General features: G+C 43.8%; 1 protein-coding gene across 1 annotated transcript; it reads right to left on the minus strand.

Annotated features, from left to right (window-relative positions):
* Nucleotides 1–13,816: 13,816 nt before the first annotated feature.
* Hs3st2 (heparan sulfate-glucosamine 3-sulfotransferase 2) lies at nucleotides 13,817–101,447 on the minus strand. Its single transcript, XM_047532755.1, has 2 exons — nucleotides 100,538–101,447; nucleotides 13,817–15,180 (listed from the first exon to the last, which is right to left on the minus strand). Exons 1-2 carry the CDS (start codon nucleotides 101,020–101,022, stop codon nucleotides 14,562–14,564), a joined length of 1,104 nt encoding a protein of 367 aa, XP_047388711.1. The 5' UTR covers nucleotides 101,023–101,447; the 3' UTR covers nucleotides 13,817–14,561.
* Nucleotides 101,448–144,179: the final 42,732 nt, after the last annotated feature.

A 144,179-nucleotide genomic window follows, 5' to 3' on the forward strand; every position in this document is an offset into this window, starting at 1 on the left:
ACATCTGCTGAGTGCTTTCCATGTACGTGGCAAAAGCTAAGTGGTTCCCCATATTTTATTTCATTTTTGTTATTGATGTTATTTTGTTATTGATCTAGAATATTTCCCCCAAAAGATCATGGTTGGAAGCATGGTCCCCAAGGCAGCCAGGTTCACAGGTGGGGTTTCGAGGTGATGATTGGGTTATCAGAACTCTGCCCTCATCAGTGGGTGAATCCATCTGATGGATTCATAATTTGAATGGCGTGCTGGTGTAATTGTAGGCAGGTAGGTGTGGCTGGAAGAAGTAGGTCTGACTCTAGATGGGGCTCCTCACCACCTTTCCACACGGCCTGTCCACAAACACACTTTCACACACAGCCACAGACTCAGCTGGGTATTAACGGACATTCACGAATTTACTCCACTTCCAAAACACACAATCCTGCCAATGCCACATTCTTGCTTATATTTTTTGGCACCAGGGATTGAACCAGTGGTGCTTAACCACTGAGCCACATCCCCAGCCTCCCCTCTCCCTCCTCCCCCACACACCTTTTTTTCATTTAGAGACAGGGTCTTGCTAAGTTGCTGATGTCCTTGCTAAGTTGCCAAGGCTGGCTTTGAACTTGTGATCCTCCTGCTTCAGTCTCCCAAGTCGCTGGGATTACAGGCGTGAGTCATTGCACCCAATGCCACATGCTTAGCTGTTCATAGATTCACATGCCGACCACCCAGTATGTACACACACACACACACACACACACACACACAAGCTCAAACACTGTGCAATTCCTGATAACTGCCCCACCTATGAAGGAAAAATCAACATATACCATTTCTTGAATTCCTTCAAATAAATTCTTTGAAGAGCTCATTTCATTCTTTCCCAATCTCTTGAGTCAGCAACCTCTGCTCTCTTCATTCCTCTCTGTGAGCCGAGCTGCTTCCTGGGAGAGGAGGGCCAGCCAGGGAGCCCTGGGCCACAGGGCTGGTCTTGCCAAGGACTCCATGTGCCCCTGCGAACGTGGGAGGGCTCAGCCTGAATGGCAGTTTCTGTCAATCTGACTCATCGCTTCACACCTTCCCAGAATCCCCCAGAGCCTCTGGTGTGTTGGTGAGACTTTTATTCTGAGGTTACTGCAGGGTTTAGCCTTTTATCATTCCAGTGGTAGCTGGAGAGGGAGCAGAGGTGAACACCCAGGCTAGACTCACCCCCAGAAAACAGAAGTTGTCCACCACTTTTTAAGATTTGGTAATTATTATTATTATTATTATTATTATTATTATTATTATTATTAATATTATTTTACAGCAAAAAGAGTGTGTAAGTATTGACCGTTTTGCTGAACACCATATCTCTCATCACAATTAATATCCCTTGGAATTCCATGGGGGAGGAACCATCATTACCAGTCCTTTTTACAGATGAGGAGACCGAGGCACAGGAGCGTTTTCTTGAGCAAACTCATACAGCTGAAAAATGACAGCAAACACTTGAACCTGGTCTGTCAAATCTAAAGTCTGCCCTTCTAACCCTGTCCAGGCCTTCTTGTGGTGGAAAACAGTAGTTCTTAATTGTTCTTTTTTTACAAATGCAATGTCTTCTCAAGTCTCAAAAAAATACAGACTAGGAATAGTTACAAGAAGTTTTTCATTTGCCTTGGCTTACATTTCAGAAGAATCTTTTAGCACAGTGTTTTGTTTTGTTTTTTTTTTTTTTTAATCTGGACTCTTCTCTCATTTTTTTTTTTCTCCTATAATTTTCCTTTCCTTGGGCATCTTTACAGAGGGAGATTTTCTTATCCATTCTTGTGTGTGTGGGGTGTGTGTGTGTGTGTGTGTGTGTGTGTGTGTTTTGTGGTACTAGGGATTGAATCTAGGGTCACTCAACCCTGGATTTTATTTTGAGACAGGGTTTCACTGTGGCAGGGCTGGGCTTGGACTTGGAATTCTCCTGCCTCAGCCTTCCATGTGGCTGGGATTACAGGCCCGTCACCCTGCCTGGCTGGGTTTTATAAAATGGCTTCTGCCGAAAGCATATGGGCCCTGGTTCCATCTTTTTGATTCAGACTGAGAGGAGATGGGAAAGCTTGTATTTTTGTAGTTTTCTTTTTCTGGACTGGGGTTTTGGTTGCCAGTGATGAGTAGGAAGTGAATTTCCGGGGAGTCAGCATTGCCCAAGAGAAGTTTCCTGCTGGGCAAAGCAATTTCCTTTCTGAGTTCATTCCGGCAGCAGAAGTTGGTAGGGCCTGTCCTGTCCTCTAAGCGCCTCATCAGGAGCTTGCTACGCAAACGCCTCTGCTGGGCTTGCCTTGCTGTCCAGCGGCACCGCCAGGGCCCACAGCGGACACTGTCCATGTCTCATCTCCTGTGTCCTGCCCTGTGTCCACCACTCCGAGCTTGGGATTCTTTGCAGAAATCCCTCATCCCACCCTGGCTTGTTGCTGGCTGGCTTCCCTGTCTCTCCCTCCCCTCCCATTTTTATCTCCATTTCTGTAACCATTACAATTGGAATTTATGAAGAAAGAAGAATTAACAGCATGAGCTTAAATGATTATAATAAAAATGCAAATTTTAAATGTCCCCTTTAATAAGAAAAAGGACTAAAAGGACACATACTCAAAGGTAACTCTGGACAGGGGAATTATGAGTGATTTTTATTCTTTGCGATTTTTCCTATCTCAATTGGGTGTCTATTACTTTTACCTTGTGGTTTATCTTTTAATTTTAAAATGTCAAATATGTAGAAAATAATATATCAGACATCTGTGAACTCACCAGGAAAGTTTAGCACATGTTAACATTGGTTCTGTTTGTTGCAGGTTTTCCTTCCTTTTCTTTTTTTTTTTTTTGGCGGGGGGGAGGGGACATCTATTCTTCTCGTCATCAAAGACATCAATCCTTGGAGCAAGTTAACTCCAGGACTTTCCAAAATCCGTCTGGAAAAGGTTCATTTATTAAGAGCAGAACACTGTAAATGGAGACTTGATACCTGGCTGTCAGGGAGACTGAATCTGCTTTTGGGGTGGTGCTACTGTGACCTCAGACCTTTTACAGAACTTGAGGGGGAAGGTGGGGTGCATATACAGGCTTAATATCTGGGAAGCTTTCCCCCGATCCTGTGTCTAGAGACTAGTGTCCCTGGCAACTTTTTAGAAATGTCCTGTGCATCTTCCACTGTACTGTGCACATAACTTTGTTAAAACTTTTAACTTTGTTAAAAGTCCTGGGGACTTTGTTAAAATGCAGATTCTGGTGCACGCCTGGGATGGGGCATCTCAATAAGCTCCCAGGTGATACGGATGCTGCTGGTCTGCAGACCACACTTTGGGTAGCCAGACTGTAGAGAAGTTTTCATGATTCTGAACAGAAGGAAGCCACCCTGCGTGTACACAGTGGGCGTTTGGTCTCCTTGGCCAGAGCCAATGTGGTTCTGATTTATAAATTTTTTTTTAAATATCATCCTTCTTCCTGGAGAAGATGTTCAGCCACTAGAATGCTTTAGGATTTTCCTCTCAGTTTTAAGTGCCCCAATTATTGCAAATTATTGTTATTAACCCCTTGAATAGAGTCCACTGGGGTGAACTCAAAGAGTAATATATTCTAGCTAGAAAAAAGGGTAAATTTCTGTAATTTCCCTATTCATTATCCACACTCTGTCCATCTCAAAGTGGGATGAGTTGCCTTATTGTTGGTATGTGAGAGGATTTTAGATAGCCCTGAAATTAAAAAAAAAAAAAAATAGAATATTTATTATGATTTGAAGGAATCTCATAAGGTAAAACTCTATTTTTCCATTTGAATTCTGAACCAATCGAGAAAAAAATAACAAAACAAAATGTCAAAACCAGAAGGTAGGTGGAAGATGCTAACACTATTATTATGATAATAAAGGCTAGATTGAGTACTGATTTTGTGAATCAAGGGACCCTATAAATCCCCTCCCACCTTGTCTCCCAGCTGGGACAGTCCTCCTCAGAAAAAATGCCAGCTCTGAATCACAGGCACACTTTTCTGGCAGCACCTGACTCCAGGCTGGGCAGACATTTTGATAAATGATCTCCAGCCCATCAGGAAATGTGGGCCAAGGACTGTACCCACTGTCAGAGTCAGCTTTCTTGTCTTTGTGACCAAAAGATTTGACAAGAACAATTAGAGGAGGAAAGGTTTACTTGGGTCTCACTATTTCAGAGGTCTCAGTCCATGGCTGGCCAACTCCATAACTCTGGGCCCAAGGCGAGGCAGAACGTGGTGGAAGAAGGTGGCGGAGGAGAGCAGCTCAGGACATGGCAACCAGGAAGCAGAAAGAGTCCACTCACCAGGGACAAAATATACACCCAAAGGCACGCCCCCAGTGACCTACCTCCTCCAGCCACACCTGCCTACGGTTACCACCCAGTTAATCCATATAAGTGGATGAACCCATTGATTAGGTTACACCTCTCATAACCAAGTCACTTCACCTCTGAATGTTCTTGTATTTTCTCACATGTGCAATTTTGAGGGATACCACCTACCTAAACTGTAACACCCACCTGTGAAGAGGAGAAGAGTAGGCCAGAATCTAAGAGTGTTTTGTGAAAAAAGTCTTTCTCCTGGAAACCAGATGAATGGGAAAGAGACAGTCCTTTTTAGCAAGAGTTGTGCTTTTGTGTTTTAATTAATTAGTGGAACTGATTTTCCTTTTATGACAGCAAACATAGAATTTCCTTTTAAAATAATTGAAGCAAATAAAAAAGTGATGTTTTAAAGACAAAAATAAAGTAATAAGAGTGCAAACAATGTGCAAATATGCCAGAATTATAAAATGATGTTCAAATGTCTAAAATTCAGGAAACACTGACCCAATCAGGATTCCCTGAAATCTCAATGTCACATTTCAGCTTCATAAACTGAAACTCAGGCTCTCTTTCCTAATGTTCCTCCTGAGGGATGGAGGCTTTAGCTCAGTGATTTGACCATTGATCATGTTTGATTTGGTTTCACTCAGTAGAGAGTGGTTAGAACAAATAAACTCAGACCCTTGATGTATTATTGGCTTTGATTTCATATGTAGAAATCATTTCTAGGTCAAGTCATACTATCTTAATAGCATTGATCCAAGACTTTTAATTCTCTTTTTTTTCTGTTCCTCTTATTTTTGTGAATTTGTGGTGAGAATCCAAGTGGATAGGACAGCAAACTCCATTTTTAAACAGCATAAAATGAGACAGTGCAGTTTTTAGATGAACCAGAAACATGTTCCATCACTGAAGGAGATCTGGGGAGTTCCTAGAAAGGGGAACCTCAACTCAGGACACGTGGACTTCTTGACAAAGTGTCACAGAAATGAATTTAAGGAATTTAGTTAGAGGTATAGAAAGAGATTTATTTAGAAAAGCAGAGACACATTCAAGGGAGAACCTGCACCCATCTTCAGAGTGAGAGATATTTTGGGGTCTGGCAATTCTTAAGATCCTTAGGGTGACATCTTCTCTACTATTTGATCAATAGGTAATATTGGAGAGCATCCTATATTTTCTGTTTCTGGAAAGATATATTATAGGTTTTTTATTTTCTTTGCTCAATCTATCCTAAAAATAGATGTCTTATTGGGCTAATAAACAGTGCACTGAGCAATTTTCATAAGTGATTGAATTTCCATTAACTTTTAAGATTATCAGAGACAATTTGTAGATTTCCCAGAAATTTAGGAGTGACAGGCCTGGGAGAGAGATCTGGCTTGGAGAGCAAATGTCTGTGGAACTTCAGTCAAAGTCTTTCTGATTGACTGGCCTTCCTTTTTTGTCTTCTACCTTTGTCTCTACCTTTCTTTCATTTCTTCTGTCCTATCTCAGTTCTACTGACATGACAAAGAGGAACACCAATATCCTTTTAACCATTGCATGTCAAATTTATGTTCACGGGTTCCAGGAGGTAATAACAAAATGTCACCAGGTAGAATTAGCTACATGTGAATTAGGCTTAAAAAAGAAAGAAAGAAAAAGAAAAAAGGAAGAAAACCTGTATTTCCAGAAAAATATTGGCATCCAAATGAGAAACTTTAAATTGTTCTACACCAAGATTTACCTGTGGGCCATTTGGCTGACAAATTTTCCCCAAAGGTTAATTGCTCTAAGTTTATACTCAAAATCAAAAGTAGTTTCCAAATATGTTGATCGGGGTAACAGCCTCCCCCACTAAGAAACTCCCTCAGAAAAGACAGAGTCATCTTACATTTGAGTCTTTATAAAGTCTATATTAAAAGACACCCTTTACATTATTTTCTTTCAAATCACGATGTACTGTTCATGCAGCCTGGAGTGAGCTGACTCAGTGCTAATTTGGGATGTTTATATAGGTCACTGGATGGACTCGGTAACAGAACAGGAGAAGAAATTTAGCACAGAGAAGGCAAAGAAACTTGACACAGATTTAGTCCTCTTTCTTGGCAATGTGAACCCACAGTGCAAAGCAATGGAGGTAAACAAGCTCCTCTAAGGTCCTCCTAACAAGCCACATGTGACGTGATGATGTTGCTTGGATCGTGACTCCATCCCTTCTTACCCAAGGACCAGAAAGTTCAACTGCCCTAAAGTCCTGGAAATGGGTGCATGGAGCTGGGAAGTCCTGCCAGTGTTACCAGGCATGGGTTTGAAAAGAGGTGCTTCCCAGGCAGCCCCGCAGAGAACTATTGGGCAATGCAAAACAAGACCCGGATGCCACAGAGAACCAGAATTTGCATATGATCATTTCATAAAACATGAGTGGGAAAGCAATGTTTTAAATCCATCTGTTTATCCAGATGATCTGATTTTAAATATATCTGAGTCACCAGTGTAAACTAGGCATTAGCTGTTGACCACGTAACCTAAATTCCTAAAGACCGATATGAGGTGGAGTCATGGGAATTTCCCATTTTTGTCAGTCAAAACAGCCAAGTCTGGGCAATTTCATGGGATTCAGTATCATAAACTCAAGTTGAAGAACACATTAAAAAATATCATTGGGACTTGGGTAGATCCCCTGGGCTGTGGCAGGCATTTGAGCCAGGAACTTTCTAACCTCAGATTCTTCAAGGGTCTGATGTTATTTTAGGGACTCAACAGAGCATTTGTTGAATTTTTTAATTAAGCGAGAACCGTCTTAGGAGGCATACTCTGAGCGCTGTCTATGGCTTTTCCAGTAATCCTCTGTTTTGTAGAATAACCAAGTTTTTAATTGTTTTCATTACAAATGATCATTTTTGTTGACTTTTTACCCACTTTCTTTATTCGGCAGACCTTTTTTTCAAACAAAGTCATAGAACACTTGTCCTTTGTGTGTTCACCAGTGACAGTGGTGAATCTTCTGTCTACAGCCAGTACCAGAATCAGATGTCTGAGGTTTGGGGGGGATCAGATGATCATCATTCACTGAATTCCACAGGCTTTATCCCTCTATCAAATCTGACTGCCCCTAATTTGTAATTCTTGTACAATATCATCCTGATCTCCCCCGTAGAATCATCTTCATAGAACCATTATCTTAGACTCTCATTAATTCAGATTTATCATTATTTTTATCTAGAAAATACTAATGTGTGGATTATCCTAGGATTTCCTGTGAAAGTAATTATCAGGGATACATAATGTTGACCAGCTATCTCTTTTCTAAAGATTTCCTGTAGGAGATTGATTCGTTCTCCGTTGAGCTCACATATTTAGACCCGTGGAGGTATATTTTCCATCAGTTTTCTTCTTTATCTTGACTATTTGGAAACTCAGAGCTATGTTCAAGCTTAGTCATTGCAAAACTTTTTTCTTACAGTGTCCTTGATGGGATCCTACTTTCTATCTCATTACTGAACTTTTTAATCTGGAACTGAGTACCGACCCCTGGGGTAGCAACTCCACTCCCCAATGCCAGTTTGGTTTTGGAAGGCAGGCTTAGTTAAATTCCCACTTCATACCCCTTGATACTTGTTCTCGTTGCCATGAACAAAATATTAGAACTGTGCCCAATTTCTTCTTATTATCTCCACTTCTCAGATAATAACATACTGAAATGCTAGCAAAGACACTGCATATCTGTTTTATATTCCCAGGTCTAACAAACTTCCTTGGTGGCCAATTCTTCTCAGAAGACAATTTAAAATTTACTGTCGTGGCATAAGTCTCTTCTCTGCAAAGATAAGGAATTTTGAGCTAGAAGTTGTCCTTTTGAGTTCTGATTTTGTAAGCCCTGACAATTCCCTTAAAAAAAAAAATCTCTGGGCTTCAATTTCTTCCCTCTGAGAAACAGGAATAAAATTCATAGTTATTACAAAGAGAAAATGATACAAAGTATGTGAAAGGACTTTATTCCCTTAAACTAGTATAGAAGTCATGATATTATTATTCAAGGACGGGAGAAAAATTGGAGTCCTATCTAGAATACCTTTGTGTCCTGAATTCTTTACCTTTGTCTTTGTATCTTTATTTTTCCATTTACCCAGAATCTCCTTCCTGTGGCTTTGTCTAAGAGTTCTGAGCAGCTACAGCCTTGCAATGAGGGCTGAGGACTCTGAAAGGGGCATAAAAGACCTTTCAAGCTGCAGTAAGGAGCCCGGCACTGAACTCCATTAGGATCCGCTACGGCTGGGTTTAGCGAGCCACAGGGCTGGTACAAGCGTGGAAGCACAGAGCGTGGAAGAGCCGAGTCAGGAGCTGAGGTACAACCACAGTCAGGCTCCAAGTGCATCTCTCTCACTAGGGCTGGAGAGGAACAGAGCCCCTTCCTAGAAGCCCAAGGGCAGGATGGCAAGATGGACAGGTGGCAAGATGCCAGCCCCACTGCAGGGTTGAGCATATGCCAATCAGACTGGTGCTCCTCAGACAAGCGCCAGACTGCAGTGCGCTAAGACAGGCCATGTCCATAAGGCGTGTGTCAGTCAGCCATGATCCAATTAGCCATGTGTAGTCAATCACCTTCCAGTCAGATGTGCATCAGCCAGACACGTGTCAATCATGTAGACTCATCTCCAGTCCTTCGAGGCACATGGGAATAAAATAAATGTCAGTCACACTTATACCCACTGGATGCATTTTCCCATTCTGTTGAGAGAGGAAGGGCACAAATCATACCCTTCCCCAGTAGCAAACAGGAGGAAGGATCATGTAAGAATGAAGAAGTTTCTAGAAGGCCTTGCATCCTCCTCTGCTTTCTCTTACATCTTACCTTCATCATCTAATCCCTTCTCTAGTCTGGCGATTATTACTTATGGCCCTGTACCAGTGCAGACAGATGCCTTACAGTGAGGAAAGATAAAGTGAAGCAGCATGTGACTCAGAGATAGGGTTTCGAAGTCACCAGATCAGAGGACAAAGGGACATAAGCAAAAATTGCCTTGAGAAGCCCCCTCCCAATCCAACATTGCCAGTTTTACCTTCTGTCTTAGTCCATTCATGTTGCTATAACAAAATACCACAGGCTGAATAATTTATAAACATTAGAAATTTATTTCTTATAGTTCTGAAAGTCCTAGATCAGGGCACCAGTAGGTTCTGTGTCTGGTGAGGACCCAGTGGCTGCTTCCAAGATGGAGCCCTGGATGCTGCACCTTCAGATGGCAGAAGGAATGGGAGGGCAAAAGGTGGGGGACTCGCTCCCTTCAGCCCTTTTAGAAGGATGCTCATTGCTCCTCCCCTCCATGAATGAGAAGCCCCGTGGTCATTCTGCTCAGGTTATTTGGTCACAGCAACACAAACAACCATGGATCCAAGATTGTGCTAGAAAGACAGGAAAAGCCTGAGCCCCTGATAATCACAGCTGCTGTGTCAGCTCTGAACTGTCCAACTCCAGGCTTCTTGAATTTGAGACGCTAATTCTTTAATTTGCTGAAGTCACTATGGTCAACACAAAAAGCCCCTTAGGAATAGTTGCTAAATAGCACATTCTAAATGTTTTCACTCTACACAAGAAAAATGGAATCAACCTTTTATACCTTTGTTTGGGGACATTGATGCAGACTTCCCACCCCTGACTGATAAGAGCCACATACTCTGTATTTATCAGGAAAAATCATGCCAAGTTCATTGTCAGAGTGAGGAGCCCACTGGGACATCTATTTATTGGCCTGAATTGACTGTTGGTCTCTAGTGCTGAACTCTGACAGGTGAGGAACGAACATGAGACCAGATGTCTAGACAGGAAGGGGACCAACTTGACCAGCGGCTCATCGTCTCCTGGGAAAAGAGTGAATTTCTATTTCTGCACCTAGTACAGGTGTGAGGTCCGCCTTGAACCTGGGGGAAAAGAGTAGCCCCTGTGGTGTGGGTGGGCTCAGAGACAAATCCTGTTCGAGAACTTAGCCCACTATCCTTAATCCTTGATCGTAGTGCACTTACCTTAAAAATCATGCTCACAGGGGATTTCCAGGCTGGCGGGTAGCATTCTTCTCCAAAAGATGACCCCGATGATGTCACTTCCTCCAGAAGGTCCCCACCCACTTCCTTCCTGTTATCCTCATCATGTAGTTTGAGTTTCTTACTGTATGTAATAGTTATTCGTTTATATGATTCTCGTTCTCATTAATTAGAGAGCTCCTGGGCGGGGACAGGAATGAAGACTAACATATTATGCATCTTTGGCACCTGGTCCGTCGACGGAAGTGTTCCTAAGTCGAGGCTGGTTGGATGAGATCTCATCGGTTCCTTATTTCTGGCATTTCATCCAGTGGGTTCTTTACCAGGGGTGAGGAACAGACCACATCATGTCCTTCTGATTCCTGGGAAATGCAATGTCATTGCACCTGTTGTCTCTAATCAGTAAGCAGAACTTTGTCCACACCCTGGGGCACTTTGTCCACCCTGGACGCTAGGTTTATCTGACCAGAGACTCTGGATCTCAGAGTCTAGCCTGAGCCAGCTTAAACCAAGTCACTTGATCCTGGGTTGCAAGAGTGACTTAACTCAAGGTACATTGGAAGTGACTAGATGGTGGAAATTGCTATGATTCCCTTCGTGTTGCAGGGGCTCTAAGTGGGTGGGAATACGGGAAGTGTGGCAACTCCACTGTCGGGAACCAAATAAGCGAGAGTAAAGTGAACATGGGCTTTGACCCTCCTGGGCACCCGGCAAGTGTTTTCCCACTTAATCCTCACAACAAATCCCTTATCATAAGTACCATTTATGTCCCCATTTACTGATAGTAAAATTGGCCCAGAGAAGTGAGATAATTTGTCCATGATCATACGGCCAGGAGAGTGTGGAGGTGGGGCTGAAAACTAGTGCTTTGGGATTCCCCAATGGTGCCTGCCTCTGTAGCGTGTGTTCTGTAGATAAAGCAGGGTGGGGGTGGGGGAAGCAGGGACGGACCCAGGGCGGACACATGCTGCAGGTGAGGAGACCCACAGCCCACATTCCCCAAGCCGTGGAGAGACACATACACACCAGTGAGCTTTGCTATGAGGATAAGTTTCTCTGATTAGGACCGTTAGGTTTCCCTAATGTCTGTTCTCCCCTTCTGTAGGAGAATCCCCTACTTTCAGCGGAACACAGTAGCACCCAAATTAAAGATTACATGTCCCAGCTTCCCCCACATCTCAGTGTGATCAAGGGACTGAGTTCTACCCAAGGGGAGGTGGGTGAAAGTAGTAGCACTTCCTTCACCCACCCTTAGGGGGCACCATTCACAGTGTGAGAAAGTCGTGAATGATGTTGTAATAATCTCAAATGGAAGAGGCAAGTTCTTTCCATGCCCTTTTTTGCTCTTGAGAGACATATATTTGAATGGACAATAGCCAGACAATGTGACGGTGGACCTCTGACCTACAGCCTCTGCCACAACTGGGCTGGAACTGTTCAGGACTTGGCCAAAGATGGCTGCCTTTCCTATATTTGTCCTTGCTTCCAACTCAGGACCAACTAGAAAAAGTCAAGGGTGTCCCCAAACCAATCACATGAGCTATCCCACTTCTGAAGAGTCTGCCTCCAACTGCCCTCCACCGACAGCCCCACTAATAGCCTCCACCGAGAGCTGACTTGAAGCCTTTCCTTTATCTGCCTGTAAACCTTTCCCCTCTGCCTGCCTCCGAGCCTCTGCCAAGTGCAGCGCTCCTTGCTCCAGTGAGCTCTGAATCGATAGTCCTGTTTGCTCCCTTTTGGGTGGTCTTCATTCATTTCTCACTCCCTTCCTGCTGAGTGCAAAGCACGTAGGTGAGCCAGCCTGAATCGAATGCACTTGGAGGCCAGAGTCCAAGCCTCAGATGTTCTGGACATCTGGGTCTCTCAGTGACAGAGAAACCCACCTCAATCTCTTAAAGCACTGCCATTTTGGACTTCTGTTTCAGCAACCTCACTAAATACACATGCACAAACACACACACACACACACAGTCTTCCTTTTTGGTCTCAGATTGAATAGTCAGACTTCATCTATTTAAGCCTTACTAATTTGGAATGTGTGCTAGTTTGCCCTGGGGCAGCCTGGGTAAAAGGGTCCATTTGCAATGGATTAAAAATCAGAGTTTGTTGAGCAGATTCATGTACTTGGGATTTCACTCATTTTAAACTAGGATTTTTAAGGTACTTTAGCCGCTCTCATTTGCATACAATGATTGATATGCTAATTACAATAGACTCATACCTATTCATTAAGACTGGGAGGCTACTTAGTCTGGGCAGTCTGGGAATGTTTGTAATGCCAAAGAATAAACCTGCATTGATGCACATACAATTCAGAATCTTCATCAATTCTGCCTGAACTCTTCCCAATCAGGATAAACGAGCACGTCTTCTGACTCTTCACTTGGTGTGTCCTTTACATTCCTGTGTGATTCTGTCCCTTTGGGTACAACTTTGGCTACCACGTGGCTCAGGATTCCAGGACACCAGATACTTTTGGATGGGGGATGTAAAAGGGCAATTTATTAGTGTCCATATACAATCAAACCTTGTTCTGGCCACCTGAAGTTTAGGACCCCAGTTTCCTGGTGATAACAGCTCTTCCTTCCCTCCATGTCATTTCTCCAATTCCCTCCAATCCTCTCGGGGAAGCTCAGAGGGGCAAACCCATATGATTTTTCTGTACCATGGACCCAGTCTTTTGATTCCCTGGGAGATGCTTGGGTCATAAAAATGAATCAAGACACAAATTTAATGTCTTAGACTTTTGTGTCTTCTGCCCTTGTAAGTTAGATTTTGATTCCAAAGTGTCCAAGCAGAGAACTGACCCAAAAAGGGAACATTCCTGCAGAATCCACATGATCCTTCTTTGCCAGCCTCTGCCAGCAAGAACCACCACCACCCCTACCCATTTCTGCCCCCTGACCTCTCCCCCATACCAGACTGTTATGGTTGAGATGTAATGTGTCCCCCCAGAGCTCATGTGTGAGACAATGCAAGAAGGTTTAGAAGAGAAATTATTGAGTTATGAGAGTCTTAACTCAATCAGTGGATTAATCCACTGATGGGATTAATTGGGTGGTGACTGAAGGTGGGTAGGGTGTGGCTGGAGGAGGTGGGTCTTTAGGGGCATGCCCTTGGAGTATATATTTTGCATATAGCAAGTGGAGTCTCTCTCTGCTTTCTGATCATCATGTGAGCTGCTTCCCTCCACCACACTCTTCTGCCATGATGTTCTGCCTCACCTGGAGCCCTGAGGACTGCAGCCTGCTGTCTATGGACTGAGACCTCTGAAACCATGAGCCCCCAGATAAATTTTTCCTCCTCTAAAATTGTTCTCCTCAGGTCTTTTAGTCACAGTTGTGAAAAGCTGACTAAAACACAGAGCGTCCTCAGGTCTGGCTGCATCTTGAGCTGGGAGGAGCTGAATAAATGAACGGGCGTGTGGGCCTGACTTACAGAGAAAAACACAGCATGAAGGACACAAGAGAGCCATATTTATTTCACATGGACAAGCATGATTCCATCGCATGCTGAACATGAACGCTCGCGTGAGGAAAGTACCCGTAACAGCAAAATTATGTGCTTTTGTCCACAGGGAGCAGGGAGTCACAGAGTGGTTTTCAAAGACAGTATCCTTCCAGAACAGTTGGGACCACAGGCTTTTGAAATCACTGGCTTATTTCATCACCAAAGGGTCCATCTCCTAGGAGTGGCCAGAGGGATGCTTCTGGCGTTACCCTCTCTCCTTGAGTTGCTAAGATCTGAGGAGGACTGAGGATGGTGTCCCATCCCACCACCCAGGGATGCTCAGGGAAATGGAGCTCAGAGGGAAGATACATGCCACTTGGAATTCACAAGCCCACTCCTGGGTGGACAGGGATGGGGACGGACAGCTGCGTTCATAGCAGCAGAACCATCACCATTGTTTTATCGATCGTCATGGGGGGATCCACACTTCCTTATAGCAATTCCCCAAGGCCTCTTACGGGCAGGAGGGAGAATGATTCTGGAACTGAAGGGACATGCCAGGAGCAGTCGCATGTGCCCGGACAGACTGGGGAGAGCTCGTGGCAGGAAGCCCTTGTTCTCTTGGACTTAGCTGGGCCACCTGGTTCCAAGATGCTGGAACCCAGGATGGGAACCTGGGCTGGAGCCCGTGTGTTGGAGGATGAGGGTGAGTCTCCTCAAACTTTGTGGAAGAGACCAGCGGAGAAACCCTTGGGTGTGGGTGACTTACTCCCACCTGAAGTCCTGACCCACAGTTTCATAGAACTTAATATTATAAGGTCTATAAAATTCCCGGAGCTGGTCTATGACTTCAGGATCGATCTGTACATGAGTTCTCCCTTTTGATTTGCCCAGGCATCGAGGCAGGAGGTTCGATTCTGTTTTTTTCAAGCAAGGGAATCCTTTGGTCTTGTTGAAGTAGAAGTGCTTGTCGGTGATGAATCTCTTAATGCCCAGGAAGTCCTGGACCCGCCCCATCTCGCCCGCCGGGTCTGTGATGAGCCGCTCGCCGCTGACGAAGTGGATCTGAGCCAGCGGGAAGTAGCGCAGCCAGCTCTCCAGGTGCAGGGCGTACATGCCGATGCGGATGGCGTTCCAGGACACGTCCACCAGGCCCAGGCTGCGGTTGCGGAAGGACAGGCCCTCGAAGGTGGGGATGTCGGGCTTCTTGGAGAGCGTCTGGGTGTAATCCGAGATGGCCCGCGTCACCGGGTTCCGCACCACCACGATCAGCTTGGTGTCCCTGGACATGTTGAAGATCCGCCGAGGAGCCTCTTGAGTGACAAAATAGCTGGGCGTCTTCTCCAGCGTGATCTGCGTCTCCAGAGTCCTAGGCATCAGGCTCCTGGGGGCAGAAGGGACACATCATCAGACAGGGTTCCGCTGGTGGGGTGAGTGGGGAGCTCGGCACTGCCACATCAGCGGCCTCCGCCCAGCGACCTCCGCCCAGTGACCTCTCCTCTCCTCTCTGTCACGTTCGAGGTTCTCACCTGGTGAGGAACCCACCATAATTCTTAATTAAAACGAAAAGAAAAATACTTGAACAGGTTTGCTTCCAGACTGAAATAAGCCAGGCATGGTAGCACTTGCCTAATAATCCCAGCAGCTCAGGAGGCTGAGGCAGGAGGATGGCGAGTTCAAAGTCAGCCTCAGCAACTTAGTGAGGCACTAAACAACTCAATGAGACCCTGTCTCTAAATAAAAAAAATAAAAATAGGGCTGGGGATGTGGCTCAGTGATCAAGTGCCCCTGAGTTCAACTCCTAGTACCCCCCTCCCCCACCAAACAAAAACCCTGGAAATAACCTAAATATCCATCAGTATGGGTTAAGTTATGAGATAGCCCATCTACAGGGTCAGGCAGCTCTGTGTTTTGCAGGGAGGGGCATGGGGACTGAACGTGGTGCCCTGCCAATGCTAGGCAAGTGCTCTGTACATACTCATGGGGAGTGATTTCCTTCACACCACAACTCTCTGCATCTGTGGGTTCTCCATCTCTAGATTCAACCAACTGCAGATAGAAAATGTTAGGTCCACCTGCATCCATACCCAAATGCACAGATTTCTTTTCTTGTCATTATTCCTTAAATCATGCACAATAATAATCATTTACATAAGCATTTACATTGTATTAGGTGTCCTAAGCGATGCAGAGATGCTTTCAAGTATACAGGAGGATGTGTAGAGGTTATAAGAAAATACTACGCCATTTTATATAACAAGCTTTCATGGATTTTGGTATCCCTGGGAGTCCTGGAACCTTTTTTCCCAAGGATTGACTTTACAGTTTTTAATGATGAAAGACAGGAGACAGCATGTTTATCTCTGGAAGGATACACAGGAAACGGGTAAAGGTAAGTTGCTCCAGGGGAGGGAAGTTGAGGTGGGTGTAGAAGTAGGAGATCAGGAATAAATGTGAATTGCTTTTGATTGTATAATCTTTTACGCTGCTTGAAATTTTTAATGCATTTATTACATATTCAAAAAATACAAAGTAAGTCACTGAATATTGTTCTGGCAAAAGATTTTCTACAAATACATTAAGAAAATCTTTTTCTGGATAAAAAAAAAAGATTGATTTGCAGGGATAGCAAATAGAAATGAGTTCGGACATCTTCCTCTGTCAAAAAACATCTGAAATACATCTTTCATGTAGACTAGAAGAAGCATGTCACTCCAGGTGGGTTTGGACCTCAGTAAGAGTTGGGTGTCCAACCTTTCTCTCCCTGGTGTTCTAATTTCCTGACTCTGCTTGAGACTTCAGGGACTGAAGGTAGGGGAGCTGAAGTCTCCTCTCCAGGTGTACTTTCAGACTTGATGGAGGGGAGAGATCTGAGCCTAGGTGGACAGGTGAGCCCCTGGACAACTTTTTCTCTGAGGTTAGTAGGGGTTCAGGATGGGTCCAAATAAAGGCGAGTTTCAAGATGCTGGAGAGGAAGATTGGAGGATTTGATGTGACAGCTTATACCTTTCTAGTGTAATTAGTAGGAGGCTGGTTGAACATCAGGGGTGAGGACAGTGGTAGGGTTGAGTGTTTATTATGAGGATCTGGAACATTTTCTCTGAAGAATGGAGGAGGGAGTCCTGTAAACACAAGTTTAAGATTATTTGGCAGTGCCAAAGATTCAGTTAAAGCTAGAATTGATAAACACATACAGGATATACTTTTAAGGGTCAGCAATCTTGTCCACACTGGTTGGGACAGAAATGGAAAGGATGAGAGATGGGACTCGTGCATTATTAGGGACGGGGACACCAAGTCATTCAAGGAAATCGATGAGGCTAATGATGCTATCGAAAGGCTTGTTCACTGAATCCAGGGAAGGCATGGAGGAAAGTGAAATTCAAAGGATCATAGATGACTCTGAGGATAGCATAAGGAGTTTGAGATTGTGGTAAAGGTGGAAAGAATCAAGGTTGTAATGGGTGGTTTCATGTGGCTGCCATAAGAAACTACCGTAAAATGAGTAATACTACTAAGTTGATTCCTTAGTAGTTTTGGAGGCCAGAGGTCTGCAACCAAGTTATTAGCAGGGCTGGTTCTTCTGGAATCTCTGAAGGAGAGAGAGCTTTAAATGCTCCTAACTTTAATGCATGTATTAAAACTGGCTTCTGATGGCTGCTGGTGGCCATCTGTGGTGTTCCGGCTCAGAGATAAATTACTCCACACTCTGCTTTTGTCATCAGGTCACCTTCTTCTCCTCGTCTCTCCTTTCTTCTCTTACGAGGACACTCCTGGTTGGATCTAAGTCCCACCCTCATCCAGGATGATCTCACCTGCAGGTCCTTAACTAAATTACATCTGCATAGACCCCTTTCCCAAATAAGGTCAGACTCAAGGGTCTATCTAGGTGGACACATCTTTTGGAGGGTCACCATGCAACCTGTAACATAACCCTGTGAAATTCCTGAGCTAACCATTTCAGAGTCTTGACAATTTCAATGTCAAGATCCAGGTGTGGCCATCAATACGTGTTGCTAAATGGAAGAGAAAATGAGGACATTTGGACCAGAGATGGCCCAAGAACTGTGAGGCCAGGTGGAGATAATCGTGGGAACTAGGAAACAGAAGGCCAGGAGCCAGGGGCCTCTCTTCCCAGGGAGTGCAATGATGGATGCCCTGGGTGGCGGTAAATCACAGTGTTAGGAGCGAGAAAAGGAGGGTTGCAGAAGGTGTTTGTCCATCCGCCTTCACGTTGGATCATCCTAGTTAAAAAGTACCCAAGTATTTTGAACCAATTTGTCTAAGATGGAGCCCAGTCAACTTTATTGAAAAAAGAAAGAAAAAAAGACAAAACTCCTCATGCGGTTCTAATGTGCAGCCAGGATGATGAAATCCTAGTTTGAGGGCAAAACACGACCTTGGGAAAGAAGTAGCGGCCGGAAGTCCACCTATCAGTCCCAGGAGCCTTCCAATTGACGGTGCGAGGAGGCTGATGCAATTGATGCTTTGCTTCTAGGCCCAAGGTCGATACAGACCCTTGTGGGCTGAAAGTTTCAACAGTGCTATTAAAGTGAAGCAGGCACTTTTTTTTTTTTTTTAAAGGTATTATTATGAGAAAACAATCACAAATGCACTTGAGTGGAATTCTTTGTCTGAATTTTCTTAGGATTCTAGTTATATTACTTGATGGCCTTGGCGCGTGTGTGTGAGCGTACACACACACACACACACACACACACACACACACACACACATCTCAGGCATTTAAACTCTAAGGACCTTCTAAACTCGATGGGGGTGATAGCAAGTTCTTCCCAACACAAAGTTGCTGACTTCACAGGTCATTAAACAAATTCCTTTGCAATATACTCAAATACACAAAAGCATCTCCAAGAAAGGAATAGTGAGTGCAGCATTTCCCAAGCTTATTCAACCACGGAGCTATGAATGTTTGCCAGGAGCATCAATAAACATCCTTCTTTGTTGCCAGTTTGGAAAATTCCAATCCATTCCCATGATCTCTAGAATAGCACATCATTCCCTCCAAAGCTGGGCACCAAAGTGAAGTTCCACGTTCTCATTCCTAATGGGCACCTCAGTTGCAAAACCAAGTGACAGACACTAAAATGTAAGAACTAGAGTGCAAATGAATTTGCAGTGGTCATGTACAAGTCCTGTGCACACCAAATATCCTTGATTCCATCAGGAACCCTTGAATATTTATTTCTCCATCGGTCATTGGAATAGCACACTGAGACCCGTTGATGATAGTGTGCAAGAAGACTGTATCTGCACACCCCTGTCCTTGCACATGGAGGGGGTGATTCCCTATGCCTGGAGGCCCATCATTTCTCCTTATGTTGCAGATTAAATTTTGCTGACTAGTTTCCAGCAGCTGGTGAACAGCTGAACCTTTCTCTCACCCTAACCCTCTTAAGTTTCTGCTTCTTTTCTTTTCTACGGAGCTCGGCAAGAATTACTGGAAGAATAGTCTAGCACTCCCTGTTTGGACTTACCTCCCATCTGTTGTTTTAACTTGCTCAGCCACAATTTTCCCTACATCTGGTCACAGCCCCCAGAGTTTTCTTTGAGGAACCACCACTCCTACTTTGGACAAAATCTTGGTGGGCTGAAGAGTGGGTGTATGATGGAAGAGAGGCCAGTACGTGCCAGTTGTGTCAGAGACTAAAAATGTATCCTAGACTAAAGATGGAGCTCTTCCAGGCAGACACAGGGCCCTGGAAAGAATTCCCTACCAGGGTCTGTTACTAAATCCCTACTGCCCTTTGGTTTCTGGCCCTTTCCTCCAGACTTTGTGAGATCCTACACAAGCTTCCAGTGTATTATTATGACTTTAAGTTAGAGTCGGTTTCTGTTGCTTGTTCCCTTCTGTTTTACAATGTGGCTTCTTCTCCTTTGTGCAAACTGTACTCACTCCTCTTGATTATAAAGTCCATGAAAGGTCTCTATTCTTTCTATCTATCTATCTATCTATCTATCTATCTATCTATCTATCATCTATCTACCTAACATCTATCTATTTTTTGTACTGGGGATTGAATCCAGGGGTGTTTAACAACAAAGTCACATCCCTGGTCCTTTTTTTTATATATATTTTATTTAAAGACAGGGTCTTGCTGAGTTGCTCAGGGCCTCAGTAAAGTGCTGAGGCTGGCTTTGAACATTCAATCCTCCTGCCTAAGCCTCCCCAGCCCCTGGGATTACAGGTGTGCATAGTCATACCCGGCTACCATCAATATTTTTGAATATTGACTTAAAGGAAGTCAACAATCTTTCTAACCCAGTTATGCTTTGAAGCTCTCACCCCCTTTTCAAATCCCCATTCTGGACTTTTCCAATGATCCATTTAGCCCTTCTCTTATTCTCCATGATCCTCCTGGATGATCACATTCTTCTCTAGCTTTTAACCATCATCTAGGGGATGTTGACACATAACCCTGTAACTGAAGCTGCAACTCAAAAGTGTTCTGTTTTCTAAGCTGGACTGCATCTATGGACTGCAGACTGTAGCAATTAAATTCACCATCTTCCTCCCCAAACTTACCTTGATCTTTTGCCTATTTTTGTAAATACTATTAGTACAAAAGCAGAGAAACCTCAGAGACATTCTCAGCTCACCCCCACATCTTTGAGTTTTATAACTTTTACCTTCTCCAGTCTCTATTCTCCTTTCCCAGCTACTCACGCAGCCCCACACCATCTCTTCCTGATACAATCCCTCTGACCTCCATGTGTCCACTGAGCTCTCATTTTCAATCCCTTCCGCATTCTGTGCCAACCAGGGAAAGTTTCCAAAGCAAATCCACTCATGTCGACCATCAACAATTCTTTCAAATAAATCCAGATTCTCTGGAATGTGAGTATGCTGTCTACCTTTCCAGAGTTAATCTCCTGCCACTTCCAGGTAACCTGATGCTCCTGCCATGATGACCACAAATTCCACTCCTCCCATGCATCTTGCTTCTAAGTGTGTGGTTTGCACTTGCTGGTTTTCTTTTTTTGGTACCAGGGATTGAACTCAGGGGCACATGACCGCTGAGCCACATCCCCAGCCCTTTTTTGTATTTTAGAGACAGGGTCTCACTGAGTTGCTTAGCACCTTGCTAAATTGCTGAGGCTGGCTTTGAACTCGAGATCCTCCTATCTCAGCCTCCCAAGCTGCTGGGATTATAGGCATGCACCACTGTGCCCCACTGTCTTTTTCGTGTTTAAAGACTCTGTATCACCTTGCTATGGTGAATGCACACTCATCTTTCCAAGTTCAAACCCAAAGTCAAGCCCTCTGTGAACCTTGTGATCTCATGGCACTTTGTCTGTCTACTGCCATAAGCTACTAGTTATTCCTCTTTTTATATCAACAGATCAATAGCAACTTAGATATATTGCTTGTTCATTTTTGCCTTCCTAGCACAATTGTCCAGCATACCACAGGTGCTCAATGAATGAATCCAAGATCCAGTATCCGATTGGGTACCTGTTGAGTAGCAGCCCGTGTTACTCAGATTTTCTTTACTGTAACAAATACCTGAGAAAATCAACTTATAAAGAAACAAGAGGTTTCTCATGGCTCCCAGTTTGGCAGGTGCCAATCCATGACTGATTGACCCCATTGCTCCTGGACCTGTGGCAAAGCAGCACAGTGTGGCAGGAGCATGTACAGGAGCAAAGTGTCTCCCTTTATGGCCAGGAAGCATAAAAGAGAGGAAGAGGAGGACCTGGGGTCCCAATGTCCCCTTCAAGGGAATACTCCCAATGATCAGAAGATCTCCCATTAGGCTCCACCTCTTAAAGTGTCCACCTTTCAATAACACCATGAACTGGGAACCAAGCTTGAAACACATGTGCCTTTAGGGGACACTTGTCCAAACTGTAGCGTGGTTCCTGAGTCCTCGGAGTGGTGAGTGCCAGGCAACAAGCCCAGCTCCTCCTTACCATTCGGGCCTTGGGTGAAGGAAGGTTTGGCAGGTGGTCCTGGAGGGAGCAACTTCTACTATTTTTTTGATTTTACTGTGATCATGCGTACTCTGATTTATACACTGAGAGGAACCCAAATTTTGCTTCGACCACAGCCTCCAAAGGTAGGAACATAAAATGAGCCGACGGGAACACGTCTCATACCACGTCTGTTTTGCCATCCGCACGCTGTCCCTAGCCCAAGGCTCTTCGGTGTGGCTAGGACCACTTGAGCTTTTGACGAAATACAAATGCCTGGGTCCCAAACCAGACTACCTCAGAAGCTGTGGGTGCTGGACCCAGGACCCTAGGATTTGCAAGCTCCCCAGATGATTGTGGTGGGCTGAGAACCACTGGTGTAGACTGAATGTCCCTTTAGCTCGGTGTCCTTTAATACACTGCACATGGGTATCATCTCAGGGGAACCACAGAGAAAAAAATCCCTGGGCCTCTCCCTGTACATTCCTGTTCTATAGGCTTGGGGTGAAGTCCTTAAATCTATAGTCCTAACCATCTCCCTCGTGATTCTTACGGTCAGAGGAGTTTAGGAAGTACAATCTTAATTTAAAATATCTTCATAAGTAATATAATCACACCCATTACTGAAATACTATGTATTTGTATGTTTATGGTCCCTGCCACCCTCCGCTAGAGATTATAAATCTCTTGTTCACTGCTGTATTCTCAGCACCTGGAAGGGCTAGCACTTAGTAGGGGCTCAGAAAATATTTTTTGGAGGGAAAGAACTAAAGCCAAGGCTTTAATCTGGAAAATGAGGCAGTCCTGCTGTGTGTATTAGCAGAGAGAGCTGCCCTCCCGTGTCTCAGCTCCATGCTTTATCATGGAAAATCAGACTTCCTTGGTACCTAGCAGAAAAAAAATAATCCAAATATTCTCATCATCCTGACGCTCTCTGGAAACTCCATTTTTTTACCCATATTTGCCAGCCCAGTGGAGCAGAGACAGCTCCCGTGGCCCCTGCTGTCCACACTAGGGACATCCTTTGCATGTGTGGAACCTGTCTGAGCAGGCTGTTGTTGGAAACCTCCAGAACTGCTACGCCTCTGATTATTACTGATGGGACGCTCTGGAAGATTTCATTTTCTGCTAAATGCATAGACTGTGAATGTGTTCTGGAAGTCCCAGCCGCCTGGGGGACTTTGGTGATTTATTAGCTCCTAACCGGGCAACCAGTCTCCTTGAAAATCATTGTGGTCTCGGGAGGGATAATTAGGAGCAGAAGAGCAGGGAAAGTCTGTCCTGCAAGGGAGTGGATCTTAAACGTAGGCCTGCTAGACTCCCAGGAGCTGAGCTGGGAGCCAGGCAGGGCACTCATCTGGTTGAGCAACGGACCTGAGTCCCATACCAGGAAACCACCTCCTCCCAGGTCCACAGTCCCACGTCCTTACTCTGTTGTGACCCAGGAGTAAAACACCGAATCCCAGGTTAAACGCCATCAATCATGCGTCATTGCTCACAGGATATGGTCCTTGATGGGGATTTCTGTAGCTCTTTTGATCCTGCCCATGGCTGCCCGTGGTTCAGTCAGTACTTCCTCCAAAGACTAGTTTTCATGCTAAGGGACCTTTGACATGTTGTCCCCTTTGCATGAAGCCCTCCTTAATGTCCAGAAAACCTTGCTCTCTCCAGCTCACCACCTCTGACCACGAAGCCTTCGCAGAGGTGCCCTTATTCCCTCCCCCTGCCCAGGAGAGTTAGGCATTTCCCCCTTCCGTCTCCATGGCACCCACTCAGATTTAACCCATTTTGACACATTATGTGGGTCTATTGTCCCCCTAGACTGAAAGTCCCTGAAGGCAGGGATGACGGCTGTCACATCTCTGCATCAGCAATGCCTCATCCTGTGTTTGGTGTACGTTCATGTATTCATTCATCCAGCAAGCATGCACTTAGCACCTACTGTATACCAGGGATGCAAAGTGATGTGTCATCTCTTTCCTCAAGGAGTTAACTGCTTTGTGGACCAACAGCAACTGAAAGAAGACGAGGTCCCCTTCTTCCCATGAGAGGGGCCGCACCGCACTCAGCTTCCCCCAGGAACTGGCAGCTGCTTCTCTCTGGCCTGAGCCTGGTTTCCTATAGGTCCTCAAGGTCCCCAGGGGCGGGGCGGCTAGCTCTTGTAGACAGCTGGTGCCTAAACCCAATCAATCGTCATTTGCTTATCCCCTTGCTGACGAGGCTACTCTTATCCCTTTCCCTATAAGAAAAGGTGTTGATGGAGATAGGTGGGCCATAAACCCAGGGAAGGAACAGGTGATTCAGGCCCTTGCTGGGTTCCTCAGGGTAACTGTGAAGCAGGATTACCTGTCTCCCTGACTCTTCTGATGTGACTCTTGGCTTGCCAAGGTCCCCAGTAAAGTCAGTTCTTTCACCCATACCCTTTGCTCTGTGGCTATAGGATGGGTAGACACTGCGTGATAGATCCAGACAGAGGACAGTGGAATAGCTTAATGGATGGTTATGCATTTAAGATGTAGAATCAGAGATGCCTTTGTGCAGAAGTCCTGTTCCTTGCTAGCCATAAGAGGGCATGACAGCAGACATCAGCCACACACATGGTCATGTGCCATCAACCCTGGACATAAAGAAGCTAATAGCTAACGTTTCTTGTGCAATGACTGGGCCAGATGCTGTGCTAAGCTCTGGGTATGAATCATCTCACTCCAACTTCACAGTAACCCTTCGAAGCAAGCTCTCTTGCCGTTCCTGTTTGGGGGCTAAGGAAACTAGGACACAGAGAGCTTCAGTAAATCACCAATGTAACGCAGTCAGTTGCAGAATCTGGATTCAAGTGTGACTCCAGCACTTGAAGAAAACGTGAGAATATAAAAAATTAATCTTGGCACAAGGACAGCCTTTCTAGGCATGAGACGAAAACATGAAGGAAAAGATTGAAAAGTTAGACTACATTAAAAAAGTAAGTCTCTGGGATGGAAAAATACCATAAGTGAAATAAAAGGAAGATAATTGGAAAAATATTTGTAGCATGTTCACTAGAGACACAGAAGGATGATTTCTTATTTTTATCTATGTATTTGTATATTTATACATATTTTTCAGACCTCTTGCAAATCAATAAGTAAAGGAGAACCAGCCAGTAGAGAATAGGAACACAGACCCCAAGAAAAGAATTGAGAGAAAAAGCCACAAATGGAAAATAAACTTATGAGAAAATTTTAATATTGTACTCCACGTCTTTTGACATATTCGTTATGTCTGAAAATTAAAGAAATGCAAACTAAAACACAATGAGATCATATCATTCACCTAGAAGTCTGGGAAATACACTTAAGAAAATGTTAACAGTTGTAATTTTGGCAGAAGTGGGAAAGACCGATATTCTCTTAATATTGGTAGGGGTATGAATCAATGCTATTCTAGGAGGTGGTGAGTGTGTCTACCAATATGCACAGTGAACGCCTCTATAACAAGTCCACCTCTGGAAGTTCAAGTGAACCAGTGCAAAAGAGTCACTATGCAAGGATGCTTGATGCAACCTTTGCTGAAGAGATGGAGGCAGCAACCAAAGATATCTGCTCCTCCCTCCCAGTGGGGTGCCGCTTCCAACCCAGGGCTACATTCCTCAGCATCCCCTGCACCCAGGTGGGGGCCCTGGCTTCCTCCTTCCACTTCCTAGTACTGAGGATTGAACCCAGAGTTGCCCAGCCTAGAACTGAGCTACATCCCTACCCCTTTTCATTTTTTTAAATTTTGAGACAGTGTTTGACTAAGTTGCCCAGGCTGGCCTTGAACTTGTGATCCTCCGGCCAGCCTCAGGCTCCTGAGTCTCTGGGATTACAGGTGTGCCCCACCATGTCTGGCCAGGGCGGCTGGTTCTTGACAGGGACAGTGAATAGAATTGCAGAGTGCTACCTCTAGGCCAAGATGATGACAAAATAGGTGTGTTCTCTTGATTGTCTTTTCTGATCCACTAACTGAGTGCAGAGGATTTTGAGACCTTAGAAGGGGACAAATCCAAAAAGTAGAAGGGGAATGGGAGATGACTAGGAACCAGACTCCCTGGACTATGTTGAGCAAGACAAAAACTGTTCCTTGAGGGTTTTTTGATGTTGTTGTTGTTGTTATAGCAGCTAGCATGAGCCTAACTCTCAAAATATTGTTCATAATTTAAAAAAGAACCATGTGCCATTAGTAGGAGTCTGATTAAACTATAATGAGGCTATATCGTACTTTATGATATGGATATTAAAAAATGAGGAGGGTCTATATAAATATTGACCCAGAAAGGCATCCAGGATGCATTTATAAAGTGAAAACAGCAAGCTGCAGTCATGTTAATATGTCCTTATTTGCATAGGAAATATACACACATATGCTAATGTGTATAGGCATAAGCCTTTTCTAAAAGGATACACAATAAATCGTTAACAGTGAGTGACCTTGGGGGATCTGAGATGAATTGCCGGGTAAAATGGGACTTCATTTTCACCTTTAGTTTTCTGAGCTCATTGGATTTTCTTTCCTCGTTGCCATGAACATGTATTCTTTGTCATAAAAAAAAAAAAAAAAAAAAAAAAAAAAACACTAGCTAATGAAAAGCTATTTTAAAACCCCTCCATTGATGATTTAGGAAGAAGAGGGCCGGTGGTGTGGAGTGAGGAGAGGAAACTTATTTGGCATGGCTGGGACGTGGGTGGGCAGCTAGGACCAGGCAGGCTGGACGCAAGCTCCTTTCTCCAGAAGCTGGCTCAGAAAGGAGCAGGGTAATCGTGGGTGTTGAATGAATGTTTTCGCTGCTGCCTGTACAGCTCTGATAAGTTTCCAGGCAACTGGACCTCAATTTCCCAGGCTCCACCTGCGGCTGACCGTGGAGACACTAGATGCAGTTCTGATATCCCTCTTTCCCCGTCTGAGCTTAGCTTCTTCTCCTACCCGCCTCCCTTCATCCTGGAAGTGGGTTCCTTAAGCCGGCGGTTATCACACCTTTAAGGTGCACTTGAATCGCTGGGGGCAGGAGGTCTGATTCTGTAGGCTTTAGGAAGGAGATCCTGCATCCCTCCCTGGTAGAGCTGACCTGCTGGTCCTTGCTATTTGAGCAGCAAGGTATTAAGGCAGCGCTGCCCTACTAGCACAAATTCTGTATTCGATGCATATTTATTGTATTCATTGGAAGTGGCTAATTGATGCTGCGGATGTTTTGAATTCAGAAATCCTGGTTTCCACTTACTGCCTTTCCATTTCCTGACCTTGTGACTTTGCTTCAGCTTCCTTTCCTGCAATGCCCTTGGTGACGTGGATGCCGAGGTCCCTGTCTGTCGAGGTCCCTGTTGTAGGTCTCACCTGGATAAGCAGGTGAAAGTCCCTTGTAAACCATGAAGCACTGTCCCCACCCACAAATGGGCTCCTCTTCCTCTACTTGATTTCCCTGATTTCGCTCGAGTCTTTTTCTTTTTCAGGAAGTCCATGGTCTGTCCTCCACCCTGCCCTGCTACAGATTTATAAATGTCCTATTCTGCCAGCCAACGTCCTTGACATAAAGCTCCCTGGCTCTGCATCCTTCCTCACCGTCATCCTCAACTTGTCACATCAGATTCCTGTCCCATCCCGCTCTGAGGTGGCTCTCAATGAACACACCCCTCGATGCCAGTTCCACCTGTTGGGGATCGAACCTCCATACATATTCCATCCACACATCTTTCCTGTTCTCCCCTGTCTCAATGAACGGGCCCATCATCCCCCAGTTGCTGGAGCAACCCCCACATCTGATATATAACCAAATCCAATTCATAACCTCTTACTCTTCCAGTGTCCCTTCCAGCCAGCTCAGGACCATCGCAGGTCTTAGTATTGTCAGAGCTGCAGGAAGCAGCTCCTCACCTTTCTCTAGCTGGGCTCTACTTCCTAGCATCCATTCTCAACCAGCTTGCTCTTGTGTGACATCAGCATCCAGGAAACAAGATGGTGTCTGGGGACAGTGACAGTACCCAGTGGCAGTTGAGGGGATCTTTATCCCCCTTATAGTCTCTGTGTCAATCTAAGTGAAACAGCACACATAGAAACTCCAACACGAGCTTTCTATCCTTCCTCCAATGGAAGGAGTAACTTGTCCCTCTTTCCCCTCACCCCAACAGAAATTTTGGAGTCACTACTGCCAGAGAATTACAGATCACCAAACAGGCCAAGGACCTGTACAAGGAGCTTCCTGAGCAGTACTGGGGGCTTGGAGAACCTGGCTGCCCTTTTCCTAGCCTTGTACTCTAAGGAGAAGAGCGTTGCCAGGGAACATCTTACATTGGCAGGTTGCTTCCACTACAGATACCTGATTGCCAACACAAAGGGGACCTTTAGCACCCAGCTGGCAAGACCGCCATGTTCAGCTAGCCAACTGGCTCTTCTCCACAATTTTAGAGCTTTCCCTTTTTTATGAAAATGACCACACCTTGCCCTTTCTGGACCCTCTCGGCAAGCAAGCTTGCACCCTACTCCAGAGAGAATAAAAAAAGGAAAAATAAATTGGAAAGGAGCACTCTAACTATCTTACCCCCAGGCCCAGGAAGGTTGGTTCCCACAATGACCAGCACTAGGCTGACAGTGGAGCCGACAGCTTGGCAGGTGTCTGGTGCCAGTCTCCCTAGTTTGAGCATCTTCATCTTTGTTACCTAGTGTCCCCTGCCTGCCTGGTCCACAGAGCTTTCTGCCCACATCTGTACTCAGATCTGCTCTAAGGACCAGTCAGTCCCCACAAGTTCTGGATGCTTCCCAAGCACTTGCAACCCCTCCCCTGCACCAGTCAATGACTGGATGAACCCATGAGTTTCCTTCATTTTTTAACACCAAACTTTGCAACTTCACTCTACAGAGTCCCCAGGGTGTGAAGGGTTTTGCAGGAATGAGTTCCGCTCGCCAGTTCCACTTCCTGCAGCATAATGGTGCCCCCTAGTGGGAGGTAATCCAACTACAGCTGCGGGTCCTGCAATTACCTGTTGCTTCCCTGGGAGAATATTATCCACAGGTAAGGGTCTTTTTGTTTCTTGAACGTTGTAGGTGACTCAGACTAGATTAAATTCCAAGGTTGAAAAGTGTTAGCAGGAGTTGTCTAACACCTCCTGCATCATCAAGGAGCAGTGTCCAGTATTGCTGGACGATGCACCAGGAATTCAGCTGCTTCAGGATCGCCCACGCCTGGGATGGGCTTTGAAGCTACATGTGTGCTTATTGGGTCACCAGTCCTTTTTCCACGTCCAAGATCTGCCTAAACTGTACAAATCTGGAGTCTTGTCTAGGTTTTGGTGTAGAAAGATCCAGCTCTACATTTTGGTTCTGGAAGGTATTCAGGAAACCCTGCAAGAGGAACTGGCAGTGCCTTGGAACCCTGCGGTCCTAGTTTTCCTGTTTCGAGGACTTTACGGTCCTTTTTGCCTGGAACACTTGGCCCTGCCTCTTCCTCCGGTTCAATCCTTCATCCTCAGGTCTCAGTTTGAATGTCACCTCTTTCCAGTGCCCCTCTCTAAATCCCACGGTTTGCTCTAAGCACACTCTGTAATTATCTTGCATATCTGTTTGTTTCTCTGTTGCCTTTCCCCCAGTGAGCCTTAAACCATGTCGGGGAGGGATGGTGTCTGCCTTGTGGGCTGTAGTGTCTTTAAAACTTGTCACTGTGCCATCCCATAATAGGCAGACAAAAGGGAATGAATCATATTCACCAAATATTTTACTTGTCAAACGAATAAGATGGGAAGGAATCAAAGCTTAAATCAAGAGGACATGGGCTCTTTGAAAAAATGCAGCCACCTAAGATCTCTAGAAGGGATTTCTCAAAGTGTGTTTACCTATTATCTGTGGCTCAAAACTGACTCACAGATAAAAATGTACATTTTCACAGTTACGTGTTTATTTTAATATGTTCTAGGAAATCGGAAGGAAGGCATCACCTTTATTCAACAGATTTTATCACTCAGGTTAAATAGGTAGTGAAGGTAGAAAATGTGAGTTGATCTAAAACTAAAGATTAAATCATAGTACAAATGGTATATGGACAGGGGGAAAGAAAGAATGTGCAAATGAAAACTATCTCATCACAACTTGTAATAAAGGCAAAGAAGGAAAGCAAGGGTAGTGAGAGAATCGAGTGGCCAGGGAGACCCCACAGGGGTCATTTGAGCAGAAGGTCAATGGTGATCCCAGGCATGGCTGGGAAAATATGACTGATGTCAGGTGGCACTGAAAAAATTGAAGATGCTACTCCACCTCCATCAGGAAAAAGCAGAATGAGCCATGTAGAAAATTAAGGCCAGCACAAAATTGAGCCTGATCGTCAGCTGCTAAAGTCAAGGTCCACGAGAGAAGCCTGGAGACGGAAGTTGGCCTGGGAGATACCTGGTTGTAGGCAATGTGTAGTTTGTTGTTATTGAAGAATTAGCCTGAAACAAAATGGATAGAACTAGAGGCAAAGATCTCATGAAAGACACATTTCCAGAGAGAGGAGATGACAAAGGGGGGAGGTAGACTCAAAGGCTCACTGAGTCCTGATGAAATAAAACCCGCAACCATGAATCTGTTTATCCATCCATCCATCCACCCATCCATCCATCCATCATTGATCTATACAGAAATGAATCAGAGCAAATGTAAATTACAGGTAAAATGCAGAGGTTTCACAAGCATTCTATGTTCCAGGACAGGTAAAGCAAGCAAAATAGTTTTTACAAACACACAAGCCTGATATAGACATTTTAGCAGCATTAAATGCTAGAAAAACAGACTACCCTCTAGAGTTTTGGAGAAAAAATGTGACTCATAGTATTTATTAGCCACTCTGCTTGTGAACGCAAAAGAAAAGCTTTGTAAGACATTCTACAGCTTGAAAAATATTAATCTTGCCTTCCAAAAATTCCCCTGAAAATTAAAGCAACTGCCTGAGTGACAGCGTGAAAGGGTTTGGGATTGGGGAAGCGGTGCATAAAAGGACAGTAATTGAGGTTCAGCAGAGCACCGAGCCCCAATAAGTAGCGCTTTTAACGTCCAATACCAAGATCATTCCCCTAGCAAATACCCCACCCCACTTCTATGCAAAGCTGAGAAAGTTGATCTCATAGAAGGAGAGAGTGGGAGAGTAGTTAGCGGAGACTGGGAAAGGAAGGGGCGGGGAGAGGACCGTTAGTGGGCCCAGGGCTGAGGTTGGCTAGGAGGAGCATCGTCTAATGTTCTATAGCACAGTAGGCTGACTATGGTGCACAATGATTAGTTGTATATTTTTTAAAAAAGATAGTAGCAGGTGCACAATGATTAGTTATATATTTTTTAAAAAAGATAGTAGCAAGGATTTTAAATATTCCCAACATAAATAAATGATAAATATTGGAGGCAACACACATACCAATTACCTGATCTGATCATTACACATTGTATACATGCAGGTATTGAACTATCACACCCGATCCCATAAACGTGTATGATTATTATGTTAATTAAAAATAATATAAAATAAGCTTATTTTTCTGAAAAGATATAAATGTTAATAATTCAGTAAATCAAGCCCCAACTCCCAGGTTAAATTAACAAAGACCAAATAAATAAATAAATAAATAAAATGGCAACAGAGGAAAAATAAAATAAGAGGGAAGACATTGCATAAAAATATACAAGACTCTTTAGTAAAAGACACGGTCTACTTGATGATCAGAAATGTAAAATGAAGAATTAAAAACTGGTCATATACTTTCCAAATCACTGAAAAATCTAAAAGTGAGAAAATGCTGTTCATATAACAAAAGAAACTTGAAAATAATTAAAAAGCAGCTGCGCGCAGTGGCACATGCCTGTAATCCCAGTTGCTCACGAGGACCAAGAGTTCAAAGCCAGCCTCGGCAAATTTGCAAGGCCCTAAGCAACGCAGTGAGACCCTGACTCTAAATGAAAAATAAAAAGGGGTGAGGATGTGACTCAGTGGTTAAGTGTCCCTGGGTTCGATCCCTAGTACCCCCCAAAAAAGAAAAAAATTAAAAAATTTAGAGCAAGATGATAGAAATATAGAAGACAGATAATATTAACAATGATCAGAAATAGGCCTAACACCATAATTTTTATAAATGAGGACAATAGGGATTTCTCACTCTAAAACCTAAGAATTTCTCATTCTAAAATCAAACCTAGTCATAGCTGCATTCCCAAGACCACTCTAGGACACAGGGACAGATACATTTTATATGAAAATGGAGAGGTGAAGGTACATCAGGAGAATGCTATTCTAAAGAAGCTAGAGCCAGGGTATCAGTTGCAGGAAAAGAGGGATCCAAGGCAAAAGACTAAATGAGACTAAGCGAAGACCCAATCCATGGTTAGAACTTGTGTCTGGGATGTGACTGAACCCTAGTGTTCATCCCTACTCCCCATCCATCACCACCAAATTGATAATAAGTGGATAAAGAGTATGAACTCAAATAATCAAAGAGAAATGATGGAGGTATTGGTACTAAGTGCAGACAAACTTTGGAAGGAGGGCGCTATCTCGTGAAGGGTGTCAGACTTGAGTGTCAATCATGGGGGAAGCGGATTCTTAACACAGAACCACCCAAAAGCTGTGGCGTTGGAGGCACCAGGGACCATGGTGGGGATAAGAGGTGCACAGGGTGTGTCAGAGGTCTCCCGGCACAGAAGCCGCCCCCCAAGCCTGCTCACCACCCGCCAGCCTGGCAGCTGCTCCTACAATATATGGCAGACCAGGTATATTAGTGAGGGTTCTTTAGAGGAACAGAATCAACAGGAAGTGTGATTATAAAAAGGGGATTTATTGATTGGCTTATATGACCAGAAGCTGTATAGTCCACATGGCCGTCTGCAGCTGGAGAGCTGGAAGAACCAGCAGCTGCACAGACCAAGAGGCAGAAGCCCCAGAAAAAGAAGGATCAACAGTGCTACCCTATCTGAGACCAAGTCTTCTGGAAACTTCCTGGAGAATCACTGGCAGAGTCTGCCTTGGAAGAGTGAAGAAGTGAGTCCCATATCCTCAGATGATCGAAGCAGTGGCCAAGAACCTGTTCAAGAAGAGACGAGCTGCATCTGCATCTGCTTCCTTGTTCTTCCAGCTTCTATTCCATCCTGTTGGGCAGTGCTGCCCAGGCTTAGGGAGCAGCTCCACTTCAGTTCCTATCCCACATGCCAATCATTCCTAGACACGCCCTCATGACACACCCAGAAGCCTCTTCATCATCGACATCTCTTAATTCAATCAAGCTGACAATTCAAATTAACCATTACACCAGGGGAGGTGATCCTCTGGAGATTCTTAATCAGGGAGCCCCCAGGCTCAGTGATGCTGGGCACAGCAAAGAGTGGGGTGAGACTCCGAGCCAGAAGGCTGGCAGGCAGGTAGGTACATCTACACCCAGCTCACAAGTGAGGGTCCCCCCAAGACAAACCTACCAGTCAAGGTGGCAAGTCCCATCTGCCAAAACACAATTTATTAAGAGAAAAGTTGCCAAGTCACATCAAGATCAATAGCATTGTATGGAATACAGTTATAACTAGTGCAGAAATAGGTCAAAAGAAGAAAAAAGATCATCTCAAGAGGTTCTGAAAAAGCACTTAGTAAATGCAACATCCATTACTAATTAAGAAAAATAATAACCTGAAGAAGGCAGGTCCCATGCATCTTTAACAGGAAATGGAGCTCTGTCTCAGCCCCATAGATGCTAGCAAATGAAGGATGCTAATATCAATACTGAACGGTTACAGAGAGCCCTGTGGTGGACACGGCTTTCTTCACATGTATTATCTCATTTAAACCTCCCAGCAGCACCTGTTGCTTTATATCTTTATCTTTGACTGAAGGGAATTAGGCACAGAAAAGGAACCCGCCCAAGGACCCAAGGTACTAAGAAGTGAAGCCAGGATATAAACCTCAAGGTGCTGATTCCAGCCTGTTTTCCCAATGAGGCCGAGAGTCTCATTAAAGTTAGGCAAGACAAAGATGCCTGTGAACACAATTAATATTTAATAATGCTCTAGAATTCATAGACAGTTCAATTAAAACTTTAATAAATGGAGAGATGGGAAATCATGATATTAGAAGGACACCAATTCTTCTCAAATTAATCTATAAATCAAGTGTAATTTCAATCTAAATCCCAAAAGGAATTTTTAAAAAATTGAATTTGACAAATAATTATCAAGTTTCTATTGGATTAGCAAAGTCATGAAAAGAGTCAAAGCATTTTTTGATATAAGAAGAGGGGAAATTGAAATATTCCATATTGATATGTATACTAATATATATTATAAAGCTGAAGTAATTAAAACAGTGTGGTTATGACTCAGTAATAGGCAGTTGGGTTAATAGAATATAACACAGAATCCGAAATAAGCACAGCGGTGTGAAAAAAACATAGGATAAAAGTGGCATTTCAAATTAGTTGGGAAATTATGGATTATTGGATCTTTGTTGGGAGAATTGGCTCATCATTTGGGGAAAAGTAGAGTTAGATTTCCTCCTTCACAGATTCTTCCAATATTAAGTCAAGATGAATGAAATTGTTCAATGTTAACAAAAAATAATGACATGAAGAATTAGGGTATCAATATGAAAATGTTCTTGAGAATTGTCACAAAGCTATCTTAGGGAGAAAGCAAAGTCAACACTTTAGATGTGACTATGTGAACATTTTAAAGTTTTGGAAAACAAAATTTCATTGTAAAGAGAAAGAAAATGCAAAAGACAGACTGTGTCCCATATATAATAGACACATATTTAATATTTTTACTATATCATTTTTTTATAAATTCCTGAAGACAACTGAGAAAAGACAGAATTTCTGAAAGAAGATACAAAATTGTCAAAATGCTCAAATTCATTAGATATTATAAGAAACACAGATTAAATCCAAATAAGATAGCAATGTTAAAATTTATTTAGGGTTACCTATGGCGCACAGAAATATACTCTCAGACAATCCCAGGATTGCAAATAAGTTTAAATTTTATGGAAGGCACCTTCTAGAATTTATCCCATCAAAATGTTAAGGTAGTTGTACAAAGATGTATATTACAAGGATTTTTAAAATAATAGAAATAACCTGAATGTACACAATACCAATATTGATTAAATAATAGAACATTGACTTAAAGAAATGTTATACTGGGGTGACGGTTGTGGCTCAGTGGTACAATGCTTGCCTAGCATATGTGAGGCACTGGGTTTGAGCCTCAGCATCAGATAAAAATAAATAAATAAATTAATTAATTAAATGAAGGTTAAAAAAAAGAAATGTTATGCTTGGTTATAAATAACACTTCAGCAGATGTTTGACAGAGGGAAAATACTGGTATTAAATTGGCAGTGAAAAAAGAGTTAGTAAATATTTTGTTCACATGATAACCAGTTTCTGAATGTGAATGTACTTGGACATCAAAAGGAAGGATAGTGCACACCTGTAATCCCAGTGACACAGGAGGTTGAGGCGGAAGGATTGCAAGTTCAAAGCCAGCCTCAGCAGTGAGGCCCCAAGCAACCTAGTGAGATACTGTCTCAAAATTAAAAAAAAAAAAAAAAAAATGGACTGGGGTTGTGGCTCAGTTGTTAAGTGACCCCGGGTTCAATCCCTGGTACCTAAAAAGAAAAAAGAAAAAGAAAACAAAGGAAGGAAGGACTCAACTCACTTCATGATATGATATTCTGGTATCTTCTTCCTCTCCCAATAGATATTCAAATATATTACTTGCTGTTCTTGACTTTTCCCAACAGACTGTGGTGAAAGTCTGTTCTTTGTTTGATATGCACGTAACACTCTTGGCTACTTCTCTCCTGGTACACTTATAAATTCTACATAAGAACACGGCTATTGTCCATTTCAGCCAAACAACTTACAACAGCAACTTCAAAGAGAAATGAGGGTGTAGATGCATAGAATATATTGCAAGAGGCAGAAGGCCACAGGAGGGTGGATCGCTGGGAAGGGACCCTGGGGACTGGGGCTGGAAGGAAACTTTCTCATTAAGCGACATCATTCCTGAACGAAGATGCAAAATTGACAAAATATTAAAATTCCTTAGATATAAATAAATACAAGTCAAATCCTTTGTAATTTTAATTTTATACTTGAATTTAAACTAATTAAAGTAAAATTTAATTTGAGGATCGGTCCTTTGCAATTTGAATCGTTTGAAGTACAAACGCTATCCTTTTGGTTTGCTTTTTGTATCCTTTTTGGTCAAATGCATTTTTTTTTTTTTTAAGGAAGAGTGGAGAAGGAGCAAGTTTGAATCCATTTTGCTACCACTGTGTAGCCTCAGGCAAGTCATTCATTCTGAGCCTCAGTTTCTCCATTAAAAGTAGAAAATAAAATTTATTCTTCAGGACTGTGGAAAGGACTAGAGGTGCATAGAAATTCCCCAGTATGATTCAGTGCATAGTGGGTGCTTTTTTAGCTGTAGTTATTGTGATTAATCCTGTACCTGCCTGGGACTGTAGGGAGAACTGAAGCAGAATGTAATTATCCACGTTGGCACAAAGTCAGGATACCTGAGTCTTGCAGAACATGCAGCTGAATGTTCAATCAAGATGTGTAAGTACACAGAGCCGCAGAACATACCCGGCGCTTTCCCCCAGGGCTCGGGAAGTAAAATGCATGTCACCATTGCACATCTGCTCGTTTTTTAAAATTCCACAACTAATTAACCAGAATCCTCATCAGCGATCTCGATGCGGATTAACTAAACGTGTCAGCAAACCCTGGCCCCTTTCTGTTAAACACAGGCAATTTATTTTACCTACCAGTGCCTCCAGCAAGATCCTGGATGCTGGAAAAATGGACAGTGAAGCCTGACTTTTACTAAACTCACGGGAAGATCCTTTCTAGTGCAGTTGGCCACTTTGATAGCTCTTTCAAATTAGGAAGGTACACTATATTGGCAGTTAAAACTACAGATTCTGGAGTCTGTCTGACATGACTTTTAATTCTGCTTGCTCATCTCAAGAGACCCCGAGGAAGTTATTTAATCTCCTTAAGCCTCAGTTTTCTCATCTGTTAAGTGGGACTAATTGTGGTGCCTGCCTCATAGGATTATAATTAAGTGTGAAGATGGATGAGAATGAAATCAGAAAATGTACTTTGTACAGTGCCTGGTGCGGAGGAAATCCTCAGAAGATACCAATGCATCAAAACAAAGATGTATGAGCTTTTGCATTAGGAAATCTGAAGGGAGTAAAAATGTCCTCGTAAAGACCATCAGAGAAGAAAACCTGCTGCATGAAGATGAAGGTACCTGAGATTTTTTTAAGCAACCTCTAACAACCAGGAAAAAAAAAAAAAAAACCTAGCAATCTCAAAGAACATTCACATTGTCCTCTGTGTTAAGCATATAAATAACTTGTTTATTAGATATCCCTTAAAGGAAAATGTGAGAAAAACTATTTAAAACTACAATTCTGTTAAGGTCAGAAACATTTCAATGATTTCAAAGGGAAAAAAAATGTTCTTTTGAAAAGAAAATTTCTTTAGAAAGTCTCACATTCTACTTATTATTGTGATTATCAAATGGAATCTCTTGTCATTTTTTCCGAGGGGTAGGCTGTTATATAAATGTAACTAATTATTATTTAACTCCCAACTCTTTGTGAAAAGTAATTTCCTGATTAGCAAGGAGGTCAAAGGAGAGAGATCACTTTTGTTTTTCTGATTGTACAAGGTTGCCATAGAGGATGCATGAGTTCTTTCTTACTAGATCAAGAATCTTGACATGGACTAAGGTATTCACAATTTAATTGTTACATCTGGAGGTCAAACCTGAGGACAGTCATTGCTCCAAAGGCAGCAATGATTTATTATTACATTATTTTTAGGTAAATATTTTTATCTAAAGTCCATTATTTCCCAGAAATTATTAGGCAATCCCCAAATCCCAGGACTCCTCTCTCCTCCTAGTTATGATAAAAAACTATTGAATATGCAAAGCACCATCCCCACCAGAAACTTCTTTAGTGTAGCGAAAAACACAGATCTAAGTGGAAATCTCCACTTAAAAATTGGGGGAATACTCAGCAAGTCACATAAACTCTCCTGAGTCTTCCTTTCCACATACATGACATGGAGAAAGTAATTTATTTCCTATAAACTTTGGTGAGGATTCAATCAAGGTGTTTTTACGGCACCCTGCACATGAAAGATGGGACAATACTCTCCCCAGCACCTCCCCATTTATTGTCATTGAAGCGAGGTTTGATCTTGACTTTAAATTTATTACCCGAGTTTTTGAGTGGGACGCTTTCAGCGTTCCCAGGGCTTACTCCTTTATTTTCAGGAAGTGTGCAGGTGTATTTGTTTTTGCATTTGACTTTCCAGGTAGGTGCATCTGTGTGTGACCAGAGCACAAAGAAACGCGGGTTGACATTGATTTTCAGGATGCAATGACATCTGTACAGTTTCGTTAACTGGATTGAGCTGGATTGAGACGCAGAACTTGTTTGTGGGGATACGCTGTCCTTGGTGCTGAAAGCGCTCATCATCTAGCCCAGGAAACAAATGGCTCCAAAACAATGGGAAGTACTAAAGGTGAGAATGTGTTCAAGATGCAGTAGGAGAGCAGGCGAGGAGGCAGCGAGACTCTTAAGTTGGCATCAACTTGCCTAAATCCATACCCTAACTAGCACTGAGATGGAGGTGAAACCACGGAAAAGGGCAGTTTCCAGAAGGAGCAAATGGTCGGTGGTGCCTAGTGCTGTAGACAAGTCAAAAATGTCCTTGAAAATTAGCCTTTTTGTAGAGATCATAGGAAACCTTAGCCAGAAGTGAGTGTCAGAGCAACGACCAGCTAATCACCCTTGAGAGGAAGCCCAGTGGTGGGGTTTAGGTAGTGCCTAGGTGTGCCCCTCCTCCTGAAGGAGACACTGAGACAAGGATTTTATTTGGCAGGTGATCTTAGGAAACACCAGAGAGAGGGAACAGCAAAGAAGCCATTTAAAGCTATGTTATCAAGCCAGTTGCCACTGGGGGCAAAGCAGAGGTCCATCCCACTGGGGAACTCTGGGAGACCATGTGGAATACAACCTAGAGTTGTTCCAAACAAGGATACTGGAGCATCTTTCCACCAGTCTCTATTATGGGTCGAGGGCTGTTTCCAAGTCGATGAAATTTCCAGAATGTTGGCTTGCCCTTGACAGACAAGAATGCTCCTGTTGAGTTGCGTCCTTCATTGTGAAAGGGTGAGGACCCACACAGACCTGAGCAGAGTGTGAGCAGTGTCTGCTACACGTGCATATCAGTGTGTAACTGATGGGGTGGTGCTATATACTAGTGTGTGTATTGCCCCCCAAATGCACGTGTTGGAACCTCATCTCTAAGGCGATGGTATCTGGAGGCTGTGGGGCCCTTGGGAGGGCTCTGCCCCTGTAAATGGGATTAGTGTCTTTATAAAAGAGACCTCAAGGAGCTTCCTTGCCTTTTCTACCATGTGAGGACCCAATGAGAAGATGGCCATCTGTGAACCAGGAACCCAGCTCTCACCAGATACTATAGTTGCTTATGCCTAGACCTTGGAATTGACCTCTAGAACTGTGAGCAACACATGTTTATAAGCACCCAGTTTGTGGTGTTCTGTCATAGTGGGAATGGACTGTGACGGTGGAGATGGAAGGATTTGCACGAGTAAGGTCATCTGCTAAAGGGCTGGCAGGGGTGGCACTAAAGTCTTAAGGTGGAATGAAAGGTTTGCAATAGCCATTGGGGAATGGAAGTGGGAGGTGTCCAAGTGCACACCAGAAAGTCGCTCAGATATGCTAGGGTCTTGGATGAATTGTGACTTGTTAGTCAAAAGTGAAAATCAATGCTGCACACACACTTATGAACTGTGAAATAAAACCAGCAAGGAAGAGTGGATCCAAGGTCTTCCTTCCTAGGTCCTCCAGTTTGTTTTCCATCTCTGTGAAACAGAGGTCACTTTCTGGGTAGTACCTTTCCACCTCCAGAAGGCATCAGACTCACTACTTACAGTTATGCAAGTTGCTTCCTGCCCAAGGGTGACCAGTCAAGGGAGAAATGGAGGCTAATCCAAGTCTCCATCAGGCTGTCTCTCCTGCAGCTGGGATTACCCGAAGCAGCACTTCTGTCTACTAGGCATGGAGTTGGTGGTGGTCCTGGGCTTTGCACAAGGAATGTCTTTCACTGGGGCTTGGGACAATGCAGATCTTCAAAAGTGAGCCATCCAGACCCCAGGTCTCATGGAGTGATGTGAACACACCTTGGTCTTATAGCATCCCATCCCCAAGTTCTGCTTCACAAGAAAGGTTTTCTGACTATTAGGGTCAGAGAGAGAAACAAAAAACTATACATCAATTTTTTTATTGCACTAAAGCATCTGTTACTTTGCTATGTTTTTCAGGGAAACTTGGCATCTCATATTCATAAACGGGTTGCTTTGGGTTTAATTGTGCAGCTAACCTGAGCTATAAGGTGGAATCCCTGGCTGCTTGGAGAGGATTTTGAGGGAAACGCAAATGAGTCCTCAGGGCTACTTTGCTTAGAAGATAATGCATGTATAAGTGATATACATTTAACTCCCAGACTTGGGATGTGAGGAACTGGGAAGGAAAGGCTGATTTCTGATGGCTGGACCTTCAGAGAGTAGCTGAGAGAACAGGATTGCACCAGATGGTCTACTAAAATCTTCAACTCCCAGACTTCTGGCAACTAAGGACCACAGGGTGTTGACCAGAGCTTCCACTCAGTGCTGTACCAGGATCTACCGTGAAGGTATTCTTTTGGGGATGGTTCCCCATCTCCTCCCCATAAAGGGGCATATCTGGAAAAAATCTAGAGCAAAATGGAATCTCCAGGGCCATACAGTGAGGCCAACCTAATAGGGAATGAGATTTGAGAGCAAGAGCCCCAAGGACCTATCTGGCCCAGAGTCCTAACACGCAGGGGATAAAAGTGACAGTAGATAAATTTCATCTTCATTATGAAGGTGAAAAAACTGAAGTTAGGGAAGTTGCCCAAGGTCATCCAACTCAAAAGTGGCAAAGCAGAGGTTTGAATGAACTCAGGTGCCCATGGGCTTCCACAGAATCTGCTGAATGTGATACTCCAGATCTGTCCCCAGGCCCAGGGAGAAGATACAGGATGCGAAGTTCCTACTATGAAATTCTGTGGCAATAGGCAAAGGGGCCTCTTGCCAACACTTTACATCCTCTCAGGAAACTATTGTGAGTGAAGCTTTTGATTTTCCTTCTGTCTTGTCAGGAGTTCCAATTCAAAGTCAGATGAATCTAGGTTTGAAGATCAGTCCAGTCTCTTACTAGTATGTTTTAGGCAAATTGCTTAACCTCTCTGTTCTTCAGGTTTCTTATCTGTTAAAAGGAGAAAGTAATAGAGACACTTCATAGTGCTGTTAAATGAGATAATGTGAGGTGATATAAAGCCCTTAGAATAATCCCTGACACAGAAAAAGTATTCTGTGAGTGTTAGATGCCACAATTAACATTTATGTGATAGAATTTGGATCAAACCATGTCTCAGCCTCCTTCTTACCCTTTTTCCCCTTTTTCTCTGTCTTCATGATTTGCCTGTCATAGAGAAATGATGGAGCCCTTATCCCACCTGGAGCAGGACCTACCCATTCTGGTTTCTAGAGGCAGGTCTGATGTTCCTCTACCAGACCTAAAAGAGGGCCCAGATCCCCTGTGTGACCGGCTGGGCAGGTGCTCTAACTTGTCCCTAAGGCAGATCCCAAAGGTGGATTTGAAGGTAGCATTTGGCTCTTGTGTCCAAGATGCATTCTTCAATCTATCTTGCCCAGAAATAGGAGTAGAAATTACATTTTAATTTCTACCTGCACCTATTTTTTTTAATTTAAACTTTAAATGTGAAGGGGTATAATTAATTGCTAACTTCAACAGAAGGAAACTATATTACAGTCCAACCAACATTTAATATTTTATCTCAATTCAGAAAAAAAAAAATTTCCCCCAATAGAAAAACCTCCCCCCCCCAAAACAAAACAAAACAAAAACACCCAAAACTTCACTTGGTTATTCCAGACACTCTAGTGACTTCCCAGGAGCTCACTTCCTTTTTTGATAGTGTTAGTTGTTACTCCCTGAACTTCCCATCTATCATACAGAGTACAGGCTCAATTCTCTCTCATGTTATAGCTTTTCAAATATCCCATAGACAACTTTTGTGTCCTGGCAAAATATCTCCTATGCCTTTAACTCTTGTTCATCAAACTCATTAGTTTTCTTGCCTTTTGGTCTCTCCAATTTGTCTGGCTCTCTTAAAGAGTGTCGAGCCCTCAGACTGAGTTGCTGGGCTGATGTTCTGGGCAGCAGCTGCTTGATACAGCTGGGCTGGTGGGGTCCTCCGTGAGCTTCTTTGCTCTCATTTGCTTTCATCCTGTAACTCTCAGAGGCACGAATGGTCAATGTGCTCCGGAATTGGTGCCTGCTGGCAGTTTATGATATTCTACAAGCACTGTAAAGTGACATGGATTTTCCCCAAATGGAGCATATGGATATCAGAACTATTACCATGGTCTGGGAATCTCAGCGCAGCTAAGTTCACCTCCCTTGCTGATCCCTAAGACTTTACTTGGAAATCCCACATATTTTTTTTTTTGAAAATGCAAAGTCAGAAATAAAGATTTTCATGTGAAATTTCTCAGTTGTAAAATATTGGCAAATGTTTTTTTAAACAACATCAACAGCTACCAACAACAACAAAAATAACATGATAAGCAGCAAATAAATTGTGACTCCTCATGCTACAGTCTACTAGCTGCATTTGTGGCCTGTGTGCCTAGGCAATTGGCAACATTTCCCTTCATTAACTGATGCTTTTTAAGGACCTATTAAACGCCAGGTACTTGAGAAGATGCTGGGAGAAGAGAAGAAAGCAGAGGACCCATTGTTCTTGCTCTCACAGATCCTGCAAAAAGTTACATTAAGAACCATTGGTATACATTTATCAGATGCCATGAAGAATCTTCTCCAGCTTCTCAAGGTCCCTGGAAACGTGTGTGTCCCATTTTGCTGAGGTTAGGAATCCATCATGGAAGTCACCTTTGTGTTCCTTTGTGCCTACTCCAGTGGCTTACTTGGACTCTATCATTCCAACACGGTGGGACATGGATTCAGTTGTCCTTTTTGGAGAGTGGAGGGACTGGTGACTGAGGTCAGTGGGGAAACAGATAAAAGGGGAGAGACCGTGTGAGAGGCAAAGTCTGAGAGCAGCCCTGAGAGCTTGCTGCGTTCATGTAGGTTCTACCATATCTTCTCCCAGCAGAGCCAATGTCTGTGCCACCTAGCACAGGGTGGAGTGTCCTCTCAGAGAAGGAAGAGAACTAGCCTTTTGCTAAGCACCTGTTAATGTCAAGAAATGAACAGGTGCATTCACAGGTGTTGCTCCCAACAGCCCTACAACACTCATGCAATTGCTTACATTTTTCAACTAAGAAAAGTGACTTCAGAAAAAAATCACTTATTTCCCAAGAACACAGAACTAGTATCCAGAAGAGCTAGAGTTTGAGCCAAAGTCTGCCATTTGCTTGCAAGTGACAAAAACTCAGCTCAAACAACAAGGGAATTTATTACCACCTATGTTTTGGAATTCCCCTGATTTATTCAGCTTCAAGAACAATTGGATTTAGGGCATCCAATAGTGTCTTTAAAGCTCTCTGTCCTTATCACCTGGTTCTGCTGTCCTTTATATGTTGATTTTACTTTGTAGACCACTTCCTCCATGTATTTGGCAAAGATGTCCTTGGCACTTGGATTACATAATACAGCTTGAGATCCCAGAGGAAGGGACTTATTTCTACCTGAGTCTGTATTTATTTCAAATTGTAGAGAATTTTGGATTGATTCATTTTGAGTCACATGTCATTGCTGAACAAGTCATAATGGCCAAGGGGCATAGAATTCCCTGACTGGCCATCCCAGGTCTACATCAATGGGAGGTGTGGGGTCCTCAACCAGGACCACATGGCTCCAAAGAGACTCTCCGATGGAAAGTCAAGTTCTGGTACCAGCCAAAGAGGAGAAGAGGTGCTGGCAGGCAAAATCCATTGTTGTCATCTATACTTTGTGACATCAAGTTTGTTTTTGTTTTGTTTTTTTTTCTCACATCTTTACTGGAAGAAGACAAATTAAGAGATTAGCAAATGTGAGCCTTTCCTCATGTCATCTGATCATTCTCTAATACCTACCATAAAGTCTTTAAATAGTCCCAGAGGCTGGACTTACATTGCACAGCTTGGTGGATCTGCAGAGGCCTCTTGTTCTTTTTCACTGGGGTTCACCCCATCCCTGATTGGCAGTAAAGCTCTCCTTCCCAGGTCAATGGGCCCTGAGCCTTGTCTGGGGTTCATGGTCATGGAAATTCCCCATGTTTTGACGGCTGAAGGTGTAATTGACTGCCATATCCTCTCTGGGAACCCAGGGAAAGATTTTAGACACAAACATATTTGGAGGAAGAATTCGGCAGTGGAGTTGCTACCTCCAGATTAATTTACACTCCAGCCACCCCAGAGAGGCTGACAGACTGATGGATGGTAATGCCTGCTGGGTGTGCAGCTGTATTAATGCTGCCATGAACTCAGCTCATTAGCTCCGAGTTCCTTCCCTTCCTTCACCACACCTTGGACACAGCTCATCTCACGTAAAATGGGGCCAGCTCACTTGGGCCCTGTGTACTCAAGGTCAGATCCCTGGGGGAGATTCCCGACTGGGCTGCCAACCCAGCCGTGGGGACTCAGTTCCCCACCCCCACTCACCATCTGCTTTTGCCATTCCAAGGGCATGTTGCAGGACACCGGGCAAGAACACACTCCTCAGAGGAGCTCAATTTCCTTCCCCTGGGGAGCTCAGTAACAGTTCCAAAGATAGGAGAGCTCGCGACACCAGCAGGCCTGCCGGCAGGGTGTGAGGTATGTGGAAGCACTGTCGGGATCGACCAGACTCTGAGACGCAGGAATCCAAGGAAATAACCATTCGAACTGGGTATCTGCTCAGAAAACAAAGCCTGAATTTGGGGCTGTCTAGACAGAGACGCCAGGTTAGTGATGACAGCGCTGATGTTGAACTTGAAGCCAGAACCCAGGCAGTCCAACCTCTCGTGGCCAGCTTACTTCCCCCATCTTTGGCACTCTAGTATCATCATTAAGGTCCTGCTGACATGGGCCTTAGAGTCCAGTAGAGAAACTAGGGCTTGATCACCTCCTCCACTTAACCTCTGTCTGAGCCAGCATATAAGTCTCAATTTTTTTTGCAAAAAAAAAAAAATACTAATAGTAATTGTGGGATTTGGTGCTCAGCATGATGCTACCTCAATGGTGGCTGCTGCATTAGGATAGTCCCATGCTTCTGTAACCTTGGCCCCCAATACCCTCTCTTGAACTTGATTTGATGTTGGCCTCAGACTCCACATACTCTAAGCCTCAGATAAGAGTCTTGCCCTCTACATTGACCCAGTTCACATTCCTTTCCACAGTGGAAGGATCAGGCCTGTCCCACATTGTTCAGTCTCTGGCTAAGTCTTAGGGTCTAAACCCTGAAGAGTTTCATCTGAGGACCTTGGCAGCTCAGAACACTACAATCACGGGAACTAGTGCCTAGGGACACAGGAGCCAGAAATCTGAGCAGAACCAGGAGATTTGTTATTGGTTCAGGTGGTCCAGCTTCCTGGGGCCTGGAGGTACACCAGGTCCCCGTACTTGTCTTGACTGTGACAGGTTCAGCCCCAGCAGATGCTCTGCTAGCTCTCAGCAATGATGCTCACTGTAAATAATGCCTTTGCCCAGACAGCATATGGCGCTGGCAGATTTTGGCATTCCAGACTCAGACTCACAGACATACGGGCCCATTGCCTAAGCTACTCTCTGGTCAAGCCAGGCCACATAAGGAAGTATGGGCTGGGAGACTTGAATGGGGATCACGATGAACCAGGCTTGAGAAGAGCTGAGTGTGGGCTTTGTTGGAACAAATACCCCACCAGTTCAAGAGCTTGCAGATGGGATGTAGGAGGAAGAAAATTTGCCTTTTGAGTTTTTCACTCGCTAGATGGTCATGATGAGGTCCATTATTTGCAAAAATGGACACAGTGACCCCCTCTTCCTTTCCCCTTTGGGGTGCCCTCCCACACCGACTCAAAACTTGGCCACGTGCCTTGGTTTGGCCACAGGACAATAATGAGTGTGATGCATGCAGCTCTCACGCATCAAGTCCTGCCCTCCTGGTGCTCCTGGGGCCCCATAGCTGCCAATGAGCACCCCCAGAGGATGGGCAGCCATGCACCAGCCAGCCCTAGTGGACCAACCAGTTGACTCTAGATGCAGGAATGAACTCAGCCAGGAGCAGCCCAGCTTGGCCCAGGCCAGAAGAACTGCCCAGGTGAACTTGGGTCAAGTTAACAACCTGTAGAGTTGTTGGGCTCAATAAATAGCTTTTTATTAACTATTGCTTTAAGCAACTAAATTTGAGGGTGGTTTGTTATACAAGAGCAACCTAAAACATGCAGCATTGTGTTGTGAGAGTGTCCCCAAGTAGACTAAGCTTAGAGCTGCGACTAGGAAATCTGTTCACAGAATGGTCACTATTAGTAAACTTTACACAGCAAAGAAAGCACCTATGTCTTCAAAACTACCTGTTCCAGGGATAAAAAGCCATCTCCCATGGCTCTCTTTTCCAGTTACCCTGTCACCCAACAGTTTGGGTTGGATCTAAGTAAATGTCAAGAGAAAAGTGTTCAGGAAACTTGCCATTAAAGTGAGGTAAGAGGGAACGTTTAAATGCCTGCTACATTCCAGGCTTTGAACTGGATGTTTTAGAAACTCTTGGCTTTGTTTGCCTCCGGCGTTCCCATTTAATAACCTATGAAATAGATTCTCCAAGGCTCAGAGCAGTGTTGTTTTCCCTAGGAGTGGTGGAGTGAACTCCAGATTCCTCTCTATCAGCTCAAAGTTCAACAGCCTTCTTGACAGTTCCCTAGGTTCCCTAGGCCAGCAAATACTTTTTTGTCCCCTGCTTCTATGCCAGGTACTTTTCTGAATGCTATACACGAGTAAGTCAATCCTCTGCTCTATCCCAATAAGTTAGAAACTATTGTTTTCTTAAATTTTGGTTTGGGATTTTTTGTTTGTTTGTTTGTTTTGGTACCAGGGATTGAATCCAGTGGTGCTTAACCACTGAGCCACATCCCCAGCCCCTTTTTATATTTTTCTAGAGACAGGGTCTCATTGAATTGCTCAGGGCCTTGCTAAGTTTTGGAGGCTGGGTTTGAACTCATCATCCTCCTGCCTCAGCCTCCCAAGGGGCTGGGATTAAAGGTGCGTGCCACAGCGCCCAGTGACGCTATTGTTATCATTGCTTTACCGATAAGGGGACTGAGACGTGGAAAGGTCAAGCACTTTGTCCAGGTGTGGTGAATGGTTGAGGCAGGATTTGGCATGAGGGTTTCTGTCTGGAGAACCCACACTTCCAGCTAGAGGGCTCAGTATTGGTGGCTGAAAATCTTTTTTTTTTTTTTTTAAATCTTTATATGAAACATTTCTTCTAACTAACCTGAGGCTCTAAGCAGGGAAGCAAGTTTTGGGCTCTTTCTGATGAAGTTTGGGAGAAACTTGTATTCTGGGAGCCAGGGGTGCTCCCTCCCCATCCTCCACAGAGCAGCCCACCACCCAGGAGTAAAAGCCAGGGTTGCTGGTCCAAATATTTACCTGGTCAGACCGGTGACGGGAGGTGCAGTGGGTAGGGCTGGTGGGACCCTTGGGGCACACACCTCATCTAACGGGAAACCACTTCTTTCCAGTCAACTGTTAATAAGTAGGCACATGGGTTTAATGTTGCCTGAGATCCTCATTTTGCAAGATAATCCAAAAATGTAATTTTTTTGAGTATGTTTTGATTTTTGAGTTGGCACTCGATACTTTTTTTTTTCTCAAAATACCATGTGAGCCAAACAAAAATTCTCTGGACCAACTATCACCCAAGAGCAGTATTTGCTATATTGGGTAGAGGAGATAAAATTCAGAGTAAATGACAATAAAAATCAGAACGTATTTAAGGGGGAACTTATCTCCTGGAAAATAAGTCTGGAATAATCATCTTTAGGGTCGATGTGGGAAGTGAAGGGTAGATTATTAAATAGTCTTTTACTTGGGTTTATCTCGAGGGCTGCCATTTGGCATCCTAATGCTCAGTTGACAAATCACAAGAATGTCCTACTTCTGTGTAGAGAGCAGATTTACAAGCCAAGTCCTGAAATTTTCATCTCAGAGTGTCTGCTGTGCTACTGGCTCTTTGGGTATCTAAAGTATACAGATCTCATTTCTATCAACAAGAAACAGGCTGCCTGGACAAGAACAGGCTCCATCTGTAATCATTACACTGGCGCCCAAAGAAATGTTTGTATGCCTGGTCACCTCCCCACAGGGCAATTCCAGGACTGCTCACACCTTCCAGGTGGGCCTACCCTGGCCCTAGAAATGCATCCGTGTCTCTGCCAAGATTGGAATCTGAGTCACACAAATTTCTAGCCAAGGAGGTGTGGCTTCTAACAGTTGCTGTCAAAGTCAGAGTCTTGCTAGCTTCCCTGAGATTTTGCTTCCCTAGTCCAAGACCCTGTGGATAGAAGGGCAGTGGACCAGGTTCATTCATTCATCAAATATTTATTGAGCATGTACTATGTGCTAGTACTGTTCCAAAGTCCAGAGATGGACAGATCGAAAGAGAGAAAAATCTCTGCACTCCTGGAGATTGTGTTCCTGGGGAGGGATGGACAGTGAACAAGATGGATACACAAAGTATGCAACAGTTGAAGCATAGATGGCTGCAAATTCTGAGCAGGGGTAGGGAGGTTGAAGGGCCAGAGAGGTTTTTACAAAGGGTAGCTAGGGAAGACATCCCTCAGAAGGGGATGTTTGAATGAAGACAGGAAGAGAGGAAGCTGGGCATGAGGCTCTCTGAGGAGCTAGTAGTTCAGGTGGGGAAAACAGGTGTACAGTCCCCAAGGTGGTTTGTGTTCTGTGTCTTCCAGGAACACCAAGGAAGTCAGTATCTCTGAGAGCAGTCGGCGAGGAGGTCAGAGAGACAATGAGAAAGAATCAGGGGGTGGAAGACCTTGAAGGATTTCCATGACTACTCCGAATGTGAAGAGAAGCACAGTGACCCCACTTTCTCCACGTGACCTGTTTCAGCAGAACTTGTGGGTCTTTGTTGGGGACAGATGGAAGAGAGACTGAAGAGCTCAGGAGGCTGCTGACAGTCATCCACGAAAGAGATGCTGGTTGTTTGACCCAGAGCAGGACAATCAGATTCTGGTTGCATCCAAATTCCTGAACACTCGATTACAACTGCCCCTCAGGCTGCTGGGCATTCCTGGGTGGGCTTGGGTGCGAGAGGCATGGATCTTCAAAATGCTGTCTTGTGTGTGGGATGCACATGAGCGGGTTGGCATAGGGCAGGGTTTCCCCGGGGACAAAAGCCATGTTCTGCAGTTGAATAGCCCAATTCATTCTGTGTTGGCCACTTAGTCTTCACGACCCTAGGTGAGCTTTCGGATCTTTCCATAATCCTGTGTCCTCACCTGCAAATTCAGAGATATTCATAACTCTACCTATCTTGTAAGTTCAATGTGAGGACTTAGGATTATGATCATATATAATACTTCATAGTAAAGGTTCAATGTACATGAAGTAGTTTTTGCCAATTTTCTCTAAGAGTGAGTGACTCAATTAAGATGGAGGTTCTGAGGCTATGCCTTCCACCTGGGCTAGACTGCAGGTTCTGTAAAAGGGCTCCTTTTGATGAATGATCTTGCTGATAAGCGGAGGAGGACATATAATGGGGGGTGGGAGGGGTTAGCGTTAGGGTTAGGGTTAGGTTTAGGGTTAGGGTTAAGGAGGGTGGTAAGAATGGAGGAAGGAAGGACTGTATAGAGGGAAAAGAGGGGTGGGAGGAGTGGGGGGAAGGGAAAAAATAACAGAATGAATCAAGCAACATACCCTATGTAAATTTATGATTACACAAATGGTATGCCTTGACTCCATGTACAAACAGAGAAATAACATGTATCCCATTTGTTTACAATAAAAAAAATTTTTAAAAAAAGGGCTCCTTTTGTTCCCTTGGTCTAAATTAGGACGTCGAAGATCTTGAAGTTTTACCCGAGGTCTGCTCTATAATACTGAATTAGGAAACCAAGTCCTGGGTTCGCTAAGTAACTCGTAAAACCCGGCTTCAGATTACAGAGTCAGAAAGTGGCAAAGCTGGATTTGAACTCACTGCTGTCTGAGGCTAAATCTGTGCCTTTAACTACGATGTCATGCTGCCTCCCAAATGTGATTGAGGAGGATCAGCTCAAAGATGTGTCCAGCAGGCCAGGTGAAGGAGACTTCCATCAAAGCAAAGTCTTGGCTCTGTCTCTGAGGGTTTGTTTCACGGAGACCTCCTTCTCCAGCTTCACTGGGCTTCTGGGCTGTTCTTGCTTGTTTAATGCCTGTTAGAAAAATGCTAATTTCACTGTGGCTTCCACTGCTGTTCAGATGTTCACAAACAGGTCCATCATAAATCCACAAGGGACAGCGTTTGTAAGTGATTCCCCCCTAGACTCACCAGTAGAGCCTCCTAAAACTGCTGTTTCATTAATGGACCATCTCCGTGCTTGTTAATGTCTAATTACTGACACTAATGGGTCCATGTATTTTAAAAATGAAATTATGAGTATTATTTAATTAGGAAAAGCACTCGATAAACCACTGAATAAATCTGGCAAGGGACACAAAGGACCAGGAGTTGCACAGGCATCCCCAGATGAGGGAATGCAGAATGCTGCAGAAGCAAAGTTAATTCCAAAACGAAACAAATTAGTGCCTGGAATTGTAAGGTGGAGCCCAGACGTGGCAAAATTCGTCGTTAGATTAACAATAGTCCTGGGTAGGACCCAGGCACAGAAATGGATCTAAAGCTTAACTCCCACTGACTTTAAAATATTTCCTGACTTTGCAACCTCTGGCTGATTTACAAGGAAATAACACATCCCCACAAGTTAAAAGGTGCGGAGGGACAAAGACCTTACATAATTCCACCATGCAGAGATAAACATTATAAAGTTTGCTGTATATCCTTCTAGACATTTATGTTTCCATTTGTGTCTGATTTTCTGCAGGTGCAATAGTTTTGAAAGCACAAACACAACCACACTAAATGATTGTATCACTTTGTAAATTTTTTACACTTGATCATATACCATGGATAATATCCCATGTTAATAACAGTTTGCAACCATTTACTTCATCTTTTTAAATAGTTGTATAGTATTCCAAACCCATCTCCTATTATCAGTATTTGTTGTGTTTTTAATATTCAAACAAAACTGTATTAAATATTCCTGAGATTAGGAGACCAAGTCCTGGGTTCACCTTATTTCCTTTGAATTGTTTTCTAAAAGCAGATGCTGGATGTAACTGAATTATAGGTTTTGAAAAAAACAACACCCCAAACCTAAATTTCTTCCAGAAGATTGTTATACCAATTGACACTCATCACAGCACCAGAGGATCTTTCTAATATTTCCCAAATTCATAGGTGAAAAAAATGCTGATTATTTTTACTTCATTTCCCCCTGACTACCAAGCTGAGCATTTCTTCTTTCACTTGTTGATCTGCCGTTTGGGAACTTCTACCTTCCCACACACTTCACTAATGTGCAGTGCCCAACTTGCTTACTGAAGTTTGCCACTTTCTTATTTATATGTAATAAATCTTCATGCAGAAAGGCTTGACTTTATGTGTTCAATGTCCATTATCCATTTTACTTTCTGATTTGCCTTTATGATTTTTACATGTAAAATGTTTTCTGTTTTTATATCTTGTATCGTTTTTTCATTTTATAATCTAGTCCAATTTCTTCATCTTTTCCTTGATGTTTTCTATCTTGGGTGTTGTGCTTCCGCGATCTTCACCATTCCCTAAGTATGAAGTGGTTTTATTTTTAACATGTGAATCTGCAATCATTTTGAGACTTATTTTGGAATATGTGAGGAAAGAATTCTTTTCCAAATGGCTAGCCAGTTGTCCCAACACTATTGGTTAAAGAAGTCTTTCCCACGGATTCAAATGTCACCATATTGCATATTAAATTCTAAATATTTTTATGGATTTTTCTCTCCTATTTCACTGTTTTTTTCCTTATAGCAGCACTATCCTTTTAATTATTACACACTTATGCTTTACTATAATAATCTGTGTTGAAAATGTTCTCCTCTTCTCACCAACCTTCTGGTGAACTTCACACACTTTCTTTTAATTGGACTCTCTATTTAACTTAATCAAAAGAGTATATTTGAAGAGCACTGACATCCAGGTACCTGCCAGATCCTCTTCTTATTTAGGTCTTTTGTTTAAATTATCTAGCAATGTTTTATTGTTGGTTATGGGGTTTTTTTTTTTTTTGCATAGATTCTTTTGGTACATTTATTTAAATATTTAGCATTTTAATTTCTGTTGTGAAGAACATTTCCCCAGTTCCCCTGCACACACAGTATTGTGTGACTTGTTAGTTGTGGGTGTGTGCGTGTGTGTGCACACTTCCTCTCTGCCAGACGTTCTAAAAGGTTGCCAGTTCACTTTCTTCGGCTTTGAATGCAGACAATATATTGTCTGCTAGTCATGAAAAACTCTGACCTCTCTCTAGGATTTGTGTCCATTTTCTCTTTTCCTGCCCTCTTATATTGGCCTCACCTTCCAGAACAACTCTAAGTCATTGAAGTCACATTTTTTAGGCTTTAAAAGGTTGCCGGAAGCAAAATATAAGGACATAGTTACATAAATATTATTTATCACATGAAAGAGTATCCTGTAGTCCTAATTTAGTATTTCATTTTTAGAAATAAGCTGTCCGACTGATGGTGTGTTTTCCTTCTACAGAGTTTTAATTATATTATGGGGCACCCAAATAGCAACACAACCTGTCTTTCCTGGAAGAAATCCTCCTGGGTTACAGTACATTCCCCCTATATTCCCCAGATTCTGGTTTCTCTTTACTAATTTAGCTGGATACTATTTGCTCCTATGTTACTCAGATTTTCTTTTTTCTTTCTTTTTTTTTTTTTTTTTGCATCTGTATTCAGAGTTTGTTTTCAAGGTAATCCAGTTTCCTGCTAGTAAAATAAATAAGGAAGTGTGTTTTTTCACGTCTGGGAGCCTAAATGGTCTTGAAGATTTGATTGAACTTATACATCAAATCTTTTGGTCTAGCAACTTTTAAAAAATCCTATTTTACAATACTTCCGTGCTTGTTGGGATATTATCAGTTGTCTACCTTTTGGGGGGGGGTCAAATTTGTTTTTCTAGAAAACCATCTTCTTAAATGAAGTTTTACCTATTTTCGTATGGCTGTATGTTTGTGTATTTATACTTGAAACAGGGTCTCGCTAAGTCGCCCAGGCTGAGCTTAGGATCCTCTTGCCTCAGTTTCCCGAGTAGTGGGATTGTGGGCGTGCACCACCGTGGCTGGCTTAACAAAAATAATTTTAAAAAATCCGCTGTTTTGTCTTTCTAATATGGTACATTGGAGTTCTCCTTTCTTCTTCTTTCTTTCCTTCCTTCCCTCCACCCTTCTTCTCCCTTCTTCCTCCCCTCTCTCCCTTCCTTCCTTCTCTCTCTCCCTTTTTTCCTTCCTTGCTTTTTGACTTTCCTACCAGAGATCTGTTTTGTCTTTTGAGAGCCACAACCCTCGGGCGTTTGGGTGGTTTGTTAATTACGGGTCGTGAGGACCATGCTTCTGGAAGCCTAGGGAGCGTGTGATTTGCATGTACCCAACCAACAGATGAATCTGCTCCGGGCTGCCTGCTCGGCCTCCACGGCCTTCCCACGAGTGGCCTTCACCCTCTGCAGCCCCAGGCAGCTTCATCTGTACTAAAGACCTCCACCTCCTGACTTGGGCTAGGACCCTCCACTCTAGCTACACCAGCCAGTCTCTCCTTGAACTTGGAACTGAGAGATGCCAGTTAATACCTGCTATTTGTTCAACTGAATTATCACTATCTTAGTTCCCAGCTCTGGCCCTTCCTGAAGTTCTGTTTTCTATACCTGATTCCCCAAAATATCCTTGAAACTGCATAATAACACCCCTCTTTCTGCTTTACCTGGTTTGAATGTGTTCATGCTACTTACAACGGGAAGACACTTAAGGTCACCCCCGGGGGTGTGGCTTCCACTGTACCAGCACTCCTGTAGGAGAAACCACATGCTATGTTGGTGTGGCCTTGACCAAAGGGACAGTGTGGATTGTATGACTGCCAGTTCCTCCATGTTATTGGTTTTTAAGTTTATGTGTTACCTGGAAACCCCAATTTCCAGCTACTTGCTGAGACTGTTTGGTACGTTGGAGGGTCTCCGGGATGGAGGCTTTCAGATAGAGCAAAGACCTGAGTTCCCTAAACTCAGCCCAGAGAGGAACTGTGAGCCCTAGGAAGGGTGGCAGGCATCTCTTGGGTCCAGGAGGACTTCAGATTGTGCTAAGTGTCTGAATGGCTGTCCCATCTCTGGGATTTCTGGGCATTCCCTTGTGGGAACCTCATGAGCAGAGGTGGCTTGCTGAATCTGAAGTGCTATGGCAGAAGCCGATGACCTTAAGGGCATCCATCAGACAGATCCTAGCTGGCGGTGGGCAGAGGTTCTGAGGGCTTCTTGGAGGAAGAAGAGCATTGAGTCAGAAGCCATGCGTGGAGGGACAGTGGCAGGATGGCCATTGCTATGAGCACATCCATGAGAAAAAAATGGCCTTAGAACCTCTGAGGGACAGACTTGCAAAAGTATCTATGCACACTGTGATGGTTAATTGAATTGTCAACTTGATGGGATTGAGAGATGTCAATGATGAAGAGCCTCTGGGTGTGTCCATGAGGGCGTGTCTAGGAATGATTGGCATGTGGGAGAGCCAACTGAAGTGGAGCCCCTCCCTAAGCCTGGGCAGCACCACCCAACAGGATGGAATAGAAGCTGGAAGAACAAGGAAGAAGATGCAGATGAAGCTCGGCTCTTCTTGAACGGGTTCTTGGTCGCTGCTTCCATTGTCTGAGGATATCGAACTCTCGCTTCTTCACTCTTGCAAAGCAGACTCTGCCAGTGATTCTCCAGGTAGTTTCCAGAAGCCTTGGTCTTGGACTAGGGTAGCACTGTTGATCCCTCTTGTTCTGGGGCTTCTGGGTCTTGGACTGCGCAGCTGCTGGTTCCTCCAGCTCTCCAGCTGCAGACGGCCATGTGGACCATCCCAGTGTAAGCCAATTGGTCGCGTAAGCCAATCTACTAAATCCCCTTTTATAATCATGCTTTCTGTTGATTCTGTTCCTCCAGAGAACCCTAATGCACACAGAATGTCTCAGAGGGCAAGGTCCAGCGGCATATCACTCTCAAGCACCTACTGTGAGCTGTTTGTTTGAGGGCACCAGTCAGACTACTAGGAATCCAAGAAGGTCTTATGGAAGACCATTTCTAATGCCTCTCCAGCCGCCCAGATCAGCAGCGATGACCATAAGTTAGGGCTGACTAATGGCCCCAAAGATCCCAGATCCTGAACCCTGGAACCTGCCCACGTGGCCTTTGCAGATGTGATTGAGTTAAGGACTCAGGTTGGGAGAGGCCATCCTGAGCGTCCATTATATTGCAAATGGCGCTGATGGAGGAGACTCATGGCGTCTGCTCTCATGGGCTGCCTCCTGCATCCGCGTCCCCTCAGCAGATGTCTCAAGCCCCTGCTCTCCGCCCCATCCCTGTCCATCTTGGCATTCAAGTTCTTGGGAAAGGTGAAAGCCATCAGTCATACCTTGCCTGCCCCTGAGCCCAGGAATGGGGTAGACATGCCTGAGGCTGAGTCCCCGGTGGGAACGCTGCTTCTCCAGCCGGGTTCTTGAGAAGGGATTCTGACCCATGAGGGCAGCAGCAGAAGCCACAGGAGGTTTCTTCTGAATCTGAAGTGGATGATCCAGGGCCGGCAGGCTCAAGCGCTACAGGGTCAGGTGGGTAACAGGTGAGGATGGTGTCCGGTGCCGAATAGGCGAGCGTAACAGGTGCCTGGTGAGTTCGCCTTGGGAACACTGTGGGAGGCCAATCAAGCCACTTCAACACATCCACCGGCTCCCTCGAGCCCACGGCCTACCGGTTTACAACCTGTGCTGCTGATTCTCTTCCAAGCCTGCCTCATGAATGAGACACACACCCACGCAGCTAGTCGACTTAGATCCCAAAACAGGAATGCCTAATTGGCCCGTGGGAGCATTCCTTCATTCAGTCATTCCACAAATGTGCACAGTGCACTGTAAGAGCAGGGCTCTGGACTCGGCATCAGGGCTACCATGGTAAGTGAACTGGAGACCGGGTGCCCTTGCCCATAGCATTCACCTTCCCAAGGTCGGGAGAGACAAGCCATGGGAATTTAACAAGTGAATTTGCTTTTTTTCCTATGGAGAAAGCAAACAGGATGAAAAGTCTCTCTGCTGGGATATACTGAGCTGAGGTCTGAGTCATGAGGGGAAGCCAAGACTGGGAAACAGAGCACTCCAGGAAGTAAGTGCAAAGGCCCTGAGGCAGAAAAGTGGGTTGGAAGATTTGAAAAACAAGGACCTGTGGGCTTGAGTATGGTAAGCAAGGGAGGGGCAGGAGATGCGGTCGCAGAGGTCTGCAGTGGCCACATCATGTAAGCTCTTAGAGGCCACTGTGGCAGGTCTGCATTTTATTAGTTTCATTCAACTGTGACTCCAAGAAGGGCGCGCCCCACTCAACGCTGCATTAGTTTCCATGCTTTAAAAGGTTCTGACAGCCAAGAGCTCTGTACACCATTTTGTTCAGATGTTGGCTCCAATGCCTACTGGAAGGGGGGCACCGAGGCTGGTCTTGAGGCTGGGCACCTCCAGATGCTTGTTACCTTCCCTAACTATTGCCATGCCGGGACACCAGAACAAGCTCCCCCACAGGCCCAGGGTGTCCACGCTGTTGGCAGCCAACTCTGCCAGATTCAGATTCAACTCCGGTTCAGATATAGCTGGGTTAGCTGCCCACCAGGTCACAAGCAGAGACCAGGGGGAGGAGATTGACCCAAGTCGGGAGTTCCCAACAGACCCTCGTTAACTGCATTAGCCAGCTTTTCACCACTGTGACCAAAGAGACCTGAGAGACCTGACAAGAGCAATGTACAAGAGGAAAAGCTTATTTGGGGCTCATGGTTTCAGAGGTCTCAGTCCAAAGATGGCCAGCTCCGTTGCTCTGGGTCTCCGGTGAGGCCTAACATCATGGTGGAAGGGCAGCTCTGGACATGGCCGCCAGGAAGCAGAGAGAGAGCTCCACTCATCAGGGACAAAATATAAACCCCAAAATCACATCCCCAGTGACGCATGTCCCCAGGGACGCACCTCCTCCAGCCACACCTTACCTGCCTACAGTTCCCACCCAATTAATCCATATCAGTGGATTAATCCACTGATTAGGTTGAGGCTCTCATAACCCAGTCATGTCACTTCTAAACCTTCTTGCATTGTCTCAGACATGAGCTCTGGGGCACACCTCACATCCAAACCATAACATTAACCCTATAGGATCTTCTATATGTCCCACTTACACATACATATATGTCAAGTTCACATGTACCCCTGTGATACAAAAAAGTTATACGCTCAAGACCCTGGCTATTTCATTTGTCCCTTTCATAATATTTCCCGGGAGCCTACGATGACTCTAAAGGGTCCTCGGCACTGGGGATGACCACGAGGATCAAAATAGAGGGCAAGACCGCCTGGAGGAGGGAAGGGAAAGCCCGGCAGAAGCGCAGCTGGCAGAGTGGAGAAGTAATCGCCGCAAAGACGATTATGCCACGGAGGTGAGCCGGGGTTCTGGCGTGCGGGGAGGGGCGGGGAAGGGGCTGTAATTTTAAATAGAATGGTTAGGGAGGGTCCCCCTTCTCTGACACGGAAGCAGAGATTCGTGCAAAATAGGGGAGAGGCCACGTGGCTGACGGGGAAAGGATTCCGGAGAGGAGCAGATGCAAAGGCTTTGCAGCAGAGGGTGCTGAGGAAGAGCCGGGGGGCGGGCAGCAGGGGCCAGGGGGGCGGGAGGAGCTGGGCGCACGTGGTCAGGTCTCCCGGGTCTGCATCCGCCCACTGCCCTCCCTGTCCCGATCCTCCACCAGCTCCCCTGAGAAGCCCTCTGGGACCAGGCCGGTGGAAGTGTCCCTCCCCTTGGAAATACGGCATTTATTGCTTACACCCTCACTTGATGTTGCTCAGTTCCTGCTGGAGATTAATGTTTGTGGGTTTCATTCAGCTATAAATCACAGGTTACAGACTGCTGGAATGTTCCATCAAGCCTAGCAGTGGGAATTTTGAAAGCAGAGGTAGAGACTTCCTCTAAGACAGGGCTGAGAAGCCAACTCCGGCAGGAGAGGACCGGGGTGGCTCACCTGAGGAAGACTTTGAGACACAGAGCCAGGGCATGGTGCATTTAATGCCAGTCCCATAAAAGATGTAAGGAGGTCTGGCAACCGTAATACTGAAAATGTAAATGAAGCAATAAATTATTGATTCAATTACATTTTCAGATAATAATAACAGAACATGTACTACATTCAGGTTATCTCGCCTTCTGCCAATTGATGGAGTCCCCAATATCTTTCCCCAAGTACCCCCTTTGTGCTAAGAATTATTAGAGGCCATGTGCATTGTTTGCAAATAAGAATAACCCATACTTTGAGTACTGCAAAATTCTTAATACTTGTCTCCAGTGTGAAGGCTTTGATCTTTCCAGACCATGGGTAACACTTGACCGGGAGAGTTAGGCAGAGAAGATCACTAAAATGAGGAAGAGGCTTTATCATATGTCTGATCAGAAAAACTCTGAATTTTGTTTGTTAGACTGAGACAGTACTTGATAATCCATACAGCAAGTTCATGCACATTATCTCAGACCAGTCCAGCAAGGGAAATGAGGAAAATGTCTCAGAGTGGTAAAGGAACTTGTTTGAGGTCACACAGCACAAACCAAGGACTTGAGCCACAACTGTCTAGTGTAAGTTTGGCTCATTCTATTCAACTCTTGACTAAATAGACTACCTCCCCAGAATAGCTTGCTTCCTCTCAAACAAAAGAACTTGGTTCCAAAATAAGCCTTCTAGAATTATATTTGTAATAACATAGTGGTCTAATTATCCTGCACTTCATCATAAAGGAACATAAAACATCTCGGGTGCCTCAGCCGCTGAATTTTCCAGTTAACAAATAAGTAAAATCCACACCGCAAACATATGTGTGTGTGTCTCCTCCTCCATAGTCTTGGAGCTCTTGGTGAGAGGAGGAACACGTGTTATCCTTCCACCTTTGGGTCTAGCGTGGCTCCTGGCGCATCGTAGACATCGGTGAAGGTTTGTAAGATGAATGAATGAACAACCACTGGAAAAGCTACCCTATTAAGAACACCTCGTCTCTCTCCTTCAGCTTCCCCCCGATGCACCAAGCAGCTTATTAATTATGGATGGAAATGGAAGTTCTGAAACAGAAACTGATGTGGATATAATCACACCCTGTGTTTGCATGATCATAAGAAGATTATTAAAAATGGATAAGGCAGCCATAATTAGGCTCCAGCCTACCAGAAATCTTAGAGGAAGCAGATGGAGCATTTGGGCATTTTCTGTGCTTTAATCTAAACCAGCAGGAAAAAAAATTGATTAGAAGATTGTCTTTCACATTCCATTATTGATGTCCGGGCTATCATTAGCAAATGGGTCACCGTAAGAGCTGTCCCCAGTGAGGCCTCAGAGACGTGGGGATTTGATTTAGAGAGAGTTGAACTTTGTTCTATTCGTCAGGTTCTTTGCAGAGTTTGGGCATTTGGCCAAAGTCATAAGTGAATTTTCCCCCAAACACGTTTCCCTTTTATTTTTGAAATGGGACCAGAAAGGAAATTATATGAACGCATTTTCCACTGTTTATGCTTTAAAACCATCTCGAATACGCATCAAGAGGCTATGGAGAAAATAAGGAGGAGGGCTTTCTTAACAGGAAGTCATTTCTGGGTCTCTAGCTTGAAGGGAGACTGGTGGCTGGCAAGAGGTGTACGGAAAGATACGAGAGGCATCCTGTGAGACAATCAGAGCCCCTGCTTTCCTGCATAACTGGGAATTAACATGACTTTCATCACCATGCACCAGCAAATCACATGTGAAGTCAGGAGAACAAGACCGAACTGAGTCAAAGAAAATTACCAAGGTGTCCCTAAGCCCCTCTGAGCCTCACGCCTCTCTGTAAAGTGCAGAGGATAGTGACAGGCCCCTGTGGGGGTGACGTAGGGACCTAACAGCATCCTGTGCACAGGTCCTGACTGCCGGTGGTTCTCCTTAGGATGGTGTGAAAGCGATACGCATGTGGTGGACATTCTGAAGTGTGATCCTGTCTCAGGCTAGTGATGGCTAGCGATGCCAAGGCTGGGCAGTGGCAACAGATGTGGCTCTTCATCAACCAGACAGTCATGAAGGGGAGCAACTGACCCCTGTAGGGTGCAAGGACACTGTAGATGAGGTGTGTGACGTGCATTTTTAACCTCTAATATTTTCGACTTACAACTGGCTTATTGGGATAGAACCCCAGTATCTACACACTAGGGCAGCACCTCACTGAATCTCCATAGCAGTGAATAAAGGATTTCTTCTTCTTCTTCTTCTTTTAATATTTTATTTAGAGACAGGGTCTCACTGAGTTGCTTAGGGCCTCGCTAAGTTGCGGAAGCTGGTTTTGAACTCTCGATCCTCCTGCCTCAGCCTCTGAGCCTCTGGATTACAGATGTGTGCCGTCACACCCAGCCTGAATGAAGGGATTTTATTGAGATTGTCTAGCATCCTGTGAAAATGTTTTTATTCTTATCATCAAACACAGGCAGGCATCAGATCTGTAAGTGACCAAGCCATGCAAGGCCCAGAGAAGAGATGAGACACACCCAAGACAGAGAAAAATCAGCATTAGGTTTCAGGTGACTCCTAGCCTGGACTCTGCTGGCAAAGTCCTGCTCCTTGGGGCACCTTGAGGTCACTGCCAACTTGATGACACATCAGAAACCAAAAAGCATCAGAAATGCTCAGAACCAGTGGGTAAAAGACAGGGAGAGCTGGGTTTCTCAGTGGAGATATTTTTGGGGGCATGCCCAGGAGCAGGATGCATGGCTAAGTTTTGTTTTTATTGATCTTATATTTGCAATGGGATTTCTATTCCTGGGAAAAGAGAAGATTGAGGACTTAGGAGTTCAAATATGCAAAAAATAATCTGAGGAAACGGCATCAGGACTGGCAGCTCAGGGGAAGGAACTGCAGCTTGCAGAAAGAAACACTGAGTAAAGACGTCTTGAGAAGACGGCCACGTATCAGCAGTCTACTGACACCTGTATACGATTAGCCAAATGCCCCTTCCACGAAATATTACTTCCATCTGCTGGAAAATTATAAAGGTCATGCAAATCCCGAGGGTCTGTGAAGCAGTGGAGGCCCTGAGATGTGCGTGATGGTGCGGTAGGCACAATCTGCCCAAATTGACACACGGTCCCGCCAAGCCAGTCTGCAGCCTGCCATGCTCAAGCAAGCCAGGTGCTTTTGCAGAATTAAGTGGAGAAATCTTCTCTAAAGAATATCTATTCTTTGTGCCACTCATCCTTATAGCAATAGCACCCCGACATTTTATTTTAAGATTTGGGGGCAGATCCAAATCCCTGCTTACGAAGTGAGCAAATGACCCATCCCATCTAGAACATTCCACCCCCTAGATGTGATGAGTGGGTCCAGGATGACATGTGATCTGATCAGAGCCAACAAGTCCCAACTAGACTGGGGATGCTGGAAGAAAAGAAAACGTTCTTTCTGTTACAATTGGAATTGCGAGGATCTGAGGGGCTGAAGCTGTGCCAGACACCATGCTACCATGAGGAATCTGAGAACGAAGTCAACACGTGAAGCAGGAAGAGAGAGACAGAGACAAAGACAGACAGGAGATGGATGTCTCTCGTTAGCCCAGGGGCCAGGATCATGCCTGCACCTTTCAGTTGTGTGAATCCAAACACTGGCTTAAGCCAGTCTGGGTTTGCATCCAAGAGTCCCAAGCTGCACAAAAGCCCCCTGATTTTGAGGGGAAGGCCTAGAGGTGGGAGAGAAGCAAAGACTGAGAAGGATTCCCTTGCAAGAGACACTTCTGCAAGATCCCTAGAAAGCAGCAGGGTGGTGGCAGTTGTAGCTGGGTGGCAGGGCGTCATGGAGGGGTGCAGGAAGCTGTCACATAGAAGGAATGTGGACACTCGGGTGTCTGGAACCTGCCATGATGACATTGTTGAATGTGAAGAAGTCACAGCCCAGGACTGGGATAATCTGTGGCCTCACTTCCCTTCTGAGTCTAGGATGCTCAGCCCCTGAATTTGCAAAACCCTTCAGCTCAGGATCCACATGGGGACCATGAATTACTAGAAGAATTCACTGTCTTCTATTTGGAAAGAAGACATCAATTAAAAACAATAAAAAGAAAAAAAAAAAAAAGGTTGGGGATGTGGCTCGGGGTAGAGCACTTGCCTAGCATGTGGGAGGCCCTGGGTTCCATCCCCAGCACCAACAGGAAAAAAAAAAAAATAGCAATGCTTGCAAAAATTATCCGTGTCATAAAATGGGCAGAGGAGAAAAATGATTTACTACAGGAAACAGAAGTAAATTGCAATAGCATTTCCTTTGTACTTTCAAAAATTGTTTTAAAAATGCAAACCCCATGAAACTAAAATATGGATGAGATGAAAAGACAAAGAGATGGAAATAATTATGGTTTAGAGGCGGAAAGAAATTAAATAATTTAAAAACACATTTGATACAGTAGCAGCTAAATTAATGATGCAGAAAAACAACTCAGTGGTGATCAGGATGAGCTTAAGAAAGTGTCACAGGATGCAGAGGAGAAAAGCGGAGGGAAATGGGGAGAGACCAAAGACAGCAAGACGACGGAGCACTCAGGAAATGTGTACCCGTGCCCACGGTACCCAAATCACTGCGACAGAAATAATAGTCAATATGAGAAAAGAGTTTCCGAATTCCATAAAAACTAAATCTGTGTTTCAGAAAAGTATAAATCATATCAGGAAAAAAATTTATGCAAAGACACCAAAACCTAGACACGCATTCTGTAAGGTTCTAACTTCAAGGAAAAGAATGCTGTACCTACTCAAGGAAAGCTGATGATGGAAAGACGTCAGCCTGGCCTCAGACTTAACCTTTGTGGCATTAGAGTTCAAAGATAAGGTCAGGTTTTGAAGGTCCTGGAAGCCTGCATCCCCAGGTCTCGGCGCACACGGCCACCATGCTATTCCCCCATGCACAGTAACAGGAAGACCTTCTCCAATATTCAAGGGTTCAGAAAGTTCCATGTTCACTTTCTATTGAAACAGTACTCCAGCCAACCATTGTGAGATCACGTGTGCAAGCTTATAAATTGAAAAGTTGGATGAAATGGATGCTTTTCCAGGAAAAAAAATCATCAAAATTGAATAAAGAAGAGGCGACCTGCTTAGACCAAGAGATGTGCCTGACTTCTTGTTTGACCAGACGGCCAGCCTCAGAGGATGTCACGTCTCCGTGATTTTTATTTGTTTTGGCTGCCGGTACCGGGAAGATGCCTTTCGTGGGGTTTTGGGCTTGTGGCCACCTGCCAGTGTGGGAGGGAGCCCAACCACTCTGCTGGCTCCTGATTTAGGATTCTCTGCCCACCCTGTAACCACCTCTGTGCTTCTCAGGGTGGGGACAGTGAGGCTGCCCCCATGGCACATGGAGCAGGCTCATCTCCATAGAAATTCCTTGACGTTTCTACTGTATAGGTGGAACCATTTCTGGTACAGGCCGAGTTTCCCTTATCCAAAATGCTTGGGACCAGAAGTGTTTCCGATTTGGGTGATTTTTTTTTTCCCGATTTTAGAATGTCAGCATACCTATAATGAGATCTCTTGGGAATTGGACCCAAGTAGAACATGACATTTATTTATGTTTCATATAAACCTCACACAATAGCCTGAAGGTAGTTCCATGGGATATTTCCAGTGCACCTGCGTTTTGGCTGTCTTCCATCCCACGAGGTCAAGTGTGGACTTTTCCATTTGTGGCATGTCGTGTCAATACTCAAAAGGTTTTGGATTTTGAGGCATTGTGGACATTGGATTTTTTGATTAGGGATATTCAGCTCCTGTGCAAAGGTCAGTGCATAGTTCTCCCCTGTTGTGTGGTGTTGATCATTGACAGGGAGTGAGGGGAGGTGGAGTTAGATGTCTGTGTTAAAGTGCCCGTGGTTTCCAGAAGTCCTTAATTCTCTTGTACCCATTCATGGGATCATGAGAGCACAGTGGTAGAAATTTTACCAAATCCTTCATCTCTGTGGAAGAAGGCATTTAGAAACCTCTAACATTATTGGGTAGACCCAAGAATGTGGATGAATTTCAAGATGCCATGACCAAAGGAAGTCACATCTTGTAAAGACACACTGTGTGATTCCACCTATGTAACGTCCAAGAGGAGACAAAATCAATCTTTGGTGATAGAAGACAGAATAGGTGTTTCCTTTTGGGGGGGTGGGGATGATGGTGACTGCCTGAGAAGGGCCACAGGCCACCTTTGGAGATGATGGAATGTTCTAGATCTTGACCTGAGAAGAGGTTACACAAGCTGTATTCAGATGGAAAATTTTATCAAGCTGTACAACTCCTCATATTTGTGCCTTTCACAATATGCAAAATGATTCTCCATTTCTGAAAAATCTTACAACATGAGTGAAAAGGTGAGGGATAGAAAATGAGATTGCTTGTTCAGCAGATGAAAGCTGTTTCTATAATTTTTTTTTGTGTTGTTGATGAACCAGGACCTTTTACTTTTCTCAGTTTGGGAAGCAAGACCATATACAAATATCCTAAGGGATGTGGGGGTTTTATGAAGGGTCCAAAGGAACACTTTTCCTATTTTCTGGAAAAGTAGAGAATGAATAAGGAATATGAGTCCCCATCAAGGCAGATGGTCATCAGGGCTGGAGTAAGGAGAAAAGAGGCTGAGCTTTTCTGCAGAAGAAAACCAGCATTAGGAACCAAGTAGAGAAATCTTTAAACTAAAAGTGACAGGGTAAGGGATGCACCTGGTGAGGCAGAAGGTCATTAAGGCCTTCAGAGGCATAAAAGGACACAAGTTGAAGCTTCAGGGAGGAACTTGGGGATCTAAGGTGATACTTTCCTTTCCCAGGAGGTCTAAGAACTAATAGGAATCTAAGCTTATCTGCAAAGCCCCACCCCCTTGCCAGAGGGACTGGTCAGGGACCAGTGTCAGCAGCAAAACAGCAAAGTTTAGCTGGGAGGAACCATTTATTGAGCTTGCCTCATAAAACATGGTGCTCACATTTGCCATTATAGCTGCCATTTATTACCACAATAATCCTGCATTTCAAAACTCTCACAAAACTCAGAAGTTTCAAAGAGCAATCACTTATTTTTGCCTGTGTGCTCACTGGTAGGCTGGAATTTGTTGATCTAGACCAGGATTTCTTGACCTCAGCACTACTGACACTTTGGGCAAGAAAGTTAGTTATTACTGGCCAGTCCTAAACATTGTAGGATGTTTAGCAGCAACCCTGACTTCTACCCAGTACATGCCTTAGTAACCTACTCTAGTTGTGACAATAAAAATGTCTAGACATTGCATGTGTTCTCTAATAGGCAAGATCACTTTTGGTTGAGAAACAGTGGTCTAGGTCAAGTTTGAACTGAGCTCGGCTGGGCTTGGGTCTAAGCTTCAAGTTGGGTCCAGGCCTGTTCAGTGTCTCACATTCTTTTTGAACCAGGTGGCTACCTGGGCACGCTCTTCTCATGGGCAAATTCAGAAGCAAAAGAGACCAAATCCAACTACACAACACACTTCAAACCTTTGATCATGTTACATCAGCTAACATGCCACATAGTCAAGCCCAACATCGGTGGACTAAGGAAGCATACTATGCACCATGGGAAAGGAGATGCAAGGGAATATTTATGAGCTGATAATCCAAACTATCTGGGTCAGTCAGTTTTCATCACTGTGATATATAGTGAAAACTTAGAGGGGGAAATATTTACTTTGGCTTTTAGTTTCAGAGGTTTCAGTCCATAGTTGGCTGGCTCCATTGCTTTAGGCCTAAGATCAGGCGGAACATCATGGCAGAATGGACTGGTGCCCAACTCTCATGTCAGCAAGGAGGGAAGAAGGGAGAGAGGGAATGGGGGAAAGAGATAGAGATAGAGATAGAGATAGAAACGAGGGAGAGAGAGAGAGAGTCGAAGATAAGATATAGTCCCCAGGGGCTTACCTCCAAGGACCCACTCATTCAGTTAGATCCCATCTTCTACAGCTTCCAATAATACCTTCAAATTATTAATCCACTGATGAGGTCAGAGTCTTCATGATCCAAGTGCTTCCCCACCTCTGGACATTGCTACATTAGGGACCAAGCCTTAACAGGAGACTGGGGGACATTCCAGATCCAAATCACAACACTACTACAATCATCAATACCATGGTTGATTTAAAATTATATAAATCCAGGAAGTTCTTTATCATCTATCTTCAATCATTCTAGAGGAGACCCAGGAAGTACAATCAAGTAGAGTGGGAATCTCCCATAAATCAAGAGAATATGGAGTATAGCTTGTTCTGTCAGGAGGACAGATCTTCATCTTTATTCTTAAACCCATGTACAATGCTTCCATAGTCAGCCCTCAGTATCCCCAGGTTCCATGTCTATGGACTCAACAAACCATGGATCAAAAATTCTGGAAAAAATTGTGTCTGTACTGAATATACACAGACTTTTTTCTTGTCCTTTTTCCCCTAAATAATATTTTATAACAACTATTTACATAGCATTGACATTGTATTATGTATTACAAGTAATCTAGAGGTGATTGAAAGTATATGGGAGGCTATCTATAGTTTATATGCAATTACTATGCCAATTTATATAAGGTCACCAATGGATTCAGGTATCTGCAGGAATCCTAGAACCAATGACCTACAGATACCAAGGGAATAATATACCACTCCAAAGAGGAGACAGCTAGGCTTCAATGCAGAGAAAAAAATACTGACTTGAAATAAAGCATTTGCATTCTAGTCCTTGCTTTGTCACTTGTTAGCTGATGAATTTGGGGCAAGAGCCCCGATTTCACTTAGATTTGGTTTCCTCATCTGTAAAATGAGTCTAAATCAATTTCTACCCAATAGAGTTGATATGAAGTTTAAATTACATTACGCATAAAATGCATGTGGTCCATAGTATTCAAGATGGCGCCATCAGTTCCTTCTCTATCTGAATACACATGCCATGTTGGGAGGGGGGCATAATTCCCTTCCCTGGAATCTAGACTGGTCTCAATAACTTGCTTGACTGAAGAAGCAAAAGTGATCCTCTGGAACTTCTGAGACTAAGTCATAAGAAGTCCTGCTGCTCTGTCAGGACCTCTTGGAACACCTGTTCTCAAATTACTTCTCAGAACCCAGCTGCCATGCTCTGAGAAGATCAAAGCATATGGAGAGGTCACATGTAGTTACTCTGACTGACAGCCCAAGCTAAGCTCATAGGTGAGCAACATCATCAACTGGGAGTCATATGAGTGAGACACCTTGGGCATTCATCCCAGTAGAACCTCCAGATGATTACAATGCCAGCCGACATTTGAATGTAACTGTACAAGAGAAGCTAAGCAAACACTGCCCAGCTGAGCCCAGTCACCCCATGGAGCCAAGAGAGATAATGGATTCCTGGATTAATTAATTAATTAAATTTGGGGTGGTTTATCATATAGCAGTAGATCACTGGAACATAACATGACATTGCAAGGCGTTATTTAGGGTTACATTATACACATACAGCCCCTGCATAGTTACTAGTTACTGGTTAATGCCACTCAGTCATTGCTGTCCCTCATTCTGATAAAAGAGCATCCCAATTCTGCTCTGAAGAAACTGTCCTTTCCATAAATGTGATTTGGGAATGGGTTCCTATACGGGGTTGCTGATTTTAGCAATTAAAAACATACGGTACTCAGTTAAATTTGAATTTCAGATAAACAATTAATAAATTTTGGGTGCAATATTTTGGACTGACTTATGCTAAAAAATTGTTGCTCCTACAAACTTGAAATTTAGTGGCGCATCCTAGTTTTTATTGTGTAGGAATAACCCCACTCCCATAAGCAGCTCCAGGAGCAGGATTGACCTATGCTAGGCCAATCATTGATTCCCCTAGTTACAGCTATCAGGTCACGATGGCCACATTACCAATCCAGGGCAATGCCAGAGGAAATTCCAGAATTTGTGTGCAACCATTTGAGGGGACCCTGCTGAGCTTATAAATGAGAATCTGAGGGTAGAGATAAGCCAAGGGAAGCAGACTTGTCTGATGGAACATAATGACCCTGTTTGTGCCCTGAATCAAGCCTTTCCTGAAGTTGTCCCAGGCAGAAATGTTCAGAGCCGATACATTATATACCACTTTCCCTTTGCACTTCTCTAATGACCTAGGAAGCAGATGTCAGGATGAAGTCTCCACAAACTGTGTCCTGAGTGACCACAGTGAGTACAGGTCTCCTGCTGACCTCCAAGGACATGTAGCACGGACAAGAAATAAGCAAGCCTTGTCTTGTTAAACCATGTCAATGTTGGGAGTGTTTGTTATTGCAGCACATCCTGGTCTGTTCTGTCTCTCTAAATGGAGTTAGAGTGTGAGCTAGATAATAAAATAGTGGTATTTCCACTCAGAGAAGTTGAGCTATAACATATCTGTGCTGCAAACATTTTAGTAAAAGGTTGGGTTTGCCCCTAATTTTATACTCTCAGTCGCAGGTGGCCTAATCATTTTAAAGAGGCAGCGGCCAGGATTATATTACAGCGCTAAGAGCCTCTCTTGGCGGGTACTGGTGAGATGACATGACTGACTTTCCATAGAGGCTTGGGAGGCCCGTAACCGCCGGAGAGTGTGATTACAGCCGCTAACCCTGCTATTTAGACCACATTACATGCCTCCCATCCCTCTGGGTGTTTAAATACACTGCACTGAAGATCATTCCCGTTTCCTAGATGAGAAAAACAAGGCATAGAGAGGTAAAAACATCGGCTTGGCGAGTCAGACTCATTGTCCAAATCTGCTGGATTTAAAATGTTCCAAATGTGAAAGCTTCTAAAGACTCTCAGGTTGAATGCAAGATTTTAGAAAGCAGCTGGATAATTTTATAGCGTGTATAACCTGCTGCTAAGATGAATGCAATCAATCTAAAGGCCTCAGAAAAGCACTACGGTGCGCGGAAGCGTGTCAGGGTTTCTTCTCTGGGCAGCAGGCGGGATAATCGGACAGCCTCACGTTCAGCGACGGTTTCTCTAACAGACAGCAGAGAACAAAGCAAGAGATGAATCAGGTTGAATACTGAGAGTACTTCTCCGTGAGACCAGGAGGGGAAGGTGAGTGAGAGTCACTGAGTCCTCAAATAGAGGCAGGGAGTAGGAGGGAGAAGGAGGCGTGAAAGGAAAGGACTCCTGTCTGAAGGTATTCAAGGAGGAATATTTCACAATCGCACTCCGAAGCAACCCCGATGCTTTTTTTTTTAAAATGCTGTATGAAAGTTCTTTTTAAATTGGAACCTAAAGCCACCATCTTCTGCTCACCTCTATGGTGAACATCAATTGATTTTGTTCCAAAAATCTTGATGGGACATCTTTGACATGTTGGGGACTATAGGAGATACAATCGAGGAGTGATACTAGCTGGCATTTATTGAGCAGCTATATAGGTACTGTATTGGAAATAGTTCATATTTCCTCATTTAGTCTCTGTAACCAACCTTCAACAAGGTCTTACGAGTTTCCAAATGAGGAAACTGAGGCTCAGAAGATGAAGTGATCTATTCAATGTCAAAGAGTCAATAAGTCCATCTGTAATCCCAGTGGCCCTGGAAGCTGAGGCAGGAGGCTCACGAGTTGAAAGCCAGCCTCAGCAACGGTGAGGCGCTAAGCAACTCAGTGAGACCCTGTCTCTAAATAAAATACAAAATAGGGCTGCAGATGTGGTTCAGTGGTCAAGTGGCCCTGAGTTAAATCCCCAGTACCAAAAAAAAAAAAAAAAGAAAGAAAAAAAAGAGTCAATAAGTGGAGGAGGCTCCTTGAGCCTCCAAATCCTTGCTCTTTCAGCTACATCTTGCTGCATCCAGGTAACAATGAACAAGATGCAATTCCTGCAATTAAAAAGCTTTCTAGATGGTTGTAGGGAAAGGACACAGATTAAAATAAGAATTATAGGATTCCAGAAAGCACACAAGGATAACCTGCACAGGCATGAATTGAAGAAGAAAGTGAGTCTCAATTGAACAAATGTTTCTTTCTTCTTATTATTATCTTTTCGACATTGGCTGTTGAGAGTTAGTCCCACCCCTAACCTATGGCTTACCATCATCGTTGGTCTGAGCAGGGCCCCTTTCTATGCACTTATGATTTAATGTATTCATTTGTATCCTCATTCCCTTCTCCCACAGGCAATCCATTCTCATATTTAATGTGTATCTTTTGGCTGGAGTCTGTTCTTGCAAAATGTATATTATATTGTATGTGGGTTTTAAAAATTGACACAAATGTTATGGTGCTAAATATCTCACTTCCTGTCTTGAGTTTTTCACTTGCCCTATGCTTTCAAGGTCTATTCTCATTGCCTTGTGCCCATCTGATCTAAGTGCTGCAGAGAACTCCACCTTTGCCCACCCACTTTGCCAGGACTGGATATCAAGATGATCTCTGATTCCCCTCCCTCCCTCGTAACTACTCCTCAGCTACTTTCCTTGTATATGTTTTTTTAATGAAGCTTGGTGAGAACGTCTTTGGGCTATATGCCCAGGAGTGGAACTCTAGGGCTTGATATGTTTAATTTGACAGCAATGTTGAATTGCTCTTCAGAATTGCCCTGGTCCCCCTTCCTATCAGCAGTGCATGACAGTTCTTCAAGTCTCAGCATTCCAAATTCTGGCATTTGAAAAAAAAAATTTGGTGTGAAATACCATCTCAAATTGAGTTAATTTTAATGCATCTGGTTACAAGTGAGTTCCCATAATACATTCAGATTTTTCATCTGCCTAATCTGTGCTTGGCACCATGGGTGATGTGAAACAGGTATGGGACTTGGCTGAGGCTCCCATTAAGTTTACACCATGGTACAAAGTAGGACCAGAATATACCAAGGGAGGCATTAAAGGGCAGGGCACAGAAGGGTCTACAATGAAGTGTATCAGGGACATCACTGTCCAAAACTGATAATAATATGTTAACAGGTATTGACTGGGCCTTTTAATCCAATGTAGCAACCCATCTGAAGGACCAACTCATGTCTATCCATCCCAAAATGACAATAGACAAGGGTCTTTTTTAACGAAAAGAAAACTCAGTTTGCAAACACTAGAACTTTAACCAAAAGTTGAATTTGGCTTAATGCAAAAGTCTTATCTTCAGCATCTAAATTGCTTATCATCATGTTGCTAAACAAATGTTGCCACCATTAAAGAGACATCCCAGCCCCCTTACCAAAGTAACCTGAACTGACATGGATTTTCCTATCAATTGAAATGACTGGTAAAAATCTATGGTTAAAAAAAATACACACAGAAGAAGAAAGGGAAATTCCTAAATACCCACAGTGATAAGAACATTGATAGCTTGAATGATGCCCTAATACCTACAGAGAGAGACTGTATATAGACTGTCTCAGTCCATTTTCTGTTGCTATTACAGAATATCTGAGACTGGGTAAATTATGAAGGAAAGAAGTTTATTTAGCTCACATCTCTGGAGGCTAAAACTTAGAGACATAGCAGCTGAACCTCATGAGGGCCATGTGCTGCAGCATAGCATGGCAGAATAGAGGAAGGACAAGTGGGTGCAGACAGAAGCAAAATTCAAGGACAGCCTTGCTTTATAAAGAGCCCACTCTCATGGCAACTAATTCATCCCTGAGAAAGGAATTATTGCATCTCCAGGACCCAATCACCTCTTGAAGGCCCTACCTCCCAAACCACCACAATGGCAATCAAATTTCCACATGAGTTTTGGAGGGGACAAACCACATTCAAGCCATAACATAGACCTTAGTGGATGGGGTTGTAATGCCCCCAGGACTGAAGGGGTGACCCTAAGTTCATGTGAGGTGGGTACCTGGAACTGAGATCCCACACAGAGCTGGGAGTCTGACAAAGGTTGCTATTTGGGAGAAGGAAGACTAAGGAAGCTATTCCCACTGCCCCAGTAGAATTATAAGGAACCTTGTGTCTACTCAGGGCTCCAGAAAGGAAAACTAAGTCTTGAGAAATGGAAACCCTGAGCTTTTGTCTAATATCGTGCAGGAATCTCAAAGCAAGATATGAACACACAAATGTGTCCCAGTGCAGCAGAAAACAAATGCCAAGCCATTCGATGCCTTCCACACCCAGGGCACAATGACACATGGTAAAAAGAACCTCAGCTAAGATGAGCTAGTAATTTCAAAAGGTAAAGCACACCAGGAATGATCCACCAAAATGGACAATAAGAAGATCTGAGAACAGGGAACGGGGTCTGCCCCAAAGTTGGAGAGGATAAAGCAATTGAAAAGCAATGGTAAAATAAGTATATTTAACATAATTGAAGAGATTGAAAAATAGAAACACTAATGAAAGAATAGAACATCATGTGGGGGAAGGCAAATCCAAGTTTTGGCAAAAGTTCCAGTCTTTCCAAATTGAGCCTTTTTCTTGTTAAAAATACTCTCGAGCAAATGAATAAGTACAGAAGGAAAATTCTATAGTTCATCAGAGATTAAAGGAAAGAAAATGAGAGAGAAATGTTAAGAGATGGGGGAAATGCATTCGAAGGTGTAGCCTGTGTCTCCATACGGAGGAAGTAGAGAGAATGAAAAATAAAATATCCCAGGAGACGATGGCTGATCATTTTCAAGAACTAATGAATGCATTAATATTCAGAATCTGGAAGCAAAATGTGTTCTGACCAAAAAATAAGTGAACTGTGGTTACCAGAGACTGAGGCAGAAGTGGGGGTCAGGTGGGGAACAGGAGGTTCAAAGGATATAAAGTTTCAGTTCAGAGGAATAAGTTCAAGAGATCTACAGTACAACAGAGTGACTATAGCTAATAGCAATGTATTGTATTATTGATAAATGAAAAAAATGCCCCAAGTCTAAGTTTAAAGACATGGTCTTCAAATTACAGAACACCAAAGATATAGTACAAGGTAACTAGAGAGAAAAAATGGATAGTGTAGAGTCTGGAGCAGATTTCTCAGAAACAATAAGAAAGTTCTTAAGACACTGGGATTTTAACTTCCAGGATCTGGGGGAGAATAACTCCAGGTGGGATTCTGTCTTGAACTAAACTATTCATTGAAAGCGAAGGCCAAAAGATATTACCAAATATAAAAAATATATAAGAATTGATCAAGGAAAAACCCTAGAGGCAACTGGAGGAGGAGGAAGTGGGTGAAAGAAGAAATGGTGAACAAAGGAATCAGAAAACCTTCTCAGGTAAGCCTAAATACAGGTTTGCTGTCTTCCAAAAGGGAATGAGTAATGGTTACATGATTTGTGTCAGTACAAACATGGCATAACTAAACTTGCATGGTGGGTGGGGGTGGTAAGAGGAACTCGTGGGCTAAGGTGCTTGCATGATTCAGGAAGCAGGTAAAATACTGATAGATTCCAGATTAAGTCAAGTAAATAAAAGATCACAAGTAAAACAGATAAAGACTTCAAAGTCATAGAAGGAGAGAAGTCTGTGAGGCTGGCAAGCTGGCTTGTGGTTCAGAGCAGAGGAAGAAATTCAGCTTCCATACTATGTCATCATTTGCTCCAGAATCACTGACAAGTCTCCTAGGGTTGCGAGGCAGGTGATGGAGAAAATCATCACGACACGGCTCCCCCCAGCATGCAGCTCGACAACCCTGCTGCCATCTTTCCGTTCACCCAGCAGCCTGATTTCACCTCTCGGATGCTCCCTGACACCATCAAAGAATTCCTATTCTGTGAGCTCCTTTTGGTAAATTGCAAAAAACGATGACTGAAGTAATGAGGTTTCTTTGCCAACCAAAGAATATGCAGACGGGGCTTGAGGTGAGCTCCCTGACCCAAGTACAAAGGAAATGATATGGTATGAATTCCACGGAAGGAGTCTTGGAGAAATCATGTGCTCTTTGACCCAGGGCCGCTCTTATTGGGCCCAGCTACCCATGGAAAGTCTGATTCCATTTGCTTCTACTTATCTTTGTAAATAAGTGTCCATCGTCATCAAAATCAAAAGTCAGAATCGATTGGATGTCAGGAACGGCACGTGCAGTGTTGGCGCAATTTCAGCTTCTCGTGCACGCTGAAACAGCAGCACTGTCATTGACGCTCTTTGAAGGACACTTAAAGGCTATTTTTTGTTTCACTTTGCACAACTTGGAGTCTGTATTTTCCCCCCAGAAAACGGTCACTTACTTTTACATTAAAAAGCTGGGGCGAAATAACTCTTTGCCAAGATCACACTCACCTTGCAAGGATTTGAAGGCAAATCGGCTTCCAGTGCAATAAGATGGATGCTCTGCAAAATGTTGCACATGTGTATTTATAAATTTGAGGGGAGCAGGGTGGGAATGTAGCTTTCATCATAGTCTCAGGGAAATTTCTGAACAAAAGAAGGGTGAGAGACAGCAAAGACATAAATTAGTTCTAGCCAGCAAGAGGAGCAGGTAGGGGGCATATCAGAATCTTTGGGTAAAAGGGGGGGAAAGTGTGTGTCATCTCAAGGAAAAAAATATAATATGCTGCCTGAAATTGAAGAAAAAGAGTGAAATTACTGCTACTCGGGAAAGAAAATTTTGCAGAGCTCACAGAAGTTACCTATGCAGCAGCTTTTGTGCCAGAAGAAAACAATATTGAGAAATGCTGCTCTAAGGTATGATTTAATTTATCAAATGTGATTGACAGATCACTCAAAATTACAACTGTTCTAAAGCCATAGGCAGGCAGGAACATGGTTATAGTCCTCCCTCGCTATACACTTTCGTCAAGAGCTCCTTCTAGGTTTCCTGAGCAGCTTTTCAGGTATTTACAACTGTGAATCAACAGTCCCTCGAGTTTCGGGGGGTGCCTGTGAGTTTTTCAGAGCCCCTATCTGCTCATGGGATGCAAACCTGAGTTCATTCAACAAATATTTCTTAATCTTCTTACGTGCCGGACACTTCTCTAGGTATGGGAGATAGAGGTGTGGACGAGGCTGTGCTTCATTTCTCGGTGATGCACAGGTGTCTAAAGATGCTCAGGGCAGCGAGGGAGTGATGTGGGATTGCCAAGGGCAACACGGAAATGGGCCGTGTTAAAGTTTGGCACAGTTCACAGATGGGGAGACAGGGTCAGCTTGGGTTGCACAGGCTGGGCTCAGCAGCGGAAGTAAGGGAATGAATGTTTGCAGTGGGCAGTGAAGGGCTGAGACAGTGTGGTAAAAATGGAAGACCATGAGACCCAAAGGCAGGATATCCCAGGAAGAGACAGCCACCCCTGCCCCTTTCCAAGCTGCAACAGGTAGTGAGGCTCAGCCTTGCAGAGACACCCATCCAATGTGCCCGACTGCGTTGGATGAGGCAGAACCGGCTTTCCAGTGGCCGCCTGCCTTCACACACCATTGTCCTTAAACAAATTGCCTCCTCATTCCATCACATCTGTGCTCTTCTCCATGACCCCTGCCCTTTCATAAATGCAGCTGCAGGAGCTTCTGCAGCTGAGTCTCAGCAGCTGTAGACACCTAATCGATAGCTCTTCATAATGATTTTCTCCCCAGCCAGGACTCCTGCCCAACTCTCCAGCTCCATCACACCTGGATTGAACTAAACAAGGACATCAAAGCAGCCAAAGAAGCAATTTGTCATTTATGATATTTAAGGACTCATTCTGCAGCTGCTGCAGGAGAGAGGACCCCACCGATTGTCAAAAAGAACTCTTGGATCCGATGTGCCAGACACGTGGCATGGGGGGTGGTGCTCAGTGTGTCAGCCATGAACACATTCCGGGAGACTCCAAAAGGGATCCTTGGAAACCCCGGGCCATGGGATCCTGCATGCTCCGCCCCCAACTGCACAGATTTTTGCTCAAAGAGATTTCTAGAGTTAGATAAAGGACCTTTAAATCCATTTTCTCCCAAATCAGTCATTCGCACACAAAATTCTTGCCATATTATTATGTTATTGTTTACATTTTTCTTTAAAATGTACTCACTTTTTAAATTCACATTGCTCTCTCTTTTTTTTTTTTTTCCCCTAGTTTTTTCTCCTAAAATTTTGTTAGAAGCGTAACAAGAAAAGCCGTCATCTCTTGCCACCAACAGTAAGCCAATGTAAAAATAACTGCCGGGAACATTTCTAAAGATTAAATTCTAACTAGTGTGTTACAGGTGTTAGTGTTAAAGAGCTATTAATGCCAAACCGAGACCTTCTGCTTGACTGTTAGAATGAGGGAATGGAAATCAAACAGGAATGTAGCCGCGCTGCACACCGTTTGTCTGTAACGTGAGTGTGTCATCCTGTATCCTTAGGTCTTAGCTGAAACCACTCAGGTTATGATGTGTTCTCCACTCAGGATACACAAATCGAGTTGATCTTCTAATTTTTTAAATAAAAAAAAACCCTGACATCAAGAGTTTGCAAGTCATCAACTCAAGGTCAAAGGCAAGTTAATGGACTTCCTTGAACTAAAACAGTGGTTTTTTGTCAATGGATCAGACCCTTTAAACACCACTGTTGGGCAAAGCTTTCCTTCCATTGCGAGGCAGGGCTCATGAGCATCGTTCAGTTCCCCTGAGAGAACCAGGTTGATGTCACCTGTTAAGGGAGGCTTTGCTGTCTCCCTGCCATCACAGGCAGCTCTACAGGACACTCTGGGGTGCTAGAGTCATAGAAAGGCCTGGCTGCTCTGGCCTGGGACTCCAGGAACTCTGTTCTGGAAGAGAAGGCCTGGTCCTGCAGGATCCAGAGCCCTGATAGGCACCTTTGAGCTAAGGGACCCAGAACGGAACCAAATTTGGTCTTGGGATTCCTCATCCAGACAAAGATCGACTGAAACACTGGGAAACTTGAAGTTCATTGCTGAATCAACAATACTGAGCAGCAAATCAGATCCCCGATGGGATGTTCGTTCCTGGTCTTTGGGAGTTCTTCAGATCTGCTTCTAGAAAATGAACTCTGGATGAGGACACAGCTGGAGAGACTCCTTTTTGAGCTTGTGGGTGAGAGGGCTCTGATACATCATGCAGGAGATACAGTCTGGGTCCCCTTTCACTCCCAGCTTAGCTCACGTGGAACTCCGTTGCAGTTTTGGTGGACAGAAGAACCTGGGAGTCTCTTGGCTCTGTCCAGGGCTTTATGCAAAGTGTAGCTGCTTGTTGCTTCCCGATACAGGGCAGAAGAGAAGTACCGAGAAGGAAATGCCCCGTGGAGAAATTCTCCAATGTGTCCTTTGGTGGGAGAGTTTCTAGGCTCTTTCTACATGATGCCTGGGGCTCCCCAGCAGGATTGGGTCCCACTCACCACAGGGGCAAGCAGTTATCCCTAACTGACTTTTCTCCCTTTCCTATATTATTCTCCTTGTTCCAACATTCCTGCTTTTAGGAATCACCTCCTTTAAAAGCTACCTACACTCACATCATTGCCTCCAATTCTGTTTTTAGGAAAAGCAAAGATGCTGATATCTTATGCAAACTAGATGTGGCCCAAGTGTGTGACATGTTTCAGGGAGGTTATAGTCTCAGGATATCAGGATAGAAGAGACCAGCTCGTATCCCTTTCATCAGAGGGTGTTCTTCTCTGGAAAGAGAATATTGAATGCCTGCCAGTGCAACAGAAGGAAGAAGAGAGGCTGTCCATAAAGCAAGAAGACTAGATTTATTTATTGTTTTGTTTTGGTGAGACGGGTCTGGCTAAGTTGCCAAGGCTGGTCTCGAACTCACAATCCTCCTGCCTCAGCCTCCCAAGTTGCTGGGATTACTGGCACATGCCATTGCACCTGACTAAGAATCTTAGATTTAAAATCCGCCCCCCACTACAAAGAAACCCACTAGTTCCAAGAGGTAACAGATGATGCTAAAGCTAGCTTCAGGTTAAAAGGGCTACTTCTAGCTTCAACTTCCTTCATCCAATTTCTCTGTTTTTTTTTTTTTTTTGGTCAGGATAAACAGGAGAAATCTGTTTGTATTGGCACTAAGACCTGGAGATGTATTTAACTTACATACCAGGATTTTCCAGAATTTTTTTTTACAAGATGCAATAAAGATGAGACCACACTGAGGGGAAGACCAACCAACCTGCAATTTGCAGCATGGGGTGTAACAGCTTGCCTGAGATCAACGTGGAAAAACTTCAGGAGGATCCAGGATTCTCTCCTGAATCCAAAAGATGGCGGTGGAGATGGGTGGAGGCCTCAGAGAGCAAGAGCCTACACACTTCTCTCTCTCTCTGAATCACCTGTATATATGATTTATTAAATTAGCTTACATAACAAGAAGCTGGCTAGTCCCACAGTGGACAGCAGAGGCTGGGGAGCCGGCCGAACCAATATCTGTGCAATGCAAGATGCCAAAGCCTCAGAACAAGAAAGACCAACTAAGCTACCCAAGTCCAGGACCCAAGGCCTGGAAACGCCCTGGAGAATCATGGGCAGAGTCCACTTTGAGCTGGAGTCTGATGTTCTCAGGCAATTGCAGCAGCAATGAAGAACTCATTCAAGAAAAATCCAGTTTGCATCTGCTGTTGCTTCTTGTTCTTCCAACTTTCATTCCATCCAAGCCTCCGATTGGGCGGTGCTGCCCAATAGGTGCTATTCGACCTGCCAATCATTCCTGCACACACCCTCACGGACCCGCCCAGAAGCCTCTTAACCTTCCACATCTCTTAATCCAATCAATTCGACAATTCAGATTAACCATTACAGAAGCCAATTTGGCAAATAGGGTTATTCCCACCAGGATGACAGGAGACCCTCTGGAAAACCTTCCTAGGGATGACGAAACCCTAACTACTCCTAGGAACAAGTTAATAGCAAGATAAGACTGAAATGTTTCGTAGTAGTGATAATAATAAAATAATATCAATGTGGAAAATTGCTATAAAGTCCTTGCTGTGGGCTAGGTCTTCTTTAACCACTCTGCACATGATAATTCATGTCAATCCTCACATTATTCCTATGTGACCAGTGTTGTTATGGCTCTGGCTACAAACCAGGAAGACTGAAGAGCTGAAGAGTGAAGGATATTGCCCAAGGGGCACAGGAAGTAGAGGAGCCCAGGTTGAACCCAGGGAAGTCAGGCTTCAAGCCTCTATTTTTAATTTAAATAATAAAGAAAAATTATACAAGCATCTATGCAAGGAGAACAAAGCAAAACAAAACAGACACCCAGATCCTCCTTGCCACACACTCTCAGAGATGCCCCATGACAATCAAATCATGTTTTCAGAGATGCTTTTAGATGGAGACTGCTCTGTACATAAATAGGAAGAAAAAGAGATTTTGTTCTAAATTTCAAATCCATCAGATTATCACTCAAGTTGGAGAGAAACAGAGATTCTTTAACCTGCAAAGAACTCAATTAAATCCAGTGGGGAAAAAAAGGAATTCATAAAAGTCCATCATCTAAGAGAGAAATAAAAAGACAACTAAAGAAAGGTATGAATTAAAGGAGAAAGAAAGAAGGCTGAAGTTGTTAATATGGTTATGGAGCTAAGTTCAATATCCAATGGAGTCTTTAAAACAGAAATACATTATATAAGATGATTTAATAATTATACACAGAAGTAAACCCCTCAGTAATAAATAGCTGCCACCTGCCACTCTGCTCCTTTCTGTGACTTTTGAGGACTCCCTTTTCTGTAGTCCTCAGATGAGATTTTTGGTTTTCTTTGTGATCCTGTGTCTAGCTCTTCCATCTGTGATTGACATTTCAGCATCCTGTGATGTTATCAGCAGAGTATGGGGCAAGTGACACTCACATCAGCTCAGGATGCCATCCATGTCTCTATTAACTTGAAAATTATTTTTAAAAATCATGCTAATCAGCAAAATCATTTGTCCTTTGGTTTTTTGAGATTGGCTTATCTCACTTAGCATGATATTCTCCAATTTCATCCATTTGCCTGCAAATGCCAAAATTTTATCATTCTTTATGACTTAATAATATTCCATTGTATATATATACCACAGTTTCTTCATCCATTCATCAATTGAAGGACATCTAGGTTGGTTCCACAATCTGGCTATTGTGACAACATTACCCTATGTAAATTTATGATTACACAAATAGTATGCCTTTACTCCATGTACAAACAGAGAAACAACATGTATCCCATTTGTTTACAATTAAAAAAAAATCATGCTAAGAAAATGCCTTACATGTTCATAGCATTTTAGGAAGATTAAATATTAAGACTTGTTGTTGTTTTGGTCCTGGGGATTGAACCTGGAGGTGCTTTACCACTAAGCTACACGCCAGCCCTTTTTTATCATTTGAGACAGGGACTCCTTAAGTTGCCAAGGTTGGCCTTGAACTTTCTATCCTCCTGCCTTAGTTTCCCAAGTTGCTGGGGTTACAGGTATGGGTCACTGCACCTGGCTAAATGTTAGATTTCATCCATTTCTTTATCAGTATTTTGGAGATGTCTGAGCCTTTTGCAGACTTTTTAACAATTTTTGCAGTTATATCTTCTTTTTTACTCCTAATTTCATCCATCTTGGTTGTGATTAGATACCATAGCTGCTTGTCTATGGATTTTTCAAAGAACTAGTCCTTGGATTTATTTCTTAGAAAATCAATGTTACTGTTTTCCTTGATTCATTAATTTCTGCTTTCATGTTTCCAATTGAGTTCCTCGTTTCCTTATGTTTGTCTTGTTCTTTTCACACTGGGGGTCGAATCCTTAGTCAATTCATTTTCTTCATTTAATAAAGAAGCAAAGTTGCTGCTGGGTATAGTTTTGGTCACCTCTGACAAGTTTCCCTAAGTATTGTTTGTACACATTATTTCCTACATGTCGTACAATTGTGGTGTAGAATATCTTCTTTCACCTGAGTGATTGGCAGGTACAATTTTAACTCCCAAGGTTATCCTTTTTGTGATTTATAAGATGTTGCAATATAAACATGTTATTTTGGAATATGGAGGAACACAGAGGTAGAGAGAGCCAAAAGAATTGAAAATAGGTTGCTTCCATTAAGAGGGAATCGGAATGCCCAAAAGTCAGTGAGTGGGCTGCTGTTTCTGCTCAGCCTTCTGATATTATTTAACAGTTCAATCCATGTAGACGTACTGTTTCGATAAATGTTAACAGTGCAAAAACAGAAAAGCAAATTCCTGGCAGCCATTCCATGGACTGTGTTGGGGGAGAGACAAGCTCGGGATCACTGTTCTGTCACTCTGCATTAAGTCTTTGATTAGATATAGAGGCAGCTATTGAAAGCACGGAAATAGCTAATATAACTTCCTCTCTAGCAAAGGAAAGAAAGGGAGGAATAAGGAAAATTCCAGAACCCTACAGCAGAGTCGGGAGAGAAGGGAAAAGGAAACTGACGATGGACAAACTGATGATAAAAACATCCAAATATATTGATCATCAGAATGCGCTTTAAAATCTAGACTTTCTTGTGGAAAGATGAAAATTATCTGGCTGGATAAAATCCAGCCAAATTCAACTCACCACAAACAACAGAAATAATACAGTAAAAGCAAAGCCAACCCAGAGTAAGAAGCACTCATCCGTAAGCATCTTCTTTTAGAAATGAAAAGAAAAATCTCCAACAGAAAAAAAATTACTGAAAAATTTGGAAAATAAATGCAAATGGGTGATAAACATTTTTAAATAACCTTCAAAATTTTTCAAACTAAAAAGAGAATTTTCATGCATTGGATTAGCAAAGATCAAATAGGTGGTTAAAAATATTGACAAGGTTGAAATCAGCGCTTTGACTAGTGAAAAACAATCCTTTAGTTTCTAAAAGTGAAACATACCTGCCACAGCCATGCTGTTACAGGGGTAGGGAAAACCTGGAAATTTGTACTTTCTTTCTTTTTTAGCATGCTTATTCTTAGAGCTAAAAATTTCTTCATAAGAGATTTTTTTCCTCCCCTTAGGAAAGAAATTGGGCAAAATACTGTTGCTATCCTTTTATTTTTAAATAAAAAAAACAGGTGAAATTTAAAAGCCCATAAGTAGGTGATTTGGTTAAATGATGATGTATCTATACAACTAAATGCTGGACAAGCATTTTAAATAAATCTGTAGGTCTATACTTACCAGCATAGAAAGATATGCATGTAACGTTTTTAAATGGAATCTCCAGTTACAAAATGGCACATAAAGCACAAAATATATACTACATACACCCATATATACAGCAGTATGAAATGGTATGTAAAGTACACAGTGATTTATCTGGAATGGTAAAGAGCAAAGTTTGAATAATGGTTACAACAATGAATACGATTTGGGCTTTTTAATTCATTTATCAGTTTCTTATTTTCTCCACAATGCACAATTTCCATTTTAGTTTCTCAAAGAATACATTCACATAGCACAAAAAAAATAGAAAAAGCATATTGCAGCCGGGCCCAGTGGTGCACGCCTGTAATCCCAGAGACTTGGGAAGCTGGGGCAGGAGGGTCGCAAGTTCAAAGCTAGCCTGGGCAACTTGGTGAGGCCCTAAGCAACTAAGCGAAAGTCTGTCTCAAAATAAAAACAAATTAAAAGGGCTGGGGATGTAGCTCAGTAGTTACACACCTGGGTTCATCCTCAGTACCAAAAATATTAAATAAAAATAAAAAAGTATATAGTGAAAAGTTTTTGCTATCCCTGTTCCTTATCCACCCAATTTTATGCCTAGAAAACTGCTGTTATTTGTTCCTCATAATCATTCAGAATATATTTATGCTTAAATGAGAAAATGTGAATATATATTATACCTTTCCCCCTTTTATATGAAAGATAAAATGTTTTCCATTTTGCTATTCCTCTTACGTGAGAAATATATCCTGAGAACTTTTCACGTGAGTGGATTTTTTCTTTACCTGCTATGCTGACTTCTAGCTGGATGTATCTTTATTTATTGTTTGTTTATTTGTTTCCTGGTAGATCAATGACTGTTATAATCAGAACAAATAAAAGTATTTCTATGTTGGGGACAATATGTTTGAAGCAGCTAAACAGAAATAACCAAAGCTGACCATACAAGAGTCCAAATAGACCCATAACCACAGGAAATGGCAAAGTTGGGAAATGCATGACTTTCCCCCAGAGACCAGCACAGAATCAGAGCAGGAAGAAGAGGCACCTGCCCTCATCCTGGGCCCCTGTTTGTCCCTCTGTCAGTTCACTCCCTGGTCACACCCCACCCACCTCGGGGGCCTCCTCCTCTATGCATGCTCCCGGGTCACTGCAGCCACTTCCGTGAATTTATCATCCACAGGCCGGGGAACACCCACATCCGGGCCACAGTGCAGGTGGCTTCAGTACAATCCCCAAGTGCAAATGCCACAGAAAGAGAGATCATAATTGACAGCCATCATAATCGGTGGCCCATCCTTAGCAGGGCTCGGGAGTGGGTTTATGTGGTACATGGGGCTCCGGGAAGCAGAGCTTCTCTATAAAGTGTGGGGTGGAAGGACATGTGAGCATCTCTAGTCCAAAGTGGTTGTTCTTCTCCGGCTCTGGGGTGCTCTGGCTGGATGGGGCAATAGGGAGGTTTTGGTCCCTGCTCTGCTGGCTCAGGCTGAAGGTGGGCTAAGCACAGGGTGCTGCCTGCTCAGTCCTCAGGCGGTTAAGGGTGCTCTTGGTAGACTGTAAATAATTGTTTTTGAGAAAATCCTTGGATACTCCTTCCACTGTGGTTTCCCAGACCCATCTTTCCCTGTCCTGAATTCCTCCCAATTCTCCCCAAGACATCAGCCTGCAAGAGGAATTTGGGGATTCAGTAAAAGGATAGACTGAATCTCAAAAGAGAAATGTCCATGAGCCTCTGGAATGCAGAAAGCACCCAGGAACACTTGAAATGCAAAAGAAGCATTCCTGAGCAACCCAGCCCTCGTCCCTGGCCCTAGTCTTGGCCCATGCCCTTGACCCATACCCGGGACTGCAGAGGGAACATGAGGGCCATGTACAAGCCCTAGAAAAAGTGGCAGCAAACTGTGTAACTCCGCCCTGCCTCCACCTCTATCCAGCCCCTAGCAACTGTCCCTCTACAGATACCAACACCCCTCACCAAGCAGCTGCTGTCTCTCCCTCTGGAGACGGGCAGCGTTCTCCATTGAAGGCGCATTCCTTGCTTCACCCCAGAATAATGGGCAGCCCATTCTCCCTTAAACACTATCGCTTTCCTAAGGAAACCCCTGTCTATGCCTCTGACTGGCACGTGCTGAAGCCATTTTCCACCCACATGCCAAGGGCCCCACCTGTCCCAAGTTGAGGTCCCCTCTCTGGAACTCCCTGGACTCCAGTGACAAGCCCAATCCATGTATCTACCAAGAGTGACTCTGATGATAAGTGCACCCCCCCGGCCGCCTGCCATGGCGTTGACCTCATGCCTGGTTGAGGTGGAAGCCTGGCTGGCCTCTGAGCTGGCCCTCTGGCCCCCCAGCCTCTGTTCTGACTCCAGCATCCTTCAGGAGTGTGGATGGGGACGCAGGCGATTTCAACGCCACCTACATATTGACTCTAACTCATAATAAAAGTGGAAGATAGGGAAGCTGGTCAACTCCAGAAACTGAGCACTGGGTCTCTGCTAATTAGGAATCACACTCTACTGAGGGACATAAGATGTCCATCACTCCCTGAGTTCTATGATCATGGATGTATTTTAAAGTGTTTTTAAAAAACAACACGTTATCTTCAGAAGTAGTATACTTAATATTGGTTCTACTCCTACCCAAACTGCTGCTCCTGGTGAAGTGTGCGTTGGTGCTGGGAATTGAACCCAGGGCCTCATGCTTGCTAAGAAAGTGCTCTACCCCTTGGCTACATCCCCACTCAATAAATTTTAACACGTGTGCTGATTCACGTGACCACCCCCACAATCGGGATACAGAGCAGTCCTGAAGGGTGGCCCTACAGAAACCCCCCCAAATTCCCTTGTCTGCCTCTTCATAGTCGCCCTTCTTGCTGCCCTAAGCCCTGACAACCACCAATTTGCTCTCCAGCACTTTGGTTTTGTCTGTTTGAGAGTGTCACATAAATGGGAACACGCAGTACATAACCTTTCTTTGACGCGACATAAGGCCTTTGCGAGGCATCCAAGTCACAGTGTTTTCAAGGAGCCTTAAACAAAGGTTTCCCATCAGTGATTTCAAGTGGAATGGTAAAGAAACTTTGGGTTAGGCCTCAGGCAATATGTTGGAGAGCAGTTATTGGAACTTATCGAACCTAAAGTCCAGATACAGATTATGCAAAACCGATCCGGGAAAAAAAAAGATCTAAAAATACTGCAGAGCTGGATCTTTTCCTCCCATTTTTCAAGTCTGCGTTTGCTTTCCCATGATGCCCTATCCATTTGCAATTTAAATTGGAATCACAGCTTTTTAAACCACTCAGACTTTGTAATGTCAGCCAGTCCCTCCCAAGCTGTTGATGGACTATGACAACCAAATATGATAAAATAATACAGTGACATCAAAGCAAAAGGGATCTAAAGGGGTAGGTCAGCATTTCCCAAAGGGATATGTTCCACCTGTGATTAAGAAAAATTAGGTGGTACACACGGTCACTTTAAATGCCACCTAACCACATCATTAGGAAATAATTACCTTTCCTTTTTGACTCTGTGCAAGTCCCCCATTACATCATGAAGAAAGTCTTAGTTAGGTTCTAGAATGCTGTTAATACCTCTCCCGTGGTTTCTGATCTCCCTTTTTAGCAAGAGAAAGAGGTTACCTGGGCTGAATGGAGAACAGCCCATGATGTTGGGCTAGGACTGAATTGCATTGTTTGGTTATAACTGCATTTTTTTTTTTAATTATCACTTTCTATTTCTGGTAGGAGATGAGTCTCAGTTAGGGTCATGATAAAAGGTTTTGTTTTGAAGTAAATGCCTTTAAGTAAAAGTTACCAGTGGATTTTACTATGATGTCAAGTAAATGAGGATATTTATAGATATGTCCAAAAACCAACTGTGAAGATCACACAGCAATGGTTAAAGGTTGGGAAATAATCCATTAGGTTTTGGGAAGAACACTGATGGTCTCCTGATTGGGGAGCTTGCAGACAGATTGTCCCAGAGGCAAGATACAGCGGGGATGGTCTCCCAGCTCCTTCACCAATGGTTCATTCAGACCCTCAATACTGATCATGCAACCAATTCCAATGCACCTTCCTTTGCACAAAGCTTTGCTTGACTTTAAAGAGAACCGTGTCATTTCTGATGAAGTCGTGATGGGGATTTGTTCTCCTGAGAGGTGGTCACCTTCTCTGCTCATCACACTTATCCCTCCAGCCTTCTTTGTCCCGTCTGCACCTCCAACCCTCCAACCCCTGATTCCAATGTTCCTCTCTCTTTCTGCAGGTGCTCAGTACTGATCAAGACTCATCCTTCCTTGTCCCTCTCCTTGTTAGCAAGATCTCCCTCTCTTGGTTGAATTCCAAACCTTTAGAATCAGAGAGTCATTCAACTTCTGTGCAAAGTCATCTCTAAAACATGAACCTCTGGGCACCTCTTACCCCATTCAGGTGGCCGATGCCAAGAGAAACATATAGAGGGATGGGGAAGCTCTGCGCCATTGTAAGCTGGGAGCAGTGACTGAGCTTCCCACAGAGAAGCAGTCTGGAGCAGTGACGGCTTCATAAACTCAGCATCCTGCAGGAATTCTGTGGGCATGCCCGTTGTGTAACGAACGGCATGTGGTGGAGATGGCTGACTCCCTCCCTGGGGTCCAGTTCTGCAACCAAATGGTTCTCTCCAACCACAGGCCATTCTGGCTCCAGACTATTCTCCTTCTCATTGGCCAAAGTGATAAGACCCCAGCGTTCCTCACATTGACAAAGGTCCACAGTATGGCAATGACCTTCTCTTGTCTTCCAGGCATGGCCGTCCGCTTAGTGATGGTCATAACTACTTCAAACACAAGACTGGCGGGAAGACCAAGAGAAATCAAAATAAAATCAAATGTCTTAATATATCAAATCACTACAGCAACCTAGGAGGCAGGAACACTTGATAGGCTCATATTACAGAGGAAAAAAACAAAGCTTAAAAAGATGGATCAACATATCCTGCAGTAAAAACAGGGCCGAAGTGATATTAGAAACCAGTAGTATCTATGTCTAAGGCCCAACCTCTCAGATTCAAAAAATGGCAGATGACAGATAACACCTGGCCCCCAAATTAGTGCTGTAAAAGTTGTGAATCCATGAGACACAATTATAAATGGAGAGTTCACATTTTTTAAAGGTCATATTTTAAGATTTTTTTTCTGGAAGGAAAAAATAGCTGGGTAATCTGGGGATGGCCAAAAAATTCATTTGGAATTGACTGGTGGTTGCTGTCTGTAAATGGGACAAGTACTCACTCTAAGTGGGACTTGTGTCATTGAGACAAGTCCCCCCCCTAGTCTTATTGTCCCCAAGTCAACATCATTCATTCCTTCGCATGTCCATGGGGTCCCCAAGGATACTGAGTGTTTGATGCTGTCTCTGCTCCATAGGACATAAACTCTGTAAAGTTTGGTCTTGCCATATTCAAACAGCTCAGATCCTCTCTATCCTCCTACGCTTCTCTTGGCATTAGCCACCTTGAAGGAGCAGAGGTGTTGGAGGTTCATGTTTTAGAGATGACCTTGTTTGCACAGTTGTCATGGGAATGATGCCCAAGTTCCAGAACCTATAAATGGTTTTGACAGAAGTACCTCCCAGAATTATTTACAACTATTTCCTCCTCTTCATCTCCAGCAGGAAAAAAAAAAAAATTGAATTAAGTCAAGTTCTTTCTCCCCCGGTAAAAAGAATGACAGGCAGAAATTTGTCCAAGTTACCCTGGAACATCCGGGTAATGGAGATGTTTGGGCTAGAGAAAATACAAGAAAGGGCGTCTGAAGCAGGGAGTGTACCACCGCCCAGCTTCGCGATGACTTAACTCATTTTTCATGGAATTAATAATTCAGATCCTACACTGTTTCAGTGAGAAGTGGCTATAAACTGCAGAGAGTTTAACCAACCACTTCTGAAAATGGGGATTGATCCTGGGAAATGCTACCTCCACTTTAAGCCATCTCGCCTGAACAAAATGAAAGCTGTTAGATGATTTCATATCTTCATTAAAACCATCAAAGCAGAAACACACTGCGAAGAGCCTGCCAAAGCAGAGAACATTTCCCTACGCTTGGGCAGCTTTGGGGAAGTCAGGAAGCGTCGGGTCCCGATTATCTTGAAGGAAGACTGTAGTGTTCAATTCTGTTTGAAGGAAACCACACACAAAAGCCCCCTAAATCTGTTAATGTCATCAAGGCAGCTACCTTGACATGCATACCGATGAGGCTGGAAAAAGAGAGAGCCGCTGAGTGGCACCCACAGAGTCACGCGTGACTTTTCAGGGTTGGAGCAAAGCTGATTCAACCTTCAAAGGCTCTCAGGAGTTTACCTAAGAACTCTGCTGTTATAAAAACGGTCCCGAAGACACCTAGAAAGAGGGATTCCACCATCTTCCACCTATTTGGGAATGAAGACTGTAGCCTACAGTTAAACATAACAGTCTTCTCTTTGGTTAGTTGAGGGGTCACTTACAGACGCATGCTTGACCAGTCAGGTCAAGGGCCGTACTGGGCAGAGTGCTGGGTTCAAACCCCAACCTGTCACTTACAAGGGCCTGAGAGCTTGCACGTCCATAGTAGATGGAAACATTCAATGCAGACACTCTAAAGCTCAGGCACCAACCCAGCAGCAGCACCATCGCCATCGCCACCGCCATCGCCACCATCCTGGACTCCGGCCTCTCACACATCATCTCCATGCAGCCTACTGGCAAATCCTGCAGCTGCTGGAATGACCTCTGCCTCCTCCCCTGACCCTGCAGCAGCCTCCTAACCACTCTACCTGCTTCCGTCCGTGGCCCCCCACAGCAGCTCAAGAGACCCTCTTAAAAACGTAAGTCAGATCCCAGACTCCTGAACTCCAGGCCATCCAACCTCCCGTTGAATCAGAGGAGGATCCAAAGTTCTTGCAAGGCCCTGCCTGTCTAGCTCCTGGTCGCTCTCTGCATTTGCTTCCTGTCCCTCTTCTCCTTGCTCATTCACTCTCCCATCCCGGCCCCAAGGATTTCCTCCATCATGCCAGCTATTCTGCCGTCACCGGAGTCTTTGCCTGTTTTCCCTTCGGCTCAATTGTTCTTCCGCCAGATCACAGCCCTCTTGGCCCCTTTACCTCCTTCAGTTCTTTGCTCAAATACCACCTTCTTAGTGAGGCCTTTCCTGACCACCCTATTCAAAAGTGCAGCTCCCTCCCCCCAAGCCCTCTCTCCCCTCCTTCCCTACCATGCTCCCACAACTGACACAGATGTTTTGCTCACCCCATTGACCAAACCTCCCACCCTGTAGAAAGTAACCAGCATGAGGACAGGGATTTTGATGGTTTCCTGCTCTCTCCCCAGTGACCACCACGGTGCCTGGCAAAGAGCAGGTGTGCAATAGATACCTGTGGGCAGATGACTGAATAACCAACACCCAAATCCCCTCATCCCATCAGAACCAGCGTGACCAGCCAAATGAAGGGAGAGGGGCAGTTGGTGACCTCAGGACACTCACTGATCCTTAGTCAGTGCATTCACTCAACAAATATTTATTGAGCGCCCACTGGGTGCCAGGCACCAGTCTGAGCTATGGAGATAAAGTCCTTAAGAAGACAGAAAAGGTTTACAACCTGTTGGGGAGACACAAGTAAAAAGGAAAATGAACAAGGGAATTTTGAATTGCAATAAAGAGTATGAAGTCAGTAAACCAAAGTGGTGATGGATGCCAGAGAGGGATGAGGAAGGACAGCCAGCTTGGACCAGGTGGTTGAGGAGGACCTCTTCAGAGAGATGACATAGGAACTGGATCCTGCACGACAGGAAGCAGTCAGATCTGGAATGTTCTGGGGAAGGAGGGAACCCAGTGGAGAAAATAGCAACTCAAATAGCCTAAAGCATAGGCATCAGCCCTCCCAAAAGCCTCTCTGGCTTCCCTGAGTGGGGTCCCCTCCTCTGTGACTCCACAAAGGCCAGGGGCTTCTCTCTCAGCAACTCTTACATGTGACTTGGTTTCCCCTTCTGCTCTTCTTTCCCTTTTCGTTTTCCCAGGGCTTAGCACAGTATCTGGCACATAGCAGGTGGTCAATAAACGCCTGCAGAACTTAAGTGATCTGAAGTGACTGCTTTGTGATTTGACGGTAACCCGAGAGAAATTGTGGAATGAATACAGCAGCCCTAGAGGGCCACCTGGTCATCAGCCTTGTGCCCGATTTCTCTGTCTAAAGAAACCCTGACTACCCACCGAGTCCAGATAACATACGGCCTCCTTCAGGAAGCCTTCCCAACTTCCCCCTGCTGGATTGCATCTCCTTTCTGTGCCCCTGCAGTTTTCCTAGTATCTCAGGATGGAACCTACCCCCATCTGACTCGCACACAAATACTCCATGAATATCTCAAAATCCCACCGAACGGTGAAGAGCCCAGAGGCAGGACCTGTGTTCTATTCACCTGTGTCCTCTGGATTGAAATCCGTAAGGGTGTGATGAAGAAATCAAGGACCAATAAAGACAACTAACGCCTGTCAGACACTGTCTGGGTGCCAGAAATGTCTAGAACATTTTCTGTGGCCATTGCTCATGGAATCCTCACAGCAACCTTACCTGACAGTTGATACGATCAGTCCCAGTATGCAGAGGGGAAAACTGAGTCACAGAGAAGCAACAGGTTGGTGGATACACTCCAAGCAGGTGGTGGAGCTGAGATTCCAACACACTCCTCCTGATTCTAGAATCCAAGCTTTTCATCACTCTACTGAAACTTCCTCTCTGACTAACTGCCTCCCTTCTACAGTTTCACCTTCTGCAGTTGCAGTTGCCCAGGGTCCACCATGATCCAAAAATATCAAAGAGAAAATTCCAGAAACAAACAATGCATACATTTTAAGTTGTGCACTGTTCTGAATAGTGTGATAAAGTCTCACACCAACCTATTCCACCCTGCCCCATCCCACCTGGGAATCATCCTTTGCCCAGTGTGTCCACCTTATATACGCTACCTGCCAGGTAGTCACCTAATAGCTGTCTCAGTTATCAGATCGACTGTTACAATAGCTCAGCACTTACATTCATGCAGCCCTTACTTTACATAATAGCTCCAAAGTTCAAACTGATGCTGGCAATTTGAAGTTGCAAAGGGCTTCCTTTAAGTGAAAAGGTAGAAGTACAATAAAATATTTTGAGAGAGAGACCACATACCTTCTACTAAAGCACATTGTTCCAATTGTTCCCTTTCATTGTTGCTGTTGTTGATCTCTTGGCATGCTTCATTTATAAATCAAACTTCATCATATGTGTGTATATAAATACATACATCTAGATAGATATGAAAAATGTAATACATAGAGGGTTTGGTACTCTTCATGGTTACAGACATCCACTGGAGTCTTGGAACACATTCTCTGCTGATAACATTTCCTTCTTTCCATTTTGATTCATCTCCATGTCTTTTGAATCTGGGCTGCTCTCTCTCTCTTTCTTCAAAAAGATCCGTCTTCTTACTGCTTCCCCGGAGCCAGGCTCCACCTGGGGCATTGCTTCAGTACCCACTCATTTCTCCACCAACCTCAGGTAGAGCTGGGTTCCTTCATCAGCAGTGAGCACCCGGGTCAGGGGAACACTGAACTGGCAAGAAGCCACCTGCCACCCGTTCATGACTGTCTGTCCAACTCAAGGCAGGCTTGGGGAGCCCTGCTGTCACAGACACCCTTAAATTGCCTCTGTTAACAACAGAGGGGAAGTCCCAGGGACCCTTTTCCCCAGTGGTGCTCCCTTTACACAGCTAAAATGATGTGTGAGGAACTCTATCACCTTCTGCTCTCAATGAGCCTCATGGCATGTATCGGAACAGAAGAAATGAAACTTTGCACCCAAAGACTTTTTTAAAGGGAACCCCATCTCACACTCACCTCAGAATTAAAAGAAAATACCTGGAACCAACCTAGATGCCCTTCAACAGATGAATGAAAAAACAAACTCTGGTATCTGTACACAATGGAATATTACTCAGCCATAAAGAAGAATAATAATATGGCATTTGCAAATAAATGGACAGAATTGGAGAATATCATGCTAAGTGAAATAAGCCAATCCCCAAAAACCAAAGGCCGAATGTTTTCCCTGATAAGTGGAGAATGATATATAATGGGGGGTGGGGGTGGGAAGTGAGAGAAGAGTGGGGGAACTTTAGATTATGTAGAAGGAAATGACAGAGAGCAGGATATGAAAAATGGTGGAATGAGACAGACGTCATGACCCTATGTACATGTACGATTACACGCATGGTATGAATCTACATTGTGTACAACCATAGAAATGAAATGATGTACCCCATTTGTGTACAATGAATCAAAATGCAGTCTGTAAAAACTTAAAAGATAAATAAAAAAATAATAATAATAAAAAAGAAAATACCTGTGAACCCCTTTCCTGGAAGTTGCTGATTGCATAGTGAAAACAACTTTCTCTCCGACTTTTGGGCAGGCCAAAGCCTGCAGATACGTAACAACTGAGGTAGATCTGAGCGACGTGGGGAGACTGTGGATTTCCACTAGGGAGGATAATGAAGAAACCCACAGTAACCTTGTGCTTTATTTGTTTTTCCTTTAAATACCCACTATGCCCTTTCTTCATACCCACTATACCCTTTCTTCAGGGAACCTGGTTCTTCCAAAGGTTACACACCCTTGTAAGTATTCCAAATAGAGACACTTATTATGCTCCTATTTGTTCTGGGTTTTCCTCTGGCTTGTCTCTCCCGATCATTAACACTTCAAAGGAGTCGGAAAAAGCTAGAACCATCATTGGAATTACTTAAGGGATTTTCTGCAAAGTTTCCCATGATGTCAGTGGTGGTCCAAGTATTACACGCCACACGGACCTTCTAAACACCACCAAATCACACAGGGAGAAAATTTATTATCTTTTCCATTTCCCCTCCAACCCTTCTGATTCCACCAAGGAGAAAAGTCTCACAGAGATATTACTATTTCTTTAACTGCCTAGTAGTACATCCTAATATACCCTGTTAAACAGAGAGAGAGAGAATGCTGCAGGCTTGGAACATTCCAGACATGCCATTTAGCAAAAAATTCAATAACACTGTTTTGTTTTTAATCCATCTATATTTGTGGTTATTTTCTAATTACGGCAAGTGATGCTGGTTTTCTATTTAGGTGGTTTTTAAAATAAAGTTGCTTTGCAAAAGTATTTATTTTAATCATATTTGCACAGGATGTGTTAGGTTTACAGGCACATAGCATATCTTCAAAAGGATACCCCAAAACAGATTACCTGTCATTGCTTCTGGAAAGAGGAACTTCATGGTTACAAGATGGGACAGGAAGGAGGGGAAATTTTTTTTCAGAATATCCTTGTCACTTTTGAACTGCATTACATGAATATATTAGAATATATTCTCTATGCTACAATATACAAACTAAAGGAAAAATAAACCTGGCTTTTTATGAAAAAATTAAAATTTAAAAAATTAGGTTGATTTTTAAATAGATACATAAGAATATGAAAATTATACATAGCAATAGTGCTATAATTTGGATCTGGAAAAATTAGAGAAAGGCCCTGTGTTGAAGGCTTGGCCCTGTTTGGTGTTATTGGGAAGTGGTGGGACCTTTAAGAGGTGGGATTTGGTGGAAGGTCTTAGGTTATTTGGAAGCCAAACCCCTCCCATCTCTCTTTTATTTCCAGACATGAGTGAGAATCTCCTCTGCCACCCACTCTCACCAACTGACCATGGACTGAAACCTCCAAAACTGAATCGTGATAAATCTTTCCTCTTTTTAAATTGATTATCTCAGGTATTTTGTTACAGTAACATAAAGCAGAAGGAAGTACAAAATGGGGTGCCATGTGATGTTTCAATACATGCACACGCTACGTCATGTTTAAACCAGATTAACTGTATATAGGTCCTCAAAAATATCCTTTCTTTATGGTGAAAACATTCGAAATCCTTCCCCCTAGTTTTCTGAAGTATACAGTATGTTTTTGTTATTTAAAGTCACCCTACTGTGCATTAGCACATCAGAACTTCTTGCTCCTCTCTAACTGTAACTTGGCAGCCACAGATCAACCCTTCCCCAATCCTCTCTCCCCTGTTCTCTTCCCCAGCCTTTGGTAATCACCATTATAATTTTGAATGAATTTAGCAAAAATATTAAGATAACAGTAAAGGTTGTCCCAGGCTTTGAATATATGACAGTGACATGAAGAAGGTTGAGGTCTAGAAAACACTGCCTGCAAATTGGTGGGAGCTCTGTCACCAATTGGAAGATGACAGTGAGAGGTCCCCAGGTTTCCATCCGGAGCAGATACCCCTCATTTTCCTCCTTGGGGAGCAAAGATGGGAACTGGTGTCTCTGAGCACTGAGCTGGAACTACCCTTAGCTCCTACGATTCAAAGAACCCCGGGAAGATGCACCCCATAGACTTGTGCCCAGGAAATCCATGTGATGCTGAAACCCCAGATCATCCAACCGGCACCTCCGGTCCATGTCTCCTGGAAGAACATGCTCAGTTAATAACCCCCTGTCCCTCATCCCGTCACTTCATCTTCCTGAGAAAACCCTTGGGAGGGCAGCCTGGGACCCACAGCCCAGCTGTGTAGCTTGACAAGCAGCAATTACCTCTGAAATGTTGAGTTATTTCCACTCACTGGTGGCTTTTACCCACCTTGTCAAGCTGCTCTTGGACTACAAAGCACTTCAGCCCATCGGTACGGCCCATTAGGAGAAAAAAGTGGCAGCGGAGCCAGCCTGCAGCAGCCTGGCACGGAGCCTGGCAATGGTAGGCGTTTAGACAAAGAAATGGATTAACCCGCCTCGAAGTCAGCTCTGGGGGAGACGGTGAGCCCCACAGGTTAAGGTTGGCTGTGTGACCGTCCAGACCCCTCCAGCCTGCCTCATGGCCCATGAGTCTACTTATCTACCCCCCAACCCCAGGTGCTGAGCCCTCACACATGGGAACCGCCTCCCCTCCAAGTCTTCCAGCAGATCCAGATCAATAGGGAGCTGTGCGCTTCCACCCCCTCCACACCCACTCTGTCACTCAATCATTCAGAAATGATTCATGGAGGCCGAACCAAAGGCAAGAAAGCTATTCTACAGTCCTGCCTACCAGAGGCAAGGAACACTAACAGGTAATAGCACCTATTGGCATCAACTCTGCACCAAAGCCATCAGGGCCTGTATGAATGTGCCCCCAAACACAGAGGTACGGTGAGGGCCTTTGTGCATCAGCCTTTGGAGAACATACCTACCGTGGCATCTTATCTCCGGGGTACCAACCCACACCTTCTCTAATTTTGGGATAGATGCTTTCTGGGAGATGGCATGGGTAACATTCAAAAACCCCAAATGGGTGCAGCTCCTTGACCAATCAGAAGAGATGCTGGTTGGCTACAGAGAGGAAGCAGGGTCTGGGAGGGTCCCTGCCTGTCAGGTACTCCCTAGGTAGTCACCTTCACTTGCTCTTCGGAAGGTCCAGTGGGTTTCAGGCTAGCTGGGTAACTCAAGTCTCCCAAAGCAGAAGGCATCTTAGTGTGGGTTGAGGGGCTCTCGACCAACATGGATGCACCACAATTCACTGAACCCGATATCCATCGCCGTTCATGAGACACATTCTTATCTCAAAAGGGGGAGGTTCTCGGATAAATGATATTTTGACCTTTTAAAACCCCAAACAGCTTAACAGTGTAGGCCAGCTGAAGAGCTTGGTGGCTCTCAGGACCTTCTCCACCCCAATATCCACATCCCAAAGGTTTTGGGATCCCATGCTCTCCTACTGTCCCTCTAAGCTCCAGTGTGGGGGGGGGCAGAGAGTGGAACCAGCTCTTCAAAAAGCCTCCTTGAGCAGAGACAGTTCTGCTTGCCCATTCTGAATGTTCCCTGGTGCCTGACAGGAGCTGTACATGGGCTGGAACTAACAATTATATCTCCAGCATGCTGTGCAACTGACAGAGAGCTACAGGACAGATGTGGGGTTCAGGGACTCAACGGTTTCATTTAATCAGAGTGTGTGACATTCCCTTGGACCAAGGCAGGAAAACTCCTTATAAAGACATAAGTCTGCAGAGACGCCGGGTCTGTGCATACGAGCGCATGCAGGTGGGTGTGTACCTGTGTGCATCTGTGCACACCCGGTGAGCAAAGCTCCCCAGTCTGCCTGGCACGGGATCAGTTTGCACGGGATCTGCATGCAGAAGGCTCTTCACCTCTGCCTCTGGGTTTATGTCTTCCGCATGTCTGCTGTTCCAGTCGGGCTTTCCTGTTAGAATATGACTTCTTGACTAAAATGAGCTTGATGATGTGATCGATTTCCCTCTATGCTTTTTATCTCTATCACTTAGACCACTGCCTCTGGGGCCAAGGCTGTGTCTTTTTTTTGCCTTACACAGTCCCCCAGACTGTGGATGCTGAACAAGTAAATAACCCAAGTTGTGAAATGGAGTCTAAAATTTACAGAACAGTCTCATCTGTCAAAATTTGGACACCAGAGCACAGAGTCAATTATCACATATTAACTTGCTCATGTTGGCATTTTAATGCATTTAGAAAAGATTCTCTCTCTCTCTCTCTCTCTCTCTCTCTCTCTCTCTCTCTCTCTCTCTCTCACACACACACACACACACACACACACACACACACACCCTGCCAGCCCAGAACACAAGCAAAACTCAGGATGTTTTAGGTAAAACTCAGCTTCCCCTCAGACCCTAAAGATTATAAGACACAGGCAAGCTTCTATTTCTTTATAAAAGATGAAGACACTGAATAGTCTCTCTCATGCAAACTTCAGTAAAACAGTAGCATCCCAAATATACTCTTAGATTTTTAGAAGCTTTTTTACAGATTGTCTTATATGATTTTCTTAAGATCATAAAGTAGGTCAGGCATAACATGCCCATTTTAAAGGTGAGGAAATTGATACACAAAAGTGCGCAGCGACCTTTTATCGATGCACAAGGAAGAAAGAAAGGAAAGGAAGAAGGAAGAGAGGGAAGGAACAATGGAGGGGAAGGCAAAGGAAGGAGGGAGGAAAAAGGAAGGAAGGAGAGGGAAGGCAGAGAGGGGGAAGAAAGTAGAAAGGAAGAAAAAGTAAAGTATAAAACCGTTGTTTAGAAAAATTCCTCTGTCCCATTTTGGTAAGAGCTGTAGAGACAGAAATGAATAGTTTTCATAGTAATAGTGCTAATGGTGATAACTAGAGTGTTGGTAGCAAAGTAGCAGTCACAGTAGCAACAGTGGTAACGTTATTGCCTTATCTTGATATACCAAATAATTTTCCATAATTTTCATATGCCGTGTTTCCTTCATCCTTCAAAACCAGCTTCCAGCAGAGTTACTACAGGTCCCATCTTCTGATGAGGCAGCTGAGATGCAGGAGGATCCCCTTTCTTTCAATTGCACAGTATCTGGGGACCACCTCTCATCTCACTCGGGCGATCCTGTTTTGGCTCCCTCATAAACCTGGTGTCACTCTGCATACCTGTCTAATGGATCCTACCCTGAAGGTTCAGCTGCTGCCTTGGTGAGTAAATTTGGAGAAGGAAAACCCAGGCCAGACAGGTGAGGAAAGCATCAAAGATGAGATCACAGGACGATGTGTGAAATGGGAGGGACACACCATAGCAGGCTGGGCTCTCTAAGTGGGGCCTGATTGAACCAGCTCCCAAGAAAGGGCTCAGTCTAGGAGCAGGGAAGGTACAGCTGAGTCTTCTGTCCTTCCGGCTGATGGTGTCGTCTAGTGACATCACCCTGGCTTCCGGCATCATATCTCCATGCACCCACAGAAAGAAGTCTCACCGATGGTTCGGGGATAATGATTTTGATTTTTCTACAGTCTATATGGATTGAGGCCTCCTGACCCACAGAGTATCACCAGGGGCTTTGGTGTGAGAAGACCACAGTGAGACCCACTGCCTGCAATGTGATTCTGCAACTGTCTTTGGAAAACACAGTCCACCATTAAGGGCATGAAGACCCCTCGGCCATATCTACCTAGTGAGCACTGGTTTTATTGATGGCCAAGGTGTGCAATGACAAGGGTAGTGGTAGAGAGAAGAACATTCTATCACCCTCCATACTTAGCTCATGGCATTCAGAAAGAAAAGCAGAACATGGATTTTTTTTTTAAAGAATTCCAGAAATCCCCATCACTTCTGCAATTATGCATGTTACTTGAGTGATACAAAAGGATAAGGCGCATACTGAGAAATGTTCTGGAGATGATGGAAACAGAATCCAAATGGGCAGTATTACCTTGTGCAGAAATGGTGAGCCACACCGAAACCTCTGACTCTGGGGGTGTCAATTAGCACCAACCACACATCCCTCTCCTGATTGCTGGAGCCTTCCAGTCTTCCTGGGCAAGGGATGAGGATAGCAGTTATGACCAGACCTCTGGGCTAATTATTCTTTTAGAAATATGAAGGAGGAAAGGGCGGTGGGGCAGGGGGGAGTAGAGAGAGAAGCGGAGCTGTCAGTGTGCTTGATGTTAAATAAAACCTACTAAGACTCAGCTGAGAATTTTAGCAGAATCCAAATGTGCTAGGGGAAAAAAAAAAAGTATGGTTCCCATCTCTAAGGTTCACAGCTAAGCTGGCTTAGAATCACACATGCCAAGGTTAAAAATAAAAAGCAGTCATCCCTGAATGACACAGGCTCTGGGAAGGAAGCCTGAAGTATGTTTGGAGGTGGAGGGAAGAAAGGGGAAGGAGAACCTGGGTTCAGCATCCAGGTGCTTATTAGAGGACACATTACCTAAAAGTCAGACACTCAAAATGTTGCTATTTGGTACTTAAAAGGTACTTCACATTGGCAAAAGATTTCATCACACTCTTCAGATGTTCCATGGAGGAAACCCTGGCATGGATCTGAGTGGCTATGGCTGACCCACTTGGGCTGGGTGTTACTGCTCATGCATCTGCCAGGGTGGACTGACTCAGTGTCCTCAAACACCAGTGGGTCACAGTTCAGAAAGCATGATGGGCCATCAGCATGGAGTCCCACCTGCCACTGTATGCCACCCTATTCCACAAACCAGACAAAATGGTGTCAGGGACACCCACAGACCAGTGGTCCCCTGCTTGGTTCCACTGCAGACAGATTGTGTGTCTGCTTCCTGAGGACAGTATGTGACCCATCCCTACAGCCACAACCACTGTAGACAGAGGCCAGTTGGTAAAGGTGCCACATTGGCCCTGTAATTTCCTCTTCTTGCAAAGACAAGTCTTCCTATTATGAGTCCCATGAGTCTAATGAAATTGTCCTTTGTCCAATGTGCTTATGACCTCTACTGCCTAAAGGCTTACTTTTATGAAAATGAAAGAATCAGCCTCAGCTACTCTTTTTACCATCTCACCCCTCCACAGTATGCAGATGTCTCCAGAATGTCTTCAAGGAATCAGTAAATGCAAGAAGTCCACAACCATGTGTCATGGGGAATCCATACATTACACCAGCTGCAGGGACACCCTGACTTAGCCTATGTGGGCTGATCTTACACTTGGGCACCACACAGGGTTTGGGGGGGTTGCTACCTTATAGAAGACTCATTGTATGCTTAGGCACCCCAGCCTAGGTAACTCTGAACCCTGACAGTGCAACAGAGGAGAGGACAGTCCACCCCCTAGGATTCCAGTTCGCCTTCATTTGAGGTGCCCTCCTGTATTCCAAATTCCACATCTTGAATGCTAAGTGGAATTTTTACACCTTTAATGCACTTTAACAAAGTATTTGGAAGCAGACAAGGCAAAAGCGGTTTCCCTGCCCATTGTGATAGACCAGAAAGAGGCTGGGAGAGTTGAAGGAACTTGCTCAAGCTAAGTGACAGAGCCAGGATTCAAATCCAGGGTTCTTTACGTGACTCCAACACCACTGACCCAGGTCAGATCTACTGCAGGGGGGTCAGCACCTGTACAGCAGCAAATACCTGGGGCTGGGAACGAGACTCCCCAAGGGTCTTTCTCATTCTCCAGACCTCAGCAGATGTCCTCTCATTCTGATTGAACCATGGGGACCTGTCCTAAGCAGATCCCTTACGGAAGGGGGCTCTGTCCTGACTTCTCAGAGTCCTTCAGGTACCAGGGACCAGAAAAGATCTACCGAGGGTCAGGATAGGATTATGGTCAGGCAGCACATGCCCTGCCCTGCCCTTTCCCCGGGAGCCCTGCTCCATCCGCTTTAAAGGCTGAGCACTGAGCCAGCTCTCCAGCTGGCACTGAGGTTTGACCGGAAATCTCCCTTTCCCTACAGCGACTCCACGGACAAGAGGGAACGCCCTTTGCAGTAATCCTGTGAAGTTTTGAAAAAATCCTCTGCTAGAGTCCCCGACCCGCCATGTGTTAGATTGAACCCACACATCAAACCGGGCTAATGGGAAAACTCAGGAGATGATTCCAAGGATGGAGACGACTGGAGCCCCGGCGCAGGGAGTGGGGCTCCCCCTCCTTACCTGTACCAGTCCAGCCCGCGGCCGTAGTTCCTGTCGAAGAAGTGGGGCTCGGTGCCCAAGGCCCGCACGTCCGGGTGCACGCGGATAAACTCCAGCACCGCCCGAGTGCCCCCCTTCTTCACACCCACAATGAGTGCCTGGGGCAGCCGCTTGGTACCCAGTTTCGGTGAACCAGAGTGGTTGGAACCGGAGAGACGAGGGGCGGGCACGGCGGCCGCGGGCGCGCTGGGAGCGCTGGGCTCGCTGGGCGTCGGCCCGTGGGGATCACAGGGGAGGGACTTCTGGAGAAGTTTCTGGCCGCTCGAGCTGGGGCCGCGGAGGCAGCGAGGCGCGCCGAGGAGGCGGCTCCGGCCGAGGTCGTCGCAGCAGCACAGGAAGCTGTAACACAGGTAAGTGCAGGAGAGCGAGAGGGTGAAGGCGAAGAGCAGCCTGCGCGCCCTCCGCGGCTGAGGTGGCCCCGCACGGCCCAGGACCCTATAGGCCATGGCTCCATGGGCCCGCGCCGGGGGTCATGGTTTCCGAGGGGGCACCTGCGGCGGAGCTGCTGTGGCCCTGCGTTGCCTAGAGGGCTCGCGTGGCTCTGCCCCGGCCGCGTGGGTCGGGTGTAGGGGGCGCCGTCTTCTCCAGGCGCTGCTGGCCAGGGCGCGCACCATGCCCGGGGATTCCGGGGGCTGCGGCTCCTCGGGGAACTGGCGGCTGCATTCCCAACATCTCCTGGTCCTAGGCGATGGGGCTCCGGGCAGCGGGGCGGCTCCCGGCGCTCCTGGCTCTTACGTGCGCCGGGTTCAGAGCGCGCCCAGCGCCCGAAGCCCCATTCCTGATGCTCGGAGCGCGGCGCACAGAACGCTCGGCGGCCGCGCGACTGTACCCGCTGGAGGGCGGACCGGACGGTGGCGCTGGCGCCGGCCGCGTTCCGGCTCCTCGGGAAATGCCGAGCGGAGCGCGCTGCCGGCTCTATTTAAGGAGTCGCCTGACGTCAGCCGCGCGGGTCCCCCGAGCCCGCACCGCGCCCGGGGACCTGGCCCGCCCCCTGCTCCTCCACTGTCTCACTCCTCTCGGGTACACACTACCCCAGGCCCTCCCCATGCAGGCCGCTTCGTAAGGAGCCTGACCAGCCCGGGGCGGCGATGGAAGGGTGTCTAGGTACATCGTGTGCTCCGCCAGAAGGCTGGACATCCCCACAACGCCGACCTCTCGACACCGAGGGGTAGAACCCAGATTGCGCCAACAGCCAGTCCAGACAGAACTGGGCGCAGACGGAAGCGTCCTGCCCTGATACGTGGTTCCACTCCACTGACCCACACACGCACCACACGCACCGGAGCTCCGGGCCCGGACACACCCCCACACCACCCGAGGGGACGGGACGGAGAAAACCCCTAATTTCGGCATAGAAATGCAGACAGGGACACGCCCCCTCCTCCCGCGCCATCTCGCCCAGCAGACACACACAGCCCGGAATCGGACATCGTGCAGCGTGCGCACACACGCCTGGGACTGGAGGCACGCGGTAAATCGGATGGGTGGAGGAACCGAGCGAGAGTGAGATTGCGTGACTATTCATGGAGCTCCTTAGCCCCCCGCGCGCTGACTCACACCCAGGCGGCTCGCTCTGTCTCACACCCGTGAAGCACGCACCTCCACCCCAGTCTCACTCCACCTCTCCCTGTGCCTGGCGGGAGAGCGAGCCCCGCAAAGCCGCGGATTCCGCGCCAGGCGGATTCCTCTCAGCGGTCGCCCCCTAGCGGCGGACTGCTCCCCGGGGAGCTGTCCAGGTTACCATAGGGTCCTTAAGGGCTAGGGTGTTCTGGGCTTCTTCGTGCAGTGAATCTAAGAAGAGGGAACAAAGGACAGAGGGGACTTATCCAGGACCAATTCCACTTCGAATGATTCCTGAGCCACTACCACAGAACCACTGTCGGGTCGGTGACCATGCCCAGAAAAGGCTTGAGTGATAAAGCCCAGTCCTGGGAACCACCCGTAATGCAAAATAGGAAACCTGCAGAAGCACAGACCCGAATGACCACGACCAAAATCACTGCTGCGCTGTCTCTCGACAATGCCAAAAGACCACGCACGTGAGGACTCCCACAGGATGTCTGGATGACCACTACCCCGCCCCCGTGGTCCATTCAGACTGGGAGTGACTTCAGGGCATAACCCGATCATAAGGCCATGTGGCTTTTAACTCAAACCAGGAAATATTTTGTCCCCAAATCAGGCATGTCCTTAGGAACTTAGATCATTCCCTCTATTGTAGATAGTAATAATGGTTACCAACTTTATACAGAGCACGTGGCACTTGTAAACTAGTTTAATATTTACTACAACCCATGAGGTTGTTACCATCACTCTCATCTCATTTTGCTCTTAGATCTAATAATAGCTAACATTTATCAAGTGCTTGTGTTGTGCCCTTAATGTGCCAATCACTTGACATGCTCTCCCTCATTCATCTTTGGAGATAGGTACAATTCCTAATCCACGGTGAAAAGGAGGTTTAATGAACACATTCTCAGTAATTGGCAGAGCTAAGATTAAACCCAGGCAGTCTGACGCCAAGATTCAAGCTCTTAATTACAGTGTTCTGAAACTCCCTTAACTTCCTTTGACCGTTATTCACAAAATTCTATCCGAAGCTCCTAAACGGGATGTGAACTAACTTGTCTATGGCTCTATCAAAATCAGGTGCGGGAGCCTCCATGAGGAATTCCAGGTGTACAGTGAAAAGTTCAATAGGACCCTCACCTCTTTTCCGTAAGCTCTATTTCTAGTAATACCACCTAAGACCCCATTATCTTTTTCTCGTGGCTACATCACCCTGCTGACATCTCAAGACTGTAGCCAAGTAACTTCTCTAAGTGTTCCTACAAGTGCTGCTGATTAAGGCACATCTACCCCATACTGCGTTTGTACAGTGGGTATTTTTGGACCCAACATGTTGGTCCTTACACATTTGACCTGATTAAATTTCATCTTGTCTCATCAGTTAACTGCTTCAGCTTTTAAAAGAATGTCTACTCCAATCTCAAGCCATGATGTGTCCTTCAAATATTCAAAAAGAGAAAGTAGAAAGATCGTGTCCCAGCTTCACCTTTGACTCCAGGTGTTCTTCTCCCTTTGAGCCTCAGTTTCCTCAGCTACCAAATAGAGACTTAGGAAAAACCTCCAGTCTTTTGGGGTTCTGGTGGCATAATTCTCTGATCCTGTGATTCCATTACCCAAAGCATGAACCAATCTTTTGGCGTGTCCTCTCCACATTTGATTACAATTTAATTAACTCTTCACTCAAATTGTTAATAAAAATGTCAAAACAAATATGTTGAAAGGCGTTCTAATATCTACTTTCAACCATTTTTCACATCATGAACCTGTTATTTCTGCACTCCATTGTTAAAACTGCAAGGTTAAACATAGAGTAATCCACTCTGACAAGTGCCTTTTTTTTCCTAGAAAAAAACATGGAGACAGTTATTTCTCACAATTCTGTGCTTGATTGAATTTTAAATTATTTTAACCCTTGAACCCATAAAAACTGAAATTCCAGGTGTATCAGAACCAGGCAGATTTTTTTTCTTCCTATAATTTTCAACCAGGGTAATGACCATGACTTGGATAGAATTTTTCAGGGAGTTAGATAGTGGGCATGCCAACTCATCATCCCCCAAACCCCACCACCACTGTGTGTGTGTGTGTGTGTGTGTGTGTATTATATATTGTATATATTATACCTGTATCCTTTGGGAGTATCAGGTAGGATTATGCTGAGTTATGGGATTTGTCAAATAACAGTCATTAAACAAAATAAATGTTTATTTTCCTATCACATGAAAGTGATAGATGAAGGTGATTCAGGGCTTGTATGGAAAGATCCACAGTATTAGAAAACTAGGCTCCTCTATCTTGCTGTTCCACCATGTGTTTTCTTCTTCTAAAGTCACCCAGTATGCTAAGATGTCTTATTCATTTCCAGTCATCTTGTTCACATTCTGTAAGGAAGAAAAAGGCAGATAAAGCCATGCCATATTCCTTTAGCAACATTCCTTGGGGAAAATCTGTGTTATTTTCACCCATCTTCAATTGGTCACAATGCTGTCCCTTGCTTTCCAGCTTCAAGATATCCTTCAGAATGTAGTCTTAATTTGGGGTGGCTACATCCCTGGCTAAAACTTGGAGCTTCCTTTACCAAGGAAGAACTGGTGAATAATTCTAGAAGGCAGCGAGTAATCTCTACCATTCTTTGGAAAAGAGTTTCCCCTTTTTCTCTCCCCATGTGGGTTGTGTGGGTTGAGCCTATTTCAGAGACAGACCTGTGATCAAACCAGATACCATCATTTTGTCATCATATGTCAATGACTGAAAGCAACTCAAATCTTTCTGGTGAGAATCAACCACAGAACTTTTGTTGACACCCTTTTTTCTTTGTAGGTGATGACCTAGTCTAAGATAAGACCAACCCGTCCATCAAGAGGAGAGACCCTGCGAATGTGGCTCACAAAGAGGAAAGTGGGACTGGTAGATGGAGACCAGATTCCTGCATATTCTGTGAACTCTGGAATCTAGCTGTGCCAAAAAAGCATGGGCCCTGGACTTTCTCGCTCCAGTTGATTAATTCCCTTTCTGTTACTCTCAACCTAAAAACAACCAACAGAAAAAAATAAGGTTTTCTTTCCTCAAATGCAATGGGGAACATTTTAGTAAAAAGTGGTGAAGGTGGGTTGGGGGCTTATTTTGAAGTATATTCACAGAACAGGACTGGAACCCCCCCAGATTTGAGATCATTGTAAGATCAAGCTACCTTTTTCATCTTCTCTGCTTCTCTTTGTGTTTTATTTTTCTTTTCACTCTTAACTGTCATTTTCTCTTTGTTTATGAATCAGTAAGGGTTACTGATTTGTGAGCAACAGAAACTGACTTTGGCTATTGTAAGCAAAAAAAAAAAAGGAATTTTGGACAGCTCACACGGGAAAAGAACTTGGAGTAGGTCACAGAATCAAGAAGAAGGCTGGAGCCCTGGACTCAGAAACACAGTAGTCTCAGAACACATGACTCCATTTCTCTTTTGCACCCAGTGTTATTTGAATCTTCCCACTGTAATACTTTATATGGAAGACCTCAAATTTGAAATTATGAAACAAAGATGTTTTCTTCCCCTTAAGTCTTTGGACCTAATCAAGCCGTATTAATTCAGTTTTATTTCAGTGTAACTTTTGAATCTTTTCCTGAGAGCAGAGTTTTATAAAATGTAAGGAAATGTCCCAAAGAGGGTGACTCCTATAGGACAAAGAGCAGGGAAGTGGAGTCACTTGATCTGTAGGTTCTATGAGGTGCCAAGTTCACCTCTGCACCCAGAAGGTGTGCACGAACATTTTGGATTTAGATGAGAAATGCTTTTAGTCATGCTCCATTCTCTGGACTAAATCAGAAAGTAAAATCTCAAGGAGTTTCCAGATACCGTCATAGAAAAGAGGCAAATAGATGACCTGGACCATGGCAGATCTTAAGGACTTGGTAAGGTCGGAAATCCTTTGTCTTTCTCCATGTTGGGCACTATTGTTACTGGTAATAGTCATCTTCACCACCATCATTGGAACCATTAATTGCACACTTCTCTGCACCAAGGACTGGGCTAAGCATTGAGATGCATTCCCTACTTTAATCCTCTCACTAAATCAATATGCTAGTTATTGCCATCCCTATTTTGTAACTAAGGAAATGATCTTGAGTGGTTTGAATTCTCCATGTTCTCAAGGTGCTGGAGACTGGAAGAGGAAGAGATGAATTCAAAAACCAACCTCATAGCAAGAATGGGCAGATCCAGAATCTTTCCTTGGATCCGTAGTCTTGAGCACCCTCACCTCCCAAATCCGGCACCACTGGACCTGTGCTGTGGTATCACACCTGTTTGACGATTTGCCTTCTTAAACTCTCAACTCCTCGGGGGAAGGAACTAAACAGCTGTTTCCAACTCGGCCTGCCGCTTCGAGCTTGGACTGAATATTCGTATTGGAATTCCCTTGGTTTCTTTATCTCTCCGTCTTTGATGGACCGCTACACATTACCCCCACTGGGGCTTCCAAGGAAGGACTAATATTTCATTTCAGAGTGTATCCAAGATGGATTATTTGTAAAGTCGGGGAAGATTTTAAGTCCATTCTGTTGCATAATGATGTAGCACCCCTGACCTAGTGACGCTCCTTCCTTCTCATTTTCTTTAACCAAATGGAAGCAGATAAGTGTGACACCACAGGTATGTCACCTCCAATTCATCAAATTCCCCAAATACAAACTTTCGTGGTCTAGGAGGAGATGAATGGAAGAATACATAGCCACAGAGGAAAATAGAGGAAGATAAATTTGTTGATTCGTACTGATTTTTAAAAAGTCCTTTTAACATTTTTCATTATACAGGTAATATATTCTTGAGGTGGGAACAAATGAAAATACTAAGAAGCAAAAATAAAAATCCCCAAATCGTCACACCCAATTTCATGAATATGTTTATGTTGTTAGTTTTGTTAATACAGTTAATATTTTACTTCTAACCTTCCCAACATAAATATATTTATTGTTTATGGATCAGCTCATGCCTACTGTTTTGTGAAGTTTTCTTTTCAGTTCACGGTATGGTGAATCTATTTTATATCAATAAATACAAACTTACAGAATAAGTCTTTTTTTTTCAGAAAGAGGAAATAACCTTCTTACTAAAAATGCTAAATATAAGGATGGTGTAAGCCAACAGCTACAACAATGGAGAAAACCCAACCTTCTTGTGACTCTGTTCAACACAGGAGTCAGCAGAGTGATAAGGAAAAAAATGAGTCCTGAAAATAACCCCTGGATCCAACTTTGCCTAAAGGTATCTTTTTAAAAAATATATATTCCCTAGTTGTAGGTGAACACAATAACCTTGTTTTTATGTGGTGCTGAGAATCAAATCCAGGGCACCCTGCATGCTAGGCAAGCACGCACCCACTGAGTCCCAAACCCAGTCCCTAAAACTATCTTTTTAAGAGGCAGTAAAGCCTGGTGGTTAGAACGCAGTCGGCCTGGTTTAAATCCTGGTTCAGCTTCTAGTATGGAAACAGGATAATAGATGCAGTGCACTTAAAACAGAGCCTGGTTATCGATAAGACCTCAACGAACATTGGCCATTATTATGCTGGAAACTTTTCAATTACATCCGTCAATAAATTTTCTTTTTGGCTTAAGTCATTTTGATTGATACAGCTAGGCACTTTTCAGCTGTTTCACCCAACTTGAAAATTGTATTGACAACAAAATAAAATTGATCCTATTCTCAGAAATCACCTAAGACCCCCTCCTGTTTTGAATCCAGTGTATCTCCCTGATACTTCCAATCTCTCTAGGGAAGTAAACAAATACCCTCTTTAGACACAGTTCATGGCAGGTATTCAATAAGGGCTTACTGGATCAATAATAGAGCAAACCCTCATACACCCCTTGGCCTGGAGGACAACTATTTTAGCCTCGAGGACTTGGCGCAACTTATCTTGAAGGACTGAATTGTTTATTTATTGATCACTCCTTGTCTTCTGTCCCTTCTCCATCCAGTCTATATCCCATGAATAAATATGATGATCACTTTTTGCTTAGATCATCCCCTCCCCTGACCCTCCCTCACCATCGTACTTCCTGGTTACAATCAACTCCCTTCCCACTCTGTGCCTGCACCCACACAGCTGAGCACATCGAATGGAGAAGCATGATGAGTCATCTCACTTCAAATTCATCATTTCTAATCTCAAGTGGACCCTTCACACTTCCTGGCAATCACACTATATTTTTCTAGTCCATTCACTCTCAAGTCTTCCTCTGTAAGTGTTTAGTACCACCCGTCTGTCCTCAAACTTCTGATCCTCCCTCCCCTAACCCGTTGGCTGAGGACCTTGCTACCTACTTCACCGGGAAAACAGAAGCAGTCAGAAGAGTTTTCCCCTGACCTTTCCACCTACCTGCATCTACGTACATATCCTTTATTTTTTCTCTGATTAATAGAATTTTATCATCTGTGTTTTTCGATAAGACCAACCCCTGTATGGTGCATGTATTCAGTCTATACTTGTCTTCCTCACCAGCCCTTCGAGTCAGTTCTTTTATTTTCTTTCTTTGGATCTGTGAGCAAATTCTGTTCACTCTCCCCTTAAAAATACACACTACATTTGACTGACTCTCACCATCTCCATTGCATCATCCTGGTCCAAGTCACTGTCCTTTTTCATGAAAATCACCACAGGAGCCACTATCATTCTTTTTCTCTCCGTTCTTTTCTCTCTCATCCTCTTCTTTGGATCACAAGTTGCTAGATGGCTGAAAACTACATTTCCCAGAATCCTTTGCAATTGGTTTCTCATTAGGTTGGCCCAAGGGAAGGTCCTGGCAGGAAATCAGAAAACAGAGAGAAGGGAGAAACTGTGTTCTGCTTCTGGAAGCAACTCATATAACATTAGCAGCAACAGCAGTGGTGGTTAAATAAGGTAAACAGGTTAAACCACCTGTTCACATAGCATGGTGGTTGAAGTGGCCTTTCCTAGAGTCTTAGCAGCACAGAATTCACAGGTGTAAGAGACCCTCAACTTCTCAGTTTTGAGGTCCAGGAACCTGCAGTGATAGTGAGAGTGTGACCTCCTGCTATCTGCAGGGTAACTGTGACTGGGTCTTTGAAAGCAGCTGTAACAGAAGCATGTGCTGCAGCAATCATGTGGCTCTGCGGTCGGGGGCTCTGATGACTTCATGTTCCCTCCTGTTTCTATAGCCTAAGAGGTCGTTCCTGTGGTTACTAATTTTCAAGTAACTCTGTCCTTCCCTTTTTGCTCCTCCACCCCTCCCATCACTTTTGGAACCAGTTCCCTCTGTTCCATTCTTTTTGTTTGAAATACCTAGAGTGGTTCTGTTTTCCAGAGTAGACATGGATTATTAGAGCCCCTGACAGTTCTTCCTAAATGTAGTCTCAACAAGAGGAATCCTTATCTTTAAAGCCCTCGGTGGTTTCCAATCTCACTCAGAGAGAAGATCCATCCTTGGGGTCAAAGCCATGTTAATGTGGTCTTTTGAGAAAATAAACCAAAATAAGACCACTAATTACCCAGATCATCCCCCTCCACCTTCCCCAACACACATCCACTATTCTCAAGCAAGTAGCAGGCTCAGAATGGGTCCCAACCAAAAACGAGAAATAACCTGAAAGATCTGGCAGGGAACCCATAAGTAAATACTGCGCAAGAGGAAGATTCTTTTTCTAAAAGACAGGCCAAATTTATTGATACTAGTAGATCTAATTATACATGAAAACACTTGAAGGTACTTTTATTTCAGATTATTTTTTTAAGAATCCCCTAATGAGTTAAAATTAATGACACATTATACAATTTGAGAGGTAGTCATAATTATCAAGAAAAAAGATACACCAAATTTCAGTGAATTTGTTTTTAAAAATCATTGAGTAATTCTTTGTAAATAGGTTTAAAGGATAAATCCAATCATTTTAATTTAAAGAAAACCAAATACTATCATGATTACAAGCTTTTCTAACTGTACTTCAAACTTGCTGCATTTGGAAATTTTTGATTTCATACTGAGGATGATTTTAACCTAATTTCCCCCAGTTTATATCTACGTTCCATCCCTTCCCACCACTCTGTTTGAGGTCTCCCAGTCTGGAGTTCATCTTAATTTCCTATAGAAACAGTGACTCTCTTAGAGAGTCCATACTTGAGGGTCCACCTGCTCAGTTTTATACCTCTTTCCTGCTTTCCACAGTACCTAATACCTCCAAGTACTGAGTCTTTTGAGAATTTTCTGGGATAAGATTTCCTATTTTAGGCATGAAGTCGCAACTTTCTGGATCTGCTGTGTCGGTTCCTGCCTCCAGTTTTTTATTATGATTTTATCTCATATTTGCCATTGGGTTTTCTTACTTTCTTTGTCCTTGTTGGTGAATCCCTTTACTTCATTTCTTTAGACACAGTGGTACTGTGAAAATACAGTGTATGTGACAGAGAGATTCTGAAAGGACCTTGAACGTCGCCAACGAAAAGCATTCAGGTGGTGGCTCTTGAGCTAAAGTCTCCTTGCTAAAGATGCTGCTCCTCTGTCTCTGAGTTTCCAGCTCTGACCATTTTCAGATGTGGACCCCGAAGGCAGGAAGCAGCCAGCAAGTAAGCAGTTTAAGAAGGTCAGCTGGTGGGTAGGTAGGAAACCCAATTAATTTGTACTATACAAATGGTAAATGAATCATTCCTTTTGTAAAAATGTAGAATATCACACCCAGAGATAATGTGCCCTATAACCATTCCCCAGCATTTTTTATGTTCTCCTTCTCTCCCCCAAAGTTCCTAACATAAGCACAGTTTAGGAGCATAATTGTACTCTTTTGAAAAAGCACTTTCATATTTAGAAAAAGAGGAAGGGCTGGGGAGATAGCTCAGTTGGTAGAGTGCTTGCCTTGCAAGCACAAGGCCCTGGGTTCAATCCCCAGCACTGCAAAAAAAAAAAAAAAAAAAAAAAAAAAAAGAGGAAAACCTCAGCATACTTTGTTAGGGATTTGGAGGCGAGTGGACATTATGATTATGGTGTTCTGCTGCTTGCTTTTTTTCAAATCTCGTGTTAATGCTTACAGATTTAATTCAGTCTCTGCAGAATATTGCATCATAGTTCTGATGCCCCCAGTTGTTTTCAATATATATTTATTTATTCGCCATTTCACAGTTACTGGATCCTTAGCTTTGTGTGCATTCGGATGAACTTTAGCTGCATTTAACTGAGAAATCCAAAACAACAGCCATTCCAGTCAGGTATAAATGTATTTGCCTTGTTTTTAAAAAGTCCAAAAGGATGGAGTCTGGTTCTGTACAGCAACTCCGTGGAGTCATCAGGCAGCCAAGCTTCCAGCTCTCTGCAGCTTTGAATGTGTCCCATCTCCTTGGGCTTAAGGATGGGTGTTGAAGTTCCCACAAACCCATCCCCAGCCCAGGGGACCTTCAGAAAATGGAGGAAGGGGAAGGGGGTACTCCACTTCCTTCTCAGCAAAATTTCCCAGAAGTCTCCACTGTTCACTTCTCATTGGCTAGAATTTAATCACATGGCCACACCTGGCTGCAAGGAAAGCCCTCTTTTGATGAACAATAATGTTACTAGGTTTTATAGTTTTGAAAGAGAATGCAGAGGTCTGAAGGCACTTGGCAGTTTCTGCTTCATGTCGTTTTAGACTCTAGTTCTCACAACAAGTCTTCAACAAACCTCTTTTAACACAGGGACCAATCAAAATATCCTCAGCCAATCAGATGAGATCCTGGCCCTAGCAATAGGTGAAAAATCCAAGGAATTCCCTCTGTGTCTGTAACTAGCTCTGTAGTTGTAGGATCACAAGAGAGAATGGGGTTAGGAAAAGAGAGTGACCCAGGAAGGAGGAGTCAAGGACACCTTCTGGACATGAGGTTAGGGCTACCAAGATTTTAGTGGCCTTAGATTAGAGTTCTCTTATGCTTGATCTGACAGTGCATACCTTGGAGTGTCTCCCTGAAGGAGATTCACTGGGGCACAGGGTATGATATGCATGTTCTAAATTTTAATAAATTCTCTTGATGGTCCTGTCAGTTCACACTCCCCCAGCAATTCCTCATCCTCTATAAACTATATTTTTAAAATAATTTTGCCAGTCACATGGAAGAAAAATGATATCTAATTGGTTTGTTTGCATTTCCCCATTGCTGCAGGTGAGAAATTCTTCATATGTTTCTTGGCCATCCAGGATTTCTTGTTTCTAAATTTATTCACTGACTTTGTTAATTTTCCTGAATACTTATTTTATATAATCTACAGTAGTGCTCTAATTTTTTTCCAATGTGCTAAGTCATATCCAAAATAAGTTACTGAATAATTTCCTTTTCTCCCTGATATAAAATGCCATATTCCTCACCTCTGATTTTCTCTGATTTCATAAATTTATCCATCAATATTTACAAATAGTATGGTCTTCATATGCTTTGACTGGTAATATTTTTATAAGATTTCTTTCAAACATAACATTCAAGTGAGAAGAGTCATAACAAATACACAGAATGATTCTGAATGGTGTACTTCTTGCCAGATCTTAAAACAAATTACAAAGTTAGAGTAATTAAAACAGTATGGTATTGACCCAAGAAGAAATAGGTAGATTGATTAAAATGACAAAAGAGAAAGCCAACAAACAGGACTTCATGTTCAGGATGTGATAAAATAGGCATTTGGGTGTTGGAGTTGATGCCTTGTGTTTCCCAAAACACGTTCCACATGAATCACAGCACTTAATGTTAAAAATTAAACCATAAAATAATTACAAGAACATTTCAGGATGAAGAGAAACTTTTTAAACATGAAAACAGAGAAGATACCATAAAAGGTAACACTGGTAAACCTCAGGTACATAAAATGTTACATCCATATATCTAAAAAAACAAAACCAAAAATACTTCAAATTGAATTAAAAGTCAAAGACAATAACAAAAATATTAGCCATACAGATACAACAAAATTTAAAACCTTCAATATATAAAGAGTCTTTAAAAATCAAGAAGGAAAAATGGTCAAAACACATGAAGAGCTACTTCAGAAAAGAAACAATGACCAGCACACAAATAGAAAACTTGAACACCAGAGAAATGCAGCATAAAATAACATTGACTAGAATTTACTACCTGTCAAGTTGATCAACAGTTCTTAAATGATGAGCTCCAGGCTGCTGAACCTGCAGAAAAAGTGTTTAAATACTTCAGTGTTTAAGTGAGAACCAGAGTTTCAGAAAACAATTTGGCAATGTGCATTACAAACTTTTGAAAGTAGTCATACCTTTTTTTAAAACCCAGGATAGAAATTTATCTTAAGGAAAGAGACTACAGATATGTACAGGGATTTTTGCATAAAGTGGGTGGTTCATCACGTTTTATACACACATATATATATATATATATATATATATATATATATATATACACACATATAATTTGAAGGTAAAATTGGAAGCAATCTTAAAGCTGCACTGATTGGTTTTTGCTTAAATAAATTATGGTCTTTTGCTCTCTCAATGCCAATCTCCTATCCCAATTCAGAGCTGACTGGGAAAAGGCAGATCATGGATTAGGGAAGGGACAGAGATTGGTATTAGGCATGTGTGTCTGCATGTGTCCCCTTAGTGACCTAACCTAGTGGCTGTCAGCCCTGGCTGCACATTAAAATCACCAGGGGAGCTGTTAAAAACTACTGGTATCCGAGGCCCCTCAGATCCTGATTCCATTGGTCCTAGGTGAGGCCTAGGCACTGGTATTTTTAAAGCTCCCTGGGTGATTCTAATGTGCAGCCAGGGTCAAGATCCATTGCTAACCAGAACTCCCTTTAAGTTGATTAATTACCCAGACTATTGACCAAAGCTGAAACTAATAGCCCTCAAGAAACCCCAGGGAGGCCAGGCCATTGCTTGAGTCCAGCGGATCAAAAATGGGTGGCAGCCAACCCTTTACCCCAAGAGACTGGCCTCCCTGGCCATGCTAGAGCCAGGCCCGCCAAGGGTCTATTAGATTTACTACCAAAAAGGTCGCGGGTGACCTTGACAGGCACACTCACTGGGCTTCTTGACTGCTCCGTGACAAACTGCCACAACAAAACTACACACCAGTTCGCGTTTCCATTTTTAGCCTCTTTATTACCTCCATCTGTTGATGGAGATGAAGGCGGCAAACAGGGAGTGAGCTGCCGTGTTATCTGGTATTGGATAAATAAAGACAGACAGACTCCTACAGAGTCTCCCCCTGGCAGGGGGGCTGGAGCTTCCTAAGTGGGTCCCTCCTTCTGTCCACATTTTATTTCCACTCCTGTCCACTCCCCCATTCCCTTCCCCTCCACCTCAATAACAAGTTTGCAGTTTCCACTCCATTTCACACAAACAACTTTCTCGCACTTCCTGGCTCACACAGTGATGGCCGGAGGCTTAGCCGCAGACCTCGAAAATGCTTCTTCATTCTCATCAGCAACTGTTCCTTCCCGAATCCCCTACTGCCCCTCCTCTGCCGCCAAACCTCCCCCTCCCATGGGATGAGGAGATGCAAAGACGGGAGCTCGTTCTAGACAATTTATTAAAAGTCTACACGGGGGGATGCACTCACCTCTAGAATCCCCCTTTTAAGCATGAAATGAAAGAATAAAAGAGAAAGGGCAGAGAGGTGGGTAGCATTGGTAGAGGACTTTCATTTCCTACACCCTTTTCACCACAAGATTTCCAGGAGAGAGAGAGAGACTGGGGAGTACTCCAGGGGAGCATTTCCCAGACTTCAATCGCACCTTTGTGATTTCTGCCCCGCCCCTGTACCAATAATCTGATTATTTCTGTAGCATTTCCTTAGATCATCTCATTCTTTATACTTAAATATGTATATTATTGTTTTTTAATGAACCAGATCATAACTCAAAATTAGAAACCCGTATCACCTTCCAAAATTGAAGGTAAGCCTAAAAACATAGGATGATGACAAGAGATTATCATGACATCCTTTTGATGCTGTTGCCGACTGGAGGCTGAATTTGAGACTTGCTCCCTTTGTTGAAAAGGTGAATAAACAAGAGAGGTGTTAAATTTTTTTTTTTTTTTTTTTTAGCACCAGGCTGATGCTTCACGATGTAATCGGAAGGACTGAAAGGTATTTGTGCGAGAAGAAGGCTCTCTGAGTTGACGCGGTGAGTCAACTGGCATCATCTCAGGGCTCCTAAACCCTTGGAGAAGCATGCTCTACACAATGATTACTTTTATTTCTAGCGAGAGTCTCTCTCTGCCTTGTTTCCTATTTTAGCTGGACACAGAAGTAAGCTCGAATATGATTTTGGATTCTTTTTTTTTTTTTCCTTTAAACCAGGCCAACCCATAAATCTCCCCAGGAGATTCTAATTTGGCAGATCAGGATCATAGCTCCGAGTTGTATTTCTAAAAAGTGCACCAGATGATGCTGATGGGAAGACATGTCAGGGAAACCCCTGCCTGGCAGCTCCCCTTAAGCAATGAGATGCTGCCGGCATCCCCCGAAGCACCTGGGTGAGCCCACCCCCCTCTTCCCTCACTCAGCTCAGAAGCCCCACAGGATTTGATGCCTCTCCAAAACACTGCCGCCATGAAAGGTTCTCCCATCTCTTATCACCTCCCCGCAAAACTGAATAGCATTTCCTTTATTAATGATCCCTCAAAACATCCCACCCTCAGCTACACCTGGGTATGTAGAAGGGGAGAGGAAGGGGAAGCCGTGGAGGATGCCGCCTCCTCTGTGCCACAGAGGGGACACAGGCTTCCCATTCCACTTGCTCACCATCTGCTCTCCATTTCTGCTGGACTCCACAGTCCTGTCTCTGCAGCTTCCACCTCTGAGAACCCTGGGTCCTAAAGAAGGCTGATCGCCTGCCCCCAGGAACACATCTCACTGTGAACGCACCCTCTCCGGCATCCTGGCTCAGGATCCAACATTCACAAGGAACAGCAGCCAGGTCTTTTACAGTCATGGCTGATGGCTGTTAATATACATCATTTTAATAAAGGGTTGTAGTTATACATAGTCCTTGGGTTCATTTTTGGTAAAAGCATACTTGCGTGTAATTTGACTTACTCCATGTCAGCCCTGTTTCCCCCTCCCGTCCTCTCTCCCCTTTCTCTCCTTCCTCAACTGACCTTCTTTCACTCATTTCTTTCTTTATTTTTGAATGGCGCTTTCTACATACACATAAAGGTGGAATTCCCTGTGGTATATTTACCCATGCGCACAGCATGATTTTGTTAAATTCATTCTGCATTTCCTCCCCTTTCCCATCCCTCTCCTCCCTCTCTCTTGATCTCCTTCACTGATCTCGCCTATATCTTTATGATATCTGATTCACCCCATTCCCCCACTTCTTTTGCTCTAGCTGCTGTATATTAGACAAAACATTCAAGTCTGGATTCTCTGAGTCTGGCTTATTTCACTTAGCATGATGCTCTCTGTTTCTGTCCCTTTACTGGTAAATGCCATAATTCCATTCTTCCTTAAGGCTGGGTAAAACTCCATTGTGTATGTATATACCACATTTTCCTAATCCATTCATCGATTGATGTCCATCTGGGTTGATTCCATAAGTTGGCTATTGTGCATTGTGCTGCTATAAACCTTGATGTGACTGTATCACTGTAATATGTTGATTTTTAGTTCTTTTGGAAACATATCAAGGAGTGGGATAGCTGGATCATATGGGGTGTTACATTCCTAGTTTTTTGCATTTCCTCTAAAATCGGAACAAGACAAGGATGTCCACTCTTATCACTTAAATTCAATGTAGTTCTTGAAATTCTAGCCAGAGCAATCAGGCAAGAGGGGGAAATTAAAGGGATACAAATAGGAAAAGAAGAAGTTAAATTATCTGTTTGCTGAGGACATGATCCTCTATCTAGAAGACCCAAAAAAATTCACCAAAAGACTTCTGGAGCTGATAAATGAATTCAGCAAAGTTGCTAACGTGCATTTTGATATTTAGGTTCAAAATCATCTCTCCTAGTCTACCCTCCAGAAATCACCCAGGACAGTAGGAGATGCAGGAGCCAGGGCAAATTGAGTTAAAAGCAGTAACCTGAACCTAATTATCTAACTTCTTAGCATCTCAGTTTTCTTATCTTGGAGGTGGCAGTAACAACAGGGGTTCCATCTTAGAGTTGTCATTATGGTTAAAGAGATTTGCACAGTGCACAGCAGAAGTAGATGTTCAGTGAAAGTTAGCCTGCATCCTGCCATTTTCTTAGCCTTCTTTAGCATCATCTGAATCTGAGTGGACCATGGGTAACATCAAAGAGCTAAAGCATCAAAGTGGAGACTTGTTCTTCTTTTAGACTGTCTGGGTTCAAGCACCTTTCCTAAACTCCTTTGCAGCTAGGAAGGTCCAGACTCTACCCGTGTCCCATCCCAGGGGTGAGGAATCTATTCCTTGGCCCACCTATGACCTCTCCTTATACACCACATTCCAGGCATCCCGAATCCTGGAATACCTGACCAAACAGCCTCAACCCATTTCCAAGCCTTCTCTTCCCAAGATTCACCCCTCTCAAGGTGAACTGCACCGACAGTGTGCACACTGAGACCCAAAGGGAGGCGGAAAAATAGCTGTTTGCAGGGGCGGGGAGGAGTGTGTGGGCGGAGCTCGTGGCTTACGCGCTTGTGCAGGAGGCAGTTGGATGTGGAGGGTGAGTCCGGAGTGGAAAGAGGAAGGGGCTGGTCCCAAGCCACAGGGCTGTCTCTCTCTGGCCCACTGCTATCATTTGAAGTTGGCCTTTCAAGATGTTTATCAGAAGGTGCATCTAATAGTTTGTAGGTTTGGCTTATAAGATTTAAATGCTTTGACACATAGTATGTGGACCTCCATTTGGGCTCTTGCTGCAATCTCTGAAACTGTTAGGAACTGTTTGTAAACCTGCTCCAGGCTTTGAGGCAGGAGCAAACGACACACGGAAGCAAGGACCATTGAGGGTCTGTCTCCCCACCCCTCCCCACCCCACCCCTGACACACACACACACACACACACACACACACACACACACACACACACATGCTGATGGGGACGCTGAGGCTGCTCCCTGCTGCGGAGGGGCAGCGGTGGTATCTGGCCAGATGCCCACCAGGGGACCTGGCCAGAGAGTCCTGCTGCCAAGTCCCTCTGTCTCTTCCCCACGTTTCCCCTTTCTCTGGACAGCTCAGTGTTTCTATGAATTACCCAACAGGCTTTTACTCTTTGCTTTATAACCTTTACTTATTTTTCAACCATCGATCCATGTGTCCAGCAGGAAAAATTAGAACATGCACAAGAAATAAAAGAAAGTTACAATTAAAGTTACCCATAATTCGTCCCCACAGAAGAATTCACTGTTACCACTTTGGCATAAAACCTTCCAGATTTTTCTTTATGCTAATATAAATACACAAAATCATAAAAACCAAATCATATTTTATCTGACAGTCCTTTTTTTTTGCAATCTACATTTCTCAGAAAAGCCTTATACTGTGGATGCCTTTACATGCCCATGCATTTTTCTTTCTTTTAATTAAACTTTTTGTTTTGAGATATTTGTAGATTCACATGCAGTTGTAAGACGTAATACAGAGAGCCCATGTGCCTTCCCCCAATGGTGACATCTTATAAAACTAGGGTCCTATATCACAACCAGGATATTGACATTAACATAATCAACTGATTTATTTATTTATTTATTTATTCATGTTTTCTGATCTCGCCATGACTTGCTCATTTGTGTGTGAGTCTGCGACAGTACTATCATGTGTTCACATCTCCATCCTCACAAGCTCCTTCATGCTGCTCGTTAAGAATCTCACCTACCTCTCCCACCTTCTTCACCCCTAACCACTAATCAGTTCTTCATTTTTAAAATTTTATCCTGGTCACAGTGGTACCCAAATTGGTATGTAATATTTTGGAATTTTCTTTTTCACTCAGCATAATTCCCTAGCGATCCATCCATGTTAATTACAGGTATCAATTGTTCACTTCTATTCATGCCATGGTATGGCTTATCACAATTTTTTAAATCATTCATCTGTTGGAGGACATTTGGGCTCTTTCCAGTTTTTACCTATTACCAATAAAACTGCTGTGCACATTTGTGTCTAGGTTTTTGTACGGACCTAAGTTTTCACTTCTTCAAGTAAGTAAATGCCCAACAGCTCCCTTGCTGGATCAAACAATAATTGAATGTTTAGTGGAAAAGCAACAAACTGTTTTCCAGAGTAGCTGTGCCATTTTACAACATATGAGTGATCCAATTTTGCCATAACCTTGACAGCATTTGGTATTGTTACTATTTTTTATTTTAGCTGCTCTGATAGATGCAGAATGAAACTTCACTGCAATTTTAACACGTTTTTCTGATGACTAATGATGTTGAACATCTTTTCATGAGCTTATATTCCAAATGCACACCCTTTTTGGTGAAATGCTTTTTATGCTTATTCATTTTCTAACCTGATTTTTTTAAATTGTTGAATATTGAGGATTCTTTATGTATCTTAGATACTGGTCCTTTGTTGGATATAGGGTTTGCAAGTATTTTCTCTCAATCTGAAACTTTTCTTTTTATTCTTTTTTTTTTTTTGAGAGCAAAAGTTTTTTTTATTTTGATGAAATCAAACTTGTCAGCTCTTCCTTTTTCAGAGTATTCTTTTAGTGTGAAGGCTAAGAACTCAAATCTTTAAGATTTTTCTGAAAAGTTTTAGATTTAAAAATACATTTCATATTTAAGACCATGATTTATTTTCAGTTAATCTTTTTAATGAATTTAGCTTGAAGATCAGAGTTTTTTTCCAGATTCTGTATATAACTAATTGCACAAATTAATATAAATATATGCCATTATAAAAATAAATTACAGTCTATCTTACATCCTGTTGTATGCCCTAATTTTCCTGCAAAGCCCTATATTGTGGACATCTTTATACATCAATACCATTTAATCGGTTTCCTAGTTTCTTATGGCTGTATAATAAATCACTGCACTTGGTGTATCATAAGGCGCATGCTTTAAAACCTGCTTACCCTGTCCCGCTATCCATTTAATAGAATTCTTTTTAGCTTAAAGCAGGCAGCGTCAGTATCTGTTGCTTGCAGCTAAGAACTCTCGCACAAGCACATAAGCTGCTTTCCAAGAGGTTATTTAAGCAAACAGCACATGTTGAGTATGTCAGAAAAAGAGCCAGGACCTGGAAAACAGGTTTTTTTTTTTCTTCCCCCCTGAATCCTTTAGACTTCAATGTTAGACCAAATCAGAGAAACTCACTGCTTCAAGTGTAACCTCATCTTGTGAGATAAAATACCGCCCAAACCCGGGTGGTCGGTTAGGTAGGTTTCTATTTCAGTGCCTATTTGAAGATTTACATAGATTTCTTTTAAAGGATCCTAGGGAGTCATTGCCAAGGTCGGGGTTGGGGTGGCAGAAGTCATCCATCCCCCTCTGTGGCTCTTCCCCATCACTCATCAGCCTCGCCTAGGGAAATATTTCAAGGTGTGCCTGCTCAGCCCCCACCTGACTTCACCACTTCCAGGATGGGACCTGGACCTGTGTTCCGTGGAGACACTCAGCAGAGGGTTCGCATCCACAGTCAGTGTGATAGACCTCTTCTGCCTTAGTCTTTCCATATTCCAAGGTCAGGATTTCTTCTGAGGCAGCCCATTTGGTTATTTACATTCTTTGACTTCCAGAAACTTCTATCTACTAGGTATGCCTTTGCTTGCTTTCGCCCTCTTCTTACTGGTCACGGTTCCATTTTCTACAGCTGTGGACCTTACCCTTGGCTAATCCTGGAACCATTTTGGAGAACTATGAAAACACAGATGCCTTGTCCCTTCCTCCCACCCACCCAACCCAATGTCCTTGACCTGGGGTGTGACCTTCACTCTGGCATTGCTAAAAGCTCCCCAGGTGATTTGGATGCACAGGCCAAGTTGAGAACCTGCTAGATTCAAAGGACACAGGGTCACACATTCCAATGCCTGCCGTGTGAAGTAGTCACTCAGGTCCCTGTGATGAACCAGAGTTCTTGATTCATCCAAAATGAATCAGCTCCTCAGCGCCAGGTAATCGTTACCTTGCAGGAAGGTGGACCCAGTATTGCCAAATAGGGAAACTTCTTTTTTTTTTTTTTTTTTTTTTTAAGGGAAGCTGTAAATATAGATCTTTATGTGAAACCTCAATATTCTTAAGTGCTGGCAGGTGATATAAGAAGGATCCTAGTGTAGGCAGGTTTGGTCCTTTGCTCTAAAACATTTTGGCAGAACAATTCTATATAAGGTTTCCAAGGTCAACACCATGGACTTTTTTCACTGGTCACTTTGCTCTGGGGGCTGTCCCGTGTATTATAGGGTACTCAGCAGCATCCCTGGTCTCTACCTCAGAAGCAAACTTTCCTCCCCTAGTTTCCATGATGAGCAATATCTGTAGACATTGGTGAACATCACCTGTGGGCAAAATTGTCCCTAAAGGTCCTTTTCTAAAGCAGCTACTAATTGCCTCCAGCAATAAGGACCTTAATCTCAAAGCAGCCCTCTCAAGTGTTTGATAGATCCAACTAGAAGGAAATTCTTTGTTTTTCTAAGTAGCCTTTTCCCATGCCATAACTTCCATCTCTGTGCTGCAATTCCAAAGTCTAATGTCACCCAAAGCAGGACTTCTGCCTTTCAAAGTCACCTCCTCTGTTACCCCACAAGTTGCGAAGATTCCAGATTCACTTCCTGCTCCTCCCAGGGCACATTTTCCAGATCATTCGCCCTCTGCCCCATGGCCTCCAGTTTTCCCAAGTCCCTCCTGAACTTGGGTACCCAGTCGAACACCACATTCCGGGTGCAGCTGAAGCATTGAGGTTTGCAGAGGAGCAATTTCCTGCCCTGCGCTGAACGCTGAGCCTCTGCTCCTGCCCCTGGGGATCGCATTCATTGTTTGTTAGGTAACCACATCCCACTGTTGACTCAGACTAAGCTCACGGTCCATTAAAACCCACAACTCTCGGTCACGCTGCTCTTCATTTTACTCCATCCTGTGTGACTGCAATCTGTGTGTGTGTGTGTGTGTGTGTGTGTGTGCACTTAGCCTAATTTTAGTATATTACATTTATTGTTGTTAAATTTCATCTCCTTGGCTTCAGGATATCATTTTAGTACACTCCGTGTTTTGAATCTGTATTCATCATTCAACAACTGAGCTATTATGCCCAATTTTGTGTCATTCACAAGTTATTAGCTTGGCCGCCCTCCTGCAGCCTCACCTGAGTTAATGTTAGAAACACCGTCCAGAGCAGGCTGGACAAGAGTGTTAGGGAACTTCCCGAGATAACTCCTCGCCTCGGATGACACAGACTCGCTGAGGTTCCTACCTCCCGTCCCTCACTCTGCATGCCTAGGGTTTACCCACCGGAGAGCAGGAGAAAATTGGAGCTGTCAAAATGGAAATCCATGATTAGCCTTGAAAAGGAAGGTGATCCTGCCATGTACTGCAATACGGAGGAACCTCGAGGACACAGTGCCAAGTGAAATAAGCCAGTAACGTAGGACGAGTGTGTGATTCCTTTCAGGGGCGGATTCTAGTCACAGACACAGAGACAGAAAGAAGGTTGTTTTCTAGGGGCTGGGGGAGGAGAGACGGGGAGTCTCTGGTGGGTTTCAATTTGGGAAGGTGAAAACGGTCTGGAAATAAATGGCAGGGATGGTCGTACATGGGCACATCTATGGTCACTGTGATATACACTTAAAAATGGTTAAAAATAAATCGTATCACAATAAAAATAGGTACATTACATGGTAAAAAAAAAATCAAAATGCACAACTTCTACATCACATTCCTGAGAATATTCCCCTCAGCATTGAGAGGTCAGGTCATTTCCATGTGGCTTATTCAGTGACAATATCATCCTTTGCTCACAAAGCAAAAATGTAAGGGTTCATGTAGGGACTTGCCACTTAACACTCTAGCTTCTTGGAATTTGCCTTTTTATTTATTTATTTTCTATTTTATTTTACTTTTTTTTAGAAACAAAGATCAGCATCTTTTCCCAGTCTCCTGAAGTTTTTCCTAATAAATATTGTGGATGCTCACTTTCCCAGGTTGTGAAGATGATTGAGACTCAGTATCTGGTCCTGAAGAAGTCAAATGGTTACTGGCAGTGGTTTTGGAATCAAATTTTCGTATATTTTAGAACTATTGTAGTTCAAGGTGAGTCAAGAAGGACAGAGAACCCAAGATTGAGTTGATAAGGAAGACAGACTGTGAGCTAGACTGGATTCTCTTTCTAGAAAATTCAGTCAGCAAGGAATTGCTTCCAGGGGTATAACCATCTATGGTCATGGTTACATAAATGGTTGGTTGTCATGGTGGCTGCTGGGAAGAGGGATGACATATGGCCCCACAGGGACAGTGATCTGAAGCCCAGGCTGATCAAAAGGCAGAGTCTGAGAAGTCTCCTGTGATAGCAGGTCCCAGACCCCACCTGGAGTTGGAACAATATCCCCATGGGAAATGGGAGGCATAAAAATGCTTAAGAAAAATAGCAAAGAGTGGAAATCAAGATGGGAGCCCATTCTTTAGAACTGGAAAAATGGGTGTACCTTAGGAGACAGCGCTGAATCCCAGTGGTCAGATGACCACATGGAAACATGGAAACCCAGTCTCCAGTCCCAAGAACAACACAAGGTCAGTCCAACAGAGAAATAATAGGTGAGCTATGAGTTTGTCCTATGGAAAACAGAGGTCAGGAAAGAGAGGCAGGTGGGAGAAAGGGGCAACGGATTCTGGAAGAAAGAATTTGTAAGATGATTAAAGCATGTTAACATGGGCATGAGTCATTCCCAAGTTTCATGGAATCACATTCAAACAATGATCACGTTTTGAAAAATATTTTTCATTAGTGGCCATTTAAAGAATGAGAGAAGGGGACATTTGGAGGTCTTGATGAAGGATTAGAATGTTAGCTATCCTGCTGTGTCAGCTCTCCGTTACTGTAATGAATACCTGAGATAAAACTTATAGAGAGAAAAGGTTCATTTTGGCCCATAGAGGTTCCATGGTCATTTGGCCCTTGCTTTTGGGCCTATGATGATGCAGCACATGGTAGAGCAAAGTTATTCACCTTATGGCTGGGGTGTGACGGAGAGGAAGAAGAAGGGGTTGGAGTCCGCTGTCACCTTCAAGGACATGCCTAATGACCAGCAGACCTCCCACTAAGCCTAGCTTCTTAAAGGTTCCCCCACCTCCCAATAGCACAAGCCGGGGACTAAGCTCTTACCATGGACCTTTGGGAGTCATTTCTGACCCAAACCATAGCACCTGGTAAAGGCTAAGCTTGCTGTGTTGTTTTAGGCCAGAACTGTGACATGAGATGGTCAATGTTCCCGTCCACTCACAATGATCGGAGCATCATTTTTTGTTGTTGTTGAATAAAATCAGCAACTGTAATTTAAGACATCTCCTCAAGCCTCCCAGGGTTTTCTGCCTCTCAGGAACATTCTGTGGTGCTCCCCAAAGAGAAGGCAAGGTCATTATCATCTGTTCTTGGTTCATCATGAATTTAATGAGAAATGAGAGAAACCAAAGTGTGTCTGTATTGTACTTCTTAGCAGCTGGGAAGCAATAGCCCTTCTGCCCCCAAACTCTCCTACCTGGGGGAAGGAGATGCTTGGCAACCAAAAGGCCTAGTCATCTGAAGACACCCAGTTGGACCAACCTTGTTTTAAAAGAATTGTCCTTGTGCACATACGCACACAACCAAGCTCACAGCTTGCTGCTTACCTGCTCGTTCCCCAGGAAGTATGATCATGGATAAATAGACAGTCCTCTACAGAAGAGCCTTCTCTCCCCTCTCCTCTTCCCTCCTCCTTCTTCTCCTCTTATTTCTCCTCCTCCTCCTCCTCCTTCTCCACCTCCTCCTCCTCCTCCACCTCCTCCTCCTCCTCTTCCTCCTCCATACTTTGGATCAAAGCCAATGCTACTCTATCCCTGAGTTACATTCCCAGCCCTTTTTAATATTTTTATTTTGGGACAGAGTCTTGCTAAGTTGCCAAAGCTGGCCTCAAACTTGGAATCCTCCTGCCTCAGCCTCCCAAATCACTGGGATTACATGTGTGCACCACCACCCCTGGAAAGAGTTATTTTTTTCTAACAAACGCACATGATGTGGCTCCTTAATCCTTTCTTTCATCAGACTGAGCTGAGAACTAGTTGGAGACATGCCCACAACTAGACAGTAGCCTGGGCACCAATCTCAGGGGAGAAGAAAAAGAGCTAGGAAATGAAGTGGGGTCAACAATGACATTGAGTGTGAGGAACTTGACCTCAATTAATGAAGCAGCAGTCCATCTATCTCTTTGTATCTCTCTGGATGTTTAAATTTCATTTTTAAGGATTTCTTATTTCAAACCTGAAGACCATTTTCTTTGTTGGAAGCAAACTAAAACCCAAGTTCTGTTTTCAATCTGTCTTCTGTTGGCACAATCCTGTCATCTATCTTCTTGCTTCAGATGTGTGCCCCCAAATCAATTTTTCTTGTCCTTAACATTTTTGCAAGACTTAGCTCTTTTCTTGCCACAGCCTCCCTGAAATCATTCTTGTCCATGCTTACCACTGCTTTATATTCACCTTTGATTGTGTGCCTGCCTTTCCATCTTTTACGGACTGATCATTTTAAGATCGGAACTCACTATTTGGGGGGGTCTTGAACACCTTTTTTCCTATGGAAATTATAGAGAAAATCATCAACCATCCCTTTATTGAGTTGCACGTATCTTGATTTGCATTTCTGGCATGGAATCATGACCTGTGAAATTGTCCAAATCTGTCTCTCTAATAGGTAAGCCATGGGGCACGGTAACTCATTCGATTTCCACGGCTCCCCATATACTAGGCAGGGCACATATTAATGTCCCTACCTCACAGCGAAGAAAGATGAACCTCAGAAGGGTCAAATGAGGTTCTAATTGAGATTAAATTCCAGATGATTTGACTTGTAGTCACCAGCAACAACACACAGTAACGATATTGATTGGGCATCTCCCAGGGCTGAGCATTGCTCTAGACAGTGGGGATACATCAGTGAACAAAACAAAGACAATGGTCTCATGGGACTTGCATGGAAGGAGAGACAGACAAGTAAACAAATAATAGAGAAAGTGTGCCAGATGGTGATAAGAAGGGGAAGGATGTTGCATGCCTCACTAACGAGGTGATATTTGAAGGACATGAAAGAAATAAGGGATGCATGTAAATAAATGGGGGAAAAAAAGTGTTTCTGACAGAAGGAAGAGCCAGTGTAAGGGTTCTGATGGGGGAGTGTGATATGCGTCTTTGATGATCAGCAAAGAGGTTGGACCACACCGGCAGATAGCAAGAGGGTCCAGATCACACAGGACTTTGTGAGTTATCGCAAGATATTTGGATTTTACTCAGAGTCATCTGGAAAGCCACTGCATATCTTGGAGAGTTGGGGGTAGGGTATTAAGAGGAAAAAAATATGTCAGTGGTAACTTCAAGGTTTTGGACCTTAGGTCAGAGGTACCATTTTGGAGGAACCAAGTCTGGGTGACAGTCAGAATTTAGAGTTCATTGTGGACATGCCATCTATTGGGATGAGGAACAAGCAGAGTTGGGAACAGCGGAGGTTGAGGAGAGAGGGGCACTGACTGACCTAGGTATAGGAGATCCAGAGGGTCTCCACGTTTGGGAGGATAGTGAGGGACAGAGAGTCCAGTAGAGGATGCCCAGAGAAGCATTGGGCTGAGAACAGTTTTCACAGTTCCAGATTCTCATATCCCACCCATTTCTTGACCTCACTATTTAGAAGCTTTAGCCTCTCACACAATAGATTCAAAGCCAAGCTGTTGATTTTGAACCCTACTTTTGTGCTTGCCCTGGTCTTTCTCACTTCAGTAAATTGCATCTGCAACCTTCTCTGAATCCCCCACTGCACTGTCTGGCCAACCCCAAAGCAATGTATCTACACATTCTGTAATGATGTCCCCTTATAAAAACCTCAGCTGTAGCACTGATCTCTAGGATATACAGAGAAATAAAAAACTTACCAAAAAAAAAAAAAAAAAAAAAAACCCACAAATAACCCAATCAATGGGCAAAGGAACTGAACAGACACCTGACAGAAGAAGAAATATGAATGTTCAAAAAATATATGAAAAAATGTTCAACATCTCTAGCAATTAGAAAAATGCAAATTAAAACCACACTGAGATTTCATCTCACTCCAGTCAGAATGGCAATTATTAAGAATACAAGTAACAATAAATATTGACAAGGATGTGGGGGAAAAGGTACACTCACCCATTGCTGGTGGGGTTGCAGATTGGCGCAACCACTATGGAAAACAATATGGAGATTCCTCAGAAAATTTGGAATGGAACCACCATATGACCAGCTATAAAAACCATCTCAAATCCATCCACTTATCACCCCACTCACTCACCCTGGGCAGATACTTTGGTATCACCTGGGGTGTAAAAAACCTCCTTCTTGCTCTGTTTCACTCCTACTCTTAGTCCTCTAGTCTGCTCTTCACCCAGAAAGCTGGATTAATATACTTTTTAAAACATCCACTGAGTTATATCATGTCTTTGCTTAAAACCCATAGGAAAAAAATTCTAGGCTACACTGTAGGTTTCAAAGCTCTGCACACCAAGGTCTTTCCATCTGGGGATCTTTGCAATCCCGTTCCCTCTGCCAGGATCTCTGACATTTCTATTTTCCTCACACCTGAAATACTGACTTGGATGCATATTGAATTACAATCTTCTTTTCTCAAAGTTGGACAGGTGTCTCTCGAATCTATTAATGGTGCCTATTGAAGCTGAAAGATCTAAGCTCCTCAAATTCTTTTTAAAATATACATATATTTAGTTAGTTAATTTTCCTTTGTGTCTGTGTTCCTTGTGTTTGAAGGTAACTATTTTCTTGCATGAATGTTTGAAGCATAATTTCTTCACTGATTTATTTATCTATTTATTTATTGTACTGGAAATTAAATACAAGGCCTTTTGCATGCTAGGCAAATGCTCTGCCACTGAATTATGTCCTCAGTCCTTTATATTTTATTTTATTTTGAGACAGGGTCTCCCTATGTTGCCCAGGCTGGCCTCAAATTTGGTATCCTCCCGCCTTGGACTCCTGAGTTGCTGGGATTATAGGCATACACTGCCATGCCTGAGTTGCAGCATAATCTCTTCATCTTAAAAGCATAAAAGATATGTTTATTGTGTCAAATGAAAGGGTCCCTCTCATTAATTTTTTTTCCAGAGAAAATAATAAAGTCTTTATTTAAGGACAGGAAAGTTTTTGCTTGATTTGTTATAATTCTGTATTCACTGAACTGATGCTTCTCTGCTCCCCCCCTTTTTTTTATATATATATTTTACTTCCACTGGTGATGGCTTTTTTACACCGAGGAGGATCATTTAAATCTTGTGACTCAAACAGAGCCACAACCAGTCCAGGCAGATTGTCCTGCTTGCTTCCATGATAATCACGGAACTTCTTGTGAGTGCCCAGCAGGACGTCTGTCCCTTCTGGAACTGCTGTGACAGAAGCATGAAATGTCCATTCAGAGATACACACAGGCTGGTCCTCAAGAACAGAGGATCCAAGGGATACAGTCTGGAAATAACAAATAAGATTAGAAGCAATATTCCAGCCTTGATGTTTTGTCAGGTTCTGAGTAGAATAGATCAAAGTTTGTCTTTATTTCCACAGTCAAAAAAAAAAAAAAAAATGGACCTCAGGCCAAAAAAAATGTCACAGCTAATTCAATTTTCTTTTTCTAATGTGTATGTCACTCAGCACCTTTTTGATTTTGTAGCCATCGCCTGCTGCTCTATTTTTTAATCCTGTTAGAACGGAACTTCGTGGCCAGTCCTTTGGTCCTGCAGAAACACAAATGACACTCAGGAGACCTCCCTCTACCCAGCAGATGGATTCCATTATAGAGTCCGTGTGGATTCCATTACGGACTTTGGAATTGCCAGGCTCCTAGAAGCCAAGGGAAGAAAAAGAGCCAATGGTTGAAGTCTTTCCCAAACGCCGCCTTTTCCCTTGCCCACCTGTCTTCTGAATGACACGAGACACTCTGGGGTGAGAGAAGTGGCATTTCAAGCTTTTCTTCATCACAGAAGTTGGTTCCATGGGGACAAATCAGAGTTAATTCAGCAGTGCCCCGACTTTAGGCCGAGTCATGGTTGAAATTGTACAGAGCCCTTTAAGATGAAAAATCATTAAACATATAAAGCTTCCAGAATTTGTAATCCAAATCTATAAACAGATTTCCATACACTGATGTAGAGGAAACGTAATTATCATTCATCACGGGTCTGTTATTGTCAGAGCATCTGAGCCGAGGCAGCCGAATCCATGCCTCTCCATCGCTCCCCAACTGAAGCCCAAAGTGACGCGGACATGAGACACACACTGAATAATTCAGGCTCTAAATCACCCCTGAGCTCCCTCTCAATGCGTCTAGTTCTCTGCAGATCTGGAGGGTTCTGAGCACATCTATGGGTTTGAATCAGGAAATTATCTCTATTGATTTCGTGGGAGTGTGTGATATAAATTTGCATTCTGTCTTCCTGGCCTCAAGCTTAAATGCCAGCCGCCATGCCCTTCCAAACAGCCAGGTACACCCTGGACACTCAGCTGGCTGGGCAGCATGGGAGCCTCTGGTGAGCTGAGGACACCCTAAAGGTATTTTTATTGTCACAATTTTATTATTTAAACTTTTATTTGTTAATTTCAAATACACAGTAAATAAGAGAACAACCAGTAGTGTGCACATTTCCCCGTGTGTGCTTCAGATTCCTTTACCTATAGAATATTACAGGTAAAGCAGAAAGACACCTTCCCGGGTACACGCTCTAACCAGGTCTCCTCTTCTATTCCTTGAACACCCCTGGAATGGGCATGGGTCTTTCCCAGGAATTTTTTGGTAATTTTACTACATACGTACACATCTTTGAAAAGTAGAGAAATGCTGCATGCTACCCAAACCCTTAACGTACTGATTTTAAGTTTTCTCAATGTTGACCCAAGCATGTCTAGGTTATTTTAACTGCAGGATCCATTCTACCGAGTGGATAAATATAACTTTTGATTTTTTTTTTCTTCTTTACATTGTAAATAGACATTTAGACTCTTCCGTTTCATCATGGCAAACAACGTCTCAATGAACACCCTTACACTCTGTCCCTGTGTGTGTGACCATGAGAGGTTCTTCAGGGCAGGGCCTGTTAGATTCTTTTTTTACCATGCATCTCAGAAAGAACATATTTACATTGACAACAAAGCTGACACAAACAACATGCACAATTTTTGTAAAAGCTAATCTTGCTCTGTGTAATGCACCTTGATATTTTTCATTTTCTCCTTTTGCATTTAAAGGACCTGCTCTGGTTTCACAACCACTATTGGGGGGTGACGGAGTCCACAGTATGTGCCTGGAGATTGCTGGCTGAGTCAGAGGGTGCAGGTGTGCCCAGTGTCTCTGGGTGCTGGCCAGCCACTCTTCAACAACTGTTCTGTTTACCCACCAGCAGCAGCCACTGGGACTCAGTGACTATAATGGTCAGACTTCCAAATTTTTTACCATGTTGATAGGTGTAAAAGAAACCTGTTACTATTTCAATGTACATTTCCCCCACTTCCACTGAATTTGACCCTTAAGTGCTCTTCCATATGAACTTTTAGAACCAGTAGCCACATGTTTAATAGGTGGTATTTTGTTGTTCATGTCTAAATAATTTCTAATCCCCATTAAATTTCTTCTTTGGCATATGAATTGTTTAAAAGTTATCATTTCCAAATGTAGTAAGGCAAGGGTCTGACTGCTTTTCTGCCCTTCTTCTGCTTAGCTTTTGCCTTCCACCCCTTTACTCACAAAAATTACTTTTAGGTATATTTCTAATAAGTAGTATATAGATACATTCAGACGTTAAAGATCCAATTCAAGAATCTCTGCACATTAATTAACAATATGGTCCATTTACATTTATTGTGATTGTTAGAACACTTGGATTTATTTTGACCATCTTATTGTGCGATTTTTATTTTGTATGTTCTAGTTCATATTTCCTACTTTTATTGAACTAATTAAGTAATCTCTTTCCCTCTTCATTTTTTTGAAATTATATAATCCATTTTTATTCCTTTAGTAGTTCCCCTTAAGTTAGGAACATGCTTACTCCATCTCTGAGGTTAATCTTTTTCTGTCCTCCAGGATAACACAAGGGTTTGAGAGCATCAACTCTCATCACTTTTTTCCCCATCTGATTTGTTTTTATTGTCTATTTATTTTATTTCCACCTTGTTTTTATTCCCCTCACGTTACTTGTATTTTTTAAGAGCCATGTTTCCTTAGAGTTACCTGTGACTGTTATCCGTTTGCTTGTTCAATAAGGCCCCTGCTCCCTGCTCCTTCATTCTGTATCCCATTTTCTTTTTACTGAAATACATCCTGGGGATTATTAAACTCTCTCCATCTCTTCCATCTGGATGTTGTTTTATTACCTTCGTTCTTGATGTTTAAACTCAGTAAAGGCTTCTAGATTGACAGTGTTCTTTTTCAGGACTTTGAAGGGACTGTTGCATTGTTTTGGGCTTCTATTGTGGCTATCAATCTGTTTTTCCTTTGTAGGTAATTTCACTGTCTTTTATCTCTGGCTGCTTTTAAAATTTACCCTGTCTTTGTTATTTTTCAGTTTCACCTTGATGTATTCAGATGTGGGTTTACTTTTATTTATCCTGTACAGAACTCAGTGTGCACCCTGAATTCTAACACTTCTGATTGAATACTGCTATTTCTCATTCTCTCTCTTCTTTCCTCCTAGAACTCTTCTCATAGTCTGTTCTCTGTATCTTTTATTCATCTTGTCCACCTCTTCTTCTCTATAACTTTTATTCTCAGTAATATTCCCAGCTCTGTCTCATATTTCAACAATTCTCTTTTTAGCTGTGTTTAATCTGCTGTCCCACGCATTTATTGAGGTTTTATTTTCTGCAACTGCATATATATTTATTGGGAGACATTCTACTCAATTCTCAAATCTGCTTGTTATTATTTTTATATTATCTTCTTTTGAAGGATCAATCTGCTTTTCTTCTATCTCTTTAAACTTCTTAAATAGACCATTTATAGTCTCTTTTCCAGATTGATTTTCTGTTACTGGAGTTCCTGGGATTGCTAATTTGACTACCTGTGGTATTTGCTGACTCTTCCTTGTGGTTGGTAATTTCTTCCTGTAGTGGATGGTTTTTGAATGATTGCTCAATTCTGGTGGGAATCATTAATGTCATGGGTTAGGAGACTAGGCTCATGACAAGGGGAAGGGAAATTTGGGGGGAGAAATATGAGCACTAATATCTCATCATGTTTCCCTAGAGTTGTGGTTATGATCCTTTGATCACTGAGTCTGATATCCCTGATTTCAAATTCTGGCCAAGACACTGCTAGTACTAGTGTGATTTGGGGCTACACGTCCCCACTGTCCCAGCATTTGTGTCTCATTTGAATTGATGGAATAATATGATTATTCATGCTGTAGTTTTATGACGAGCCCTAAATGAGAGAGTGCATGTGAAGAATTTATAGATAGTCCCTGCCTTAGGAAGGTTGGATTTATAGTATTTTTTTTTCTTTACCACGGTGTGAGAGCTATATTCATTAATAGAAACTCTACTTTGAACCTTGAACTTGATCTTTTCCTGGGTTAGCAATATGTAACATGAGCTCCAGTCCCAGTTAGACCCACAGTTATAAACAAGCAGTGGTCAGCAGTATACTGTTGCTAAGCTAGAATGTGCAGTAGGTTAGATGAATTAAGTGCATTTTCAACTATAAATATTTTTTACTTATAATGGGTTACTCTGGATATAACCTCACTATAAGTTGAGAAGCATCGGTGTCTTTCCATCTAACACATTGTAATTTAATTGCTCAGTAGCTGGCAGATACTTTCATGAACACGTAAGTAGTTTTGGAGATTCACATTTTACAAATTGCTGGGTAACCTCAGATGAGCTGTTTATGCTTGAATCCTTCAGGTCCCTTACAAATCATAAGTTGTAAGGGGGTCATTTTTAATGATGGTTCTATAAGCCTTGGACAGGGTTGTATTGCTTACCTAAAATGCTGGAGACCATGAATGTTTTGGATTTGGGGATGTTTGCATATACACAATGAGATATCTTGTGGATGGAACTCAAGTCTAAACATGATATTCATTTATGTTTCGTATACGCCTTAGACACATAGCCTGAAGGTAATTTTAGACAATATTTTTCACACATCACATCTTGACTGCGACTGATCACATGATGTCAGGTGTGGAATTTTATGCTTGTAACATTATGTTGGTACTCAAAATGTTTCAGATTTTCGAGTATTGTGAATTGCAGGTTTTCAGATTAAGTTACCCTTGGTTCCCCACCCAGGTCCCTCATACAGCACTTGGCTTATGAGTTCATACTTACATTCTCTTCAAAGGACACACCCTGCCAGGACAACCTTGAGAGATTACAACCCACCTCGTCAAGGTCACCTCCAGCCAACAGGTGACTGATGTGGGGGAGTATCCAAGCCATGTCCCCTTCTTCAGGACAGAACGAACTCTGGTACAATTCAAAGCTCCGGTGCTCTCTGCAGAATTAGACTGAGACCAGACTGAGGCATCAGAAATCACCACATTATTGTCATTCTGGTTTACCCTGCCTCCCTCACTATCTTACAAGTTTCTCTCAAGATACTCTGATTGCATAGGATGCAGTGGTGCATGCCTGTAATCCCAGAGGCTCCAGAGGCTGAGGCAGGAGGATCACAAGTTCAAAACCAGCCTCAGCACTCAGCGAGGTCATAAGCAACTTAGTTAGACCCTTTCTCTAAATCAAAAATTTTTTTTAAAAGGGGGAATAGGAATGTTGCTCAGTGGTTAAGCACCCCTGGGTTCAATCTCCAGTACCCAGAAACAAACAAACAAACAAAAAAACTTGGATTGCTCGCACAAGAAGCCTTTTCTGAGATTCTGCTTTTAGGAACCTGGCCTATTACAGAACTCAAATCATAGTAAGGATAGAGCACAGATATTTCTGACCCCAAAGACAACAGTCTCAACTTCTCTATTGCACTCTTTCTCTAAGTTGGTTTATTTTTCAGACACATACATGGATGCCTAAGAAGTGCCCAAGAAATGGCCATTCACTCAAATAATATTTACTAAAGATTTACTACGTGCCAGACTATGTTACTAAAAATCATGCAAAAATCATAATTATGTGAACATCTTGGATTTTATCTTGACGTTAGTAGTTATCATTTATTGTAATTTGGTGGGGAGGTACTGGAAATGAAACCCAGGGGCACTTTACCACTGAGCTACATCAGAGTCCTTTTTTTATTTTTTAATTCCGAGACAGGATCTTGCTAAGTTACCAAGGCTATCCTGGAACTTGTATCCTCCTGCATCACTAGGATTACAGATACTTTACCTATCATATCCAAGACTCATGGCAAGGGTGCAAAGCTTTGCATTGGCTTTGCAAAGTCTTTTTGCAAAGACTCTTTGTCTTCTTTTGTCATAAGGCAAGTAAGATGCAGAAAGGTCAAATAACATGTTCAAGGTCACACAGGTAGGAAGTGATGGAGGAAGGATACATATAGAAGTTTCTCCACAACCTGGATTCTTTTAATAAATCTTCATTGCCCACTTTATCACCCAGAATTTAAATGCCTATACCCCTCATTATACTCAAGTTAATGGGGAACCGAGATCTTTTGTATCTTACTTTCCCCAGACCTAAGAAAATGCCTGACATAATGTACCCAGAGATGTTTGCTGAGTGGATGAATAAATAGGAATGAATAGGCAGGACTGAGGATGATCTGCTTCCAAAATTGATGCTTCACACCCACTTCCCTGCAGAACTCCATTTTTTAATAATGTATTTCAGTTTAATTCAATAAATATTTTCCATGGTCTTAATGTGGGGAAACTCACTTTCAGTTTCTGCTATCAGTCAAGCTTGATGAGCAATCGGCCACAGATGAGGCTGATAGAACCCCTAAGTGGATTCCAGCACCTTGAGAAACATTAGGAAAGATGCAACCAGGGCCATAGAGCAGCCATCTCAAGGCAAGCCAGACTCCTCAGTCACCTGGGTGTGTTCTGGTATTCAGAAAGAGATCACGTGTCCAGGAATTTCTGCATGATTTCAAGGGTGATTTGTGACATTAAGACAGACCCCATGATGGGCACTTGGTTGGAATTGATCAGAGAGTGTCAGGTCAAGAGAGTCTGCAGAGCTGTGAATCAAGTAGAATCCTTTTCCAATTGTTAGATAAGATGTTACTGGAGACAAGCATCTGTTAGAGGATTTGCCAGCCCTTATCTCTGAGAATTGTCATATACTCAAATCAGTGGCTATCTCTACTTCACGACAGTTCCTGTGATTGGCTCTGTTAGGGTCCTGAAAACTTCAACTGATGGACCCAGAGTCTGGGAGCCGAGAGCTGTGAAGGACCGTGGCAGAAGTTTCCAAAGGAAGGTTGGTAAAGTCTGGTCCTGCGATTCCCTGACTTGATTGCTCACCTTTCCCTTGGATTCCAAGAACTACGGTATCCCTAGGTACTTCCAGGACATTTCCTTTTATTGACTTCAACTAGCGAGATCAGGTTTTTGTTAACCACCATCAAAAGAGCCTCAACTACAACCCCGCCAGATAAAGATGGGAGGGACACAGTGCAGCTTCCTTTTACCTATGTTTATGCTTCCTTTGCTGCATCTCCCCTCATTCTTAAGAGGGAAGCAGAGGGGAGCTCCTGACACTTGCAGTCTCGCAGGAGAGACAGACCTACACAAAGCCTCTCAATACAATGCCGTGAGTGCTCTAATAGAGATACCATGTCAGGGGAACAAACCGGAGGAATCTTCCAACTCTGCTTGGGGTGGGGGCGGGGAAGTCTTTGTGCAGAGCCTGGTCCCTTAGGATAGGGGGAGTTCTGATGCACTGATGTATTATCAGGAGCCTCAGGAAAGTGTTAACAGCTTTTATATTTCTTAAAAGGATAAGAGATGAAAGAGGAAATGGAGTGAGGTATAATTTGCTTCTGTCTTTAAGAGCTGTTTTAGTCAAGGTAGTCTGGGCTCTGCTGTACTAACATATTAACCCCAGAATCTCAGTGCCTTAACCCAGTAAAGAGTTATTTCCACCTTCTCCCTGTGCATATCCAGCAAGGTTTGTGGAGGACTTGGCTCCATACAGTCTCATAGGGATCCAGGACGATGGAGGTTCTGACATCTTGTTGTTCAACCTCCTTGGTCCCCGGAGCAGGGGAAGAGAGAGAAACAGGATCATCCTAGTAATTAAGTGCTGTGGCCAGAGGTGATACATGTTATTGCTATTCTAGCCCATGGCTGAGAGCTGATCTCATAGCCCTGCCCAACTCGATGGGGGTTGGACTGCATTGTTCTTGGGTGTGTCCAAGAGAAGAGGAGGACCAGATGAGGTAAGCACTGGAGGTCTCCCCGGGGAGACTCATGAATTACTTTCACTGTAACCCATCTCTTCCTTTCCCCTGTTCCCCTGAGTTATCCCAGTTCACCACCTCCATCCCTCCAGGGATATTACATAAGCAGTCAGATGTCCAAAACTGAGCTCCTTGTCTTCCCCTCAAGACTTGCTCTCCCCACAGCCTTAGTCTTGCATGTCAATGTCTTAGGTCAACACTGTCCTATATAATTGCAACTCTGTCCTTTGAGTTGCCCATGTCGACCTGGACTGGGTCATTCTTGGGTACCCCACATCTCATACATTAGGAAATTGCAGGACTGTCCTTCAAAATATACCCAGAATCTTACTACTTCTCACCACTTTCTTTCCTGCCTCCCTGGTCCAAATAGTCATCCGTTCAGGATTCTTTCGTTAGATTCCTCATGGACCTTACCGCCTGTTCTATTCTCAGCCCAGCAGCCATGGGATCCTACTAACCACATATCAGATCATGTCACTCATCTATTCAGCGTTCTGCAAAGGGGCACCATTGCCCTCAAAGGAAAAGGCAAAGCCCTTATGGTAGCCTGCAGGGTCTTGCAAGATTTTCCCTGCCCCACCCCATCTGCACCATTGCTTCCTCTCCTAACTTACACCCTTTCCCTCCCTCTCCTCTGGACACTCCCTTGCTGCTCCTTGACCAGCCTGGGCTCACTCCAGTCCCACGGCCTTTGGTCTTGCAGTTCACTTTTGCTTGGAATGCCTTCCCCCAAAATGTCTGCCTCCTTAGCTTGCCCATCTCCTTCAAGTATCTGTTCCAAACTCTTTCTCAGTGCTGCCTTCCTTGACCACCCTGTTTAGTACCAAATTCCTTCCCACCCCCTCCCCCTTGTCCACCTCTGGCAATCACTGAGCTCTGCTTTTTAATTTAATAGCTTTTATCATCTCTCGATGATGATATACATTGCTTTTTATTGTGTGCACTGTCTCTTTGTTCCCTGCTCTGTGAGAAGGTTCTTTCTTGGTTTGGTTCACTTGGTATATTCCAAGCATCTCGAATGGTGCTTGGCATGTAGGAAGTGCTCCATAAATATTTGTGGAATAAATTAAGGAATGATGGTTTTGCTCTCAGTGATTTCATCTGTGAAATTATATGCACTTGGAATATAAAATACCTACTCGTAAGTACTGTAAAAGTGGAAGTCATACCAGAGCACTTCCAACACCCAACACGGAGATTATTGGGTCATTCCCAAGGGTTGGAGACAAATTATATAAATGTCATGGATAATAAAGGAAGATGGTTAAAGCAGGCTAGCCACAAGGAACACCAGCTAACACAGGAAGATCTCATCCTAGATATTAAATGTGCGATGTTAGAGCCTCTAGTATTTCAGTGGGCACGTTCAGGCCAGGACATCTGATGTACATCTTGCCATGGCTGCGGTGGTGAGACTCACACACATTTCTCCATTGTAAGTCCACCTTGACAGTCAATCAGTGCACACACATTACCTCCCCAGGAACCCAGCCCCTGGCTTCTCATGCTGCTGGCATCCCTGAAGATTGCCTATCTTCCTGTGCAGAAGCATGGAGCCATGGTTCAGAGTGACAGAAGAGCAGACTTCAAAGTCAGACAATAGTAAATCAAGACCCAGTCTTAGTCCCCTCATTTTCAAAACATGAAAATAATATCCACACCATAGAATTATTAAGAGGATGAGATTAGGTGATGAATATTAAGACTCTATCAGAAGGGCTGGAGTTGTAGCTCAGTGGTAGAGTGTTTGCCTGGCATGTGTGAGGCACTGGGTTCAACTCTCAGTACCACATAAAAATGAATAAATAAAATAAAGGTATTGTGTCCATCTACAACTAAAAAAAATGTTTTAAAAAGATTCTATCAGAATACCTGGCACTGAGTAAATGCTCATCCAATGCATGATTTCATGTTAGGTTTCTGATCACCTGTAAGGACACTCTCATTTCCAATCAAATCCTCACACTGATTACTTGTCCAGTCTACTGTCTGTGGATGCCTCCCTACACCTGCCTCTGCTTCTTTCTCCCCAGGAACCATTCTACTTTTAATGCTTGGCTCAAAACATAAAGTAGCTTCCACCATTGGAAGAAGAAGAATGTGGGAGCAAGAAACCAGTTAGGCAATGACATGTAGTACCATGTAGTGCTCTGAAGTCTTAGAGCATTGTTTAGGATCCATCAGTGTGGAATCACTGAAGGACCAAATCTAATTCTAGATAACTAGATTTCAATTATGTTTGACCCAAACTCTTCTAATACAGAGAAAGTCTGTGTGTCAGCTACCAAATTGAATCACAAGTCCTCTGAAGATCAACTACTTCCTCAGGAAAAAAGAATCAGAAAGCAAATATATAATGTTGAAGGTGAAAAGGACATTCTAAGTGTGATAACAAAGGTAGAAATGAGAAAAAAAGAATAGAAAACCACATCAAGGAAAAACTTTCTGGTGTGCTCCAAAACATATTGCTTTTTAAAAAGGTATGTATTTTTAAATATATACATATTTTAAAAGAAAAAATTCACACAAGATCTATATGTATATTAAGAGCTAATATGTAAAGAGCTATTACAAATAAATAAGATAAAGATCAACCATCCTGATAGAAAAATTGTTGGTGGATATGAAATATAAATTTGTAAAAAAAAATACAAAAAACAAAAATATTCTATCTCACTCATCAGCAGATAGGTACTAAAAATATAATAAAATAACATTCCTAGCTATTGAATTGACAAAGAATAAGAAGAAAAATGTTACCTAGTATCAGTGAGTGTGCAGGGAAGTTAGCATTCCCATATGCTACGTTTTTGGAAGGGTAACACCTTTCCAGTAGGTATCTAAATGTCATAATATCGTTCACACATTTTGGCCCATCAGTAATCATAAATATGCACAAGCAATTGTCTATTAGAATGCTGGACTGAATCACTGGTTGTATTAGCAAAAAATGTCTGGAAGCAAGATAAATGGCAAAAGGAAATTAGTCATTTATATTAGTCAAACTATGGTCCCTTTAAGCAACAGAAGATGACCCAGTTCTTGAAAAGAAAATCTGAGAACCAAGTAACTGCAAGGCATAGTTCATCCAGCCAACCCTGTTCATTCACTCAAGGACTGTTCACTAAGCATATGCTCAGTTCTCAGCCTCAGTGACATCGAGACAAACAAGACACGGAGGTCACCCCCAAGGAACCTTCATTTATTGTGAGACATTTAGTAAATGATAGAAACAGGGGATGAGCTGACTAGCCGCCTTCTTCCCTCTTGCCCCAAGAAGTCTCTCATGGGAAACATTTCAGATTTGAGAGACTCAGTAGCTACAAGTAGCAACTCTCAACCATGAGTGAAATGACAGAGGACGATAGAGACAGGATCACACTGAGAAGGATCCTGGCACTTGGTCTCCTCCAACACGGCCACTTCACCCAAGCCAGCGAGGGAGGCAGTCTGCTAGCTAAACAGATGCCACTGTCTTTGGAGTGGCAAACTGTCCCCTTTGCCATGGCATATTGGATAGAAGGGAGTCATAAGTCCTGCCCAACCTCAAGAGGGGAAGCTTATATGAAATCCTGAGCACCGGGAGGCAGAGATTATTTGGGTTCTACTCAGAGTCTGTCCAGCATAGGGTACGAGGAGAGAGGCATTAGCTCATGCAGGCTGAGTCCTGGAGGAGGCCAAATCTGAGCAGAGGTGTGGGCTGGATGGAGGAATTCTCCAAATTGAGGCCAATAAAGTCATCTCCGCCTGACCTCTCTGCCAGATGATCTTCAAATTGGCAAAATGTGAAGCTACTTCTGAGCATGAGTATGGTTTATATGGGTGGGAAACTCAGACTCAAATACCCACAAGGGTGGGGCAGGTAGTATCACGTCAATCAGTTCTCCTGTTCAGGGAGAGGTGGGGACTGTGGCAAACTGGAACACAGGGGGCCCACCCCAAAGGGACAACAGCCAGGGGACGCAAGGAGATCGCCCAGGCAGAAATGCAGGCCTGTTCCTGGCAGGATTTCTTCTCTGACAAAGGAACCCATAAGCCATGTTTGTACATGAAATTTCCTCAATTTTGAAATTATTTGTGGGCTCAATAGAACACACCTGCAAGCCAGATCCAGCTCCCCGGGGACCTCAATTTCGGACCCCAGCCTGGCACCTCTGTGCCTTCTGCAGGAGTACAGAGCAAGGCCGTTTGCTGAATTTCCAGCTAATTTGTTCCACTGCTGGCTCCTGGCTCTTAGTAACTTGTTCTCCTCTCTTTTGAGCTTCTGACTGTATGAACTCCTTACATTCAAAGCAGACCAGCCTGCTGATTAGCTTTACGTTTCAGGAGCTCCAAGGTCTCCAAATTTGGAGGTAAGTGCGCTCTCATTAAGAAGTCATTTGATAAAAATTAATCCCTCCAGGAACATCCTGGCCTCCAAAGAAAGCCCCAGCACACTCATTAGCTGGTTGTGAGTCCCCAACCCACCTTGGAGACCCCAATCCTCCATAGATTTGACTTAGAGGCTCCGAAAACCTGCTGCAGAGGTCTGGGGACCAAAGGCCAATGATTCTAAAATCATAGGAAAGGATGTACCAGAATTTTGAACTCAAAGGCCACAGCCAGTCCCCTGCCCCCAGAGTCCGACTTCTCAGATTTAATCACTTTCACTTGAGCCTGAGAATGAAGGGACAGATTTTCATCTTACTGAGTAGATTTCAGAGCTTACCTCGCCTAATCCTTCAGATCTGTCACTGACCCAGCAAAGAGAATAGCTAAATGAGTGTTGGGGCTCAGCACGGAGGGACTTCTGGGAGAAGAAGCATCCCTCTAGGCTCATCCAGGAAGCCCAACACCTCCTGCTATCTGCCTGCTCCCTCAGGGGGGCAGTGACATGTCCCCAGGGGCCTGTGAACCTGTCCAGAACAGGCCCCAACTTTAATCTCTAACTAACCCGGTTAGAAAAGCTTTTATATAAGTCAGTAGTGGTTGGGGAGTGAGGTGGGTATTGTCTTTTCTTAATGGTTTCTATTTTTTTTTTTTTTTAGTAGAAAATACATGGTTAAAAGAAAAATACAGACAGAACAAAGGGGAAGCCCTGAAAAGTAAGCCCCCACCCCCTTCCCTGGATCCCCAGCCACCAACCGGGAGGAGCTGGGCTGCAGTTGTAAGTTCTTGGGTAAGAAAGATGGCCGTTTTTACATTTTCTAATTTGGTCTCAGAAATAGCCAAAGGCCAAATAGAGCCCACAACAACGTAATTAAAATGAATGATGGGGCCCTACACACAACATGTCAGGGGAAAAGAAAGATCCCAAACACAAACTCACACCCACAGTGCACACAAGGCCAGTGTTTGTGTGTGTGTGTCTCTGTGTGTGTGTGTGTGTGTGTGTGTGTGTTTGGTCCCCCGACTTTTTGAAAACGCCAGTCAATTCCATAAACATTTATTGTGTGCGCTGCGCCAGGCCCCATTCCCAGGACTGGGTTACACCGAGATAAATCATCCAAGGTCCCTGGCTTTGGGGAGCTTACAATAAGAATAACTCACGTTGGATTGGCCCCTTTTCCTTTACAGGGGAATTTTCAGGCGAGTTATGTGATAACTCAGGCTGACTCCAGCCTGAGGCATGCTGGGAGTTGAGCAGGCCAGGCTGGCAGGAGGGGGAAGCGGGCATGGGGGACGGGGACATGGAACCAGCAGAGAGGCTGGGTCTGTGAGAGCGGCCGAGGACCAGGGCCTCAGTCCAGACCCTCAGGAAGGGCCAGGCCACAGAGTCGAAGGGGCCAGATGAACGCTGGATTAACCTGGTAGCTCTGTCTGTCAGTCATCCCTGCCTGAAGCCCAGCTCTGCCACTAATTACAAGGGTGATCCTGGACTTAACCTCTGCACATCTTTTCAACAAAAAGAAATGATAGCCCCCTCCTCCGGGTGCAGAGAGGAGGATTAGCAGGCAGAGAGAGCACATGCTGTTTGGTGGACGTTCGGCAAAGGGCAATAGTGCAGCTGTTATTATTAGTCAATAAAGCAAAACTCGGAATCTCTACCACAGCACAAGAGCAGGGTCTCCTGGTTGGATCCAGTGCCCCTGCGTTTATTCTCCTAAACTTCCCTTCCTCTCACTCTGATTCTGGCCCTTGCTCTTTCCCCTTCTAAGCTTCAGCCCCAGCATAGCTGTTACGGTTTGGGTAGGAGGCATCCCCCAAAGCTCCCGTGTGAGACAATGCAGGAACATTCAGAGGTGAAACGATTCGATTACCAGAGGTATAACCTCATCAGTGGATCAGTCTACTGGTGGATTAACAGGGTGGTAACCGTAGGAAGGTGGGGTGTGGCTGGAGGAGGTGGGTCACTGGGGGTGTGCCTTTGGGGTTATCTTTTGTCCCAGGTGAGTGGAGCTACCTCTGCTTCATGCTTTCCATGTCCTGGGAAGCTTTCCTCTCCCATCTCCTTCCACCATGATGTTCTGCCTCAACTTGGACCCAGAGCTATGAAGTGGGCCATCTATAGACTGAGACTTCTGAAACTGTGAGCCAAAATAAAATGCTACTCCTCTAAATTCTTCTTGTCTGGTTTTTTGGTCACAGCAATGAAAATGCTGATGAAAATAATAACACAAGGGAAACAGAGAAGAATTTTCAAAAATGTCTGGGCTAAATTTTAAGGAAAATTAACACACTATATACCAAGACTCTGACTCGGCTCCCGTGAAGCCAGGGCCCCAAGGCCTTCAGGCCCAGCTCTTTCCACCTGGAACCCCAAGGCAAGAGGTGGTTTTGCACGAGACCCTTGCTTCCTGGCTCCTTGTCTAGTGAGTGCCTTAACTTTAAAACTATATACATCAGGCACCCTGGTCAAGAAAGTTCCCCAGAGAACACAGCACTTGAGAGAGACCTGAGGCATGAGTTGGAAGGTCTGGAAGGAGGCAGGGAGGTCAGGAATGTAGAGGAGAACATTCCAGACAGCCAAGAGCACATACAAAGGTCCTGGGGAAGAAACACATTGCAGGGTTTATGGGAAGGAGAACCAAAACTGTGGTTGCTTTTTAGAAAACTCCATTGGCTGCACTATAATCAATGAGTTGGAAGATGAGGCCTCCAAAGGAATCAGGAGATTTTAACCTTCAGGAAGCAACTTGACACTCATCCTACCCACAGTGCAATGTCATCTCAATGCAACACCATAATCATAGCAATCGTGCCTCAGGAGTTACCCATGAAACGAGAGCAAGATTGAAAGTGGGGGGCTATGTAAGTACCTCAATAAAATCAGATCACAGATCGCAGTCCTAGAGGTTGAATAAAATCACTAGCAGTGAGTCCCAGCAGTGATAACTGTGCAAAAAGTTCTGTGTGCCCCTTGCTATAACTTATCAGGGGTCTGCCACTCGAACCTTGAAGATCATGCTTAAATTAAGCTCCTTGCAATGGACCAACCCCTTCATCATGGAACAGATCTAGCATTTGCATGAATGTCACAACTTAACGGTTTCCAAAGTGTCTTCCTTGGACCAGCAGCAGCATCACCCAGGAAGGTGTTAAAATG

This window comes from Sciurus carolinensis, chromosome 18 (assembly GCF_902686445.1).
Source record: "Sciurus carolinensis chromosome 18, mSciCar1.2, whole genome shotgun sequence".
Classification (NCBI taxonomy): domain Eukaryota; kingdom Metazoa; phylum Chordata; class Mammalia; order Rodentia; family Sciuridae; genus Sciurus; species Sciurus carolinensis.

Excerpts from the sequence above, each read along its gene's own strand:
- Hs3st2 (XM_047532755.1), bottom strand. The coding sequence starts at position 101,022 with ATGGCCTATAGGGTCCTGGGCCGTGCGGGGCCACCTCAGCCGCGGAGG. Across the intron at positions 15,181-100,537 it reads CGCGGGCTGGACTGGTACAG|GAGCCTGATGCCTAGGACTC; the intron begins GTAAGGAGGGGG and ends TTCTGCCCCCAG.